This window comes from Neoarius graeffei, chromosome 18 (assembly GCF_027579695.1).
Source record: "Neoarius graeffei isolate fNeoGra1 chromosome 18, fNeoGra1.pri, whole genome shotgun sequence".
NCBI lineage: Eukaryota > Metazoa > Chordata > Actinopteri > Siluriformes > Ariidae > Neoarius > Neoarius graeffei.
This window is the reverse complement of record NC_083586.1, coordinates 68,110,755-68,253,254: the sequence shown is the minus strand read 5'-3', so window position 1 is coordinate 68,253,254 and position 142,500 is coordinate 68,110,755. Positions and strand designations below refer to the sequence as shown.

Below are 142,500 nucleotides of genomic sequence, written 5' to 3'. Positions count from 1 at the left end.
ACCTTCACTGCTCCACCCCCCGTATCCTGAACCCGCCGCACCTTCACTGCTCCACCCCCCGTATCCTGAACCCGCCGCACCTTCACTGCTCCACCCCCCGTATCCTGAACCCGCCGCACCTTCACTGCTCCACCCCCCGTATCCTGAACCCGCCGCACCTTCACTGCTCCACCCCCCGTATCCTGAACCCGACGCACCTTCACTGCTCCACCCCCCGTATCCTGAACCCGCCGCACCTTCACTGCTCCACCCCCCGTATCCTGAACCCGCCGCACCTTCACTGCTCCACCCCCCGTATCCTGAACCCGCCGCACCTTCACTGCTCCACCCCCCGTATCCTGAACCCGACGCACCTTCACTGCTCCACCCCCCGTATCCTGAACCCGCCGCACCTTCACTGCTCCACCCCCCGTATCCTGAACCCGACGCACCTTCACTGCTCCACCCCCCGTATCCTGAACCCGACACACCTTCAAATCAAGTTTATTACAATAAACATTGTCGCAAAGCAGCTTTACAGAATTTGAACGACTTAAAACATGAGCTAATTTTATTCCTAATCTATCCCCAATGATGAAGCCTGTGGCGACGGTGGCAAGGAAAAACTCCCTCAGACGACATGAGGAAGAAACCTCGAGAGGAACCAGACTCAAAAGGGAACCCATCCTCATTTGGGCAACAACAGACAGCCTGACTATAATATTAACAGTTTTAACAGGTATAACCCTCAACTGTCCTCATGGGGGCGTCCTTCACAGGAGTGGGGCGATAAAACTCCGACCAGACACAGGGCACCAGGATGGATCAAGCAGGTCCGAGGGGCAGAAGAGGCCAGCATCTCAATCCCAGGACCAACATGTAACTCAGAGGGACAGATTGGGGGGGGGAAGAGAGAGAGAGAAAGAGAGAAAGAAAACACGTTGTTAGGTATGCCCTAAAAATGACAAGTATTAAATCTGTGTGGTAGGCTCGCAGAGACGAGAGTCTTTACATCAGGCATAACACACAATGGCATGTTAATATGGTAAAAAATATATCATGACCTGCTCTGGCTGGATGCTTGATTGGGTGATGGGAGCACACTCCTCAGCAATGATGAGATGCAGATGGGACCCTTAGGGCTGGCCAAGACAATTCAGTTACATTTCACCGGGTCTGGGACATGCGACAGAACGTCTGACGGCCGATTCCCTGCAGGCTACGATAGCCAGTCGAGGTCTCCACCCTCTCCACCAAAAGATTTCCTGTTGACTCCATGTAACTCAGAGGGACAGATTTGGGGTGGGGGGGAGGGAAAGAAAACACAGGTGGTTAGGTATGCCCAATGTCACCTGAATAAGTAGGAGCAGTATACATATTGCACTGAGTACAAGCAGGGACTCCGGCAACTAACTATGACAGCATAACTAAAAGGAGAGAGCCAGAAGGTAACACAGGCATGAGGGGCCCCGGGACATAAAGCAGCAGCCACTACACCGTCAACAAACTCGAGTGGGCAAGCGAGTGGGGACTGACAGCATCCATACATCCCAGTTTACCAAAACACTCTGTCTGAGGATCCTCCAGATCTACTCCTTTACCTCATAAACACCATTAACACAAGGCTTGACTAAACAGATCTGTTTTCAGACGAGACTTAAATGCTGAGACTGTGTCTGATTCCCGAATATTACTTGGAAGGCTGTTCCATAACAGTGGGGCTTTGTAAGAAAAGGCTCCGCCCCCTGATGTAGCCTTCACTATACGAGGTACCAGCAGATAGCCTGCACCTTTTGATCTAAGTAGGCGTGGTGGGTCATAGAGGAGCAGAAGTTCACTCAGGTACTGTGGTGCGAGACCATTTAGTGCTTTAAAGGTCAATAGTAGTATTTTATAATCAATACGAAATGTGATTGGGAGCCAATGCAGTGTGGATAAGACAGGGGTGATGGGGTCATATTTTCTAGTTCTAGTAAGGACTCTTGCTGCTGCATTTTGAACTAACTGGAGCTTGTTTATGCACTTATTGGAACATCCAGACAGTAAGGCATTACAATAATCCAACCTGGAGGGAACGAAAGCATGGACTAGTTTTTCTGCGTCATGGAGTGACATTAAATTTCTTATCTTAGCAATATTTCTGAGATGAAAGAAAGCTATCCGGGTGATGTTATCAATGTGAGTTTCGAATGAAAGACTGGGGTCAATAATCACTCCGAGGTCTTTTACTGCTGCACGTGAAGAAACAGAAAGGCCATCCAGAGTTACTGTGGAATCAGAAAACTTACTTCTAGCTGCATGTGGTCCGAGTACAAGTACTTCAGTCTTGCACCTTCACTGCTCCACCCCCCGTATCCTGAACCCGCCGCACCTTCACTGCTCCACCCCCCGTATCCTGAACGCGACACACCTTCACTGCTCCACCCCCGTATCCTGAACGCGACACACCTTCACTGCTCCACCCCCGTATCCTGAACGCGACACACCTTCACTGCTCCACCCCCGTATCCTGAACGCGACACACCTTCACTGCTCCACCCCCGTATCCTGAACACGATGCACCTCACCAACGGGAATTAATCCTGCCAGCTGTTGCTGCTCGTGGTTTTGCTGCTGTACTTTCGCACGGTTGCGCTGAACACCTTTAAGCTGCTGCCGCTGCAGTACACTGTGCAATGCTTTACTGCCCTTTGAATTTTAATATTCTCCTAGATGGCTTTTATTTTAGTTTATTCTATTTTTAAATCCAATCTTATTTTATTCTATTTGTTATTTAACTATTTTCTATTTCATTACTTATTCACGCTGCACACACCGAGACCTGGGTAACTGCGTTTCGTTCTTATCCTGTCACATGGTTGAATGACGATAAATCTGAGTCTGGAGTCACGGCTCACTCACGGAATCAGAATCACGTTTACTGGCTGAGTTTGTGTTTCTCTCTCTCTCTCTCTCTCTCTCTCTCTCTCTCTCTCTCACACACACACACAAGGAATTTGGTTTTGGGAGTTGGTGTCTCTGTCACAATACAGAAAAAGGGGGGAGAGAGAGGAATGAATATATGTAAGTTATGTACTGTACACTCTCTGTAATGTACAATATAGACTTTACACATTATGAATAATTATTATACACTCAGGGCACTTTTCTGATGGAATAAAAACGTGTTCTATTCCCTTCTAGTGGGTTTCATTCAATTGGTTTGATGGCATGCAGTATTGTTAGCATATTGCTTATCCTATGTGTATACCAGGGGTGGCACGGTGGTGTAGTGGTTAGTGCTGTCGCCTCACAGCAAGAAGGTCCGGGTTCGAACCCAGCGGCTGGCGAGGGCCTTTCTGTGCGGAGTTTGCATGTTCTCCCCGTGTCTGCGTGGGTTTCCTCCGGGTGCTCCGGTTTCCCCCACAGTCCAAAGACATGCAGTTAGGTTAACGTGGGACGGCCTTGGGCTGAGGTGCCCTTGAGTGAGGTACTGAACCCCTGACTGCTCCCCGGGCGCGCTGGTGTGGCTGCCCACTGCTCTGAGTGTGTGTGTGTGTGTGTTCACTGCTTCAGATGGGTTAAATGCAGAGGATGAATTTCACTGTGCTTGAAGTGTGCATGTGACGAATAAAGGTTTCCTCTTCTTTCTTCATTACGTCACGCTACCCAATGGAGAATGTGTTGAATATGGTTTATGATATTGTATGGTTGTCAAGGCAACATGACGTCACACATCAGAGACATAAAACCTCCGCACTAGCGAACAACTGTGACAATTTGTAAACAAACATGGCCGCCAGGTTTGCTTCATTAAATACGGAAGATTTTGAGAGCGTTTTGAAAGAGAAAGTCAAGTTGAACACCCAAAAGGAATGTGTGTGTATTATAATAATAATCACAACAACAACAATGTCTGGCTTTTTTTTTTGTGGTATATCAGACGTATGGAATATATCTGATATATCAGGGAAAAAAAAGCCAGACAATATTATTTAAATATGCAATCTACAATAATTATGTAATATGGAATATAATACCTTTATACAATATCTATAATCTAAATATGTATAATATGCAGTGTACATTATAAATATGGATGTTATTGGCAAAATAAACAGTAAATAATTTACAGACAATATACAGGATATTTACAGACAATACACAATATAGTAGAAATATACACACAGTGCAGTGAGGGAGTGGGGACGGGGGGGGATACGGGAGGATATGGGAGGGACACGAGGAGGATACGGGGGGGACAGGAGGATACGGGGGACAGGAGGATACGGGAGGGACGGGTGATGGGAGGGACGGGGGGACAGAAGGGACAGTCGTGTTCAGGTCAGGATGATTCAGGTCAAATATTTATGATGTTGATAGCACGGGGAGAGAAGCTGCTCTTCTGTCTACTGGTTCTTGTTCGCAGTGCTCTGTAGTGCCTGCTGGAGGGGAGGAGTAGTAAAAGGGTGTGTCCAGGGCATGAGGAGGTCCTTAATGATTTTCTCTGGAGATGTATAAACCCTGGAGGCCAGGCAGGGGAGCCCCAGTGGTCTTTCTGCTGACCGTATTGTTCACTATAGTTTGTTCCTGTCCTGATTGGTGGCTGCTCTGAACCGGACTGTGACGGATGTGCACAGGACGGGTTCAGTGATGGTGGTGTAGAACTGATCCAGCAGCTCCTGTGATGGACCAGACTTCCTGAGGTGCTGCAGGATGTTCATCCTCTGCTGGGCTTTTTTAAGGATGGAGATTATGTTGAAGTCCCATTTCAAGTTCTGTGAGATGGTAGTTCCCAGGAACTTGAAGGTCTCCACAGTGGACACAGGGCTGCTGGATATTGTGAGGGGTGTGTCCTGAGGTCAGGGGCGTTATCCACTGACGATAAACAGATTTCTCATCTCTCATCTCATTATCTCTAGCCGCTTTATCCTGTTCTACAGGGTCGCAGGCGAGCTGGATCCTATCCCAGCTGACTACGGGTGAAAGGCGGGGTTCACCCTGGACAAGTCGCCAGGTCATCACAGGGCTGACACATAGACACAGACAACCATTCACACTCACATTCACACCTACGCTCAATTTAGAGTCACCAGTTAACCTAACCTGCATGTCTTTGGACTGTGGGGGAAACCGGAGCACCCAGAGGAAACCCACGCGGACACGGGGAGAACATGCAAACTCCACACAGAAAGGCCCTCGCCGGCCACGGGGCTCGAACCCGGACCTTCTTGCTGTGAAGCGACAGCGCTAACCACTACACCACCGTGCTGCCCTAAACAGATTTCTGTTTTCTGTTAATTGTAACGTCTCTGGAAGGAGTCTCCAGTGTGAGCGCTGTGGGGCAGTCAGAGGTGAAGCTGGAACTTGAAGTGACTGAGGAGTCATGATGTAGGAACATGATGGAACAAGCTGCGTTTATTTTGTCTTATTAACTTGGAGAGAGAATAAAGAGAGGCTGGTGAGGGAACGACTGTTTATAGCTGCTATAACGTCAGGAAGAACAGGAACTCACGCATTTCACCAACATTTAATGTAATTAGAAAGGGATAAAAAGTATAACGTCATTATTTATTGAATAAAAAATGATAATTATTGGAAAATCACCGTGGTGTAAGTGAAATAAAACAACTGGGGATGATAACTCCATTTGTTTATCTGTCTGTCTGTCTGTCAGTGTGTAGTGTGGCGTGTAAGAAGTTGAAGATGAATGGTGAACTCCTACAGGTTAGTGATTATTTCTGTTACAGCTGCTCCCTCTGATACCCCTTTTCCACCAAATCAGTTCCGGTGCTGGTGCTGATTCACAACTCGTTCAACTTGCGAGCCAGCTGAGAACCAGTTTGCTTTTCCATCGCTCGTGGTGCTAAGGGAAGACACGTCATTACATCGCTGTATTGAGGTATTTCACCCACGTGACCAAGTCACGTGACGCAGCCATTTTGGACGGCAGGCTTAAGTCCTTCAGTGCAAGGCGGTATGAGATGGTGGAGACCTTTGCACATTTTAACAAGAAAGTAAGCTGTGATTCGTGTTAAATTGGATCTGTCTTTTATCACAAACACTGTACCCAGCCTTGGTATGGAGCCCTGTTTATTTATTTCTGTGTCCCGTTTCTTTCTAGCCTCTGTTATTGCGTTTTATGTCTGATGTCTGCTACATGCAACCCTAGACAAATTAACACTGCCTTGTTTCACTGCTCAGATGGGTTAACAAACACTGACCCATTTACTTTTTGCTATATATTTTATCAAAATTGCGTTAACTGATAAACTAACCTGAAATGAAATGATCACTGCAAAGTCTGGAGTACTCTGTTGGCTCCCAATCCTGTCTCTTCACAGCTGCAATCCATTTGGCCCTCTTGTCTGGGTCAGTAGGAAACCGGTAGTGATGTGTCGGTCGCGAAAGAGCCGGCTCTTTGAAGTGAACGACGGGAGCCGGCTCTTCGGTGGGAGCCGAGTTGGGGAGCCGAATTAGTTTTTTGTCCTTAGGTGCCTCAGAGAGAGAGAGACTTTCACAAAAAAAGTTGCTGTCCGATTGCGTCTTTGTGTTGTCTATTACCATTCAAAGGAAAACAGTAGCATGGTGTACGCCTCCTTTTTTTGGTTGATGTCACTCACAGCTGCGAAAATAGGAAAATTGTTGTAATGCTTAAAGCTGTGGAGCGCAGGGGAGAGGAGTCTGTGAGGCACCTGAGGAGGGGAAAATCAGCTGTGTATTTTATATTGGTAATATAACACAGTTTTGCATTATGTTTGTGAGAAAATAATTTATTAATTGGTAAGTAAGTTTTATTTCTATAGCTAGAACATTGTTACACTGCTATACTTTACAAAGCTTTACAATGGCTACAAAAACTACAAAATAAAATGGAAAACATCCTATTGATAAAATATAAATAATAATGTAACTAATTAACTAGTTAATTGCAGCAATTAAATCAAAAATAAAATCTCAGGAGCCGTTTGGGAGCCGAAAGAGCCGGCTCCTTATAGTAAGAAGAGCCAAAAGAGCCGAAATTCCCATCACTAGAAACCGGTAAAAGGAGCGTCCTGCACGCTGTCCCCGTCTGTTGTGGCAGCCCACAGCACAACAAGCAAACCCCATGGTTATTTATAGAGTGCTTACTGACAAATTAATCTATTCTAGGTGTCTGTAACACGTTTTTTTTTTTCTTCAAGCCGGTTCTCCCTCTCTGTCTGCAGCGTTAGTATGTAGCTTGACGTTCAAAATGGCGGACACCGGGGCGTCACGTGACCCTGTGACGTCAGGTGAAATACCTCAATACGTCATTACGTCGCTGTATACGTCATTACGTCGCTGTATACGTTAGTTACGTTGCTGCGTTTGCATAAATCTTGGCGCGAATATCGAAGCAAAAACAACACCGAAGAAGCAGCAGCAACAACAATAATAATAATAATAATAATAATAATAATAATGGATGACTTGGCGTTTGTACAGCTGCGGCTTCTCGTCACTTAAAAATGGCGATCTTTCGCGGTCTTGTTATTGTTGTTGGTCTTAACAACTCCGCCCCCCCGCTGACGTAAGCGGTTCTTTCCTCTGGCCCAGCAGAGAGTTGGTGCTAGCCTGGAACCGGTTTTTCTGGCCCCAGAACCAGTTCTTTGTCAGTGGAAACAGAAAACCCGGTTCCAAACTAAGCACTGGCCCCGAACCAGCCCTGGAACTGCTTTGGTGGAAAAGGGGCATGAGTGCAGTGCTCTAACCCCCATGATGCCTGCAGGATGAGGACACGCCCCGTCTCTCTCGTCCTGATGATCAGCTCTGTGAAAAGATCAGCCTGAGGGATGTGTCTGAGTTACTGCAGTACATCACACTGAGGAAACACCACGATGTGAAGAAACCCAGGTCTCTCTCTCTCTCTCTCTCTCTCTCACACACCCCAGTTCCCTAATCCCTATAGAAGTGCCTTACATAGTGTATAAAACGTATTTTTGTGTGTGTGTGCGCGCAGTTGGTGTCGTCTCCATCAGGAGGACAGGGTGGAGAAGGTGCATGTGGCTGTCCTTGAGGGCGTGGCCCAGCTCCACTTCTACACCCATTACTCTCAGTTCAGACACCTCTGCTCCAAGTACACTACTGTAAGTGCACTAAGTCACACCCGGACAAAATCAGCCTGTTGTCATAGTAACTATAAAATGTCATCCAGTCCACACCTTCTGACCCATAAACACAGGATAACAATGGGGTCAAGTCCAAGGTTGCGTGTGATTGGCTGGTGCTCTCCGATGATATCTATCTATCTATCTATCTATCTATCTATCTATCTATCTATCTATTGCTACCCCTTCACAGAGATGTACCCTAGCGCCCTCCTCAGGCAACCTCCTGTCTGAGCTGTTTGACTCTGAGCTCTCGGCTCCTGACGGCTCGGCTGTGTCTGGATCAGAGCACCATGCGGCGCCCCCTACAGGTCTGTTCAATCACACTGGAGTTTAATTTTATATTTAATGACACTGAGAGTGTGTGTGTGTGTGTGTGTGTGTGTGTGTGTGTGTAGCTGGTGTGGGTTGGCACCCAGTGGTGCAGCGTTATGGTGTGAGGAGGAAAGGGCTGAGCAGCTACCTGCTGACTGAGCAGGAGAGGATGAAGAAGAAATTCCCTGTGAAAGGTCAGAGAAACTAATAATAATAATCCTCATCATAAAGAAATAATTTATTTTGTTAATAATTATTGACACTAAATTACAGGAAAGCACGTTTCTCTTTTTCTTCCGTGCAGGTGGGCGGGGCTTTGAGTCGTTTGTCTGCACGCAGGCTGATGATCATGTGACTGACAGCAGCCCTCTGTATGGTGTGGACTGTGAGATGGTGAGACATGGAGGAGAAACTACATGACCCATAATGCACCAGGAGAAAAAACATTTCTGTGTGTGTGTGTGTCTCAGTGTGTCACACAGGAAGGTCCAGAGCTGACACGTGTTGCCGTGGTGACCAGCAGTGGGCAGTGTGTATTAGACGAGCTGGTGAAACCTTTTAACAGAATTATCAACTACTGCACCAGGTATTACACACACACACACACTCACTCTCTCTCTCACACACACACACTCTCTCACACACACTCTCTCTCTCTCTCTCTCTCTCTCTCTCACACACACACACACACACACACACACTCTCTCTCTCTCTCTCTCACACTCACTCACTCACACACTCTCTCTCTCTCTCTCTCTCTCACACACACACACGTGCACGTCTGATGTTCCTCTGTCAGGTTCTCAGGAATCACTGGCTCCATGCTGAAGAACGTAACAACACGACTTCGTGATGTCCAGAAGAAACTTGTGGCTCTGTTGCCACAGAACGCAGTGCTGGTTGGCCACTCCCTCGACCACGACCTGCACGCCCTCAGAGTGAGAAGAGCAGCCGTCTGTCTCTCTGTCCGTCTGTCTGTTTTATTCAATCCATAATGTGAGAGTCTAAGTTACTCTGGTGTGTGTGTGTGTGTGTGTGTAGTTGATCCACCCGCATGTGATTGACACGTCACTGCTCTACTGCAAAGAGTTTGGACAGAAATTCAAGCTGAAGCAGTTAGCCCAGGTCATTCTGAAGTAAGACGCATGTATACACACTTTATATATATCTCTCTCACACACACACACACACACACACACACACACACACACACAGTTAACAGGTGCGTGTGTGCGTGTGTGAGAGAGGAGGGAGATTCAGAGTGAACAGAGGAGAGGTCATGACCCCTGTGAGGATGCTCGGGCTGCTCTGGACCTCGCTCACTATTTCATCACCAAGGGACCGAGACAGGTGACGCTCAACAGCACTACCTGCCATCCCTGTTTCTCTCTACCGGTCTTTCCCTCTACCCAACACACTCACACACACTCTCTCTCTCTCTCTCTCTCTCTCTCTCTCTCTCTCTCAGGTTGTTGAATGTCATCTTCAGGATCTTTGGGGAGTCGAATCTGTTCCTGTAAATGGAGCTCTGAATGGACCAGTAAAAACACACCCCACAAGGTCTGTCTGTCTCTTTTTTGTTGTTGTTGTTTTTTTTTTTACACACACACACACACACACACTGCTAGATCAGACTGTATTACACACAGACTCTCTCTCTCTCTCTCTCTCTCTCTCTCTCTCTCTCTCTCTCTAGTTCGCTTGTGTTTGGACACGCCCTTCGCAAGGCGGGGCTACCAGCTCTATTTCTTGGCCAATCAGATGTGCTTAATAGCGTCTCTTCCAATCAGCTGTGGCACAGACCGTACTGTAACTCTGATAAGGAGGTGAGTTTTACACACACACACACACACACACACACACACACACACACACACACACACACACATTATTTAAACTGTTTCTCTCTCATTCTGTCCCTCTCTTTGCAGTGTGTGTGTGTGTTTCAGCGAGTGTATCAGTCGTATACTCTCAGTTTGATCAAGCTCTCGTCACTCTCAGAAGATCTCAGGAAAAATCCAGCAGCAGAAACACACATGCTGCAGCAGGTGTGTGTGTGTGTGTGTGTGTGTGTGTGTGTGTGTGTGTGAGAGAGAGAGAGAGAGAGAGAGAGCAAGTGCAGGTTGGTGTAATGTGAATGTGTTACAGTATTGGTGTGTGTCTCTGTGTGTGTGTGTGTGTGTGTGTGTTACAGATGGCACTCAGATTAAAACTGATGTGTGTGGTGTTTGTGGGACCATTGCCAAACACGTACACGGAGAAGAACGTCCGCACACTGCTGAAGCCCTACGGCACTCTGTGCTCAGTCAGACTACTGCACAGTACACACTCGGTGAGAGACACACACACACACACACACACACACACACACACACACACACACACACACACACACACACACACACACCATTTGGAGTCTAAAAGAATGAGCACCAGTCAGAGATGCCTTTTTCCCTTTTTACTCTCATGATTAGTAATACGATAACATCCACACAGCATCACCACAGCAACCAACCAGGATGGCCTTGATCACAACTTCTGCATTCTCCTCAAGAAAAGAAATATGACTTCATCTCATCTCATTATCTGTAGCCGCTTTATCCTGTTCTACAGGGTCGCAGGCGAGCTGGAGCCTATCCCAGCTGACTACGGGTGAAAGGCGGGGTTCACCCTGGACAAGTCGCCAGGTCATCACAGGGCTGACACATAGACACAGACAACCATTCACACTCACATTCACACCTACGCTCAATTTAGAGTCACCAGTTAACCTAACCTGCATGTCTTTGGACTGTGGGGGAAACCGGAGCACCCGGAGGAAACCCACGCGGACACGGGGAGAACATGCAAACTCCACACAGAAAGGCCTTCGCTGGCCACGGGGCTCGAACCCAGGACCTTCTTGCTGTGAGGCGACAGTGCTAACCACTACACCACCGTGCCGCCCAGAAATATGACTTGTTGTTTATTATTATTATTATTATTATTATTATTATTATTATTATCTGTTTCTGTGTAGCTGCATGCTGTAGTTGGGTTTCAGCATTTAGAAGGAGCTCAGCTCGCTCTTCAGTCCCTCACTAATCTCCAAGTGAATGACACCATGGTAAAGGTGAGACAGACACACACACACACACACACACACACACACAGTGCACACAATATTGTGTGTGTGTGTGTGTGTGTGTGTAAAAGTCACATTGTAGCAGTAGTGAGCTGACTGTGTGTGTGTGTTAGCTGCAACGTCCAGTAAGCGAGCTGACTCTGGATCTGGAAGCATCTCTTGCCGAACTACAGAATGACATCCATAACCGTCACATGATCTATGTTAGCGGGTTGTCACGGCAACACCATAATCATGGCGACCTCCAGAAAGCTTTCAGTGCATTCGGTCCTATTTCTGACATCACACCTGCCAAGGGTTCTGGGAAACGTCAGCGGCACGCACGCATCAGTAAGTACTCATGTACACTTTGCACTAAGGTTACTGCAGCGTAAAGCGTATTACAGTCTGAACGTACTGCAGCGTAAAGCGTATTACAGTCTGAATGTACTGCAGCGTAAAGCGTATTACAGTCTGAACGTACTGCAGCGTAAAGCGTATTACAGTCTGAACGTACTGCAGCGTAAAGCGTATTACAGTCTGAATGTACCGCAGCGTAAAGCGTATTACAGTCTGAACGTACTGCAGCGTAAAGCGTATTACAGTCTGAACGTACTGCAGCGTAAAGCGTATTACAGTCTGAATGTACTGCAGCGTAAAGCGTATTACAGTCTGAATGTACTGCAGCGTAAAGCGTATTACAGTCTGAACGTACTGCAGCGTAAAGCGTATTACAGTCTGAACGTACTGCAGCGTAAAGCGTATTACAGTCTGAATGTACCGCAGCGTAAAGCGTATTACAGTCTGAACGTACTGCAGCGTAAAGCGTATTACAGTCTGAACGTACTGCAGCGTAAAGCGTATTACAGTCTGAACGTACTGCAGCGTAAAGCGTATTACAGTCTGAACGTACTGCAGCGTAAAGCGTATTACAGTCTGAACGTACTGCAGCGTAAAGCGTATTACAGTCTGAACGTACTGCAGCGTAAAGCGTATTACAGTCTGAACGTACTGCAGCGTAAAGCGTATTACAGTCTGAACGTACTGCAGCGTAAAGCGTATTACAGTCTGAACGTACTGCAGCGTAAAGCGTATTACAGTCTGAACGTACTGCAGCGTAAAGCGTATTACAGTCTGAACGTACTGCAGCGTAAAGCGTATTACAGTCTGAACGTACTGCAGCGTAAAGCGTATTACAGTCTGAACGTACTGCAGCGTAAAGCGTATTACAGTCTGAACGTACTGCAGCGTAAAGCGTATTACAGTCTGAACGTACTGCAGCGTAAAGCGTATTACAGTCTGAACGTACTGCAGCGTAAAGCGTATTACAGTCTGAACGTACTGCAGCGTAAAGCGTATTACAGTCTGAACGTACTGCAGCGTAAAGCGTATTACAGTCTGAACGTACTGCAGCGTAAAGCGTATTACAGTCTGAACGTACTGCAGCGTAAAGCGTATTACAGTCTGAACGTACTGCAGCGTAAAGCGTATTACAGTCTGAACGTACTGCAGCGTAAAGCGTATTACAGTCTGAACGTACTGCAGCGTAAAGCGTATTACAGTCTGAACGTACTGCAGCGTAAAGCGTATTACAGTCTGAACGTACTGCAGCGTAAAGCGTATTACAGTCTGAACGTACTGCAGTGTAAAGCGTATTACAGTCTGAACGTACTGCAGCGTAAAGCGTATTACAGTCTGAACGTACTGCAGCGTAAAGCGTATTACAGTCTGAATGTACTGCAGCGTAAAGCGTATTACAGTCTGAACGTACTGCAGCGTAAAGCGTATTACAGTCTGAACGTACTGCAGCGTAAAGCGTATTACAGTCTGAATGTACCGCAGCGTAAAGCGTATTACAGTCTGAACGTACTGCAGCGTAAAGCGTATTACAGTCTGAACGTACTGCAGCGTAAAGCGTATTACAGTCTGAATGTACTGCAGCGTAAAGCGTATTACAGTCTGAATGTACTGCAGCGTAAAGCGTATTACAGTCTGAACGTACTGCAGCGTAAAGCGTATTACAGTCTGAACGTACTGCAGCGTAAAGCGTATTACAGTCTGAATGTACCGCAGCGTAAAGCGTATTACAGTCTGAACGTACTGCAGCGTAAAGCGTATTACAGTCTGAACGTACTGCAGCGTAAAGCGTATTACAGTCTGAACGTACTGCAGCGTAAAGCGTATTACAGTCTGAACGTACTGCAGCGTAAAGCGTATTACAGTCTGAACGTACTGCAGCGTAAAGCGTATTACAGTCTGAACGTACTGCAGCGTAAAGCGTATTACAGTCTGAACGTACTGCAGCGTAAAGCGTATTACAGTCTGAACGTACTGCAGCGTAAAGCGTATTACAGTCTGAACGTACTGCAGCGTAAAGCGTATTACAGTCTGAACGTACTGCAGCGTAAAGCGTATTACAGTCTGAACGTACTGCAGCGTAAAGCGTATTACAGTCTGAACGTACTGCAGCGTAAAGCGTATTACAGTCTGAACGTACTGCAGCGTAAAGCGTATTACAGTCTGAACGTACTGCAGCGTAAAGCGTATTACAGTCTGAACGTACTGCAGCGTAAAGCGTATTACAGTCTGAACGTACTGCAGCGTAAAGCGTATTACAGTCTGAACGTACTGCAGCGTAAAGCGTATTACAGTCTGAACGTACTGCAGCGTAAAGCGTATTACAGTCTGAACGTACTGCAGCGTAAAGCGTATTACAGTCTGAACGTACTGCAGCGTAAAGCGTATTACAGTCTGAACGTACTGCAGCGTAAAGCGTATTACAGTCTGAACGTACTGCAGCGTAAAGCGTATTACAGTCTGAACGTACTGCAGCGTAAAGCGTATTACAGTCTGAACGTACTGCAGCGTAAAGCGTATTACAGTCTGAACGTACTGCAGCGTAAAGCGTATTACAGTCTGAACGTACTGCAGTGTAAAGCGTATTACAGTCTGAACGTACTGCAGCGTAAAGCGTATTACAGTCTGAACGTACTGCAGCGTAAAGCGTATTACAGTCTGAACGTACTGCAGCGTAAAGCGTATTACAGTCTGAACGTACTGCAGCGTAAAGCGTATTACAGTCTGAATGTACTGCAGCGTAAAGCGTATTACAGTCTGAACGTACTGCAGCGTAAAGCGTATTACAGTCTGAACGTACTGCAGCGTAAAGCGTATTACAGTCTGAACGTACTGCAGCGTAAAGCGTATTACAGTCTGAATGTACCGCAGCGTAAAGCGTATTACAGTCTGAACGTACTGCAGCGTAAAGCGTATTACAGTCTGAACGTACTGCAGCGTAAAGCGTATTACAGTCTGAACGTACTGCAGCGTAAAGCGTATTACAGTCTGAATGTACTGCAGCGTAAAGCGTATTACAGTCTGAACGTACTGCAGCGTAAAGCGTATTACAGTCTGAATGTACGGCAGCGTAAAGCGTATTACAGTCTGAATGTACCGCAGCGTAAAGCGTATTACAGTCTGAACGTACCGCAGCGTAAAGCGTATTACAGTCTGAATGTACTGCAGCGTAAAGCGTATTACAGTCTGAACGTACTGCAGCGTAAAGCGTATTACAGTCTGAATGTACTGCAGCGTAAAGCGTATTACAGTCTGAACGTACCGCAACGTAAAGCGTATTACAGTCTGAATGTACTGCAGCGTAAAGCGTATTACAGTCTGAATGTACGGCAGCGTAAAGCGTATTACAGTCTGAATGTACTGCAGTGTAAAGCGTATTACAGTCTGAATGTACCGCAGTGTAAAGCGTATTACAGTCTGAATGTACTGCAGCGTAAAGCGTATTACAGTCTGAACGTACCGCAGCGTAAAGCGTATTACAGTCTGAATGTACTGCAGCGTAAAGCGTATTACTGTCTGAACGTACTGCAGCGTAAAGCGTATTACAGTCTGAACGTACCGCAGCGTAAAGCGTATTACAGTCTGAACGTACTGCAGCGTAAAGCGTATTACAGTCTGAACGTACTGCAGCGTAAAGCGTATTACAGTCTGAATGTACTGCAGCGTAAAGCGTATTACAGTCTGAACGTACTGCAGCGTAAAGCGTATTACAGTCTGAACGTACTGCAGCGTAAAGCGTATTACAGTCTGAATGTACTGCAGCGTAAAGCGTATTACTGTCTGAACGTACTGCAGCGTAAAGCGTATTACAGTCTGAATGTACCGCAGCGTAAAGCGTATTACAGTCTGAATGTACTGCAGCGTAAAGCGTATTACAGTCTGAATGTACCGCAGCGTAAAGCGTATTACTGTCTGAACGTACTGCAGCGTAAAGCGTATTACAGTCTGAATGTACCGCAGCGTAAAGCGTATTACTGTCTGAACGTACTGCAGCGTAAAGCGTATTACAGTCTGAACGTACCGCAGCGTAAAGCGTATTACAGTCTGAATGTACCGCAGCGTAAAGCGTATTACAGTCTGAATGTACCGCAGCGTAAAGCGTATTACAGTCTGAACGTACTGCAGCGTAAAGCGTATTACAGTCTGAACGTACTGCAGCGTAAAGCGTATTACAGTCAATGTACTGCAGCGTAAAGCGTATTACAGTCTGAATGTACTGCAGCGTAAAGCGTATTACAGTCTGAACGTACTGCAGCGTAAAGCGTATTACAGTCTGAACGTACTGCAGCGTAAAGCGTATTACAGTCTGAACGTACCGCAGCGTAAAGCGTATTACAGTCTGAACGTACTGCAGCGTAAAGCGTATTACAGTCTGAATGTACTGCAGCGTAAAGCGTATTACAGTCTGAACGTACCGCAGCGTAAAGCGTATTACAGTCTGAACGTACTGCAGCGTAAAGCGTATTACAGTCTGAATGTACTGCAGCGTAAAGCGTATTACAGTCTGAACGTACTGCAGCGTAAAGCGTATTACAGTCTGAATGTACTGCAGCGTAAAGCGTATTACAGTCTGAATGTACTGCAGCGTAAAGCGTATTACAGTCTGAATGTACTGCAGCGTAAAGCGTATTACAGTCTGAACGTACTGCAGCGTAAAGCGTATTACAGTCTGAATGTACTGCAGCGTAAAGCGTATTACAGTCTGAATGTACTGCAGCGTAAAGCGTATTACAGTCTGAACGTACTGCAGCGTAAAGCGTATTACAGTCTGAACGTTCTGCAGCGTAAAGCGTATTACAGTCTGAATGTACGGCAGCGTAAAGCGTATTACAGTCTGAACGTACCGCAGCGTAAAGCGTATTACAGTCTGAACGTACTGCAGCGTAAAGCGTATTACAGTCTGAATGTACGGCAGCGTAAAGCGTATTACAGTCTGAACGTACCGCAGCGTAAAGCGTATTACAGTCTGAATGTACCGCAGTGTAAAGCGTATTACAGTCTGAACGTACTGCAGCGTAAAGCGTATTACAGTCTGAATGTACGGCAGTGTAAAGCGTATTACAGTCTGAACGTACCGCAGCGTAAAGCGTATTACAGTCTGAATGTACCGCAGCGTAAAGCGTATTACAGTCTGAACGTACTGCAGCGTAAAGCGTATTACAGTCTGAATGTACGGCAGCGTAAAGCGTATTACAGTCTGAACGTACCGCAGCGTAAAGCGTATTACAGTCTGAATGTACCGCAGTGTAAAGCGTATTACAGTCTGAACGTACTGCAGCGTAAAGCGTATTACAGTCTGAATGTACGGCAGTGTAAAGCGTATTACAGTCTGAACGTACCGCAGCGTAAAGCGTATTACAGTCTGAATGTACCGCAGCGTAAAGCGTATTACAGTCTGAACGTACCGCAGCGTAAAGCGTATTACAGTCTGCACGTACCGCAGCGTAAAGCGTATTACAGTCTGAATGTACCGCAGTGTAAAGCGTATTACAGTCTGAATGTACCGCAGTGTAAAGCGTATTACAGTCTGAACGTACTGCAGCGTAAAGCGTATTACAGTCTGAATGTACCGCAGTGTAAAGCGTATTACAGTCTGAACGTACTGCAGCGTAAAGCGTATTACAGTCTGAACGTACTGCAGCGTAAAGCGTATTACAGTCTGAATGTACTGCAGTGTAAAGCGTATTACAGTCTGAATGTACCGCAGTGTAAAGCGTATTACAGTCTGAATGTACCGCAGCGTAAAGCGTATTACAGTCTGAACGTACTGCAGCGTAAAGCGTATTACAGTCTGAATGTACGGCAGTGTAAAGCGTATTACAGTCTGAACGTACCGCAGCGTAAAGCGTATTACAGTCTGAATGTACCGCAGCGTAAAGCGTATTACAGTCTGAACGTACCGCAGCGTAAAGCGTATTACAGTCTGCACGTACCGCAGCGTAAAGCGTATTACAGTCTGAATGTACCGCAGTGTAAAGCGTATTACAGTCTGAATGTACGGCAGTGTAAAGCGTATTACAGTCTGAACGTACTGCAGTGTAAAGCGTATTACAGTCTGAATGTACTGCAGCGTAAAGCGTATTACAGTCTGAACGTACTGCAGCGTAAAGCGTATTACAGTCTGAACGTACTGCAGCGTAAAGCGTATTACAGTCTGAACGTACTGCAGCGTAAAGCGTATTACAGTCTGAATGTACTGCAGCGTAAAGCGTATTACAGTCTGAATGTACCGCAGTGTAAAGCGTATTACAGTCTGAATGTACTGCAGCGTAAAGCGTATTACAGTCTGAACGTACTGCAGCGTAAAGCGTATTACAGTCTGAACGTACTGCAGCGTAAAGCGTATTACAGTCTGAACGTACTGCAGCGTAAAGCGTATTACAGTCTGAACGTACTGCAGCGTAAAGCGTATTACAGTCTGAACGTACTGCAGCGTAAAGCGTATTACAGTCTGAACGTACTGCAGCGTAAAGCGTATTACAGTCTGAACGTACTGCAGCGTAAAGCGTATTACAGTCTGAATGTACTGCAGCGTAAAGCGTATTACAGTCTGAACGTACTGCAGCGTAAAGCGTATTACAGTCTGAATGTACTGCAGCGTAAAGCGTATTACAGTCTGAACGTACTGCAGCGTAAAGCGTATTACAGTCTGAATGTACCGCAGCGTAAAGCGTATTACAGTCTGAACGTACCGCAGCGTAAAGCGTATTACAGTCTGAACGTACCGCAGCGTAAAGCGTATTACAGTCTGAATGTACTGCAGCGTAAAGCGTATTACAGTCTGAACGTACTGCAGCGTAAAGCGTATTACAGTCTGAATGTACTGCAGCGTAAAGCGTATTACAGTCTGAACGTACTGCAGCGTAAAGCGTATTACAGTCTGAATGTACCGCAGCGTAAAGCGTATTACAGTCTGAACGTACCGCAGCGTAAAGCGTATTACAGTCTGAACGTACCGCAGCGTAAAGCGTATTACAGTCTGAATGTACTGCAGCGTAAAGCGTATTACAGTCTGAACGTACTGCAGCGTAAAGCGTATTACAGTCTGAATGTACTGCAGCGTAAAGCGTATTACAGTCTGAATGTACTGCCACGTAAAGCGTATTACAGTCTGAACGTACTGCAGCGTAAAGCGTATTACAGTCTGAATGTACTGCAGCGTAAAGCGTATTACAGTCTGAATGTACCGCAGCGTAAAGCGTATTACAGTCTGAATGTACCGCAGCGTAAAGCGTATTACAGTCTGAACGTACTGCAGCGTAAAGCGTATTACAGTCTGAATGTACTGCAGCGTAAAGCGTATTACAGTCTGAATGTACTGCAGCGTAAAGCGTATTACAGTCTGAACGTACCGCAGCGTAAAGCGTATTACAGTCTGAACGTACTGCAGCGTAAAGCGTATTACAGTCTGAACGTACCGCAGCGTAAAGCGTATTACAGTCTGAACGTACTGCAGCGTAAAGCGTATTACAGTCTGAACGTACTGCAGCGTAAAGCGTATTACAGTCTGAACGTACTGCAGCGTAAAGCGTATTACAGTCTGAACGTACCGCAGCGTAAAGCGTATTACAGTCTGAATGTACTGCCACGTAAAGCGTATTACAGTCTGAACGTACTGCAGCGTAAAGCGTATTACAGTCTGAATGTACTGCAGCGTAAAGCGTATTACAGTCTGAACGTACTGCAGCGTAAAGCGTATTACAGTCTGAACGTACTGCAGCGTAAAGCGTATTACAGTCTGAACGTACTGCAGCGTAAAGCGTATTACAGTCTGAACGTACTGCAGCGTAAAGCGTATTACAGTCTGAATGTACTACAGCGTAAAGCGTGGCGCAGCCCGGGCGCACTATAGCGTAAAGTGCACTTGTGTTTGACACCCAGCTTTTTAAAAGATTGCCTCTCACTGTGTGTGTGTGTGTGTGTGTGTGTGTGTATATAGAGTTTGTCAACCCAGACAGTGTACACACTGCCCTTGACTCTGTGGTGCAGCTGGGAAACAGGAAGTTAAATGTGTGTCGCGCTCTCACACCCCCACACATGCACTCGTGGAGACACACGAACCCTGTTACCGTGGAAACAAACGGAGAGGCAGCAGGCATGGAGGAGCGGACAATAAATGAGGAGGCGGGGCCTGCAGGACTCACCTGTGCACAGGTAAAGCTGATCCAGCGCTCAGCTTGCTCTGTGTTCACACACTGATCACTCGCAGCATGTGGGGAGGAGTCTGTCGGGTAAGAGTCAGGGCGAGGTGAGCTAGCACGCTAATTAACTCGCATGCTAAACATATGGGTGAGTGTCTCACTAATGCAATGGATATCTGAGTTTAATGAGCTAGTATACAAATCACCTCGTATCCTCTGTAACACGCGCGAGTGAGCTGCTTTGCTGCCTGTCTGCTGTAAAATTCACTGAGTTTCCAGATGAGTGACTTCAGGAACTAAACAAACACACAGCATGCAAACTAACGTGTTGATAACCTGGAAACTGGTTTATTCCAGAACTAGAATGGAAGCTTCCTCAGAGGAGAACGGTGTGTTGGGTTTGCTAACTGGATGATGGATGAAATATCTCGTGTGTTAATGAGCTGATGTGATGGTGCTGTGTGCAGGATGGAGGGATGCAGCGTGTGATGCGAGCGTTGGACAGGAAGGTGGGGAAAATGTTCAGGGCGCTGGAGAGATACACACTCAGCATCGTCATCCTCCCTGGGAGTATACGGTACACACACACACACACACACGAGACGGCAGGCAGTTTGCTGAGTGATGGGTCAGAAGGGGTGGAGCTTGGGTTTACCTCTTCTTTTCACTTCTTCTTCTTGCTGAAGTCGTGTTTAGTGCCTGGAGCTCAGACTGTGGGTTTGAGCGTGCGTTAGTGAAGCGAGTTGACGAAATGAACCTCCATGTTAATGTTTGCTGAGAGATTCACTTCACGCCTGAGGAACTGATCATTCCAAAAAAGTCACCGGTACAGAACTGTAATCATGATCAGATGTTTAGATGTTAAGCCACACCCCTCAGATACCCGTCACTGTTCTTTACTGAGTCGCTGCATCAAAATTAGACATGCTGGATCTTTAACGTGTGTGTGTGTGTGTGTGTGTGTGTGTGTGTGTGTGTGTGTGTGTGTGTGTGTTTTGTTTCTGCAGCGACAACACGGAATATCCCGGCCTCTGTTTCATTCAGGTGAAGCAGGTCTAGGTCAACGGTCGCCAAACCTCACCTCAGGGTCGCCATGGCAACCAGAGAGACTTCAGCACACACACTGGACTTCACTGTTTATTCTCTGTGTTTTATTACAGACAGGAAGTTAGTCATGTTTACTTCCAACACATTTATAATTAGTCCAGTACTGAACTCGGTTTTCCTGAAGTTAAAGTGCAAATGTGTTGAATCGCTCCTGTCAGAAACCAAACTACGGTTTACTGTATAAATACCACAACCTGCAAATACTTTATATATAAAAATATGTACACACACACACACGCACACACACACACACACACACACACACACACACGCACGCTGCAGCTGCTGTGGAGAGACTTTAGAATGAACAGAAAATGTCTAAAGAGGTTATTTCAAAGAGAACCTTTGGACACAATTACACACACGGTATTTTTCCTCGTGTCCAAAGGGGATAAGCACCGAGCGTGCTCTCTCTCTCATTAGATATACATGTACACACACACAGTGGTGCTTGAAAGTTTGTGAACCCTTTAGAATTTTCTATATTTCTGCATAAATATGAGCTAAAACATCATCAGATTTTCACACAAGTCCTAAAAGTAGATAAAGAGAACCCAGTTAAACAAATGAGACAAAAATATTATACTTGGTCATTTATTTATTGAGGAAAATTATCCAATATTACATATCTGTGAGTGGCAAAAGTATGTGACCCTTTGCTTTCAGTATCTGGTGTGACCCCCTTGTGCAGCAATAACTGCAACTAAACGTTTGCGGTAACTGTTGATCAGTCCTGCACACCGGCTTGGAGGAATTTTAGCCCGTTCCTCCGTACAGAACAGCTTCAACTCTGGGATGTTGGTGGGTTTCCTCACATGAACTGCTCGCTTCAGGTCCTTCCACAACATTTCCATTGGATTAAGGTCAGGACTTTGACTTGGCCATTCCAAAACATTAACTTTATTCTTCTTTAACCATTCTTTGGTAGAACAACTTGTGTGCTTAGAGTCGTTGTCTTGCTGCATGACCCACCTTCTCTTGAGATTCAGTTCATGGACAGATGTCCTGACATTTTCCTTTAGAATTCGCTGGTATAATTCAGAATTCATTGTTCCATCAATGATGGCAAGCCGTCCTGGCCCAGATGCAGCAAAACAGGCCCAAACCATGATACTACCACCACCATGTTTCACAGATGGGATAAGGTTCTTATGCTGGAATGCAGTGTTTTCCTTTCTCCAAACATGACGCTTCTCATTTAAACCAAAAAGTTCTATTTTAGTCTCATCCGTCCACAGAACATTTTTCCAATAGCCTTCTGGCTTGTCCACGTGATCTTTAGCAAACTGCAGACGAGCAGCAATGTTCTTTTTGGAGATCAGTGGCTTTCTCCTTGCAACCCTGCCATGCACACCATTGTTGTTCAGTGTTCTCCTGATGGTGGACTCATGAACATTAACATTAGCCAATGTGAGAGAGGCCTTCAGTTGCTTAGAATTTACCCTGGGGTCCTTTATGACCTCGCTGACTATTACACGTCTTGCTCTTGGAGTGATCTTTGTTGGTCGACCACTCCTGGGGAGGGTAACAATGGCCTTGAATTTCCTCCATTGGTACACAATCTGTCTGACTGTGGATTGGTGGAGTCCAAACTCTTTAGAGATGGTTTTGTGACCTTTTCCAGCCTGATGAGCATCAACAACGCTTTTTCTGAGCTCCTCAGAAATCTCCTTTGTTCATGCCATGATACACTTCCACAAACATGTGTTGTGAAGATCAGACTTTGATAGATCCCTGTTCTTTAAATAAAACAGGGTGCCCACTCACACCTGATTGTCATCCCATTGATTGAAAACACCTGACTCTAATTTCACCTTCAAATTAACTGCTAATCCTAGAGGTTCACATACTTTTGCCCCTCACAGATATGTAATATTGGATCATTTTCCTCAATAAATAAATGACCAAGTATAATATTTTTGTCTCATGTGTTTAACTGGGTTCTCTTTATCTACTTTTAGGACTTGTGTGAAAATCTGATGATGTTTTAGGTCATATTTATGCAGAAATATAGAAAATTCTAAAGGGTTCACAAACTTTCAAGCACCACTGTATATAAATAAATAAATAAAATCTGGAGCCCGCCGAGCCTATTCCCTGCTGTAGAGACGAGTGAAGCCATCTGGCTGCCATGTTACCAGTCGCGTTGCGTGTGTTTGGTTTGTGTGTTAAAGCGTCGTATCTGATCAATTTTGCCCTAAGAAAAGTATTTCTTTAGTTTTTATTCCTTTCCCAGTTCAGTCTCTATTTTTTTGCTCTTACTATTATTTTTCCAGAGATTAATTAAATTTTTAGTTGTACAGGAAATCATATATCGGACACCGTCTGGGAAATATGATTTAGAGTATTTATCAGTATACCTGCACTCAATTTAAACTAAAATCATGCAGTTAAAACAGTCAGTCAAACCCATTTTGTCAGTTTGTACAAGTGGGTGTGATGTGTAGATAATCTACACTGGAGATCAAAATTAGAGAACAACTTATAAAAACTTGAATAATTTTGAAATAATACCATCTTCACTGCTCAACAGTTAAATGACATTTTATTGTGTCCATATCATGGTTCAACAACATTTTTTTCACAAAATGACTAAAGGCATTTCACAAAAAAAAATATTTTTCAGAAAACGCACTGATCAAAATTAGAGAACACACTGATCAAAATTAGAGAACAACAATCTGGAACAAAAATCTGAAGGTTACAACAGTCAGCAATTAGTAAGAAGTGTATAGGCCTCTGCTGTGATTGACTTCAGCACATCTGCGGCCACAGGATAGCACTAGTCTCTCACACTGCTCTGGTGTGATTTTGGTCCATTCTTCTTCCAGCCTCCTCCACAGTTCGGTGATTGTAGAGGGTTTCTTGACCATAACTTTGTCACCAAGGATTTTCCAGAGGTTCTCTATTGGGTTGAGATCAGGACTCTGGGCAGGCCATGCCATTAATTCAATGTTTTCACCTTCAAGGAAATTCTTTACCCGTTTTGCTGTGTGACATGGAGCATTGTCCTGCATAAAGACTGCAGGCTGATTGGGCGATGAACGCAAGTAAGGAACCATGTGCTGTTGAAGAAGGTTCTGATACACATTTGCATTCACTCGGCTATGTAGCTGTACAAGAGGCCCAACTCCCGCAGCAGAAAACATGCCCCAAACCATGACACTTCCTCCTCCACCTTTCACTGACTTCTTTACACACTTTGGGTTTAGTCTTTCTCCAATGTGTCGCCGAACATAATGCTTCCCATCAGACCCAAATAAATTAAATTTGCTTTCATCACTGAAGTGAACCCTGGACCAGTTCTCCTCTGTCCACACAACATGCTCCTCAGCAAAGCTCAGTCTAGCTTTTTGATTTTTTTTGCTAATGAGAGGTTTGGTCACTGCAGTGTGGGCCTTCAGTCCAAATGCTCTTAAACGGCGAGCCACTGTATGGCGAGACAGATCCTTACCATGTTCAGCACTGAACTGGCGAGCAATTCCACCTGCAGTATGGAAACGATTACCCATTGACATCCTTCGCAGTGACCTGTCCTCTCTTGCATTTGTCTTCCGTGGACGACCAGCCTTCTTGGGCGACTTGAATGAGTTTGTAGTTTTGTAAAGATTCAATATTCTTGAACTCACAGATTTGGAACGATCAACTTGTCTTGCTATGGCTGATAGGGTCATCCCTTTGGTTTTCATCTGGACAACCTGCTGCCGGAGGCTTTCAGTCACTTTAGAACGACCCACCATCTTGCAAAGTCAATGAAACTGGCAGTTAGAATGCCACTTAAATAGGGGTTGACTGATAATCAAGGAAATTAGCACCATGTGCTAGATTAGCACCATTAAGTGGGAGGCACCTGAAAGTGTTCTCTAATTTTGATCAGTGCATTTTTTGCAAAATGCAGGTTTTTTGTTGAAATGCGTTATCCATTTTGTGAAAAAGTGTTGTTGTAGCATGGTATAGACCAGGGGTGTCAAACCTGATCCATAAAGGGCCGTGTGGCTGCAGGTTTTCATTCCAGCCATGCAGCAGCACCCTGATTTGGCTTATTCAATCAACTGACACACCCACCCTTTAATCAAGGGTGGGTGTGGCTGCAAGTATTTGACTGTGTGAAGACAGTTCAGTTGATTGAATGAGCCAAGTCAGGTGTGCTGCTGCATGGCTGGAATGAAAACCTGCAGCCACACGGCCCTTTATGGATCAGGTTTGACACCCCTGGTATAGACACAACAAAATGTCCTTAAACTGTTGAGCAGTGAAGATGGTATTATTTCAAAATTATTCAAGTTTTTATAAGTTGTTCTCTAATTTTGATCTCCAGTGTACATCGTCAGTTGTTCTTAGTTTTCAGTAAATGGAAATAACTCCTGACCAAACCAGAACAATAACGTCTCTCTCTCTCTGTATCCCTCACTGCTGTTTGTGCCTCAGACTCTGGTCCTTCTTTCATTTACGCTCCTGAGGCTGATTTACTCTCTTCGTTTTTCTTTTTGGATTTGAGCCCAGGGTATCTGCACATTTTTCAAGTACAAATGTAAAGACTTTTAAGACCTTTTCAAGACCTCTAAATGGGAAAATTAAGACTGTGCCATGGCAAAGAAAATGATAAATACGACAACTTCAAACTGTTTTCTGCAATAGTTTTTTTTTACTAACTTTAAGAAGAATGCACACAATTGGTGAACAACAGGGTGCATCAACGGCAACGGTTAGACAGCAAACAGCTGAAGCAAAGTCGTGTGTTCTGGTCCTGCAGAACTGCTGTAGCAGCGAGGAGAAGACACCAGGAATCATTTCAAAAACCAAAACAATAAACGGCAAGTAGAACCAGCTGAACAACCTTAGCCGGCATTATTTCAATCCCCAAAGATTATCTTTGGGCCATTATTAAAAAATGTTCTGTTTCCGGTCCACCGGCCGGGTGAGTGCCGTTTGTGCAGTTGAAATTTTTTCTTTAATGCCGATTTTTCGACATTTTTTTCGGGTTCATAAATCTAAAATCGAACTTGACATTTCCGCATTCCCAGGGCTTTCCACTAAGGCTCATACTAGCCAGCCATGACAAATAAGTAGCCGCCGGGGGAGTAAACACACAATAAACTCCTGTGCACGCAGTTCCCAGGATTAACTGTATTTTCCACAGACCATTTATTTATTCACTTTACTCAAATACAAAGTAAAATGGCAGTAAATCTTTTCTTTTCTTGCGTATTGCATCATGAGGCGTTCCTGGCTTGTAAATCTCTTATTTTCGGTGCATGACACATTCACGCAGCTGAGCATGCTATGAATTAACAACGACAACGGTCTGCAGTGGGGCGACACAATTACACACTCAGCCAACATTTCTCCATTTGTGTATGAAAATACACTCCAACCACTCAGTTTGGGCTCATTTACAACCAACGGTGTCTTTTGATGCCAGCACGTAATTGAACGAGAGAAGACTGGTTTACCGGAGACTAAATAAGCGTTATCTCTGCTTCTGTTCCCTCCGACGGCCCCGACACACTACTGCCTCCGCCGAGTGCGCGCACACACCGCATGTCGGGGCCGCGGATGAGTTACTCTCCCCTGATCAACGAAGTCTGCGGGGAATTTGTGGTTATTATCGGTACAAACAGCGCGAATCACAACTTAAATGAGTGCGGTTCAGTTTGACATTATTGTCAGTCCGTTAGATAAACATTTAATTAAAATCGAAAATTAATATTTAGAGCCTGTGGGCTACAAAATAATAGTCATTAAAGTAGCCGGCTGGACTTAATTGTGTAGTCGGCTGTATGGCGGCAGCCGGCGCTTGTGGAAAGCCCTGTCGAATCAGCTCTGTGCATGCGCTGTGCGGCACAAAAACATGTCCGCCACCATGAAGGAAGGAGATCCGGAGTTTTCAAACATTTGCTTAAGTGTGAAATCGCAAAATGGTATTCTAGCGAACAACAAAATAGTAAAGATTCAGAAAAACAAATCATTCAGTGATCATTTTAATAGTGTAATTTCATCCGAACCAGGCCTAACGCTCGATTTAGAACTACAAAAAGTCCGTGTGTCGGACATTTTAAGTACCTTTGTAAAAGTTTTGCAAATGTTGCAGTCAGCATTTAAAATGCTAAAAGTTTTTGTACAAGTTTCAGTTGATTAAACTGTCATATTTTATTAAATGTGTCTGCTTTTGTAATAAAAAAGTACTGAAAGAAAAAGCAGAGACAGCATTGCGATTTCTTATCCATCCATATATATATATATAAAAATCCCTCCCTCCCAACTGAAAATTTTTTTGCTCACCCGGTGGACAGGAAACGGATTTTTTTAAGGATGGCCTTGATGTGTGATTTTGTGTCCGACAGCAAAATCAGTGTGAGTGTGGTACAGTACACAGCTGGCTGAGGAAGTTCTCGAGTATCTTCTGCATTATAGCAGGTAACAGCGTAAACCTGTTTCTGCAGTCATACAATCATCAGAGCGTTACATTAAACACAGAAAAACAACCGTCACCTTTCATAACCATTATCAATATTAATCAATGTGTTGTAATAACTAAACTAATTATCATCAGTGCAATTGTTATATCAATGTTCATTATTCAAAAATAATCATTATCTATAATCCATGAATAATTGTTTGTATTACTACTACTACTAATAATAAACTACTTTTTTAATAATAATTTTTAAAAAATTAACTCAATTTTATAACATTTTAATAATCACTACTTATTAGCTATATTAATTAATTGAGTAGCAATTATTATAATTCAGTATTATTAATTACTACTTAATTAATGAGCAGTGATTATCAAAATGTAATTTAATAATAAGTAGTGATTATTAAAATGCTATAAAAGTGAGTTATAAGATTAGTTAAAATTATTATTAAAAAAGTAGTTATTATTATTAGTAGTAATACAAACATTCATGGATTATAGATAATTTGTTTTTAATAGTGAACGTTGATATAACAATTGAACTGATAATATTAACAACAAGTATTACTGGTAGTATTATTGTTTATTATTATTATTAGTAGTAGTAGTAGTAGTAATTTTATATCAATGTTCACTATTTTAAAAAAATCATCTATAATCCATGAGTATTTGTTTGTATTCTACCAATTACTACGTTTTAATAATTATTTGTAATAATTTTTAATAACTTAATTTTATAACATTTAATAATCCCTAGTACTTATTAATCACTAATTCATAAGTAGTAATGATTAATAATCAATAATTACTATTACTACTAATTATTATTAGTGGTTAATATTATTCTTATTATTATATTAAAAACACTGTTGTAGATGATAAGTAATAAAACTAAAAAACTTTGTGCAAATTATTTATATTGTACTATATTTAGAATTATTGTATTTTCTGGAGTTCTTTTTAATTGAGTTTTGAAATAAAGGTTGTTTATATATCTATATTAAACTTAGTATAATAAACAATGTTAATTATGTCAAAAATGATGCTAATCATTATTATTATTAGTAGTATTATGTCCTATAAGTCCAATTTTCCACCTGACTCTTGTGCGCATGCGCGAACCCCCCTGCGTTTCACTCCGGAGCGCTTGACCTCCAAGGGCCTCTGCATGCTCTTGCGACAAGGCTTTCGCAGATAGCTTTTCGCAGACAGTTGTAATTTATCGTTGAGCGGGGAGTAATAGGCGTGCGCGATGTTATTCACCGCCACAACGCAAGGGGGCGCAAAATCGCTAGGAGTAGTTGGTGGGTGTGGTTAGTGGAGTGTTTATCCTCCGGTTACTTATAATGACTAAAACTTTTTTTTTTTTTTATAATGACTAGAACTGGAGTCGTATAGATGTACGTACTTCCTCGATCAACCGCTCTTCGTGCTGCTCCATCTTCGCTCGTGTTTTTAAAAATGGCGGTCGTGAAAACAAAACAAACCGGGAAAGTAGGGAAGCGGAAGTGCGTGTACAGCGGATGTAGAGTGGACCAATCAGAGCCCTCTTGTCTGCGAGGCTTCTGCGGTGGTCACAATTTTTGGGAGGTGCGCGCAGAGCGTCTGCGAAGGGGGGGCGGCTACGCAGACACTGTCTGCGAGGACTGGGTTGTCAGCATAAATTGGCCTTAACGCGCGTGCGCCTTGTGTCGGTGAAAAGCCAGTTTCCCAGTGGGCGTGTCCCCAGCGCTGCGGTACTGGCTTTAAACACATTTGTGCGATCCAGCGCTTTTTATCGCAAACGATTCTTCTCCTTATTTTGGGGGTATTTGTCATCCCCCAACCACTTGTCGTTAAACAGACATCTTCCCATAATTATCAACGCTTTCTAGAGCCCACGTAAACTACCTGCGCATCTCTCACTCTTCACAACCACCGCACCACACCGCCTCCACCACACCGCACCACACCCACACCACACCGCCTCCACCGCACCACGCCACACCGCACCGCACCACACTGCCTCCAGTAGCCTCCTAACATTAGTTCTTGATCTACAGAACGCACAGAACCAATGCTGCCCCCAAAAGGTGCGCTGGTCACTTTTAAAATTACAGTTAAAAAAATACCCCAAACCGGATGGAGACATTTCACTCGTTCGGTCCAATATTAAATTTAATACCTCCCTTTCGAAAATTCCAGTCGTTCCAAACAATTTAAGACGTTTTTAGGAATTGAAAACCGAAAGCTGTATTTAAGACTTTTTAAGGACCCGCAGGAACCCTGTGAGCCGTTGAGCTCGAGCGCTCACATTCAATATCAAAACACATCTAGGCTTTGATCCTGTCTGGGACGTTTCCATCGAAAATCTGGCCCAGTCCCAGTGTTCATCCCAGATATCAATGTCAGATTTTCAACAAAAATAGACAAGATGATGAGATGGATTTTCTGTTTTTTTTTTCTTTCGCTCTTGGAAACCATCATAAAATGCTCTCGGGCCTCCATGCAAACAACCCTGTGCCAAGGGTGCAGATGACAGGGGGGACATGTCCCCCCCACCCACCGTCCCTACGTAAGGCACCAAACATAAGTAGAAAAAGTGAGGATTAATGTTCCGTTAGTTAGGCTAACTTACATTGCAGCACAAAGTTGAAATGGCAGCAGCAGCCTCATCAGTGATCAATCCACATTACACCGATTCAAGAAGGGGAAAGGCTGGAGCAGATCCTCACAGAGTTGGGAAAGCAAGGTGTTCAATTTTCCACGTAATTCTCGGTTAATAACTGCACAGCTCATCCATTTGGTGTTTCTGATACGACTAATGGTGCGTTCAGTTGTACTTGTAAGTTGGAAGTTTGAAGTCGGAAAAGCATTGAAATCCAGCATCTACCAGCATAAACGTTGGGGTTTTCGGTTCATTTCATTAACTGTCCATTTTTTTTCGAATTCCATGTTCCATGATGTCCCAGTTTTTAAACTGGGAAGCGGCGGAGAGATGTTTTTGGGACCTACTGAGTCTGCTTCGAGACGGTAAATTTGTTTGGCTGCAGAGGGAATTTTTTTTTTTTTGATCAATTTTGTTGATTGGAAAAAATACTTTTTATTTTTGTGTGAATCTGTTGTTCAAGTGTTTATACTTCTGTTTTCATACACATATGTTTCTAATCATTTACATGAAGGCACGAGTGTGAATCATTTCGATTTTATTTTATTAATTTTTGGACATTCCCTTTTTGTTAGAAGTTACAGTTAAAGTTTCTGTGATGAGATTCTTCATCCTGCTGAGATCAGCAAATGTTTAAATAAAACATGCAGAAGACATGAAGTTTTGGAGCGTGATTAACATACCAGACACATAACAATTTGATCATGTATGGCTAGTGTTGACCAGGTAGGCCTTTGTCTACCAATGTTCATTCAGTTAGAAAACTCACAATTCTCATGTATATTGAAGCTTCAGTGTACACACACACAATATTATATATATATATATTATATATATACACACACACAAAATGGAATCATTTGCTGACAGCTCAGTCCCCCCCAGTTCAACAATCCTATGAGCGCCCCGCCCTGTGCACACGTGTAAAAGTGATCACATCCTATCAATACTCTCAGGTGAAATATCCGTCCACAACCTTTGACCTGATGGTTTGTACAGTTCACTGCTGCACGTGCAGCCATTTTTTTCTCTCAAGCTACAGAAATAACTTGTCCAGTTCAGTGTAGCTTCCAGTCGCCTGAATAACTGCTCTGGGATGGGATGGGACAGGACGGGACGGGACGGGTAAGACGGCGGCCAGATGACTTCACTCTGAAGAGTGTATAAGCTCAGTGAGTATGAGGGGGCGTGTCACTGTCATTACCCAAAGTCTCATTCCGCAGAGTTCACTAGCGCCACCTACAGCTCACAGACATGTACAGCAGCTTTTAATTTCTACACCACAGCAGTGTTGCAGGGACTTTACACAGTGCTCCATTTTAAAATCTCATCATCTGTAGCCGCTTTATCCTGTTCTACAGGGTCGCAGGCAAGCTGGAGCCTAACTTGTGTAATTTTTATGGGCCTTTTTATTTGGTCTATTTCCACACACACTTTGTACGAATTAGTACAGGCTGCTTCTGAGAAGATACAAACACAGCAGTGAACATTTAAAGGAGAAATCACTCATCCCAATGCGCTGTTTGGTTGCTTCATGGGGCGGGGCCAGTGGACACACTGGGGAGCCTGGGCCCACCTGAAGGATCTGGCAAACTGAGACCGTGGGATAAAGGGGAAGATGTGGGCAACGTTCAGCCCTGACAAAACAGCAAAACCTTTGTTTAAACAGAAACAGTGCTGGATCGAAGCCCCTGGTGTGTTTATGCAAGCGTTGCAGCTCTGGCAGCTGAAAAGACTATTTTTGGCATTCTTTTCAAAGACAGGTGCTGGGAAAAACAATTATATTAAAAACTTTACTATTTAATACTTACTACAAACCTCTTCAGTTGTCGTGCACACCAAGCTCCAGTGGACACATTCAGAGAGGACAGGAGGAGGAGCCACTGTGCACACAGCCTCTTTAATAAGGCAGGGTTTATACACACGCTCACTACTGATTGGGTAACACCTCTGACACGCCCACCAAATAGTACCTCAACGCCTACTGTACGTTTTACCCCATCTCCCAGAAATATTAGGCCAGAAACCAGAACAAAACCCTGCACATCTGTTTTCAGATTGAACACGCCCCTCCTGACCCCCCCAGAGTAATTGGAGGCTCTGAAAAAGCAGAAGGGGTGCCTTTTCATTCCTGCATTAGCAGGTTATGTTTATAAAGTTCAAGTAAAAAGTGCAGAAAGTAAATGTGTTATATAAACACTGACTGGCATGCAACCATTAAGTCAAGTTTATTTATATAGCGCTTAGCAATCAACATTGTCGCAAAGCAGCTTTACAGAATTTGAACGACTTAAAACATGAGCCAATTTTATCCCTAATCTCTCCCCAATGAGCAAGCCTAGCCCAAAGAGGAACAGCATAAAGCTCATGTTATCTTACGCACTAAGCTAACCTTGTGCTCACTAATTTATCCTCTCTCTCTCACACACACACACACACACACACACACACACAAAACACACCTCGTGTTGATAAGTTGATTGTGGAACTTGCACACAATGGAAGCCATTGAACAGTGACATTTTCCCCTCACAGAAGCTCCACCCTTTTAGTAAAAGAACAATAACAAATAAAAACACCTCTAAGAAACAGTCTTTAATTCTTTTCTCCTCTCAGAAAGAGGACATCATACAAAAGAAAAACAAGTTACAGGCATTCTTCTGACAAAATATTATTTTGGACTCCCCCCCAGCCGTGAGACGAGAGATGACATTGACTGACACGCACACACACACACAAAATAAATAGAGCTGCTCAAAAAGGGCGTGTTCACTTAAAAAAAGTGGGGACAGGGTTGATTTACACTAGAAACACACTCTTAAAAAATACATCAAACAAAACCATACATACAGTGTTTAAAAATATTTGATTACCACATTTTTAAATGTTCGACACCCATTCTAGGATCAGCTACAGCGCTCTCTCACACACACACACACACACACACACACACACACGCCATTACAGTGTAAAACCACGTGTGCATGTGTGTGCGATACCACACGAATGTTTATGGCTTCAGGTCACATGTTTGACTGCATGATCCAGCAGCCTCTCTGCTGATTGGCTGCATTCTTAGATGGAGGCTTCTGATTGGCTCTTGTATGAGAGTGGTCTCGGAAGCTCTCTGCTTATTGGCTGTTGAGCAAGTGGTCCCTCCCAACAGTCAATCCAAAGAAACAGTAGGAGTTTAAGTCTCTTCCAACTGGCTGCTGGGGAGCCGCGTTTGCTCAAGTAGAGGCCCCAGATTGGCTGATCAGTCAGCCCAGTGTTCAGATGAAGACCTCCGATTGGTCGTCGCTACCAAACTTGAGGGACGTCAAACAGACCAGATGACGTGGCCTGAGACCCTGATTAGGACAGAGGTTTACTTTTTTTTTTTTTAAATAACTCTCAATGATCATTCCAGTTTAAGAATTAAATTGGATCACGTGGAGCCAGTTTAAATTCCCTTATTGCATACCCTGATTCTGATTGGCTGAAGACTGAGGCCATGGTTCTGCCATCTCCCCTCCTTCCTTTTCTGGGCTTGTAGAAGCTCCGCCCCCTTCAGGCCTAAACACAATTAAATCTCATAGGTGTTAATAATAATAATAAATAATAATAATAAATGTGATTTCTATCCGTTGTTGTAATTATTATTAATGCTAGTGACTGGGGAAGAGACTGGCAGTGCGACACCTACACTGTTCTGAGCCAATCATCCATCTTTTTTGAGTCGACAGTGTCGGAGAAGGAAGAGTCAGCACTCGCAGCACCTGAAAACAAACCCGCAGCAAAGTGTTAAACACCTTCAACAGACACACAACAAGTCAATAAAACAGCACAGTACCATCTTTCCTAATCCTCTTTTTGATGCCAAAGGTGCTCCAGTTGCTCTCAGGGGTCTGATTGGCCCGAGTGGGGCTGATGCTCCTTTTCCCACTCAAGATACACCTACACACACACACACACACACAATATTACACACAAATCACACAATATAACCTGTAATGTGATACTCTACATTACCATTAACTCACCTGTCATGTCCCGCAGAAGTTGATGTCATGGCAACAGCACGGTAGGGAGGCTCCGCCCACCCACCTTCCCCCCACTTCCGGTGCATGTGTGTGCTTTTCTGTTTAGACTGCATGTACTCTGCGTACGTCTGGATTCGGTAACTCTCTGCGTACTGACTCGTGTTCACCGCTAGAGGACAAACATTTTAAAAATCAATCATCCCTCCCCCCCCCCCGATAAATTAAAACTATAGAGACGCTGTGATGAACGTACCAATCTGCACCTGCTCCAGCTGGCTGAGAGACACGAACGCTGATGTATCGTCCACCCAAGACACCTGGATGTTTCCTGAACGTTACAGCAGAGAGAACATCGTTAATACCATTACAGCAGCACAGTACAGAGCTGCAGGTCTTCAGGAGGTCAGAGTCGGGGGGCCACAGCAGTCATTCACTTCCACAAGTCTGCACATGTGCCGTTTCAGACCCAACAGTTCCTGTGCTTGTAATTTAAAACAAACCTCTATTATTTGGAGAAATGCGTGGGGTGGATGGAGTGGTGGGTAGTCACCAGGTGGAAGGAGGGTCATGTGGGTTGATGGTTGGATAGGAAGATGGATGAACAAAGGGGAAAGTGGGTTGATAATTGGATGAAAGGATGCAGGGGTGAGGAGGCAACTGGGTGGATGATGAAGGGTAGGTCAGAGGAATAAGTGAATAAATTGAGGAGATGGAGAGAGGCGGCTCAGTAACCGGGCAGACTGAAGGGGTGAGAGAGAGGAATCGATGGCTGGATAACAGATTTGTAAATGGATGAAAGATAGATGGACAGACAGGACAGGAAGAGGGATGGATGGATGGACGGACAGGTTGTTACAGATGAAGTGTGTGTGTTCATTACCGAAGGCGCTGAACAGCTGGTACAAGTCACTAGTTTTCCATTCTTTTGGAAAGGTGACGTAAAGAACGTTGTCCCGCTTCGGCTGCACTGAAACACAACCAAACATTAACATCTCTTACACACACACACGCACGCACACACGCACGCACGCACGCTTTCTGACTTACAGTCTGGTCCGCTAATGTTCAGATAAGGAATATCAACCACCCGCATAAGGAACAACCTGCAACACACAATTTACATCACTTATAACCTCAGTTTGTAACGCTTTAGAGAGAGCACACACGAACCACACACACACACACACACACTCTTACTTGTTGTAAAAAGGCTCAAGGAGTTCAGAATGAGCAGAGATGTGAGCTCTCGGAGGGGTGAGGAACGAACCTAGGAACAGAAAAACACGCTGTATAACACCAGAATTCATAATGCATCTTACACATGCGCAAGCGCGCGCGCACACACACACACACACACACCTTACCTAGGTAGTTGGCCATGGAGATGAAGCAGAGTCCAGTGATGTAAGCATCATAACCAGCTTCGTGCAGTTGCTCAGATGCAGTGTCATAACTCTGAAATCCCTCAGAACATTCTACGCACACACAAAATATTTGGGCTTTCAGTGGTTTCTCTGAACTGCTCCTTTTCTGTGGCAGAATACACCGCTTTAATTTAACCCCTCCATTGTGACTCCCAGTCAAGTTCAAGTTTCCAGTCATTTGAGGTTTATGCTGAAGAATTCTGAGGTCGTCCTCCTCCTTCATTATTCCATCCACTTTGTGCAATGAACCAGTTCCACTGGCAGCAAAACCACCCCAAAGCATGATGATCCTACCACCACCACCAGCTGGTACAGTGTTCCTCTGTACGTGGTGGTCATTGTGGCCAAACAACTCAATCTTTGTTTCATCTGACCGTACAGCTTTCCTCCACAAGGCTTTTTCTTTGTCCCTGTGCTCAACTTCAAACTTTCAAGGGGATATGCAGAACTTTTTTTTTAAAAATAAATGAGTCAATAGTATCTCCATCCTTGACTCTTGTATGCTGCATGAACAGGAATCTAAAATAAAAGTTTAAAAAAAAAACCCCACACAATCACCTGCAAAGTTGTGATTGGCGCTGCCCCGCTGAGCCAGCCAGCCCTGAGTGCGTGACATCACAGCGGGAACCGGTTTTAAGGCCGAGGCCTTTTACAGCTATAGACCAAAGTCATATAAAACATTTATGGTGAAAGTAAGAAATCCCGTTACCGACTCTCTCAACTGAGACGGATTTGACTTCACTGATTGTGGGTTGACTCATTAAAACAGGATGGGTGCTATAACTTATGCAACATACATGTACATGCATGCGATAAAACGCAAAAGGCTCATTAAATAATCACATGAACTGAGAATCACATTCTGAAGCAAATTAAATAATCTTATACCGCTAACTTAAACACACAATACAGGTTACATGGATTAATCTAAATGCAGGGAAACAACGCGTGTTGTGATGTAGCCAAATGAGTGTCGGAGCTTACCCGTCTACGTTCTCGCTTCTTGAAGGCCGATCTTGTGGCCGACTGTTTTTGAAACAAACAATCTTGACTTTCAGTTGTTCCTTCAGTTCTCTGTTCATTCACTTCTTCCACGCAAGGGCGAGATGGCAGCGATATACAGCAGAAAAATCAGACAGCTGCTCCATTCACGCACTCATTCTCCATACTGAGTACTCCGCCATTACTGCTGGCTCAGGCAATTACTAACACCTGGGACGGGACATCACTGGTTTTAGTAACAATTGCGGGGAGGTCACTGCCTGAGCGATATGTTCCGTCCCAGGTTTTAGCAACAACCCTCAACCCACACTCCAGGAGAACTGGTGCAACTGAACTCACTTTCCTTTAAAAAATAAAATAAAATACTTTCCTTTTCTTGTAGTTTTATTTAAACTGTTGGGACTGCACCCTCTTTCAACACGCTCAACAGAGCAGAGGTCTCATACGAGTCTTCAGTAAAATGTGCAGAGCAGAGGAGAGACCACTTCGTAGGCGCCCAATGTGCCCATGAACTTCTCGCAAAACGTGTCCAAATCTTTGCAGTTTGAACATTCTTGGGCCATGAATGCAACGTAAATCCACCTTCTGTCATGTTGCTGCACCGGCCAGCAACACATCTACACGGCATGGTGATAAATTGGCTCAAAATGGAGGATCGGAGTTGCAGTCAGCTCTGTGTTTTAGTATAGCAGAAACGGCGATGAGACCGATAGACTTCCTGCTGTGATGTTACGGATCTCAAGGTCATTCACTCAGACGGCTACCTATATAAAATTACTTTAATTGTAAAAGTTACTAGATTAAATTTATTGTTAACGCTTAAAAACTATTCCTCTGTCATTCTTGGGGTCTCAAAGCATTTATAAACGAAAGTGAGGCCATGGCTCTGCATATATGCTTTAAGCTTGAAGGTGTCAAATTTTGGAGCAGGGGGTTATTTCTTGAATAGCAGCTTTTTAGTCCATGGTGATCTGAACTGTAGACAGTGATCCAGTTCATGGCAGGGCTGTGCCATGGTGGTTCCCAGGTTGTTCCTGACCATTTTTCTTGAAGCAAAGTGGCTTGGCAAAGTGACTACACCTCACAATAACTTGGATGCAATTGTCTGAACTGATCTCAGGATCTGCAGTTCTTTAGAAATGGCTTGAAGAGAGATTCCGGAGTTGTGTACATCTGCGATCCTCCTCAGATCTGCACTGAGCTGCTTGGACTTTCCCCATTTTACTGTATTGGTCAATCCAATGAGTGCTGTAAACAAACCCTTTTTATGAAGGCACAAAGAAGCTCCCACCTGTAGCCAAATCACTAACAGGAACTTAAGAGACATTTTAAAAGTTTCAGCACCTCTGAATTAATAATCTGAGTGCATGTATCTCAGTCCCCCCAGGATTCCGCGGGCCTTTTTTGTGATTGTTGCGGGCTAAAATGTCTGATGTTGCAGGGGGTTTTCCAAAAAATTGCGATGAAAGTTGCAGTGTTTTTTAGGTTTTTGTTGTGATTAAATTGCGGGAGGAAGTGAAAGTTGTGAGAAATTGTTGCGATTTTCTCTTTTTGTGATTAAAATTGAGTGATATGTTAAATATTAAGTTATTACTGAAAAACTATTGATTAAAAAAAACAAAGACACTGAGAAATGGTCCTATAAACAACTTTACCAATATAAAAGATTACCAGGACTACAAAAATGCAGAAAAATAGGCTTTACTTATCCAAATGCACCTGTTGGTTCAAAAGTTAAAGTGCAGAGAACCTCACAGCACAACATGAAGTTACCTTAAAATATAATATAAATGCCTCAGCTTTCATGTAAGAAAAAAAACTATTAATACTAGTACTGTGTGCAGGCAGTCCCTCCTGAAGACTAAATTAAACAATAATTATAAACTAATAAAATAAATGGCTCAGGCTTCATAGAAGAAAAAAAGCAATTTGAACAGAATCTCACAGTATGATGCTGAAGCTGCCGAAACAATGGAAAATAAAATACCATTTTGGCAAAAATGTTGGCATCCATTAATTTCTTGTATTAAGTAAAAAATAAAGTGCACACAGTCCTTCACTGTAAACATAACACACTTTCAGTAACGGAATTTAAGCCTACATAAAAACACTGACTCACACATGCTGCTTCTCTTGAACGTATACACGGAAGTAAGCAGTGTTGCCAGACAGTGCTGACATTTTCCAGCCCAAAATATGTTCAAAACCCGCCAAAATGCACTTGAAACCGCCCAATCTGGCAACACTGGAAGTAAGGCAGAAGGTAGTTTGTTGATGTCGCCTCAAGATGACGCCAACGATTGGTCAAATTTGCGGGAAAGTTGCGGTGATTGCAATTATATCCAACACCGCCCTGAATTTGCGTTCAAGTTGCAAATCGCAATATCATGAAATCCTGGAGGGTGTGGTATATTTATTTTAGACCCTGTATGTACAATTTTGACTGTTGATTTCAGAAAACCCAAAGGAAATTAAAACTTCTGCGCACCAAAATCATGGGTTTCTTCTATTAAAGAAATATACTGTACGATCATTTCACCACAGAAAACAAACCGTTCAGAGAAATTACTGAAAGCCCAAATATTGCCATGACACTGTGTGCAAACTTGACAGCAACTGTATTAACAACCCAAAAAAAAAAAAAAAAAAAAAAAAAAAAAAAGCACAAAGTTTTCCACAAAACCCCGAACCATAATCCTCAGACAGACTTCACGGATCCTGGAAGGAGAAGATTCATTAATGAACCCCCAACCCTGAACCTCATACCAGGCCCCATCCCAAAGCCAGAATCTTTGACAAGGCTCTGTGTGTGTGTGTGTGTGTGTTACTGACCGACTCTGGGGGCTTTGAAAGGTTTCTCCTTTAGCTGCTTCTCCAGCTCTGCCAGAGACGTGTTCGTAATCCGCTCCTGTCACCCACACACACAAAATTAAAAACACAAGATTCATACACCACTGAGTAAAGAACTCCATTTATCATCATCATCATCATCCCACCTTGAAAGGCTGCATCGACGCCATCAGCTTCGTGTCCAGCAGTCTGAAGCAGAGAGCAGAGTGTGGGTTACTGAGGCAGGTTTGTCCCTGTGGTGCATCAGTTTGCATTTACAGCACTACTTCAAGTCACGATAACGATAGAGCACTAGCTGCTGGCGGTAGAGAGTGATTTAGGTCTGGGGAGTTGACCTGCAGGGAGCCAGTTCAGGTCTGAGGAACCGCAAGGCGCTCGAATCGCTAACTAGTAGTGCGCCATTTTTGGGCCACAGGGTGAGAGTTAGAGGATCCTTTATGAATATCAGGTTGTCACACTGAAGTCAGCAAGACTACAGAGATACTTACCGAGGAAACACACACATCGCGACCTCTTTGAAGTCATCCAACTCCTGCAAACACACACACAGTAATAAATACAACTGCTGACCAGAAACGTTGCCCCCCCGACTCAACCGAGTACCCTACACACCCCACCCACAGGGTCAGTTACCTCAGGTAAGGGGCAGTAGAACTGGTGGATGGTGTGCATGACGTCCAGCAGCATGTTGTGACCAACCACCAGTTTACCCTGGGAAAGGGGGAGGGATTAAATCACACCTGCTTCAGGGGCGTTTTTAAATTCATCATGTGATCCGTCTCAGTAACGACAAAAATGAAACTCACAGATTTAGAAATGGCATGGATAACTCTGGAGAAGCCGACTGCATCGTTCAGTTCCTCCTACGTGCACACACACACACACACACACACGTTAACATAAGTCAAAGGCAGATGAATAACAGGGTCATGAGGTCGGAGATCACCTGCTCTCGTTCATATTTCTGCTGCTCGATCCTCTTCCTCTCCTCTTCATCCACCTGACTGATCTGGATGAAACGTTCCTTCTGCAACACAACTCACCCTCAGGACGTGTTCAGAGACTCCCCGTCTGACAAACCAGTCGGTTATTCATTCTCTGCAGCCCCTCCCATTTTATTCATCCACAACACAAACATCACATCCGCCGTCTCAGAGTCGCATCTAACGCGTGGTGGAGTCCAACAACAAAACACAAGCAGAGGTGCATTATGGGTAATAAACATCCTCACCTTCTCATTCTCCACGGTTTCAATATGAAGTCCTTTGGGAAACCTGCAAGACAGGAATTCATTTCACAAACACCGCTTAAAATCTACTGTATTAAAACCAACCAAATCAATAACCAATTAAAGAGCCTTGAGAACGAGATACGGGGGAATACTTTTCAAACCCATAAAAAAAAAAAGTTAATAATTAAAAACTTGACAACTAAAACCCAGTCATTAAAAAAAACAAAAAGTCGTTTAAAGTTCAGAGACCGAGTCTACATGCACTTTTGTATGAACTGAACTGTGTGAAGTCATTGATTAGTTTCCCGGCATCTAGATTGTATTAAATAAACAAAAACACACAGTTGTACAACATCTAAACCCATAATGTGAGTCACTCACTTCCAGTTGAGGGTCTGATAGATAAGCTTCCTCTGAAACCTGAGAGAGAGAGAGAGAGAGAGAGAGAGAGAGAGAGATTGAATGGATGTATAATGATAAAGGGAAAGTGAAACTAAACACCAGTCCAAGCTGGAGCAGTGCAACAGAGGATTCAGATTCATCGCTCAGTGATTCAACTCTGTCTGGATTTGATGTCGATGTCAACTGAAAGGTGAGGATTTGAAAACAGAGCTATTAAAAGCTAATATTTATGATGAGAAAACTGAAGTGTGTTGTGTTTATCAGAGCTACTGGGTGGAGAAGAAAGTTTATCTACGGACAGGAGAATTTATTCACTACTCGCTGATCAACACTGCAGGGCGCGAGCTGCGTTACGAAACGTTCATCGAGTATGGCCACACCAATTTAAATTAGCTGGTTCTCGGATTTTTTCAGGAAAAATATGAAGCGAGCGTGCGAAATTTAAAAAAAAAAAAAAAAAAAAATGCTCTGATGGTAAAATTAGCGGTGGAAATAGAGGGCTTTCATAATAGAGAAACAAAACAGACAATACATTACTGTTACACATTTCATATGGCTCTTTTAATAGCTTATCTTATTTCCACCCGTATGCATTAAGGGCTCTGGCTGCACGTCTTATCAGGCAAACCAGTAAACAGAGAGGCGAAATAAACGACTGAATTACAGTCAAGTGAACATCTACAATACACAGAAAAAAAGATTTGACCAGGAGTAGCTACTACTGATGGATAAATACTTCGAATGATTTTTGTTTGCCCCTCACATCAATCAGTGAAATATATAAATCAAACCCACCTCCGCGGAGTCGTTGTCCAAGTTGGCACATCGCAGGGTAACAAGCTCACGGCATCTTGAGTACAACTGTGCAAAGTTTTCCCCCTTTTGAATTTCAACACACCTGTCAAAAGATTTTACGCTTCTGTTCGTTGAATATCCGAACAATCACAAACAGGCTTTGCAGGATTCCCCTCCACAGCCATGCTTCTTCCACAAGTGAAAGGGGTGATCTGATCAGTTTTCGACATCACGTGACCTCAACCTGCAGTCGATTTTGATTTTTTTTCCCCCATTTTGCATTTTATTCAAGCGGCGATTCTGAGAACCAACTAATCGAATTGGTGTGGCCCAAACTCATCATTTATTGAGACCGTGTTACACAATAATCCACTGAATCATCACACAAACTGACACTTTGGCCGAAGCAGTAGCGGGTAACGTTTCCTGATGGAACCCTTCCTGCTCTGTCTAGGAGTTGCAGCCCAAACAAACTCACCTGAGATCAAAACAGTAAAATGTATGAGGACCAGTGTGTGCGTGCACACACACACACACACACACACACAGAGATGAAGGACTGAGGAGACACACACTGAATAGGAAGTTAGACTCACCCAGAGCACGGCTCCAAGTCCACCGTCTTCTCAGAGTTGTTCAGAAGCGCTTCCACTTTCTCTCTGTTAGTACACACACACACACACACACACACACACACACACACACAACACCACAAAATGAGATCCAACAGGAAGTAATGTTGCTTAGGGGTGGAGCCACGTGTGCATCAGTCAGACAGACACTCACACCACTCTGTTGATGAAGTCCTTGTGCTCCTCAGGAATGTTCATTGGTCCCTTCCCAGAAGTGGGCGAGACATAGGAGGGAGTCCCCACCCCATTGTTCTGGCTCCGCCTCTCCTCATACTGCTCCCTCAACTGAGACTCCTCCCCCTGGTTCAGGTATGGAATCCCTACAGCAATGACACACACGAGTGACGGGTCAGTCATCGTCATTAGCGAGAGGAGTCTGTACAGGGCTACAACACGAACAACGTTTTCAGTGTGTGGTGTAAAGCTGGATGACCCACCGTTACGGAACACCTTGTTGAAGTCGAACCCCTGACTGGCCAGGAAGTCAATACTGGAGCTCTGGGGGGGGGAGGGGGAAGTTAATTTGACCATCAGATCAATAACTAAACACACACACACACACACACACACACACTACCTGACAGATGAATTTGATATCTGGTGATGCTCTGCTGAACGGTTTGGGGAAAATGTAAAAGTTAAAAGCTTTCGTGAAGTACCTGTAAAAAAGAGCGAACACACATCACTGTAACATGTATACACATTAAACTTTACAGTCAGTGGTTGTAACTGTGGGGGCGTGGCCAGGATAACTCACTTGGACTGCGATTGGTCATATCTGAAGGCACAGAGGCCGAACTGAAAGAGCAGGAAGTCCATCGAGTGCTAAAGGAAAAAACACACACACGACAAAGATCATCCCAGTTCTCATATCACCGCTCCAATCCCAGGCAGTTACCGTTACCACCCTGAGATCAACACCACAGCCGCTTTACATTAAATCCACTGTTTGTGTACAAACCGTTACTATAGAAACCAGAACATTATAACAAGTGCATTAATAAACCTGTGACGTGCAGCTGCATTACTGTCACGGCTACAGTTACAGAAAATCAATCAACACCTCGTGACCAATCAGCGTCCAGCGCTCCCCAGTGCTGAGGGCTAAAAGGCACGGTGAAGAGAATTTAATGTAGAATTTCCCCCTGAATCTTATCCACCCCGTGCCGGAGTGTGTGGGATCAGAACCCTCCAGCCCACCTTCCTGAGTTTACTGTAACGCTCCTCCGGCGTGTCCATCCCGTTGGTCAGCATGCTCACCGCCGGCCCGTCGCTTAGACCTCGACACACAAACCACAAACCCATTTTAATTCCAAAAAAAAAAAGGTTACCATGGTAACCAGCCCCTTGACTTTAAAGCTGAAGGTTAGAACCACTGGTCTGAACTCAGAACAGCCTGAGGGCCCCAAACTCACAGGAGCCAGGTTCAGAAGCTTTCAGTTACAAATGCTGAGCATTTCTCTGATTGCAGTTGAACACACAACAAGAACAAACCTGAAAACTCTCCATCGATGGCCAGGAAGTCGGCCTCCTGCACCGCGCCGCGGACCTCGCGGAGGGCCCCTTTAAAACCTGCGGGGGGGAGGGGGGGGGGTTAGAGACTGGAGCAGCTGAAGGATAAACTGCAGAGAGAGAGAGAGAGAGAGAGAGAGCGGGCTTACTTTGCCGTGTTACCTCCATCACTGCAGTGTGAGAACACAACCGCTCTCTGCCGCTTTAACCGCTCCCCTCCGTCACTTCCGGCTCACACCGCTGCACTTCCGGCCTCTGCAGGCTCGGCGGAGAAACGCAGCCCGGAGTCTCTGCTCTGCTCAAACTCTTTCTGCTTTCAAAATGTATTTTATTTTAATTTCATTTCGCTTTTACTCGACTTGCTTTGTTTGAATTCTGTTTGTTTTGTTATTTATTTTCATCCTGTACTCTTTCAGTCTCTCTAATTGTTCAAATTATTATTATTATTATTATCTTTTATTGATTAAGACTTTTTATTTTATAGTTTGAGGTCTTATTACAATTTTATTTTTATATTCTCTCTCTCTCTTTAGTCGAGTTTGTTTGAATTTTTTATACTTTTTCACTTTATGTTTGCTTATTAGAATTTATTCCTAGTCATTTTTATTCTGTATGTATATTTTCTTTTTCAAGGGTCAGGAATCTCAAATATCACAGAACTGCAAGAGGAACAGAACAGATAACCAGCCAGAACAGCATGCTACCATTAATAACAGGTTTAATAGGGGAGTAAATGTTTTTCTATGCAATACACAAACAATAATGGCGTTACAACTTACCACATAAACTCGTAATAAAAAAGATGAGCTTTACACTCTGCACTGTGTGCATTAACGACATCAAAACAAATAAAAACTATCAGTAATCCCCATCTGCTCATGACTGAAATGAGTTCACTTCCGGCGACAGTGTGACGTCACCACTCCGGTACTGTAGGGGGCGCTATTACACAGTGTTTAAATGGCATAACAATGAGAGCCGGAGTGTCTCTGCGTGGTGTCGAGGAGGGGTAGGCGATACTGCAAAATTTGGTATCGATCCGATACCAAGTAAATACTGGGCCATAATTGCCGATACTGATACTTTTTGTACTTAGAAAAGCAGCTTATCTTCTTTTGTGTTTGAGAGAGCAATGCGTCATAGTTTACCATGAAGTGAAAGCATCATCAATATGCAAATTTGAATGTAAATTCATCTCATCTCATTATCTGTAGCCGCTTTATCCTGTTCTACAGGGTCGCAGGCGAGCTGGATCCTATCCCAGCTGACTACGGGCGAAAGGCGGGGTTCACCCTGGACAAGTCGCCAGGTCATCACAGGGCTGACACATAGACACAGACAACCATTCACACTCACATTCACACCTACGCTCAATTTAGAGTCACCAGTTAACCTAACCTGCTTGTCTTTGGACTGTGGGGGAAACCGGAGCACCCGGAGGAAACCCACGCGGACACGGGGAGAACATGCAAACTCCACACAGAAAGACCCTCGCCGGCCACGGGGCTCGAACCCAGGACCTTCTTGCTGTGAGGCGACAGCGCTAACCACTACACCACCGTGCCGCCCTGAATGTAAATTAAAATGTGAATTTTCATGATCATTGAATGATCTTGTGATTTTTCCTTTAATTAGTTATCATGATTATGATCATAATAAAACACAGGACAAAGATTGTAGGCAAATGAAAAATACTTTTTATTAACTAACTCAATGCAATATTGCAATATTTGCAATTTTATCAACAAATTTAAATTTTACTTTTTCAGTTGAGTTTTGTTCAGTTTTTGTTCATAAACAACAACAATATAACAAAAAATCCCTTTCATTACACACAATCTACTGTTGGCTCTCATTTACGACCTTTAGCTTTTTGCCCTCAAAGCCCTCCTGTGTCCAAGGAATTATCCCCTGCTGTCCCCTTTTGGGCCCTGTCCCCATGTTGAGAACTACAGATTTATAGGTTTTTGTTCAGAAACAATAACATGTTTACATTTTTCCCCTTTATTGCACTTCTTTTCTGACTTACTAACTGTCCTGCCTTAGAGAAAATCCTTTCTGCAGGTACAGATGTTGCAATTACTCCCAGGTGTTTCTTGACAAGCTTGCTCAGAGAGGGGAATGTTAGCTCATTCGCTTTCCACCAAAGAAGTGGGTCTCCATCCCGTGGAATTGGCTTCTCTTCTGAGTACCGGCGCATTTCAATCATGGCATCAGTGGCAGTTGTGCGATGCTGCTGGAATGTAAGGATTTGAGAGTCAAACTCTGTCCATATCCCACCTTTTGCTGCAGGTGGGGATGGAGAAGCCCCTGCAGGGGAGCTTGAGGTAGTTGCAGGAGCTGAGGCAGAGCTGGTGGCAGAGCTTGTGCTTGGTTCAGGAGCTGACGCTGAAGGGGCTGAGGTCTGGTTCACTGATTGCATTTCAGTGGTGAGTCGTTTTTTCACAGCTTCAACATTTGCCATGTCACAGAACCCAAAGTTTTTAAATCTTGTGTCCAGGTAGGTGCTGACAGCAAGACCATAAAAGGTTTCAATACCTCTGAAACGGTGCTGGCATTGTGCTGACAGCTCAGCAGCTAGCTAGCTCACTACCATGGCACTCATGAGATGCAGTTGATCTCAGAAGTTGTGTAACCAGGGGAATCACTTTTGAAACTGAAACATGTTTTTCAGTTGATATCCCTCTTGTTACTTCTTCAAATGGTCTGGGGGCATCAATGGAGAGACTAACCATGGACCAGTCTTCCTCACTCAAGCACAGTGAGCTCTTTCCAAGAAGACAAAGTACTGTAGTAACAGCTTCCTTTTGCTCAAGTAGTCTCTCAAACATGTAGAACACAGGGTTCTGCCTTGTTTCAACTGATTGTATCAGTTTGTGTTCTGGAAACTCCCAGTTGTTTCTGGATTTATTTGAGCTTCTCTGTTGCGTTTGTGCTGTGGTGAAAGAAAGCTATAATAGCGCTGCACCTCTGCTGGATGTCAAGAAGATTAGGGAGAGCCTTAACGGAGTCTTTTACTACTAAATTTAAGGTGTGTGCAAAACATGGATAATGTGCCCAACCTGCTTTGCGCACAGCAGCAACCATATTGGCAGCATTATCTGTGATTACAGCCTGAACCTTGGCAGTTATGCCCCATTCATCACTGATTCTTTTTAATTCGAGGTAAATGTTGTCAGCACTGTGTTTTCCTGAAAAACTACTGGTTTCTAGGACATATGCTTGCATTTGCCAGTTCTCATCAATGATATGGCATGAGACAGTTAAATAAGCCTCTGTGGCTCTTGATGTCCACATATCTGTTGTGAATACAGCACTGTTTGCAACATCCAGAGATTTTTCCACTTTTGAGTGACACTCTTCATACAGTGCTGGTATTCCCCCCCCCCCCCCCCCCCGTTAAATCTTTCCTACTTGGAATCTTGTAGTGAGGATCAAGTGTCTTTACAAAACTTCTAAAACCCTCATCTTCTACCACAGATAGAGGTTGTAGGTCCTTTACAACCATTTCAGCAAGGCTCCTTGTTATAACTGTAGCTCTTGGGGAATCACCTCAGAGAAATAACAAAATAATTAAATCTATAACCTATCTGCATGCAGCTTAAATATAGGAACACTGATGTTCCTTTGACAGTTACCACAAAAGGGTTATTATATTCAGCCAAATTCATTTAGATTTATTTCAACTGGCTGAATATATTATATGACTGTCTGAATAGTCTGTATTTAATCAGTCTGCTAAAATTACAACTATGATGACCAATTACACTTTGAAAAATAACATTAACTAATGCTGAAGATGACTAAATCTTACTTTCACTTCTATAAATCAGCTACCTGGATATTGTTGGCCATGCTGCAAGGCATCTACCAGTGACTTCTGTCTGGGTCCTGGGGGTCTGCCTGTGGTTGGGGGATTCCCCTCCTCCGCCCTCCGTTTGCTTTGGAGCTCGGAGTTCTCATGTGGGTGGGTTTTAAGATGTTTGTACAAATTTGTGGTGTTGCCGCAGTACCTGATTTCTTTTCTGCAAACATCGCAGGTTGCAGTATTTTGGTCTGAAACTGTAAAGTAAGACCAAACGACGCTCCTCTTTTTCTCTGCCATGTTATAATGCCAAGCAGCGCGCTGCTGAGTGACGTGACTGCAGCCGGCAACACTCACAGTATAGCGGGGGGGCGGGGTTTGAGGGACGGGGTGGGGTTTGGGGGACGGGGCGAGCATGAGCGAAGTGAGTGAGAGGAGCGGTGTTTGCACGTGCACAACCACTTCGATGTAACGGGAGTTGTGTATTGAACGTAGAGAAGAGAAACTGAAACGTACATATCGATCTCATCATGCAAATATCGATCAATACCGATACCAACGTTGGTATCGATATATCGATATTTTAGATCGATTCACCCACCACTAGTGTCGAGTTTATAATGTAGTATTGACCGACTGCAGATGAAAACGGGCCTTCAGTCCTGTGACAGGTCACAGTGAGAACCTCCCCTCGGTCACAGAACAACATGAAGGAAATTACACCAACAAAATAACACATACAAACTACATACAGCAACACACACACACCCTGTCAGCTCTATGAGGATGTTAAATAAGTTAATGATGATAGTTGGAATTAATGGATGAGGTACATGAGCGCAAACGGAAGAAATCTCAGGCCCTCATCCTCGAGAGCCAATAGAACGGATGGAAAGTATGGAACCTCCCAGTGGAAACTGGCTGTAGGAGCTTCGCAGGCCACTCGCTCTAGAGAGCCCGAGGACTGCTCAGCATTGAAGGCCTGGCAAGGAAGCAGCTGGTAACCAGCATTACCAAGCAGGCAGAGGCGGCATCCCGGTGGATCAGGCTGAAGAGAAATGAGAGATGGCAGAAACAACCCGGAGATGGGCCAACGACAGCACAGAGAAGAGTGGCAGTTAGCAGGGGTAGTACCAGGATGCTGGTTCTACTGTTGAGCCCCCTGGAGATGTCATGGGTTTAAATCGGTGAAACATTGAAGAAGGGGGGGTTCCCATTTGATAACCTGTAGAAGCCACTCAACTCTTGCCCAGGTGCCAGTAGAGAGTGGTGCCCTGAGGGAGAGGAGTACAAGACCGAGCGATGCCACTGGATCACACATGGTACAGGGGCGAGTACCTGTAAAGGTGAGCCAGGTGCAATAAACCTATCTTATTTTTTTCATGGTCCGGTTTCCATCAAATTGTGCACTCTGATTGGCTCATGAGCGGTCCGGAATCCTATGATACGGACCCCTGTTACAGACCTTTGGCGACTTGCTCGTTCACAACAACAACAAACATAGTAGCAATTTTTTGTCAACATTTATTTTCATAATAGCATTAATTTTACAGCATGGATCGCGATAACAACAGTGTTCACAGCAAAAACGAGTTTTACTACCCTGATGAAGACGAAATAAAAGAAAACATTTCAGGAGAAAGCCAAAAACCTGTAACTGTTGCTAACGCCGAGCAAATCCAGCAGCTTATTAAGGAGTGAAGGGCAGAAAATACAACAAAAAAGACGACCTACAACCTCAATGTCTTTGGGAAATTCTGTCGAAACCTAAATGAAGGTCGAAAGGTGGAAGACATACCTGGCAAAGAACTAAACATGTTGCTGTGCAACTTTTTCGTGTCTGCAACAAAGAAAAATGGTGATGTGTACGAGCCGTCCTCGCTCACGTCTTTCCAGAGAAGTATCCAGCGCTATCTGAATCAGGTTTGTTCTAAATATGGTTTCCCTTTCGGGCGCTCTCATTTTCTGTTAGAATTTGGTAAATAAAAAATAAATATATTATTTACCAACTTAAGGTCAGTATTTTCAAGACCTCAGTCACGGTATTTCATGATACGGACCGACCTTAAGCTGGTAAATAATATATATATATATATATATATATATATATATATATATATATATATATATATGTATGTATTTTGAACATATACCAGTCCTGATGTGATATCAAGTCAAGTTTATTTGTAAAGCGCTTTTAACAATAAACATTGTCGCAAAGCAGCTTTACAGAATTTGAACGACTTAAAACATGAGCTAATTTTATCCCTAATCTATCCCCAATGATGAAGCCTGTGGCGACGGTGGCAAGGAAAAACTCCCTCAGACGACATGAGGAAGAAACCTCGAGAGGAACCAGACTCAAAAGGGAACCCATCCTCATTTGGGCAACAACAGACAACATGACTATAACATTAACAGTTTTAACATGAAGTCAGTTTCGTTGATGCTGTAAACTCTTCACCGATGGAAACCCGAGCGCAAAACTGTTCACGACAACCGCTGATGTGATATCTGGCTGGGAGTCACACATCAAAACAGGGAGAAATTTGTCAGACAATTTGCTGATGACTTTTTTACTTTGAGAAGTTTTCTGATTTGATTGTGAGATCCGCCCATTCAGCGTGTCTGCAGCACCATCTAGCGGCGGTGCACAGGAAAGCACCACAGTTTCGTCTTGTTACTTCTTCACTCTTCCTGTAGGTGGCGCCATTTTGCGTCTCGGACCCGGAAGTAAAGCAGGCCGAGCTGGCTGTGTGTGTGTGCGGGATGTAAATAGAGTTCATGAGGCTGTAATTTATTAAAATAGAAAGGTGTTCCACACGGAAAAGAGCTGAGCATCGTTTACGGTGAGAAAGAGAAGTGTTAGTGAAATGGCCATGAGGTTGGGAGCGAAAGCGGCAGGTTTTTGCTGTAATGCGTTTAAAACTCTGAGCCAAATCCACATTAATGAAAGTAAAGTGCTCTCCACTCTTCTGGTGCATTTCAGCCTGAGTTCAGATTGAAGTTCTGCATCAGGATAGTTCAGTAATTAAAGATGGAATAGACCCAGGGCAGGATGTTCTAGCGTTTGTGAGTTTAAAATCTATTTTCTGCAGGAGTGGCTTTCATAATTTCAGCTCTCTGTTCCAGATTTTTACCTCCCGTTGACGTAAACGTGTGATTTTTGTGCAGTAAATGTGTGCTGGTAATGAATTCTTGCTGTGTCGCTGAAGGTAGAGGAGCATGATGGAGGAGGAGTGTGTGGATGGAGGAGGAGACGCTGTCCTGCAGCTCCACCTGCCCTGTAATCCTCTGTTTTCCTGCACGGTGTCGGTCGGGACCGATCTGTCCATGGCCGACATCTCGGACCTTCACGCTGAAGTGTGTGAGCTCAGGAAAACGGTCCGCCACCTCGAGGAGAGGCTCAGTCAAGCGCTGAATCTTTCCAACCAGGTTTGTGGTCATGATGCGACGCACAGGTTACAGTCACACTGCAGCTCACAATGGTTATCAGAGAAAATGAGGCATTTAGTGGCCATGCTTCCCTGAGCTTCGGGAAGTTTTCCCAAACCCATCTGCAAGTATTTACCACTTAGTTTCCCGATGAAAACACCACCAAATTTGTGACATTTTTGCCCATCACGAGGTGGAGAGGCACCAAAAAGCCAACTTGTGAAGCTCGGAGAACATTCGCAGTGCATCACACAATTGGTGGTGATGATACAAATTTTTCATCGCCAAGTATTTGTAAACTCACTGCGAGCTGTAGTGTGACTGTTGCTTTCGGGTTGCATATTTAAAGGATTCTCTTGATTGATCATCGCTAACATTTATGAACAGTTAATATATTGTTCATTAACTCCAGTTACACCCCCCACATATACACACATGCGATATTGACATTGAATAGATTAATGCAGGGCTTTTCAAAGTGTGGGGCACGCCTCCCCTAGGGGGCGCCAGAGTTCTTCAGGGGGGCGCAACGTGAGGAAAAATAAACCATTATAAGTTACTATTGCAGACATTTAGCAAACTTCAGCTAGCCTTTGCCAGAGACAAAATGGATGGATTTTTAGTACCTAAAGCTACAGTGAGTGAGGAGACAGAGTCTGGGCCAAGCAAAAAAAGAAGGAAGTATAACCACGATTATTTAAAGTTTGGATTTTTATGGACTGGATCTGAAGATGCTCCACTGCCACAGTGTGTTGTCTGCCAAGAGGTGCTAGCTAACGATGCTATGAGATGTTTAAAATGTGTAAAACAAGATGTTTTTTAAAAAAAAAAAGCACAGATGTTTAAAATGTGTAAAAAAAAGATGTTTTAAAAAAGCACAGATGTTTAAAATGTGTAAAAGGAAAAAATAAATGTGTACAGCAACCATTTTTTTTTAAATACGAATGGAACATTAAGTATAGCAACAACAAAAATTGTAAAGGGGGGGCGCTGTTGTTTATTTGCTCTTTGAGGGGGGGCTGACTCTCCCACACTTTGAAAACCCCTGCATTAATGCATTTCTCGATAAAGAACTTGATTGAAGAAATACCTTTTCCATTCAACTTTTAAGCATATTAACAATGATTGTGTTTGCACATAATGTGGCAATAGAATAAGCTTGCATGATATTGTGCTTGTGAAGATCAGCCCTATAGGCTATTTAGACCACATACCTACATCGATTATAAAATCAAAACATAATGGCCGTTAAATCAAACAGCTGTTGGACTACAACTTTCTAAAGCCCTTCCACAGATTCGGCTACTCATTCGGTTAGTTTACGTATTTGTTTTTATTCTAAAAGATCAACATATTTACGAGTTGCTCTAGAAACAATTCCGTATCAGAAGAAGAGTATTAATATAAACTTGCGCTACAGTCCGAGCTGCTGTTAGAGAGAATACAGAAACATCTGTCACAAACATAATTGATTAAAAAAAAAAAAGCATTGAATCCCAAATAATTTCCGTGATTTATTTTTTCTCTCAGCAGGTGATGGGATCGACACCAGCGTTGTACTCTGTGTGTAAAGCTGATCTAAACCCCTCAGAAGTGCGAGTCTCTGAGCACACAGCTGAATGGCCTGGTTTTGATCCACATAAGCGTGAATTTAAGTGTGAGGAGGATGAACTCAGCACCTCTGTCCATTTATACAGTGATCCAAACCCCACAGAGTCCCACTCCTCACCACACACTCCACTAAAAACATTTAACGGTGAAGAACAGCACACGATACACACTCCACTGAGGTGTTCAGTGACACTGGTGGACTGCAGGGCCATGGTGGAGATGAATGGAGACACCACACAGGAGGAAGACCTGCATGATGGGAGTGTTCATGCTGAGGAGCCTGAACAGCGTGGCGATACTGATGAAGACCTTTATCCTTCAAGTAAGTTGAGATCATTGATGCTTTTATTCACTTTATTTTTATTATATTGTGTCGAACTGATTGAAAACTTTAAAAAGTTCCAGATGTCCACCTGAACAGAAAATAAAAAAGTTTCTCCTGTTTTTTAGCTTTATTGAAATTATCACAGTATAATACAGTATAGCATCTCCTATCAGACTTTTTCCCCACAGCGTTTTCCAGTTTCTGAAAACTGTACAGTGAGAGATCACTTTTTCACCAGGGACATTTACACGTACAAGGAATTTGTTTTGGTAAAAGTTGAGACATTCAGGAACAATGTGGAGCGTTAAACAGTGTCCTAGATATTGTTTATTTTGTAAATGATATTGCCTTTCCATCTCTCAGCTCCCACCATTCAGGAATCTCTGTCTTGAACACCTTGTGGTGCCACTTGGGTGATGTAATTTCGGGTATAAACGCACAGTCACGTTCCCGATCAGTTGTACCATATATCAGGCTTGTAGTACTCAAGTCCGACTCGTGCCCTAATTTTAAGGACTCGTGACTTGGACTTGAGCACCGATGACTCGGACTTGTACATGAACTGCATTCATACTTGTAAACTGGAGACGAGGACTCGGATTTTTTCTTTATTTTTTTGTAACATGCCATAATAAGTTGGCATAAGATATTTATGTTTATATCTACAGTACATTAATTTTGTGCAAGAGAAGCACATTCACCTGTTCATACGTCATGTTCAGGAACAAACTAACATTAACGGCGCTAAAATGCCTGGAGAGACGCCGCTAGGATTGTCCGCTTTGCTTCTACAGACTTCTCGTGCAGTGGGAAAAAATGCACTGCTATGTGTTCCATATGTAGAAGAACTATCGAGGAGACGACGGGAACAACCTCGAACTTCAATCGTCATTTGGCGAGACTCCACCCAGAGAAGGAAGTGACACGCTGTGCTCATTGCTCTGTTGATAGTGGGCGGGACTTGCTGAGCGATGAACTAGCTAGTGTTAACCCTTTCTCATGTTATTTGCCCTGTTGATGGTGGGCGGGGCTTGCTGAGCAATGAACAAGCTTTTTAATCTGTAGCCTGTTAACTAAAATGAGGCAGTCAAGCAGTAACGTTAGTCCGACACAGTAGCAGAGACGCTTTCAGATAAAGGCGGCAACAGCCACCGTCACATGGTGCGGTTGGAGTCTTGTTCTCAGATTTGACTCAATTTTCTTAAATGACTTGGACTTGACTCGGACTTGAACACTGGGGACTCTAGACAGGACTCGGACTCGAGGTTTAGTGACTCGACTACAACACTGTCATATATGGACCAATCAACTCCTGACCATCACTAGCTCTCTAATGTCTCTGATTATTGCTGCCTCATAGGCAGCTTGACATCATTCCAATGACTTGATAGTGTCCTGTACATCATCTTTCCACCACTGTCTGTGCCTTTCTTTACTGAATAATGGCCCCAGTATGGGCTGTTTAAACCATATCCCATGTGATGGTTCTTCTGCCTTGGCTAACTTGGACTCCTGAGAAGATACCCAACCAGCTCGCTGTTGGAAGCGCTTCTGGGTAGTTCCTTGGAAAGGTGGCTCTATGGTCAGCCTCACACATCATAGTTGCCTGTTTCAGGCATCAGATTCACTGAAGCATTATCAGAGAAAAGTCTCTATCAGTACATCCACACAATCCTGTTACCAGATATGAAGTTGATGTTTGGATTTGGTAAAACTCTGATTATCTCCAGTGCTGTTGCAGTAACTGTCTCTTGGTTTTCAGTTAGGTGTTCACTGTCATGATAACACCTTGATGCTTCAGGTCTCTAGGGTGCCAGGTGGCAGACCTTGGGCTTGGACCACTCTTATATTCTGATCTTGACTTGTACCTGTATGTCTAGACTGTTTATGGCCTTTTGCCTGTAAGCTAGGGTCGCACTTTGGATGCTCATTATGCACATAGTAATGGCGTCTTTACTTTGGGACCCAGAGATCTTTAATTCACAACCTACAAGCTCAGTGTCTTCAGTCTGGGACAGAAAGGTGATGGGTAGTTGATCTTTGAATCTTTATTTATTAATACTTTTAAAATCGCAGGTTTCAGATTTGATAAACCTGGTGGCTCTTGCTCACTATTTATTTTTATACATTTCTTTCAGGTGGTTTCAGTGAGGAAGAAGACAAATTCTCCAGCGTCAAACCAAAGGAAAAAGAAACTCGAAAGAAAATGTGCATACTTTGCAATATCTGTGGAAAGTCTTTAAGTTCTGCAGCATTTCTGAAGAGACACATTGACAAACACAAAACTAACCTCAAGGAAAAAGTGCCAAGGTCTCACATGTGTCCCCTTTGTGGAAAAGGATTTCTTACACTCTCTGCCCTCAAAGAGCACGCAAAAACACACCGTGGAGAAAAACCTTTCTGCTGCGATGAATGTGGCAATCGGTTTACAACAAAAGGGAACCTTAAAAGTCATCAGAGCATACACACGGGTCACCGACCGTTTCAGTGTTCCTACTGCGAAAAACGTTTCTATCACAAAATGCACGTTAAAGTCCACGAACGTGTGCACACTAAAGAGAAACCATACATGTGCTCCATCTGTGAGAAAGGCTTCATCACCATCACGGTTCTGAAGCAGCACCAGAAAGTGCACTCGAGTGAGAAATCGTACCAGTGCTCCCACTGCGAGATGATGTTTAAACAGAAAATTAACCTCCGCTGGCATGAACAGGCCCATCTGGGGGAAAAGCCGTTCCTCTGCGAACACTGCGGGAAAGGATTTTCTCATCCGGCAACTTTTTCTGCTCACAAGCGAACACATATAGGAGGGACGCACAAGAGCTCTTTTCGTTGCTCGGTGTGTGGCAAGACCTTCTTGCGTCAGTATGGTCTGAAGCAGCATGAACGTATTCACACCAAAGACCGACCTTACAGCTGCTCCTACTGCACAAAAACGTTCGCTCGGCCCGACGTGCTCCGAACACACCTGCGCATTCACACGGGAGAGAAACCGTACCACTGCAGCATCTGCGATCAGGGCTTCACTTATCTGGGCAGCTTCAGGGCGCATCAGAAGAATCACACCCAGGAGAATGTGAATCGGAGATGATAGCGGATGCTTTGCTCAGATTTGTTGACGTTTTTCCAGACAGTACGCCAGCAGTTTAGCCATTACAGATCTGTAAGAAGCAAATTAAACAATTGATATTGATTATATAATGTGTATCAAGATTGGGGGGAAAAATACACATGCAGCACAAGATGATATACTTTTGAAAGTTGTTTTTTTTTATTTTATTTATTTATTATTTTGGATGAGTAGCCAGTAAGTTTCCCAAATACAGTACCTGCTTAAATAGTCCATGTACCTTCTTCTCAACCTATTTCCTATTCTGGAACGAAAATTGGAAAATGAAAAATTATTTTTTGTAACATTGTTCTGAAAATGGAAATGCATCCGTTTTCCATTAAATTTTGTTCTCAAAATGGAATTTTGTGTTTGTTTCCTTATAATGGACTTTCCCACCAACAGGGAATGGGTTCCCCTTTCCCACCAACAGGGAATGGGTTCCGTTCTGGTTCACACACTGACTTTTGACCTGTTCCGAGCATTTCAACCAAAAATAAATTGGTTCAGAACCTGAAAGGTTGGTTCCCAGCTGAAACCAAAATATAGCTGGTTTTCCAGCATGAACCGTGATATCAGTGGGCGTGTCATTAGTTTGGAGAGGAAGCTGAGAGCAGCAATGGAAAAGATATATCTACATAAAAAATGGAATGAAAACAAATATCTGCAATAATAGAACAAAAGCTCGCAGGTGATCAATGCGCTCTGCCTTCTTGCTACTACTGTCTACTCCTGTTGTGCAACACGCTCCGTTCACAACGTAACCTTGATTACAATGGCTCTGATCAAAACTGGTGAAATAACAGACTGGTTTGCGAGCTGGCACCAAGGTTCAAAGAATCCTGAATGGAACCAGTTGAAGAACCCATTCCCTGTTGGTTGAAAAGGTGCGAGTCAAACATGAAAAATCTAGTTTCCATGACTACAAAATCAAAGAACTGGAGAAGTTTTCAGTGATCTTTGTCATCAATAGGTGAACCTGAAGAATTAATTGATGGTATTTTTAGCTAGTTTTTGCGAGAGTAGCAACATGTTGGGCGAGAAAATCTGTGCACCCAGGGTACAGCATCATACCCATTGATCGCATCAGGTATGTGATGTAAGTAACCCGGGCTGACCTCGATTGGCTTGGACCGAAAACAACATTCTTCTTTTCTCTGTTTGCCTGTAAACAATGTCTATTGTACACAATTATGCAAAAATATACAGTCATACTATAATGTCAATGTACAACATTGAAGTATTGGACCAGGTGGGTGGAGCACAGAAGCACGGCAGGCCAGAACTGAGTTCTCAGTGAACTATTTATTGTTAGCTTTTCAGCCTTTTATCACTTCCCAGCTGCGCGCGCGCGCACACACACACACACACACACACACACACACACAAGTGTTCTGGTTGGGGGGAGCTCCCTTTCTCTGCTCTCCTCTCCTTTTAAAGGGTGCGGTCACTGGGGAAGACACACAAACACAGGTTAATCCCCCATCAGGTGCAATGATTCCACCACTTACCTTCCCTGACTCCGCCCTCCATTCACAGACCGATGCTTGGCCACGCCCCCGCTGCCACATACCCCCACTGCCTGACTCAGGCCGGGGAGCCGTCCAGCCTGTAGCCGACTCCCCCCCCCCCCCCCCCCCCCCCCCCCCCCGACGGGAGAGGAAATCTGCCACGACCATCTGCGCCCCCGGCCTGTGGACCACCTTGAACTTAAACGGTTGGAGTGCGAGATACCAACAGGTGATCCATGTGTTGGCATCCTTCATGCAGTGGAGCCACTGTAGGGGTGCGTGGTCTGAACAGAGGGTGAAAGGGCGCCCCAGCAGGTAGTAGCGGAGGGCGAGGACCACCCATTCGATGGCGAGGCACTCCTTTTCGATCGTGCTGTACCTGCCCTCGCGGACCGACAGCTTCCGGCTGATGTACAGCACTGGGTGGTCCCCCCCCCCCACCTCCTGGGACAGAACAGCCCCCAGCCCTCTGTCCGACGCATCCGTCTGCAAAATAAAGGGGAGATTAAAGTCAGGGGAGTGTAACAGTGGCCCCCCACACAGTGCAGCCTTTACCTCCAAGAAAGCCCGCTGGCATTGCTCCATCCACCGGACTGGATCTGGTGCTCCCTTTTTAGTGAGATCAGTCAGCGGGCTGGTGACGTCCGAATAATTAGGTATAAACCTACGATAGTAGCCAGCCAGCCCCAGGAACTGTCTCACCCCCTTTTTGGTCTTGGGCCTTGGGCAGGCCGCAATCGCTGCTGCCTTATTAATTTGGGGACGCACCTGCCCATTGCCCAAGTGGAAGCCCAGATACCGTACTTCCACCCGCCCAATCGCACACTTCTTTGGGTTGGCTGTGAGACCCGCTCAGCGACCTAAGGACAGCCCTTAGGTGTTCTAGGTGTTGCGGCCAATAATTACTATAAATAATAATGTCGTCCAAGTAGGCGGCCACGTAGGTGGCATGGGGGCGGAGGACCCTATCCATAAGCCGCTGGAACGTAGCGGGTGCCCCAAACAGCTGAAAAGGAAGTGTGACGAACTGGTGTAAGCCAAACAGTGTGGAAAAGGCCGTTTTCTCTCGGGATAGCAGAGTCAAGGTGATCTGCCAATATCCCTTTGTCAAATCCAGTGTCGAATAAAAACGAGCCATGCCTAGTCGATCGAGCAACTCGTCAATACAAGGCATTGGGTACGTGTCAAACTTAGACACCGCATTGACTTTCCTATAGTCCATGCAGAACCGGACCGACCCATCGGCCTTGGGAACCAAGACCACCGGGCTGCTCCAGTCACTGTGGGACTCCTCGATGATGCCCATTTCGAGCATGGCCTCGAGCTCTTCCCGAACCACCTTTTTTTTGTGTTCGGGCAGTCTGTAAGGGTGGCTGTGCACTACTATCCCCGGGGGTGTCTCAATGTGGTGTTCTGTGAGGTGGGTGCGGCCGGGCAGCGGTGAGAACATGTCAGAAAATTCTGTTTGCAACTGGGCGACCTCTGTGAGCTGGGTCGGGGAGAGGTGGTCTCCACAGGGGACCGGAGCGGTGGGTGATGTCAATTTCCCTTTTTGAACCTCCGGCCCCAGCTCCACCTTCTCTGGAACCACCGACACCAACACCACGGGGACCTCCTCGTTCCAAAGTTTTAGTAGGTTGAGGTGGTATATCTGTAACGCCCCACCCCATCCGTTCGCCTCACCTCATAGTTGACGTCCCCGACTCGCCGTGTGACCTCAAAGGGTCCTTGCCACCTGGCAATCAATTTAGAGCTTGACGTGGGCAACAACATGAGTACTTTATCTCCCGGTGTGAATTCCCTAAGGCGCGTGCCCATCGTACAGACGGACTTGACATTCTTGGGCCTGCCGCAAATTCTCCAGGGTTAGGTGCGTGAGTGTGTGGAGTTTGGTGCGCAGGTCAATAACGTATTGAATTTCGTTTTTACTGGTTGAAGGTCCCTCCTCCCAATTTTCCCATAGCACATCCAGAATGCCACGCGGCTTACGCCTGTATAGTAATTCGAATGGGGAGAACCCCGTGGAGGCTTGTGGGACCTCTCGCACTGTGAATAACAGGGGCTTGAGCCATTTATCCCAGTTGCATGCGTCCTCGCTTATGAACTTTCTAATTATGTTTTTGAGGGTGTGATTAAACCGTTCGACTAAGCCATCCGTTTGTGGGTGATAAACGCTGGTGCGGATAGGCTTAATTCCCAGTAACCCATACAGTTCGCGCTGTGTGCGTGACATAAATGTAGTGCCTTGATCAGTCAGAATCTCTTTGGGGATTCCGACCCGGGAGATGATGCGGAAGAGTGCTTCAGCAATACTACGTGCTGAGATATTGCGAAGAGGCACTGCTTCTGGATATCGCGTTACATAGTCTACCAGAACTAAAATAAAGCGATATCCTCATGTTGACCAATCTAATGGCCCGATGAGATCCATCCCAATTCTTTCGAACGGGGTCTCGATTAATGGCAGAGGGCGCAAAGGCACTTTTGGGATGGCCGCGGGATTTACTAACTGGCATTCGTGGCACGCCGTACACCACCTACGGACATCGCCGCGAATCCCAGGCCATTATTCGGGCTAATGTTTTGTCCTGCCCCAAGTGTCCAGCCATGGGATTAAAATGAGCCTCCTGGAATATAAATTCCCGGCGGCTCTTTGGGATTAAAAGTTCGGTTATTTGTTCCTTAGTCTGAGTGTCCTGCGTCACTCGGTATAATCTATCCTTAATAATGGAAAAATAGGGGAAGGACGGGGTGGCATTTGGCTGGAGTGTTTGACCATCGATTACTCTCACTTGGTCAAACGCATGCCGCAGAGTCTCGTCTCGCGACTGCTCTAACAGGAAATCCGCGAGGGAATCCCCGAGAGAGGGAGGAGGAGCCTGCTGCTCCTCACTCTGACACGGTGATGACGTAGACGGCTCTGTGACAGCTGCTCTCGCCAATGCCACTCCGGGACCTCCCCCCGCTGAACTATGGCAGGCACCACTCTTCAATAAGCACGTCACTAATTCCTGAAATCCCGGCCAATCAGTCCCCAAAATTATCAAGTGGGTAAGGTGAGGATTAACTGCCACCTGTACTCTAAATTTCTCCCCTCAAAACAGAATGTGGACCGACACTAAAGAATAGTTGTGAACATCCTCGTGCACACACAACACCTTCACCAATTGTGCTCTTCCTAATGTCTCATCTTGCACCAGGCTTTGGTGGATTGAGGTCTGATTACAGCCGGAGTCCACCAAAGCCTGATACGTATCCCCTTGGATACTCACCGGTATGCGATACGCTCCGGCCCGATCGAGGGTGGTCCCGGGCGCGTCGGGGATCCGGACCACCATGCCCACCTCCATCGCCGAGCACTGATGCTAGAGGTGCCCCAGTTCCCTGCAGCGCCAGCATACCGGCCCAGGCTTTCTCTCTGCACCGGTGTTCCAGAGATCACTGACCTGGGGGGGGGAAGACACAGACACGGAAGTAGGAAACGGTAGGACACCGTGGGTGCGGCAGGCCGGCTGGGGTGGAGCCGGCCCCCGCCTCCGCGGTGGGGGAATGGGGCGAGGAATGGGAGGGGGAGAGTGGAGAAACGCTGTCTTGCCGTCGGAACGGCCGCTATATGGTCCTCCGCCAGCTCGATGGCCTGATCCAGCGAGGCCGGGCGATGGCACTGGACCCACTCCGTGGTTCCTTCCGGAAGTCGGGCGATAAATTGCTCCAGCGCCACCAGATCAATGAGTCCCTCGGTGTCGCGGTTGTTGGTCCTCAGCCACCGCCGGCAGGCATCCCGGAGTTGCTGGCCAAACGCGAACGGCCAGCCAACCTCCTTCAGGCACAGTGCGTGGAAGCGCTGCCGCTGCTGCTCCGGGGTGTGACCCACATGCTGGAGGTCGGCCCTGTGGAGGTCGGTCCTGCAGAGGTCAGTGTAGACCAGCCGGCTGTCGGCGGGGAGCTGTAGCGTGGCCAACTGTGCCTCGCCCGTTAGCAGGGGGAGGAGGCGCGCTGCGCACCGTTCCACCGGCCAACCCCACGCCTCGGCTGCCTGCTCCACCGGCCAACCCCACGCCTCGGCTGCCTGCTCGAAAAGAGTGAGGAAGGCTTCGGGGTCATCCTGCAGACCCATCTTCGTTAGGGTGAGGTGGGGAGGGTCCGCGGCGGTGGTGATTGGGGCCCCCGCTGACGCAAGCAGGTGCCGGAACGCCTGGCGATCTTCCTGTTGCATCGGTACCAGGGCTTCGAAGTGTTGTTCTTGCTCCTTCCGGAGGGTGATCAGCGCCTGGTGCTGGCTCTTTTGGGCCGTGGCGAGGGCATGGACCAGGTCCTGGAAGGGGGAGGACTCCATGTGGCCGTTCCCTTCTGCACTTTCCCGGGTTTCAGCACCACTGTAGTATTGGACCAGGTGGGTGGAGCACAGAAGCACGACAGGCCAGAACTGAGTTCTCAATGAACTATTTATTGTTAGCTTTTCAGCCTTTTACAGTGGGGAAAACAAGTATTTTATCACTTGCTGATTTTGTTGGTTTACCCACTAAGAAAGACTTGATCAGTCTGTAATTTTAATGGTAGGTGTATTCTAACATGTGGAGACAGAATATCAAAAAGAAAATCCAGAAAATAACTTTTAAATATCTATATTAATTTATTTGTATTTTATTGAGAAAAAGAAGTATTTGATCCCCTAGTAACCATCAAGAGTTCTTGTTAATACAGACAAGTTAGACTCTCCAAATTACCTTGTCACCTAAATTGAAGACACCTGATATCACTAATGACTTGTATAAAAGCCACCTGGCCACAGAATCAATCAGTTTGTCAGACTCCAAACTCTCCAACATGGGCAAGACTAAAGAGCTTTCTGTGGATTTAAGGGAGAAGATTGTAGACCTGCACAAGACCGGTATGGGCTACAAAACCATTAGCAAGAAGCTCGGCGTTAAGGTGACAACTGTTGGTGCAATTGTGCGCAAGTACAAGACTCACAACATGATCATCAATGGACCTAGGTCTGGGGCTCCAAACAAGATCTCACCTCGTGGGGTTTCCAGGATCATGAGAACGGTGAGAAATAGACCCAATACAACACGGGCAGAGTTAGTGGATGATCTTAAAGCAGCTGGGATCACAGTCACCAAGCAAACAGTTGGTAACACTTTACACCGCAATGGTCTAACATCTTCCAGTGCTCGCAAAGTACCCCTGCTTAAGAAAGCACATGTGCAGGCCCGCCTGAACTTTGCCAATGAACATTTGAATGACTTGGAGAGTGACTGGGAGAAGGTGTTATGGTCAGATGAGACCAAAATTGAGCTCTTTGGCATCAATTCAACCTGTCGTGTCTGGAGGGAGAGACATGCTGCTTATGACCCCAAGAACACCATACCCACTGTCAAGCATGGAGGTGGTAACATTATGCTTTGGGGGTGTTTTTCTGCACAGGGCTACTTCACCGTATCAATGGGAGGATGGACGGAGCCATGTACCATAAAATCCTAAGTGAAAACCTCCTTCCCTCTGCCAGGAAGCTTAAAATGGGTCGTGGATGGGTCTTCCAGCAGGATAATGACCCAAAGCATACAGCCAAGGCAACCAAGGAATGGCTGAAGAAACATATCAAGGTCATGGAGTGGCCCAGCCAGTCTCTGGACCTGAATCCTATAGAAAATCTATGGAGAGAGCTGAAGCTCAGAGTTGCCAAGCGACAGCCATGGAATCTTGATGATTTAGAGGTCATTTGCAAAGAAGAGTGGACCAAAATTCCTCCTAATATGTGCAGAAACCTGGTCATCAACTACAAAAAACATCTGACCTCTGTGCTTGCTAATAAGGGGTTTGCCACAAAGTACTAAGTCCTTTTGGCAAGAGGGTTCAAATACTTATTTTCCTCAATAAAATGCAAATAAATTAATACAAATTCTTTAAAGTCGATTTCTTGATTTTCTTTGTGATATTCTGTCTCAGCATGTTAGACTACACCTACCATTAATATTACAGACTGATCGAGTCTTTCTTAGTGGGTAAACCCCATGTGTCAAACTCAAGGCCCGCGGGCCATTTAAGGCCCGCCAAACAATTATATCCGGCCCGCGAGACCATTTTACATTATCGTTATTAATGGCCCAGTGATACGATGCGCTGATAACACACACAAACTGCATGTCCCATAATGCAGCGCACCAACATTCCCGCGTTATTCAAGTCAAGCGTCTGTTACTGTCTCTATGGTCTGTAAAGCTAGCCTTTGACAATGGTGAAAAGAAAAGTTGATTCAGAAAATAGAGCCTTTCAAAACAGATGGGAGGCTGAGTATATGTTTACTGACGTTGTAAAGAACACAGCGTTTCTTGGTGTATGAGGCAGTGATATGCTGTCAACTCACCGGCGCAGTTCTCCTGCATCTTTACTCGCATCCTTCCCACGAGCCCACTTTTTTCACCGCACATTGCCGGTGCTCCATCGGTTGTAAGTCCAACAAGTTTGTCCCGGGGAAGTTTCATTTCTCGTCCCGCAACACTGTGCAGTCTTTCCCCTTACTGTCCATGAACTGACAAATGTCCTTGTGTAGATCGAAAACTCTTTGGAGAATCTTTCCTCGACTCAGACAGCGCACCTCTGTATGATAAGGAATGTCGGTAAACGCTGAATCAATTTCTCGCAGGAAAGACCGAAACTGCCGGTGGTTCAAACCTTTAGCTCGAATGAAGTTCACGGTTTGTGTTACAGTGCTCATCACTTCTTCCATTTTTAACATTGTAAAGTTCCATTATGAATCATAAAAAATTATTATAAATTTAAATAAAGTGTTAAAAATGGAAGAAGTGATGAGCACTGTAACACAAACCGTGAACTTCATTCGAGCTAAAGGTTTGAACCACTGGCAGTTTCAGTCTTTCCTGCGAGAAATTGATTCAGCGTTTACCGACATTCCTTATCATACAGAGGACCTTTGTCAGTTCATGGACAGTAAGGGGAAAGACTGCACAGTGTTGCAGGACGAGAAATAGAAATGCGAGTTGGCGTTTCTAGCTGACATAACGGGCCATCTCAATGACTTGAACCTAATGCGCCAGGGACGTGATCGCATCATCATTGACATGTATGATGCTGTGAAGGCATTTCAAGTGAAGCTGCTCTTATGGGAGACACAGATGCAGCAGTGCAAATTGCCTCATTTTCCCTGTTGCCAAGTGCTGTTGTCGAACCAAGTTGGTGCGTCGATATTCCCTAATGCGCACTTTGCTGATAAGCTGAGCGCGCTGCGTTCTCGCGGCGCTTTCGAGACTTCGAAGCACAAAAAAGCAACTTCGAGCTACTTCGCAACCCATTTGCCGTCGACGTGGCAACTGCACCTGCACAGATTCAGATGGAGCTGATAGAGCTGCAGTGTAATGGGACACTAAAGGCTAAATACGAGACTGCAGGGCCTGTACAGTTTATTCGCTCCATTCCTGAAACAATGCCTCAGCTCCGTCTACATGTGGCTCGAACCCTGTGCATGTTTGGCAGCACATATCTCTGTGAGAAGTTGTTCTCAGTGATGAAAATTAACAAATCGGCACACCGAAGTCGTCGCACTGATGAACACCTACAGTCCATGTTGAGAATCTCCACAATACAGAGCCTTACACCAAACCTGAACGAAATTGTTAGTAAGAAGAGATGCCAAGTATCCAGCTCTGACAAAACAGCATAAGAGCAAAGACAACTGAATGTTGACAACTGAAAAGTGAATGTAAAGCACACATTTTATTTATTTTTCAGGGCTTTTGGACCATGCTCATGTTTTGATTTTGTATTGTTTAACATTTTTATGGAGAGCAGAAATATTTAAAGATATTTGAAGTTTATTTTTCTAAAATGGTGATTTTGAGGGAAATAGAAATTCTGATTTAATTTTTTAATAGTGGAAATGCACGATTTTGATTTAATTTTTCCATGTTTTTGCAGCATTTTCATAGTTGTAACTTTTATAATTTTGACGAGATATATTTCGAGAGCAAAGTATTTAAGTTGAATAAAGTTTAAGTTTATTGTGAAATAATATTCCTGTCTGCTCAGAACATACTTTATTTTTAGTGCGTTCAATAAATGTTTATCCTGTTCAGCCCGCGACCTAAAGTGTGCTTTGAATTTTGGCCCCTGGTGCAATTGAGTTTGACACCCCTGGTCTATAGTCACTGGATTTATCTAGATCTGCTACTATTAATAAGATTTAATTGACACGGAATGTGGTGAATCATTCATATATACACATCATTTTATACAGTGGTGCTTGAAAGTTTGTGAACCCTTTAGACTTTTCTATATTTCTGCATAAATATGACCTAAAACATCATCAGATTTTCACCCAAGTCCTAAAAGTAGATAAAGAGAACCCAGTTAAACAAATGAGACAAAAATATTATACTGGGTCACTTATTTATAAAGGAAAATGATCCAATATTACATATCTGTGAGTGGCAAAAGTATGTGAACCTTTGCTTTCAGTATCTGGTGTGACCCCCTTGTGCAGCAATAACTTCAACTAAACGTTTGCAGTAACTGTTGATCAGTCCTGCACACCGGCTTGGAGGAATTTTAGCCCGTTCCTCCGTACAGAACAGCTTCAACTCTGGGATGTTGGTGGGTTTCCTCACATGAACTGCTCGCTTCAGGTCCTTCCACAACATTTCAATTGTATTAAGGTCAGGACTTTGACTTGGCCATTCCAAAACATTCACTTTATTCTTCTTTAACCATTCTTTGGTAGAATGACTTGTGTGCTTAGGGTCGTTGTCTTGCTGCATGACCCACCTTCTCTTGAGATTCAGTTCATGGACAGATGTCCTGACATTTTCCTTTAGAATTCGCTGGTATAATTCAGAATTCATTGTTCCATCAATGATGGCAAGCCGTCCTGGCCCAGATGCAGCAAAACAGGCCCAAACCATGATACTACCACCACCATGTTTCACAGATGGGATAAGGTTCTTATGCTGGAATGCAGTGTTTTCCTTTCTCCAAACATAACACTTCTCATTTAAACCAAAAAGTTCTATTTTGGTCTCATCCATCCACAAAACATTTTTCTAATAGCCTTCTGGCTTGTCCACATGATCTTTAGCAAACTGCAGACGAGCAGCAATGTTCTTTTTGGAGAGCAGTGGCTTTCTCCTTGCAACCCTGTCATGCACACCATTGTTGTTCAGTGTTCTCCTGATGGTGGACTCATGAACATTAACATTAGCCAATGTGAAAGAGGCCTTCAGTTGCTTAGAAGTTACCCTGGGTTCCTTTATGACCTCGCCGACTATTACACGCCTTGCTCTTGGAGTGATCTTTGTTGGTCGCCCACTCCTGGGGGGGGTAACAATGGTCTTGAATTTCCTCCATTTGTACACAATCTGTCTGACTGTGGATTGGTGGAGTCCAAACTCTTTAGAGATGGTTTTGTAACCTTTTCCAGCCTGATGAGCATCAACAACGCTTTTTCTGAGGTCCTCAGAAATCTCCTTTGTTCATGCCATGATACACTTCCACAAACATGTGTTGTGAAGATCAGACTTTGATAGATCCCTGTTCTTTAAATAAAACAGGGTGCCCACTCACACCTGATTGTCATCCCATTGATTGGAAACACCTGACTCTAATTTCACCTTCAAATTAACTGCTAATCCTAGAGGTTCACATACTTTTGCCACTCACAGATATGTAATATTGGATCATTTTCCTCAATAAATAAATGACCAAGGATAATATTTTTGTCTCATTTGTTTAAGTGGGTTCTCTTTATCTACTTTTAGGACTTGTGTGAAAATCTGATGATGTTTTAGGTCATATTTAAGCAGAAATATAGAAAATTCTAAAGGGTTCACAAACTTTCAAGCACCACTGTATGTGTAATATATATATATATATATATATATCTCATCTCATCTCATTATCTCTAGCCGCTTTATCCTTCTACAGGGTCGCAGGCAAGCTGGAGCCTATCCCAGCTGACTATGGGCGAAAGGCGGGGTACACCCTGGACAAGTCGCCAGGTCATCACAGGGCTGACACATAGACACAGACAACCATTCACACTCACATTCACACCTACGGTCAATTTAGAGTCACCAGTTAACCTAACCTGCATGTCTTTGGACTGTGGGGGAAACCGGAGCACCCGGAGGAAACCCACGCGGACACGGGGAGAACATGCAAACTCCACACAGAAAGGCCCTCGCCGGCCCCGGGGCTCGAACCCAGGACCTTCTTGCTGTAAGGCGACAGCGCTAACCACTACACCACCGTGCCGCCCATATATATATATATATATATATATATATATATATATATATATATATACAGGTGCTGGTCATATAATTAGAATATCATGAAAAAGTTGATTTATTTCAGTAATTCCATTCAAAAAGTGAAACTTGTATATTATATTCATTCATTACACACAGACTGATATATTTCAAGTGTTTATTTCTTTTAATTTTGATGATTATAACTGAGGGTGGCACGGTGGTGTAGTGGTTAGTGCTGTCGCCTCACAGCAAGAAGGTCCGGGTTCGAGCCCCGTGGCCGGCGAGGGCCTTTCTGTGCGGAGTTTGCATGTCCTCCCTGTGTCCGCGTGGGTTTCCTCCGGGTGCTCCGGTTTCCCCCACAGTCCAAAGACATGCAGGTTAGGTTAACTGGTGACTCTAAATTGACCGTAGGTGTGAATGTGAGTGTGAATGGTTGTCTGTGTCTATGTGTCAGCCCTGTGATGACCTGGCAGGGTCACACCTTGTCCAGGGTGTACCCCGCCTTTCGCCCGTAGTCAGCTGAGATAGGCTCCAGCTTGCCTGCGACCCTGTAGAAGGATAAAGCGGCTAGAGATAATGAGATGAGATTATAACTGACAACTAATGAAAACCCCAAATTCAGTATCTCAGAAAATTTGAATATTGTGAAAAGGTTCAATATTGAAGACACCTGGTGCCACACTCTAATCAGCTAATTAACTCAAAACACCTGCTAAGGCTTTTAAATGGTGTCTCAGTCTGTCAGGTTCTGTGGACTTTTCAGCCTGCTGTTCATCTACTTGGCCACTAGATGCCACTATTCAGCATTATATTTTCTTTTGTTTTTCTTGGGTTACACTTGTCTTCATGCTATTGGCTAAGCGAATCATTGATGGCAAGTAGTTGATTGGTTGGCCTATATATATGAGTTTGTTTTCTTTCCACTTTGCTGAGTTCTCCTGTGAGCCATCATGTGAGTACTTGTCCTGGGTTTTTCACTATAGCTGTTTGCTCTACTGTTCTGAACTGCCTTTTGACCACTGCCTCTGTTTTCTAAGAAGAGGATTGTTTTGCTTTTGACTTTCTCGAGTGGATATTAATTTTGAGCTCTGACTTATTTTTTGGACACTTAGAAGCCTGTGATTTTTCCGTTGGATTTTGTAACCTGGGACTTGATCTTTAGTTTCCTTGGACTGCTGATTATAAGTGATTTTTGAACTTTTGTGCCAAGTACTGTTTTGCCATTTTTGGGTTTTCTCATTTTTTTTTGTGCATTTTAATGACTGACCTTTTTGGATCTGGAGTATACATGCTAAAGATTTATTTTGATTTTTGATCTGGTGCTCTCAGTAAAGACTTCCTTTTTGAAAACGCTAATTCTCTGCATCTCTGTCCTGAATCTCTGTCTCATTCTGAGGGTGGCCTTGAGGTTTAATATGTTCAATCCCCATCTCAACCAAAACCCTGACAGAAGAACTCAGCCAGCAATGGATGGAGCAGAGGATATACCACTTCCCGAGTCCAATTCTGTGCCAGTGCCTGACCCCTTACCTGCAACTGCCCCCGCATACGACCCGGCACGCACCCTCCAGCACCTGGTAGCAGCCGTCACCAGCCGAGAGGAAATCATGCGCCGTCATGAAGAGGTCTTAGCCCAGTGGGGGGCGGAAATGGGAAGACAAGCTGGCATGCTGACCAAGATCCACCAGGTCCTCCAACTTTGTCAGCCTACACAACCTGCCCCTTCAGCCTCTTCAGCTCCTCCAGCCCCTACAGCCACGTCTTCCAATGAGCCAACAGCGTCTCTTCCTGTGCACAGCCATGAGCCCTGCCTGCCTGCCCCAGAGAGATACAGTGAAGACCCTAAAGGTTGCAGGGTCTTTCTAACCCAGTGCCGTCTGTCCTTCGACCTCCAGCCTGCTGCCTACCCTACCGAGCATTCCCAAGTGGCCTACGTCATCACACTCTTGACTAGAAGAGCCCTGGCCTGGGCCACAGCCCTGTTTGCGCTTCCTTCCTGTCCTTCTCCAAGGAGAGGTTGAAGGTCTTCTCCCCAGAAGTCAGCGGTCGCACCGCAGCCAACAAACTTCTCCAACTTCGCCAGGGCCGTCAGTCGGCAGCGGACTATGCCATTCAGTTCCGCACCCTAGCAGCGGAAAGCGGCTGGGGGGAGCAGGCCTTGCTCGCTACCCTCTACAGTGGATTGGCTGACCACATCAAGGATGGGCTATCTTCGTGGGAGGAGGCTGAAGACCTCGAGTCGTTGATCTCTCGAGTCATCCGGCTGGACAATCGGCTGCAGGAACGAAACAAAGCTCCGAAAAGCTCCGTTTACCAAGCAGTTCCAGTCCGTAGCAGCCCAGCAGTCGACTCCTCTGACGGAAGACTGGAGCCCAGGCAGCTGGGGGGAACTCGACTGTCTCAGGGAGAACGTGATAGGCGAATGAGGGAGCGTTGCTGCATTTACTGCGGAAAGCCTGGACATTTTCGCAGCACCTGCCCAGAACTCCTGGGAAAAGGCCAAACCCCGTCCAGCCCCAGGAGATCTGTGATGGGGATGACATCGTCTCCTGATCTCCTGTTCACCGACTTCTTTGTTCCTGTAACTCTCTCCTGGGATCACCAGCGGCACTCTCTCCAGGCCTTCATTGACTCTGGTGCTGCCAGCAATTTCATGGACCTCTCTCTAGCACAACGTCTGGGGATTCCCACATCTGGCCTTGACCCTCCTCTGTCAGTGACTGCCTTAGATGGACGACCTTTGGGTGGGGGTCTTGTAGATCTAATGACCTCTACCATTCGTGTACAGATCGACAGTCACCAGGAGGAACTGTCATTCCATGTAATCCAGTCCCCAGAATTTCCCATAGTCCTTGGATTCCCCTGGCTGACTCGCCACAACCCTCATCTAGACTGGGGCTCATGCACGATCCTCCAGTGGGGCCCTACCTGCCATGCCAGCTGTCTTGTCTCAAGTACCTGTCCCGAGTTTCTCAAGCCTCCCGAGTTGTCCCAAGCCCCTCCCGAGTTGTCCCGAGTGCCTCCTGAGTATCATGACTTGAGAGAAGTGTTCTGCAAAGGAAAAGCAGCGGCCCTACCACCTCACAGACCCTATGATTGTGCCATTGACCTGCTGCCCGGCACCTGTCCACCTAGGGGTCATATCTTCTCACTCTCTGCTCCAGAATGCCTAGCCATGGAACAGTATATCAAGGAGTCACTGTTCTCAGGCTTCATTCGACCCTCCTCTTCTCCAGCCGGAGCTGGCTGCTTCTTTGTGGGCAAGAAGGATGGAGGCCTGAGGCCTTGCATCAATTACAAAGGACTCAACAAGATTGCTATCTGTAACCGTTACCCCCTGCCACTAATGTCATCAGTTTTCAAACTCCTGTAAAACGCCACCATCTTCACCAAATTGGACCTTCGCAATGCCTACCATCTGGTCCGAATTCGTGAAGGAGATGAGTGGAAGACTGCATTTAACACCCCAACTGGCCACTATGAATACCAGGTCATGCCCTTTGGGCTCACAAATGCCCCTGCTGTGTTCCAGGCCCTTATTAACGATGTCCTTCATGACATGCTGAACAGATTTGTTTTTGTTTATTTAGATGATATTTTGATTTTTTCTAAGACCCCCTCCGAGCACATCCAGCAGGTCCGACAGGTTCTCAGTCGCCTCCTCAAGAACAACCTTTTTGTTAAAACTGAGAAATGTGAATTTCATGTTCCCAAGGTGTCCTTTCTCGGCTATGTCATCTCTGAGGGGAGGATTCTCATGGACCCTAAGAAGGTGAAAGCAGTACAGGATTGGCCGGTTCCCAACACAATCAAGGAGACGCAGAGATTCTTGGGCTTTGCAAATTTCTACCGGAGGTTCATCCGTAACTTCAGCTCCATTGCTGCCCCATCTCTGTGCTCACTCGAAAATGCCACTCCCCCTTCTCATGGACTCCGGAGGCTGGCCAGGCATTCAGGGCTCTCAAACAGCGCTTCACCTCCGCTCCCATCTTCCGTCATCCTGACCCCACTCGACCATTCACTGTGGAGGTGGATGCCTCGAATGTAGGGGTTGGAGCAGTCTTATCCCAGAGATCCTCTGACGGCAAGGTCCACCCTTGTGCCTTTTTCTCTCGCAAATTGTCTCAGTCAGAGGAGAACTATGACATTGGCAACCGGGAACTCCTGGCAGTTAAGCTGGCATTGGAAGAGTGGAGACAGTGGCTAGAGGGGGCTCATCATCCCTTCCTAGTGTGGACTGACCATAAGAATCTGCAATATATCCAGCAGGCTAAGCGGCTGAACCCTCGCCAGGCAAGATGGGCTCTCTTCTTTAACAGATTCGACTTCATGCTCTCCTACAGACCAGGCTCTAAGAACCTCAAACCTGATGCACTTTCACGCCAATTCCAGCCAGGCAGTCTAGAGAGCCCCCCCGAGACAATCATCCCAAGTTCTCAGATCATTACACCAGTCCGCTGGGGCATCACATCTATAGTTCAACAAGCACTGCGCAATGACCCTGGCCCTGATAATGTTCCTGCAGGTCTCTTGTTTGTTCCCAGGTCTGTACGTGGTCAGGTTTTCCAGTGGGGTCACTCCTCCCAACTGGCAGTCCATCCTGGGTCATCTCGAACATTGGAGTTCCTTCAGCGATGCTTCTGGTGGCCAGATATGAAGGAGGATGTGCAGATCTTCGTGGCCAGCTGTCCCAACTGTGTCCAGGGAAAGGATCTATGCCAGAGGGCCCAGGGCCTGCTCCACCCCTTGCCCATTCCTCGCAGACCATGGTCGCACATCTCTCTTGACTTTATCACTGGTCTGCCTACCTCTGAAGGTAACACCACCATTCTCGTTATTATTGATAGATTCTCTAAAGCCTGTCGCTTCTTGCCTTTGCCCAAATTGCCCTCTGCCTCTGAAACTGCCAGACTAATATGCGACCATGTGTTCTGAGTCTTTGGTCTTCCCCAAGATGTCGTTTCAGACCGTGGACCCCAGTTTACCTCCTGCTTCTGGCGAGCCTTCTGCAAGCTAATCGGGGCGACTGCGAGCCTCTCGTCTGGCTTCCATCCCCAGTCTAATGGGCAGACAGAGAGACTGAATCAAGACCTTGAAGCCGCCTTGAGATGCATGGTCTCGACCAATCCCACCTCCTGGTGCTCCCAACTCCCATGGGCTGAATACGCTCACAACACACTGAAGTGCTCAGCTATAGGTATGTCACCCTTTGAGTGTCAGTTTGGCTACCAACCGCCTTTGTTCCCTGAACAGGAGGTGGATGCAGGGGTCCCGTCTGCCCAGCAGTTTGTGCGGCGGTGTCGGCATACGTGGGGTAGAGCCAGACGTGCCTTGCTGAGAGCCTCCCGACAGTACCAGCAGCAGTCCAATCGCCATCGGAGGGTGGTCACCTTCCGACCTGGCCACAGGGTCTGGCTCTCAGCTCGGGATCTTCCTCTGAGGGTGGAGAACTGGAAGCTGGCGCTGCGGTTCATTGGTCCCTTCAAGGTGCTCTGCCGGGTCAACCCTGTGGCCTACACTCTACAGCTGCCCCACTCCATGAGGGTCCACCCGACCTTCCATGTCTCCCGTCTCCGCCTAGTGGTCACCTCACTGCTGTCTCCGGCTCCTCGGCCACCGCCTCCTCCTTGGCTCATCGATGGCCAGGCCACATACACGGTCAACCGGCTCCTGGATTCCCGCCGTGTCCATGGGTCTCTTCAGTATCTGGTGGACTGGGAGGGGTATGGGCCGGAGGAGCGCTCCTGGGTGCCGTCCAGAGACATACTTGACCGCTCCTTGATTAGAGACTTCCATCGCTTGCATCCTGATCGGCCTGGGATTGTCAGGAGACGATCTTAGGGGGAAGGTTCTGTCAGGTTCTGTGGACTTTTCAGCCTGCTGTTCATCTACTTGGCCACTAGATGCCACTATTCAGCATTATATATTTTTTTGTTTTTCTTGGGTTACACTTGTCTTCATGCTATTGGCTAAGCGAATCATTGATGGCAAGTAGTTGATTGGTTGGCCTATATATATGAGTTTGTTTTCTTTCCACTTTGCTGAGTTCTCCTGTGAGCCACCATGTGAGTACTTATCCTGGGTTTTTCACTATAGCTCTACTGTTCTGAACTGCCTTTTGACCACTGCCTCTGTTTTCTAAGAATAGGATTGTTTTGCTTTTGACTTTCTCGAGTGGATATTAATTTTGAGCTCTGACTTATTTTTTGGACACTTAGAAGCCTGTGATTTTTCCGTTGGATTTTGTAACCTGGGACTTGATCTTTAGTTTCCTTGGACTGCTGATTATAAGTGGTTTTTGAACTTTTGTGCCAAGTACTGTTTTGCCATTTTTGGGTTTTCTCATTTTTTTGTGCATTTTAATGACTGACCTTTTTGGATCTGGAGTATACATGCTAAAGATTTATTTTGATTTTTGATCTGGTGCTTTCAGTAAAGACTTCCTTTTTGAAAACGTTAATTCTCTGCATCTCTGTCCTGAATCTCTGTCTCATTCCGAGGGTGGCCTTGAGGTTTAAGATGTTCAATCCCCATCTCAACCAAAACCCTGACACAGTCTAGTTCTGTAGGCTACACAATCATGGGGAAGACTGCTGACTTGACAGTTGTCCAAAAGACGACCATTGACACCTTGCACAAGGAGGGCAAGACACAAAAGGTCATTGCTAAAGAGGCTGGCCGTTCACAGAGCTCTGTGTCCAAGCACATTAATAGAGAGGTGAAGGGAAGGAAAAGATGTGGTAGAAAAAAGTGTACAAGCAATAGGGATAACTGCACCCTGGAGAGGACTGTGAAACAAAACCCATTCAAAAATGTGGGGGAGATTCACAAAGAGTGGACTGCAGCTGGAATCAGTGCTTCAAGAACCACCACACACAGACGTATGCAAAACATGGGATTCAGCTATCGCATTCCTTGTGTCAAGCCACTCTTGAACAAGAGACAGCGTCAGAAGCGTCTCGCCTGGGCTAAAGACAAAAAGGACTGGATGGCTGCTGAGTGGTCCAAAGTTATGTTCTCTGATGAAAGTAAATTTTGCATTTCCTTTGGAAATCAAGGTCCCAGAGTCTGGAGGAAGAGAGGAGAGGCACAGAATCCATGTTGCTTGAGGTCCAGTGTAAAGTTTCCACAGTCAATGATGGTTTGGGGTGCCTTGTCATCTGCTGGTGTTGGTCCACTGTGTTTTCTGAGGTCCAAGGTCAATGCAGCCGTCTACCAGGAAGTTTTAGAGCACTTCATGCTTCCTGCTGCTGACCAACTTTATGGAGATGCAGATTTCATTTTCCAACAGGACTTGGCACCTGCACACAGTGCCAAAGCTACCAGTACCTGGTTTAAGGACCACGGTATCCCTGTTCTTAATTGGCCAGCAAACTTGCCTGACCTTAACCCCATAGAAAATCTATGGAGTATTGTGAAGAGGAAGATGCGATATGCCAGACCCAACAATGCAGAAGAGCTGAAGACCACTATCAGAGCAACCTGGGCTCTCATAACACCTGAGCAGTGCCACAGACTGATCGACTCCATGCCACGCCGCATTGCTGCAGTAATTCAGGCAAAAGGAGCCCCAACTAAGTATTGAGTGCTGTACATGCTCATACTTTTCATGTTCATACTTTTCAGTTGGCCAACATTTCTAAAAATCCTTTTTTTGTATTGGTCTTAAGTAATATTCTAATTTTCTGAGATACTGAATTTGGGATTTTCATTAGTTGTCAGTTATAATCATCAAAATTAAAATAAACATTTGAAATATATCAGTCTGTGTGTAATGAATGAATATAATATACAAGTTTCACTTTTTGAATGGAATTACTGAAATAAATCAACTTTTTCATGATATTCTAATTATATGACCAGCACCTGTGTATATACACACACACGCACACATGTATAACTAGCCTTTGCGCCTACAGCACTCAAACTTGTCTCCCTCCAAGCTAGTCGCAGAGAGGGAGAATCTCCCTCTTTGCAGTTTCCCAAGTTGGAGCCTCTGCCAGACCGATTCCGCACGATCAGTGTAAGAGTGGAAGAAAAACTCTCTGATGGAATTTCAAGCCAACAGTTAGACTGCGTGGTTATTCTATGCTTATTTATAGACTGGACATAGCCTGTGGATAACTCAACTTGCAGTGTCCCAGCTGTTGTTGAAGTGTTAGGGTTAATATTGATGCTAGATAGAGTTTTTAGTTATGAAAAATGAAAGTTGCAAATGAATAAAAAAACAGAATTTTGAGCCTTTTTCTATAAACTCTGTTTAATGTCAGAAAATGCTTTGTTATCCTTTTTATCCCCCACTGGCCAAAAGACCCGAAGGGGATTATGTCGTGACAATTTCCGTCCATCCCGGGAAGGGTGCTCACCTTCTGAAATCAACTCCTCTCACAATTTTTGGAGGAATTTCACGAAACTTGACAGGATTCTTTGTTATATTCTTTGCATATTGAAATTTCATTAAATTCAGTCACATTTTACCAGAATTACAGCTCTTGACTAACACAATTATTCTTTGACAATTTTATGAGTGTTTTCTCCTTCTGAAATCAACTCCTCTCACAAGTTTTGGAGGAATTTCACCAAACTTGGCAAAAGGCCAAGCCTGAATGAGTAACACGGAACCACCCGCTACCCGCAGGAGGTGACGTAAGGGTCCAGTGCACTGTGGATCAGGTAGCAGCCAAAGGCGGAGGCTCTGGTGTACTGATCCCCGGCTGACAAAACTGGCTTTTGGGACATGGAATGTCACCTCTCTGGTGGGAAAGGAGCCTGAGCTTGTGTGTGAGGTTGAGCGGTACTGACTAGATATAGTTGGGCTCACCTCAACGCATAGCTTGGGTTCTGGAACCAATTTACTGGAGAAGGGTTGGACTCTCTTCTGTGCTGGAGTTGCCAAGGGTGAGTGGTGCTGGGCAGGGGTGGGGCTATTGGTATCCCCCCAGTTCAGTGCCCTAATGTTGAAGTTCTCCCCAGTGAATGAGAGGGTCGTTTCCCTGTGCCTTCGGGTCAGGGAATGGTCTCTGACTGTCATTTGCACTTATGCACCAAATGGTAGTTTAGAGTACCCGGCCTTCTTGGAATCCTTGAGTGGGGTGCTAGATGGTGCACCACGAGGGGACTCCATTGTTTTACTGGGGGACTTCAATGCTCACATGGGCAATGACTGTGAGATCTGGAGGGGTGTGATTGGGAGGAACAGCCTGCGCGATCTGAACCCAAGTGATGTTCTGTTATTGGACTTCTGTGCCATGCACTGTTTGGCCATAACGAACACCATGTTTAAGCATAAGGGTGTCCATAAGTGCATGTGGCACAAGGACACCCTTGGCCGTAGATCAATGATTGATTGACTTTGTAGTCGTTTCATCTGATCTATGACCATATGTCTTGGACATTCGGGCGAAGAGAGGAGCAGAGCTGTCAACTGATCACTATCTGGTGTTGAGCTGGATCAGATGGCGGGGAGGAGGCCGGACAGGCCTGGTAGGCTCAAAACTGTAGTGAGGGTATGCTGGGAGCATCTGGTGGAGGCTCCTGTCTGTCGGATCTTCAACTGCCACCTCTGGCAGAGCTTCAACTGCATACTGGGGGAGAATGGGGACATTGAGTCAGAGTGGACCACGTTCCGCATCTCCATTGCTGAGGCGGCCGTGCAGAGCTGTGGCTGCAAGGTTGTTGGTGCCTGTTGTGGCAGTAATCCCCAAACCCAGTGGTGGACACCTGTGGTGAGGGGAGCCATCAAGCTGAAGGAGGAGTCCTATCAGGCTTGGTTAGCCTGTGGGTCTCCAGAGGCAGTTGACAGATACCGATGGGCCAAGTGGAACATGGCTCTGGTGCTCACTGAAGCAAAAACTTGGGTGTGGGAGTAGTTCAGTGAGGCCATGGAAAGTGATTTTTGGTCGGCCTCAAAGAGATTCTGGCAAACTGTCCAGCGGCTCAGGAAGGGGAAGTAGTGCTCTGTCCTTACTGTTTACAGTGAGGATGGAGTGCTGTTGACCTCAACTGGGGACATCATCCGGCGGTGGAAGGAATACTTCGAGGAGCTCCTCAATCCCACTTTCATGTTGTCTGAGCAGAGTCTGAGGATGCTTGGGAGGACTCGCCCATCACAGGGCCTGAGGTTGCCGAGGTGGTTAAAAAGCTCATTGGTGGCCAGGCTCCGGGGGTGGATGAGATTCGTCCTGAGTTCCTGAAGGCACTGGATGTTGTTGGGTTGTCTTGGCTGACACGCCTCTTCAACATTGCGTGGAGGTCGGGGACCGTGCCTCTGGATTGGCAGACTGGGGTGGTGGGCCCCCTTTTTAAAAAGGGGGACCGGAGAGTGTGTTCCAACTATAGGGGGCTCACACTTCTCAGCATCCCTAGGAAAGCCTATGCTGGGGTGCTGGAGAGGAGAGTCCAGTCAATAGTCGAACCTCGGATTCAGGAGGAACAATGTGGTTTATGTCCTGGTCGTGGAACACTGGACCAGCTCTTTACCCTTGCAAGGGTACTGGAGGGTGCATGGGAGTTTGCCCAACCAGTCTACATGTGTTTTGTGGACCTGGAGAAGGCTTATGACCGTGTCTCTCGGGGTGCTTCGTGAACATGGGGTTCAGGGCCCACTACTGCAGGCCATTCACACCCTGTATGACCGAAGCAGGAGTTTGGTTCGCATTGCGAAGGAGTTAGACTCCTTCCCAGTGCATGTGGGACTCCACCAGAGCTGCCCTTTGTCACCAGTTCTGTTCACAACTTTTATGGACAGAATTTCTAGGTGCAGCCATGGGGTGGAAGGTGTCCAGTTTGGTGGCATCAGGATCACATCTCTGCTTTTTGCGGATGATGTGGTCCTGTTAGCTTCATCAACCTGTGACTTACAGCATGCGCTGGGACGGTTTGCAGCTGAGTGCGGAGCGGCTGGGATGAGGATCAGCACCTCCAAGTCTGTGGCCATGGCGCTCAGCCAGAAATGGGTGCAATGCATACTTCGGGTCGGGGGGAGTTGCTACCTAAAGTGGAGGAGTTTAAGTATCTCGGGGTTTTGCTCATGAGTGAGGGTAAGGGGGAGCAGGAGTTGGACAGACAGATCGGGGCAGCATCAGCAGTGATGCAGACGCTAAACCGGTCTGTTGCAGTAAAGAGAGAGCGGAGCCAAAAGGCAAAGCTCTCAATTTACTAGTCCATCTACTTTCCCACTCTCACCTATGGTCACGAGCTGTGGGTAGTGACTGAAAGAATGAGATCATGGATACAAGTGGTAGAAATTAGTTTTCTCCGCAGGGTGGCTGGGCTCTCCCTTAGAGACAGGGTGAGAAGCTTGGTCATTTGGGAGAGACTCGGAGTAGAACCGCTGCTCTTCCACATCGAAAGGAGTCAGTTGAGGTGGTTCGGGCACCTTGTTGGGATGCCTCCTGGACGCCTCCTAAGGGAGGTTCTCTGGGCATGTCCCACTGGGAGGAGGCCCTGGGGCAGACCCAGGACACGCTGGAGAGATTATATTTCTCAGCTGGCCTGGGAACGCCTCAGTATTCCCACGGAAGAGCTGGTGGAGGTGGCCGGGGAGAGGGAAGTCTGGGCTGCTCTGCTTAGGCTGCTACCCCCGCGACCCGGATCTGGATAAGCGGTAGAAAATGGATGGAATGGATTGGCAAAAGGCATTGTTACAGTATATGTCGGTAGTACGCATATTGTTATTTTGTTCAATTCAGTCACATTTTACCAGAGTTGCGGCCCTTGATTAACAACCTTGTGCTTTCACAACTTCATGAAGTTGTGCTTACCTTCTGACATCAACTCCTCTTACAATTTTTTGGATGAATTTCTCGAAGTTTGGCAAAAGGCCTTGTTATATGACGGTAATACGCATATTGCGATTTAATTTAGTACGTGAAAATTTTACCAGAGTTTTGACCCTTGATTAAATAATTTGTACTTTGACAATTTCATGAGGGTGTAGATTCTTCTGAAATCAACTCCTCTCACAGTTTGTGGAGGAATTTCACCAAACTTGGCAAAAGGCTTTGTTATATGACCGTTATATGCATATTGAAATTTCATTTAATTTGGGCAAATTTTACCAGAGTTATGCCCTTGATTATTAACAAACTTTGTACTTTGGCAATTTCATCAAGGTGTGCTTGCTTTCTGAAATCAACTTCCCTCACAATTTTTATCCACTGCTGGCCGAAAGGCCTGAGGGGAATTATGTTGTGGCGATGTCTGTCTGTCCGTCCGTCCGTCCGTCCCAGGAAGGGTACTCACCTTCTGAAATCAACTCCTCTCACAATTTTTGGAGGAATTTCACAAAACTTGACAGGATTCGTTACATATCGGCAATACGCATTTTGCAATTCCATTCAATTCTGTCGCATTTTATCAGAGTTATGGGATAGTTGCCAGCAGGGGATATTGTGCTCTCAGAGCACTCTTGTTTTAATTGAGTGACAAAACCATTAAAAAGTTTTGTTTTCCAGTTTTTGTTTCAGAATAGGAAACCGACTGAGACAGAGGTACATGGACTTTAAATCTCAGTTCATCTCTAAAATTGCATTTGATAGATCAGGGAGAACTTCCATTTTAAACTTAAGGCAAACATTTTCCACATTAAAATATTTAACAAACAAATAACTGAATATTGTGGCACCCTATATGATGATAAACACAATAAGATTTAACAAACCCCGAAAAACCAGACCAGTTTATGTTGCCTAGACTGACTGAAGAATGTACAAAAGAGTATAAGTGGAAGAAATACCCATCCTTCATAATGCATGTTGCTGGTGGAAAAAAGCTACATTTATAAAAATGGACTTTCATTTAAAAAGTACAGTAATAAAATGACAACAGTGCTGTATGTTCCCACTGACAAAGTAATGGCTTTCCAGACACATCAGTAGTTTCATTGGGAAATGTTCAGAGGTGAGACTCTTATTCAGTTGGGAATCCATTTTCATTGAGGCCGCGCTCTGACTGGAGATTACAGGTAAATAAACTGGAGCGAGCATCAAACCACTCTACTAACTAATGTGTTTTTCATATTTTATTTTGCATTACTTTTATAGTTTTTATGCCGCCGCCACCGTAAGGTGCAGGGGGCATTATATTTTCGGGTTGTCCGTCTGTCCGTGCGTCCGTCCGTCCCGAAACCTTGTGAACGCAATATCTCCAAGGCAGATGAAAGGAATTTCACCAAACTTTCTCCATTTGTGCATTTGGGGACAAAGATAAACTGCTTAGATTTTGAGATCAAAAGGTCTAAGGTCAAGGTCACTGTGAGGTCAAATGTCTGTCCGAAAACCTTGTGAACACAATATCTCCAAGGCAGACGAAAAGAATTTCACCAAACTTTCTCCATTTGTGCATTTAGGGACAAAGATAAATTGCTTAGATTTTGAGATCAAAAGGTCTAAGGTCAAGGTCACTGTGAGGTCAAATATCTGTCCGCGTGTGTCCATCCTGAAACTTTGTGAACACCATATCTCAAAGGCTGATGAAAGGAATTTCACCAAACTTTCACCATTTGTGCGTTTGGGACAAACATGAACTGATTAGATTTTGAGATCAAAAGGTCTAAGGTCAAGGTCACTGTGAGGTCAAATGTCTGTCCGAAAACCTTGTGAACACAATATCTCCAAGGCTAATACAAATACTTTCACCAGGTCAAGATTATTGTGAGGTCAAATGTCCATCCCCAAATCACAACTTAATAAGGCGTGTGGTCTACCAAGTGGAGGCGTCCCCATCGACGCCATAGGCATCGAGTTCTATCTAGTTAATTTATGTTTTTTGAGGACCCTTCTGTAAATCACTTCCGTGATGCTGGCATCCTCAATAACGATCATTAAAGAAAGAACCTACTCATTGTGGGATGTTTTTGTCATGACAGGACTGTTTGTTCTGAACGTTGTGTTTATTGTGAAGTTGATAAAGATACTGTGCTCATAATTCTGCATTTTTATGCTCTACATAGATGAATGTGTGAGATTTACTTGTTGCTCTCTGTGTGTATTATTTTGTCCGTGTTGCTTGAATACAAACCGAGTTTAATGAAAGTGGGAATGAAAAAAAACTCTAAAGTAGCCATACATTTCTAATCACGATTAAATCTACATTGTGTTTTTGATCATTTCTAACTCAGTGCAGAAGACTGTGTTTATCTGTGGGGATTATAATATTGATCTGTTAAATCCAAAAAAGCATAAAATGACAGAAGATTTCATAAATACAATGTACAGTATGGGTTTATACCCAAAAATCACCAAACCTAGTAGAATTACTTCTCATTGTGCCACATTAATAGATAACATATTTACAAACAGTATGGAAAATAAAACAGAAAGGGGCTTTTATATAATGACATCAGTGACCATTTGCCTGTATTTATTGTCTATCACTGTAATTACTGGAAACCTAAGGATATGAATCAGCTGAAATACAAACGGGTAAGAACCGAAGAAAACACAAGGACACTTAAGAGTGAATTACTTAAACAGAACTGGAAAGTAGTGTATGAGGAAGAAGATATTGACAAAGCATACAGTGGATTTCTAAATATCTTTAAAACACTATATGATAAAACCTGTCCTGTAAGGAAATACAATGATGGACAAAAACAAGCAAATGGTCCATGGATCACCAAAGGATTAAAAAATGCCTGTAAAAAAAGAACACGCTGTATAGACAATTCATAAAAAAAAGAACTTTAGAGGCAGAAATTAAATATAAAAAATACAAGAATAAATTAACCAGCATTATGAGGACATGTAAGAAGGAATATTTATAATAAATTATTAGATAGTAATAAAAATAACATGAAGGGGCTATGGAATGTACTGAATAGTATTATTAGGAATGGAGCTAAAAACAAAAACACAAGCTACCCTGATCATTATATTGAGAATGACAGATCAATAAATAATATGGAGGAAGTGGTAAATGATTTTAATAGATTCTTTGTAAATGTGGGACCAGATCTGGCAGAAAAGATTCAGGATATAGACACACCTGGAGGGGCGGAGGCTGCTCGATGGGAGAGAAATCCTAAATCTATATTCACTGGTGCAGTTGGCATAAAAGAGGTCATAGACATTGTAAGGAGAAGTGAAAGTAAAACCTCCACTGACTGGAATGATATTGATGAGAGTTTAATAAAAAAGTTATTGAAGAAATTGCAGAACCATTTACTCACATATGTAATATGTCTTTTCAATCTGGTAAATTTCCAAACAACATGAAAATAGCTAAAGTTATACCTTTATATAAATGTGGGGATAGACACCATTACACAAATTACAGGCCAGTTTCTTTACTCTCTCTGTTCTCCAAGATCCTCGAAAAACTGTTTACAGCAAAACTAGATAACTTCATTGAAAAACACAAACTTTTAGCTGACAGTCAATATGGATTCCGGAAAGACAGATCAACAACCCTGGCATTAATGGAACTTATTGAGAAAATCACAAATGGTATAGACAATAAAAAACATCTCATCTCATTATCTCTAGCCGCTTTATCCTTCTACAGGGTCGCAGGCAAGCTGGAGCCTATCCCAGCTGACTATGGGCGAAAGGTGGGGTACACCCTGGGCAAGTCGCCAGGTCATCACAGGGCTGACACACAGACACAGACAACCATTCACATTCACACCTACGGTCAATTTAGAGTCACCAGTTAACCTAACCTGCATGTCTTTGGACTGTGGGGGAAACCGGAGCACCCGGAGGAAACCCACACGGACACGGGGAGAACATGCAAACTCCATACAGAAAGGCCCTCGCCGGCCCCGGGGCTCGAACCCAGGACCTTCTTGCTGTGAGGCGACAGCGCTAACCACTACACCACCGTGCCGCCCAATAAAAAACATGTTATGGGAATTTTCATAGATCTAAAGAAAGCATTTGACACAATAAATCGTGACATTCTATTCAAAAAACTAGAGAGGTATGGTATCAGAGGGGTTGGTTTGGACTGGGTGAGGAGCTACTTAAGCAACAGGCAGCAATTTGTAAAAATTGGAGATCACACATCTGATTATTTGCCCATAACATGTGGAGTACCGCAAGGGTCTGTCTTAGGTCCTAAACTGTTTATATTGTATAGTAATGACTTATGTAATGTATCATGTATAATGAAATGCATATTATTTGCCAATGATACAAACATCTTTTGCGCCGGGGACAATGCACAGCAGCTGATGGAAACAATCACAACCGAAATGAATAAATTAAAAAGGTGGTTTGATGTAAACAAATTGTCATTGAATTTGAGTAAAACAAAGATTATGTTATTTGGAAAATATAAGTCGAACCCTCAAGTTGAATTGAAAATTGACAACATAACCATAGAAAGAGTTTATGAAATAAAATTTCTGGGTGTGATTGTTGATTATAAAATCTTCTGGAAACCACATATTAATCATGTTAAAGCAAAAATAGCAAAGATTACTGCAATTTTGGGGAAATCAAGACACATTCTGGACTATAAATCATTACATACTCTGTATAATGCACTTATACTTCCATATCTGAGCTACTGTGTGGAGATACGGGGTAATACCTACAAATCTAACCTGCAGCCGTTATGCACATTACAAAAAAGAGCAATAAGAATCGTCAATAATACGGGATATCTTGAGCATACAAATGCATTATTCGTAAAAGCACACACTCTGAAATTCACTGATCTGGTTAAACACAAGACTGCACAAATTATGCATAAAGCAAGACATAACCTTCTTCCGGGTGAGGTACAAAATATGTTTATGGAAAGGCAGGGTGGGTATAACCTGAGAGGGGAAATGAATTTTAAGAGAGTAAATGTTAGAACAACTCTGAAAAGTATGTGCATAACAGTCTGTGGGGTGAAATTGTGGAATGGTCTGGATAATGAGCTCAAAAATAGCACCAACATAAAACTGTTTAAAAAATTGTATAAAAACATGTTACTAAAAATATATGAGAATGAGGACAGGCAGACTATATAGGTGATGATGAAATTGAGAGTAAGTCTGTGACTGGTCTTCTTGTATTTTGTGTATAGTTATAGGTATGTGTATATGTATCTACTGTATATATGTATATATGCATAACATAAGTATCTGTATATATGATTTGATTTGGTCGATATTATACCATGTTGGTATGTCTTGGTATATTGGTACGTTTCCTTTTTTGTTTGTTGCTTTTGTTTTCTTTTGTATATATAGTTTATTATGGCGGAAAGTGACGTTTGATTAGCGGTGGTATAGAGGGTTAGGATTTGATAAGTTATTACTTCTTCCTAATCCTTTCCGAACATTATTATGTTACTGCCTTGTGGCTACGCTATTCTGTTTGTTTATGACGATGTTTTGATTATTGCATTTTTTATTTAATTTTTATATCTTTCTTCTTTATTGTTCAGAATAAAGTAATCAATCAATCAATCATTAAACAAAGTCTTTTGTGTTTTATTTCCTGTAAGGAATTCAGAGAGGGCAAAAGTCATCACTTTTATGGTGAAAGATTTATAAAAAACAAAACCCTTCCACCCTTTGACCAGGGATATGAACTAACAGGCCAGTTCTGATTTTGACTTGATTATAATTTATAACTTTAATGTGTTAGTGACTGTATAGAACATTACATTCATTGTTTAAATGTAAAGTTTGTTCTGTATTTCTTTTCTAGCTTTGATTAAGCACAGTTCTTCCCGGTGTTGATTATTGCTGATGATTTGAGCTGCTGTTGATGATGATGTAATGAGTGTGTCTGGTGTTAATGAGCGGTTTGTGCGCAGCTGGATGAACTCTGAATGATGTCAGGAGCCCGAGCGCGCGACACCCGGCCTGAGCAGCGCTGGCATGAATATTCATGAGCCCGCCCCGTAACTCATTGGGATTGGACGCCGCTGCTGTAGGTGGCGCCATTTTGCGTCTCGGACCCGGAAGTAAAGCAGGCCGAGCTGGCTGTGTGTGTGTGCGGGATGTAAATAGAGTTCATGAGGCTGTAATTTATTAAAATAGAAAGGTGTTCCACACGGAAAAGAGCTGAGCATCGTTTACGGTGAGAAAGAGAAGTGTTAGTGAAATGGCCATGAGGTTGGGAGCGAAAGCGGCAGGTTTTTGCTGTAATGCGTTTAAAACTCTGAGCCAAATCCACATTAATGAAAGTAAAGTGCTCTCCACTCTTCTGGTGCATTTCAGCCTGAGTTCAGATTGAAGTTCTGCATCAGGATAGTTCAGTAATTAAAGATGGAATAGACCCAGGGCAGGATGTTCTAGCGTTTGTGAGTTTAAAATCTATTTTCTGCAGGAGTGGCTTTCATAATTTCAGCTCTCTGTTCCAGATTTTTACCTCCCGTTGACGTAAACGTGTGATTTTTGTGCAGTAAATGTGTGCTGGTAATGAATTCTTGCTGTGTCGCTGAAGGTAGAGGAGCATGATGGAGGAGGAGTGTGTGGATGGAGGAGGAGACGCTGTCCTGCAGCTCCACCTGCCCTGTAATCCTCTGTTTTCCTGCACGGTGTCGGTCGGGACCGATCTGTCCATGGCCGACATCTCGGACCTTCACGCTGAAGTGTGTGAGCTCAGGAAAACGGTCCGCCACCTCGAGGAGAGGCTCAGTCAAGCGCTGAATCTTTCCAACCAGGTTTGTGGTCATGATGCGACACTTACTCATTGTGGATTCCCCTGTTTAGTTGGGTGTGTTGTGTTGTTGATGTATATAATTGGCCTAAATGAATTAGGTGTGTAATAACCACTGTGTGTATTACATTTGTAGAAAAATGCTGAGTAACAGGGTGGTGTCATGAAGCGGAGTTACAGTTATCACCCTGAAGTTGCTGATTTTCTTAAAGCGACATGCTCTTTAGTGTTTTATTCCTCTTACACCACAGTCATTTGCCAACAGTTACAGATTTGTTACTAATCACTTATTTACTTGAAGTTAATCCAACGCTGTTTCCAAAAAAGTTTGTGCGCTGTGTAAAATATAAACAAAAGCAAATGTGGTGATTTTTCAAGTCATGGAAATCCTGTATTTCACTGAAACGAGTACAAAGACAACATATCAAACTGAGAAACTTTACTGGCTTTGAATTTCCTTCCCACAACATGTTTAAAAAAAAAAAAGTGGACATGGGGCAACAAAAGACTGGAAAAGTTGTGTAATGTTTAAAAAAAACATCTGGTGGAACATCTCACAACTAATTTGTTTAACTGCAACAGTAACCAATCCAGAGAAATCGCTGTATGCAGGGGACAAAGGACAAAAACCAGCATTGGATGGCCAGTAACCTTCAGCCCCTCAGGAGACACTGCATTAAATCAGACCCAATTCTGTAGTGGAAATCACTGGGCTCAGGAACACTTCAGAAAACCATCATCTTTGAACATGGTTTATCACTGCATCCAGAAATGCAAGTTAAAACCAGATATAAAAAATATCCAGAAACCCCGCCCCCTTCTCTGGGCCTGAGCTCTTTTACGATGGACTGAGGCGAAGTCGAAAACTGTCCCGAGGTCTGACGAATCAAAAGTAGAAATTCTTTTTTGAAATCATGCACACCATGTCCTCCAGGCTAAAGAGGAGAGGGACCATCCGGCTTGTTATCAGTGCACAGCTCAAAAGCAGCATCTGTGATGGTATGAGGGGGCGTTAGTGCACATGACATGGGGAGCTTGTACATCTGGGAAGGCATCATGAATGCTGAATGATATAAACATGTTCCAGAGCAATATGCTGCCATCCAGACAAAATCTTTTTCAGGGAAGGCCTTCCTTCTTTCAACAAGACAACGCCAAACCGCTTTCTGCACATATTAAAGCTGCATGGCTCCGTATTCAAAGAGTACAGGTGCTAAACTGGCCTGCTGCAGTCCAGACCTGTCTCCCCTTGAAAACATTTGGGCGCATTATGAAGCACAAAATACAACAAAGGAGACCCCGAACTGTTGAGCAACTGAAATTGTTTATCAGGCAAGAATAGGACAACATTTCTCTTTCAAAACTACAGCACTTGATCATCTCAGTTCCCAAACGTTTACAGAGTGTTGTTAAAACTAGAGGTGATGCAACACAGTGGTAAACACGCCCCTGTCCCAACTTTTTTGAAGTGTTCCTGGCATTAATTTCAAAATGAGCATATATTTTTCAAACAACAATAACATTTCTTAGTTTCAACATTTGATAGGTTTTGATCTGTCTGTACTGAAGGAGGTTGAATCGACAAAGTATGATTTGGAAATGTAGACCTCTGCAGCCTAAGAGATTCTGCTTCATGGATCTCATCTCATCTATCCCACAGTCTGGACGACCGTTGGGGAACCACTGAAGACCTGGCAACCAGTTCCCTCTGTTCCTCTCTCTGTTCCGCCTTTCTCAGGGTGTTGCTGAGTTTCAGGCCTGTCCTGAAACTGAAAGTGTGTTGTAGCTCTGTGATTGGATGATGATGATGATGTGATTGACGAAGCTAAGTTATCTATGTATGACAGGGTCACAGAAATAGGTGATGAAGCATTACATCAATGGTTTAGACTACACTACTTTATGAAAGAAGAGAGACATTATGGGGACCATTACATCACTGTCAGGATCATAAGCTTATGAAAAGTAGAAAGACATTACTGATCAACATAACCTTCATTAAGCAGAGAGCAGAATCTGCGAGTGAAGATAAATCTCAGATTTTATGAACCAAAACTATTACCAATCAGAACAACCTGGACCAGTTTCAGTCATGCCAAAACATATACAAACCTGATTCCAAAAAAGTTGGGACAAATTATAAATAAAATCGGAATGCAATAATTTACAAATCTCAAAAACTGATATTGTATTCACAATAGAACATAGACAACATATCAAATGTCGAAAGTGAGACATTTTGAAATTTCATGCCAAATATTGGCTCATTTGAAATTTCATGACAGCAACACATCTCAAAAAAGTTGGGACAGGGGCAATAAGAGGCTGGAAAAGTTAAAGGTACAAAAAAGGAACAGCTGGAGGACCAAATTGCAACTCATTAGGTCAATTGGCAATAGGTCATTAACATGACTGGGTGTAAAAAGAGCATCTTGGAGTGGCAGCGGCTCTCAGAAGTAAAGATGGGAAGAGGATCACCAATCCCCCTAATTCTGCGCCGACAAATAGTGGAGCAATATCAGAAAGGAGTTCGACAGTGTAAAATTGCAAAGAGTTTGAACATATCATCATCTACAGTGCATAATATCATCAAAAGATTCAGAGAATCTGGAAGAATCTCTGTGCGTAAGGGTCAAGGCTGGAAAACCATACTGGGTGCCCGTGATCTTCGGGCCGTTAGACGGCACTGCATCACATACAGGCATGCTTCTGTATTGGAAATCACAAAATGGGCTCAGGAATATTTCCAGAGAACATTATCTGTGAACACAATTCACCGTGCCATCCGCCGTTGCCAGCTAAAACTCTATAGTTCAAAGAAGAAGCCGTATCTAAACATGATCCAGAAGCGCAGACGTCTTCTCTGGGCCAAGGCTCATTTAAAATGGACTGTGGCAAAGTGGAAAACTGTTCTGTGGTCAGACGAATCAAAATTTGAAGTTCTTTATGGAAATCAGGGACGCCGTGTCATTCGGACTAAAGAGGAGAAGGACGACCCGAGTTGTTATCGGCGCTCAGTTCAGAAGCCTGCATCTCTGATGGTATGGGGTTGCATTAGTGCGTGTGGCATGGGCAGCTTACACATCTGGAAAGACCCCATCAATGCTGAAAGGTATATCCAGGTTCTAGAGCAACATATGCTCCCATCCAGACGACGTCTCTTTCAGGGAACACCTTGCATTTTCCAACATGACAATGCCAAACCACATACTGCATCAATTACAGCATCATGGCTGCGTAGAAGAAGGGTCCGGGTACTGAACTGGCCAGCCTGCAGTCCAGATCTTTCACCCATAGAAAACATTTGGCGCATCATAAAACGGAAGATACGACAAAAAAGACCTAAGACAGTTGAGCAACTAGAATCCTACATTAGACAAGAATGGGTTAACATTCCTATCCCTAAACTTGAGCAACTTGTCTCCTCAGTCCCCAGATGTTTACAGACTGTTGTAAAGAGAAAAGGGGATGTCTCACAGTGGGAAACATGCCCGTGTCCCAACTTTTTTGAGATGTGTTGTTGTCATGAAATTTAAAATCACCTAATTTTTCTCTTTAAATGATACATTTTCTCAGTTTAAACATTTGATATGTCATCTATGTTCTATTCTGAATAAAATATGGAATTTTGAAACTTCCACATCATTGCATTCCGTTTTTATTTACAGTTTGTACTTTGTCCCAACTTTTTTGGAATCGGGGTTGGAATTGAGTTTGTAAGACAAAAAAATGGAGGAAAGTGTAAATTCCTTTGTCCTGATGTTGTCAGACTTAGTGATTTGCTTTACCTCTGACTGTTACAAAGTGCTGACACTGGAGACTCCTTCCAGAAACGTTACAACACCACATTTCTGCTTACAGAAAACTTCACCATATAAGTGATTTTATTTTATTGATTTATTTATTTTTTAATCTTTTAATGTTGGGCATCTGCTGTACTCATCCCTGTGAATGAGCTGCTGCTAAAGAAATGATAATGTATTAGAACGAGTGCATTAATATAAGCCTGTGATTTGCAGTTGCACTACTGTCAGAGCTGCCGTTATTGAAAATACAGAAACATCTGTCTCACAAACATAATTGATTTAAAAAAAAATGAATCCCTAATTTTTGTGCCTTATTTTTTCTCTCAGCAGGTGATGGGATCGACACCAGTGTTGTGCTCTGTGTGTAAATCTGATCTAAACCCCTCAGAGGTGCGAGTCTCTGAGCACACACTGCAGGGTGTGGAGGGTGTACAGAGTGTGTGTGGTGGTGATGCAGCTGAATGGCCTGATGTTAGTCCACAGGAGAGGGAAAAGTGTGAGGAGAATAAACCCAGCACCTCTGTCCATTTATACAGTGATCCAAACCCCACAGAGTCCCACTCCTCACCACACACTTCACGAAAAACATATAATGGTGAAGAACAGCACACGATACACACTCCACTGAGGTGTTCAGTGACACTGGTGGACTGCAGGGCCATGGTGGAGATGAATGGAGACACCACACAAGAAGAAGACCTGCATGATGGGAGTGTTCATGCTGAGGAAGCCAATGATGACTTTTGTCCTTCAAGTAAGTTGAGATCATTTGCGATTTCATCCCAATAGTAGAGGAGTTAATTACACTGTATAGAACTGCCTGCAACCAAAAAAAAAAATATTTTATTAATCGGTTTGTATGTTTTCGGTAGTTAATGTATTTTCTCAGCTCCTTTAGGTGGCTGCAGCAAGTCTTGTGATGAAGAAAGCAAATCTTCAGTGAAACGAAATCGGAAAAAGAAGAGTGGAACAAAAGCGGTCTTTCCGTGCTCCATCTGTGGACAGGAACTGACGTCTGCGGTGTTTTTGATGAGACACATGAAAATGCATGAAAATTGCACGAAACGGCAGATGTTGCGGCCTCATGTCTGTACTGTGTGTGGAAAAGGTTACTCCACACGCTCAGTCCTCAAAGTCCACATGAAATCACACAGCAGGGACAAACCTTTCCGCTGTGAATTGTGTGGAAAATGTTTCAAGACCAAGGGAAACCTCAAATGCCATCAGAACATACACACCGGGCAGCGACCATTTCAGTGTGCTTACTGCGAAATGTGTTTCTATCATAAAACACACCTTAAAAAACACGAACGTGTGCACACCAACGAGAAGCCTTACGTGTGCTCCGTCTGTGAGAAAAGCTTCATCACCATCAGCGCTCTGAAACAGCACCAGAGAGTTCACACAGGTGAAAAGCCATACTCCTGCTCCTACTGCGACATGACGTTCAGCCAGAAAGGGCACCGCGACCGCCACGAGCGAACACACACGGGGGAGAAGCCGTTCCTGTGTGACCACTGTGGGAAGGGGTTTTCGGACCCCAGGCATTTTTACACCCATAAACGTATCCATGTAGGTGAGAATCGCGAGAGGCCATTCCAGTGCTCGTTCTGCGGCAACAGCTTCTTCTATCGCATCAACCTGAAGCAGCACGAACGCGTTCACACTAAAGAGCGACCGTATTGCTGCCCTCAGTGTCCAAAAACGTTCGCTCGGCCTGACGTGCTCAAAACACACCTGCGTGTTCACACGGGAGAGAAACCGTACCACTGCAGCATCTGCAATCAGGGCTTCACTTATCTGGGCAGCTTCAGGGCGCATCAGAAGAATCACACCCAGGAGAATGTGAATCGGAGATGATAGCTGATGCTTTTTAGCTGACAGTTTAGCTATTTTAAACCTGTAACAAACAAGGTAAACAGTTAATCTTGATAATTTAATGTGGGTCAAGAATATAGACAGAAACAGCACAAGAGGATATACTTTATTTTGGGATGAGTGGCCCCTCAAAAGTTTCCTGAGATGCCTGCGTAACTCACATTGGCCTGTCGGGGCCATCTTTTTTCCATTTACCTAGTCATCTGTAAAATCTCATTTGATGGATCAGGCAGAACTTCCAGTTCAAACTTCAGACAAGCATTTTCTAAAACAAACAAACAATTGAATGTTGTAATACCCTCTGGAGACGTATGATTTGGTCTGCATGATGATTAACAAAATCTTAAAAACCAGACCAGGTTGTTGTCAAGACTGACTGAATACTGTACAAAGAGTATAAGTGTACATAAAAATGGACTTTCATTTAAAAAGTGCAGTAATAAAATGACAACAGTGCTGTATGTTCCCACTGACAAAGTAATGGCTTTCTAGACACATCAGTAGTTTCATTGGGAAATGTTCAGAGGTGAGACTCTTATTCAGTTAGGAATCCATTTTCATTGAGGCCGCGCTCTGACTGGAGATTACAGGTAAATAAACTGGAGCGAGCATCAAACCACTCTACTAACTAATGTCTCATATCATCTCATTATCTGTAGCCGCTTTATCCTGTTCTACAGGGTCGCAGGCGAGCTGGATCCTATCCCAGCTGACTACGGGCGAAAGGCGGGGTTCACCCTGGACAAGTCGCCAGGTCATCACAGGGCTGACACATAGACACAGACAACCATTCACACTCACATTCACACCTACGCTCAATTTAGTGTCACCAGTTAACCTAACCTGCATGTCTTTGGACTGTGGGGGAAACCGGAGCACCCGGAGGAAACCCACGCGGACACGGGGAGAACATGCAAACTCCGCACAGAAAGGCCCTCGCCGGCCACGGGGCTCGAACCCGGACCTTCTTGCTGTGAGGCGACAGCGCTAACCACTACACCACCGTGCCGCCACTAACTAATGTGTTTTTCATATTTTATTTTGCATTCCTTTTATAGTTTTTATTTTTTTTTTGAGGAGCCTTCTGTAAATCACTTCCGTGATGCTGGCATCCTCAATAACGATCATTAAAGAAAGAACCTACTCATTGTGGGATGTTTTTGTCATGACAGGACTGTTTGTTCTGAATGTTGTGTTTGTTAAGTTGATAAAGATACTGTGCTCATAATTCTGCATTTTTATGCTCTACATAGATGAATGTGTGAGATTTACTTGTTGCTCTCTGTGTGTATTATTTTGTCCGTGTTGCTTGAATACAAACTGAGTTTAATGAAAGTGGGAATGAAAAAAAAAACCTAAAGTAGCCATACATTTCTAATCACGATTAAATCTACATTGTGTTTTTGATCATTAAACAAAGTCTTTTGTGTTTTATTTCCTGTAAGGAATTCAGAGAGGGCAAAAGTCATCACTTTTATGGTGAAAGATTTATAAAAAACAAAACCCTTCCACCCTTTGACCAGGGATATGAACTAACAGGCCAGTTCTGATTTTGACTTGATTATAATTTATAACTTTAATGTGTTAGTGACTGTATAGAACATTACATTCATTGTTTAAATGTAAAGTTTGTTCTGTATTTCTTTTCTAGCTTTGATTAAGCACAGTTCTTCCCGGTGTTGATTATTGCTGATGATTTGAGCTGCTGTTGATGATGATGTAATGAGTGTGTCTGGTGTTAATGAGCGGTTTGTGCGCAGCTGGATGAACTCTGAGTGATGTCAGGAGCCCGAGCGCGCGACACCCGGCCTGAGCAGCGCTGGCATGAATATTCATGAGCCCGCCCCGTAACTCATTGGGATTGGACGCCGCTGCTGTAGGTGGCGCCATTTTGCGTCTCGGACCCGGAAGTAAAGCAGGCCGAGCTGGCTGTGTGTGTGCGGGATGTAAATAGAGTTCATGAGGCTGTAATTTATTAAAATAGAAAGGTGTTCCACACGGAAAAGAGCTGAGCATCGTTTACGGTGAGAAAGAGAAGTGTTAGTGAAATGGCCATGAGGTTGGGAGCGAAAGCGGCAGGTTTTTGCTGTAATGCGTTTAAAACTCTGAGCCAAATCCACATTAATGAAAGTAAAGTGCTCTCCACTCTTCTGGTGCATTTCAGCCTGAGTTCAGATTGAAGTTCTGCATCAGGATAGTTCAGTAATTAAAGATGGAATAGACCCAGGGCAGGATGTTCTAGCGTTTGTGAGTTTAAAATCTATTTTCTGCAGGAGTGGCTTTCATAATTTCAGCTCTCTGTTCCAGATTTTTACCTCCCGTTGACGTAAACGTGTGATTTTTGTGCAGTAAATGTGTGCTGGTAATGAATTCTTGCTGTGTCGCTGAAGGTAGAGGAGCATGATGGAGGAGGAGTGTGTGGATGGAGGAGGAGACGCTGTCCTGCAGCTCCACCTGCCCTGTAATCCTCTGTTTTCCTGCACGGTGTCGGTCGGGACCGATCTGTCCATGGCCGACATCTCGGACCTTCACGCTGAAGTGTGTGAGCTCAGGAAAACGGTCCGCCACCTCGAGGAGAGGCTCAGTCAAGCGCTGAATCTTTCCAACCAGGTTTGTGGTCATGATGCGACACTTACTCATTGTGGATTCCCCTGTTTAGTTGGGTGTGTTGTGTTGTTGATGTATATAATTGGCCTAAATGAATTAGGTGTGTAATAACCACTGTGTGTATTACATTTGTAGAAAAATGCTGAGTAACAGGGTGGTGTCATGAAGCAGAGTTAGTTATCACCCTGAAGTTGCTGATTTTCTTAAAGCGACATGCTCTTTAGTGTTTTATTCCTCTTACACCACAGTCACATCAATTTTTATTCATTAACAAAACTCATATTTTTATTGTTTTTGTGGCTCCTGTGTCACCCCGCCTGTGAAAATCACTCCTCATGCTCTCGCGGTGTTGAAAGGACCGCTCCTGTTCAGCATGCCCGTTGTATTGGTGAGCGTGTGGTGGCGGGGCTTGCGTAGCTACAGCGAGTTAACTAGGTGCTGCTCTCTCCCTTCTAACAGCCTCAGGGGAGTATAAAAGATGCTTGTGCTCTCTCCCTCTCTCCTTCTCTACCAGAATGTATTGTCTTGTGAGCACAGCACTCACACTTCTCTCCTGTCCCATAGTGAGCTCCAGAAAAGACAAAGCATGCCACTACCCTGGTCTGCTTCCCCAACAAGGTATTGCTGATTGCCAAGACCACTCCTTGCTCGCTAGCTCCATGCTGTCTGACTGATGCATCCTGCTGGCTGAGCTGCCCATTCCCTGCATGTCTCGTAACTACTGAGCACTCTCCTTCTTTCCTCTATCTCATTTCTCCAGAAAACTCAATAAAAGAGCCTTTTATTTTTTCTCAAGCTATTGGGCTTGGTGTTTGTGTTCTGCCTACTATGGCTGTGAGTTACCACAGTGGTGGAAAATGCAGGCATGAACATAGGCCCTACCCAGACCCACCCTGCACCAGTGGCGCCCCTGATCCAACACCTCCTGGAAGTCAGCCTACAGCAGCAGCAGATCATGCAGGAGCTGGCCCATGGCATCCAGGCGGCCACTTAAGGATTGCTACACCATCAAGCCACTGAGGGACTTTCCCTCCCTGATCCCTGTCAGGAGGCCCACCATCTGCTCAGCAAGCTTGGCCCCCACAACAACATTGAATCCTATCTCTATATCTTTGAGCAGACTGTGCTGTGGGAGAACTGGCCAAGGTTGGGGGAAGCCATGGCCTAATGGTGATAGGAGTAGTTTTGGGAGCATCTGCTAAATGCCATTAATGTGACTGGGCCCAGATCCTGACACCCTTGCTAACAGGAGAACCGGAACAGGGTTCCCCCAGCATCAGCTGAGGAATATCGACTCCACAAGAAGGAAAGACTGCCCCAGGCCAGGGTGTCTCCTTGTCAGGTGGTGGCTGTGGCCTTCCATCACTGGAGCTATAATCCCAGCCTCACCCCTAGGAGCCAGTTGGATGTCCTGTTCCACATCATTAGGACGTGACTCCAGCCTGACCTCTCAGCTGTCCAAATCACAGAGCTGGTGGCCATGGACCATTTCCTTTTGGGCCTTCCCCCAGAAGAGGCTCAGCCCATGGATTTGAAAGCTTTGAGCACTATGATCAAGATGGTGGAGGCCTTAGAGTGTGTACTTGCAACCTTGGAAATCAGCCGCCCCATGATGAAGAGGAGTAGCCTGGGAACAAGATGATGCTCTCCATGGCTGGCCTGGCTGAGCGTTCCCCTGAACCACTCAAGCCCCCAACAGCACAGCCTCACACAGCGAGATGAGCCCATGACCACCAACCCTGAAACAGTGCCCAGAACATTGGTCAGGAAGCCCTGGCTAGCTGGTTGTGCTGTCCTTGCACCTCAGACCCCGAAGTTCCCCAAATGACAGTGTTGGCAAGATGGACTGTTAGTAAAGGCCCTTCAGGATTCAGGAAACACCTTTACCCTCATCTGCCCCTTGGCTGTCCTGACATCCATGACCCCTTGTAGTACAGTCAAGGTAATCTGCATGCACAGGGAGGCACAAGAGGTGACCATCACCAGGTTGCAGGTTGGACATCACTAAGGAAAGTGGGATCTTTTTGTCAGAGTAGTGCCTGACTTGCATGTGTCTGCTTGTAGGAAAAGGCTGGTCTGGAGTCCCAATGGAGTTTTCAGCCCCTTGCAGAGAGGACGGATGCTCCAGGCTGGCCTGAAGACCCAAGCAATGTCTACCAAAAGCTTCCAGAGCCGACCTCACTGACTGGTCGGAGGACAGCACAGAAGCTGTAGCTGATGGTGAGTCACACCCCTTTCGGGAACAGAAGCAAATCATCTGCTTCAACCATTGTTGGGGTCAGACGTGCCTGGTCAAAGGCAAGGACCAGCAGCTTGAACACTCTCTTCCAACAGCATACTTCCTTATCCATGGGGGACTTCTCTACTATCCTGCTGATTGATGGGGCTAACCTTGTGTGATTTGCTAGTAGTTCCTTGCACCAAAATTGATGTAGTCATGCACCTGACACACTTGCATCCCCTCGGGGGCCATCTGGGAGCATGCAATACCCTTGCCAAAAGGAGGGACTGCTTCCACTGGCCAGGGATGGAACCTGTGGTTAAGAATTTCTACCAGCGGTGCCCTCAGTGCCAGCACACCACCCTAACCAAGCCAGCTCCTGCACTGCTCATTCCCCTTCTTGTCATTGAGGTGTCCTTCGAGAGAGTAAAGGTGGACCTGGTGGGTCTGTTCCTGAAGTCAGGATGAGGACGTAAGTACATCATGGTAATGGTATACTACACCACTCAGTAACCCGAGGCAGCCCCTTCTCAGGAAAGGAACATCGTGAGAGGAATAGTCCTGCTCTTTTCCCATCTTGGGATCCCAAAGGACTTTTTCACTTGCAGGTGAAGCAGCTCAGAATATTGGTGTATCACACCTAGACTGATGGGCTCATTCAGTGCTTCAGCTATTCCCTGAAGAGGATGCTCTGAAGCTTGGTAGAAGAGGATGGCTGCAGTTGGGATCTCCTGCTCCACTGCATCCTGTTGGCCATCCAAGAGACATCTCTGGCATCCACCTGATTCACCCCTTCAAGCTCCTCTGCGGAAGAAGATCTATGGGTCTGCTCGACGTGGCTTGTGAAACCTGGAAAGAACAGCCCTCCCTGTTCTGGACAGTGGTAAAATGCATGCAAGAGATGCAGGAGTGAATCAACCAAGTAACCCCCATTGTTAAACAGCACGTTGGAAGCTCAGACTGCCCAGCATTGGGTCTACAATCACCCAGCCCAATCTCAAGAGTTCCAGTCAGTGCTGCTGTTGGTCCCATCAGCCAATTGCAAATTCCTGGTTAGGTGCCAGGGTCCCTTCACCATCTCTGAATGAGTGGGAGCCATCAACTCCTGCCTACAACAGTCCAGTAAGTGCGGAGACCCACATTGTGTCATGGCAACCTCTTAAAAGTACTAGATAGAATGAGTATCCATACTCTCAGCAAAAGTTTCCCCTTCCACAGAATTGGCAGGGTGCACCTTGTTACAGTTAGGTGAGGATCTCATGCCTTTCCAGCGAAAGGAGCTCAGCAAGCTAGTGGAACAGTTTGGGGACATGCTCTTGGTGGCATCGGGGCAGAACCCACCTCGTGCTCCATGACAAACCCCACTCCCTGAGATTGTCATCAAGCAACATTCTTATCATGTCCCAGAGTTCTGCTTGTAGACTGTCATAGAGGAAATCAGTCCAATGCTATGGAACGAGATAATTTAAGGAGTCCGTCAGGCCCTGGTCCAGCTTTATTGTTGTGTTCCACAAGTCAGATGGCAGCCTCGGGATCTGCAACGACTTCTGGAGGCTCAACCAGGTCATGGAATTCAACTGCTACTCCATTCCCCCAGGTGGACGATCTCACGGATGACCTCATGGACCACCTTGAGCTCACATTCCATCTCCACCCACAACCTGACAAAGGGGGACCGGCAGATAGCCTTGATCTCAGAGGCCTGCCCTATTAGAGCCTTTTCAACACCTTCAGGGCACTGGCAGTACCGAGTTCTCCCATTTGGCCTCCATGGGGCCCTGCCAAATGTTCTAGTGGCTGTTGAATGTCATCCTGTGACCTCACCACCTGTATGCAGCTGCATATTTGACGATGTCATTGTCTGTCTGTTCCTCCACCTGGCTGAGCACCTCCATCAACTCAGCGGTATTAAAAGAGCTCTGGAAGGCTGAGTTGACCACAAATCCCGTGAGTGCCGCTGACTGAGGCACAGTACCTGCAGTATCGCATTAGGAGAGGACTGCTCAGGACCGTTGAAGAAAATCAAGGCAGTGAAGGGTACCCTCAACCTGCTACTAAGCAACAGGTACATGTCTTTTGGGGGCTGGCAGGGTGTTATAGAAGATTTGTTCCTAGCATCACCTCTCTCTGATTATGGTCAAGAAAGGACAGCCTGACCATGTGAAAATGACCACCGAGACTGAGCAGACATACCAGGCCCTGAACACAGCCCTCACCAGTTCTGCACAACTCCAACATCACCTGACTTTTCATTGTGCAGACTGATGAATCAGAAACTGGCTTGGGCACAGAGCTTTCCCAGACCTTCAAGGGAGAGGAACACCCTTTGCTGTACATCAGTTGGAAACCTACTCCCGCCAAACAAAGTTATGCTGATATGGAGAGAGAAGCTCTCGCCATCAAATGTGCTGTCATGGAACTCTGGTACTATCTCACTGGATGATTAGATTAGATTCACTTTATTCATCCCACATCGGGGAAATTCACGTGTTACAGTAGCAAGAAAATGTCAAACAGATAACAAATAAAATTGAAATAAAAATTAGACAAACGAAGGATTAAATACAGAGGGCTATTTGCATTATCTACCGTGAAAAAGTATAGAAAAATTGCACATTACAGGTGTGTATGTATATATACTTGTGTGTGTGTGTGTGTGTGTGTGTATATATATATATATATATATATATATATATATATATATATATATATATATATATATATATAACACACACACACACACACACAGTGGTGCTTGGAAGTTTGTGAACCCTTTAGAATTTTCTATATTTCTGCATAAATATGACCTAAAACATCATTAGATTTTCACACAAGTCCTAAAAGTAGATAAAGAGAACCCAGTTAAACAAATGAGACAAAAATATTATACTTGGTCATTTATTTATTGAGGAAAATGATCCAATATTACATATCTGTGAGTGGCAAAAGTATGTGATCCTTTGCTTTCAGTATCTGGTGTGACCCCCTTGTGCAGCAATAACTGCAACTAAACGTTTGCGGTAACTGTTGATCAGTCCTGCACACCGGCTTGGAGGAATTTTAGCCCGTTCCTCCGTACAGAACAGCTTCAACTCTGGCATGTTGGTGGGTTTCCTCACATGAACTGCTCGCTTCAGGTCCTTCCACAACATTTCGATTGGATTAAGGTCAGGACTTTGACTTGACCATTCCAAAACATGAACTTTAGTCTTCTTTAACCATTCTTTGGTAGAATGACTTGTGTGCTTACGGTTGTTGTCTTGCTGCATGACCCACCTTCTCTTGAGATTCAGTTCATGGACAGATGTCCTGACATTTTCCTTTACAATTCGCTGGTATAGTTCAGAATTCATTGTTCGATCAATGATGGCAAGCCGTACTGGCCCAGATGCAGCAAAACAGGCCCAAACCACGATACTACCACCACCATGTTTCACAGATGGGATAAGGTTCTTATGCTGGAATGCAGTGTTTTCCTTTCTCCAAACATAACACTTCTCATTTAAACCAAAAAGTTCTATTTTGGTGTCATCTGTCCACAAAACATTTTTCCAATAGCCTTCTGGCTTGTCCACGTGATCTTGAGCAAACTGCAGATGAGCAGCAATGTTCTTTTTGGAGAGCAGTGGCTTTCTCCTTGCAACCCTGCCATGCACACCATTGTTGTTCAGTGTTCTCCTGATGGTGGACTCATGAACATTAACATTAGCCAATGTGAGAGAGGCCTTCAGTTGCTTAGAAGTTACCCTGGGGTCCTTTGTGACCTCGTTGACTATTACACACCTTGCTCTTGGAGTGATCTTTGTTGGTTGACCACTCCTGGGGAGGGTAACAATGGTCTTGAATTTCCTCCATTTGTACACAATCTGCCTGACTGTGGATTGGTGAAGTCCAAACTCTTTAGAGATGGTTTTGTAACCTTTTCCAGCCTGATGAGCATCAACAACACTTTTTCTGAGGTCCTCAGAAATCTCCTTTGTTCATGCCATGATACACTTCCACAAACATGTGTAGTGAAGATCAGACTTTGATAGATCCCTGTTCTTTAAATAAAACAGGGTGCCCACTCACACCTGATTGTCATCCCATTGATTGAAAACACCTGACTCTAATTTCACCTTCAAATTAACTGCTAATCCTAGAGGTTCACATACTTTTGCCACTCACAGATATGTAATCCTGGATCATTTTCCTCAATAAATAAATGACCAAGTATAATATTTTTGTCTCATTTGTTTAACTGGGTTCTCTTTATCTACTTTTAGGACTTGTGTGAAAATCTGATGTTTTAGGTCATATTTATGCAGAAATATAGAAAATTCTAAAGGGTTCACAAACTTTCAAGCACCACTGTCTGTGTGTGTGTGTATGTATATATATATATATATATATATATATATATATATATATATATATATATATATAAATAATAAAATTAGTTAGTTTAGGGCCTATATTATTGCACATAATTGCATCGATGAGAGATGGCAGACGTAGTAGTGGTGAAGTAGTGCAAATTAAATGACAAACAGGTTATTGGTGCTACGTTACAAGTTGTGGGTGTTATACAGTCTGACAGCAATAGGTATGAATGACTTGCGGTATCTCTCCTTCTTACACCGTGGGTGTAGCCCCCACAGCCTCATGTAGGGGGTGAGAGGGGTTATCCATGATAGAGGTCAGCTTGGCTAACATCCTCCTCTCACCCACCACCTCATTGGAGTTCAGAGGACAGTCCAAGACTGAGCCAGCGCTTCTGACCAGTTTATTAAGTTTCTTCCTGTCCCTCTCTGAACTTCCACAGCCCCAGCAGACCACAGCGTAGAAAATCGCTGATGCTACCACAGAGTCATAAAAAGTCCTAAGCAGTGTCCTGCACACACCAAAAGACCTCAGTCTTCTCAAGAGGTGGAGACGATTTTGGCCTTTCTTATACAGGACATCTGTGTTGTTAGTCCAGTCCAGTCCAGTTTGTTGTTGTGAACACCCGGGTATTTGTACTCCTCCACGATCTCAATGTTCAAACCCTGGATGTTCACTGGTGCAATTTGAGGAACCGTCCTTCTGAAACCGATCACCACCTCCTTTGTCTTGCTGGCATTGATGCACAGGTGGTTCAGTTCGCACCAGGCGACAAAGTTGGTGATGACCTCTCTGTACTCCAGATTGTCCCCCTCTGACACATGTCCAGCGATGGCTGTATCATCTGAGAACTTCTGGAGGTGGCAGCTGTCCGTGTTGTAGCTGAAGTCAGATGTGTAAAGAGGAAAGGAGAGAGCACTGTACCCTGTGGAGCCCCTGTGCTGCAGACTACCACATCAGAGACACAGTCGCGGAGCCTCACATACTGTGGTCTGTTAATGAGGTAATCGATGATCCATGCAGCCAAGTGGCAGTCGACACCAGCTTCCCCCTAAGCAGTGATTGGCTGGATTGTGTTGAAAGCACTGGAGAAGTCAAAGAACATGATTCTCACAGTGCTCCCAGTGCCCTCCAGGTGCAGAAGTGACTGGTGTAGCAGGTAAATGACAGCGTCATCCACACCAATCCCCGGTCGATATGCAAACTGCAGGGGGTCCATCTCATTGTTCATCAGGTGTCGGAGGTGGGAGAGAACAATCCTCTCCATGATCTTCATTAGGTGAGACATTAAAGCTACTGGCCGAAAGTGGTTGAGCTCCCTGGGGTGTGCAGTCTTGAACTGGAACCATACATGATGTTTTCCACAGAAGTGGAACTTTCTCTGGACTGAGGCTCAGGTTGAAAATGTACAGAAGAATCCCACAGAGCTGATCTGCACAGTTTTTAAGCAGTCTGGAGTTGATACCATCAGGGCCAGCAGCTTTCCTTGTCTTGATCCTCCTCAGCTCCTTCAACACCTGATCAGCTGTTATGGAGAGGCAGGGGGTGTAGTCGAGGTGTGAGTCCTGTAGAGTGAGGTCGGGGGTGGAGTGTGTGGATTGGTCTGGCAGGGATTGGAGGGGGGTGATGTGGTGTGAGGAGGGAGCTGTTGGTGTCAGAGGTATTATGAGGGGGTGGAGTGATATCACAGACCGGTCAGGACTATGGTGAGTGGGGTGGCACAGTCAAATCTGTTGAAAAAGAGATTCAACTCATTTGCCCAGTCTTGGCCCCCAGATACAGGGCCCCTCCCACTGTCCTTTGTGTGGCCAGAGATTTTTTTCAGGCCTCTCCATACCTCTCCAGTGTTGCTCCCCTTGAGGTGCTCCTCCAGCTTCCTCCTGTAGCTGTCCTTGCCTCTCCTTATCCCCCTCTTCAGCTCCCTCTGCACTCTCCTCATCTCCTTGTTGCCAGATTTAAAAACCCTCTTCTTGTTTAATAGGGTTTTTAGTTCAGAGGTCACCCAGGGTATATTGTTGGGAAAACACCGTACCTTCCTGACTGGCACAGTGTTTTCAACACAGAAATTAATGTAATCCGTGATGCAGGTTGTCAGGCTATCAATGTCATCCCTGTGAGGTTCACACAACACATCCCAGTCCGTGGTGTCAAAGTTGTCCCTCAGTGCCATACTGGTCTTCTCAGACCAGCTCCTTACATACCTCTTGGTGGGTGGTTGTTTATTCACCATAGGTATGTATGTATGTATGTATGTAGGGGACAAGTGAACCAGATTGTGGTCAGAACTGCCCAGCGGGGGGGAGGGGTGATGAACTATATGCATCCTTGGTGTTCACATACGTTAAATCCAAAGTTTTCTTGTCTCTGGTGTGGCATTTCACATACTGAGTGAAGGTTGGGAGAGTGGAGGACAGAGAAGCATGATTGAAGTCACCGGAGATTAGTAGCAGGGACTGGGGGTGCGATGTCTGTCTGTCTGTCTGTCTGTCTGTCTGTCTGTCTGAAGCTTTGACACTGTAGTGTGTAAGAGCTCACAGGCTGCAGCAGCAGCATCGGCCACTGGGGGGATGTACACAGTTATCACAATAACGTGCGAAAATTCCCTCGGGAGGTAATATGGCCGAATGCTAACCGCTAGCAGTTCAATGTTTTTACTGCAATACTGCTCCTTTACCCTGATGTGCCCCGGGTTACACCATCTGTCATTCACAAACATTGCTATACCCCCTCCTTTCCTCTTACCACTCTCCTTGGCTTTCCTGTCCGCTCTCACGAGTTGAAATCTGTCCAGAGTGACGTGTGAGTCAGGTGAGAGTTCATTCAGCCAAGTCTCTGTGAAGCACATAAGGCTACACTCCCGGTACTTCCTCTGCAGCCTGGTTAGCGCCGTTAGCTCATCCATCTTATTAGGGAGAGATCTTATGTTTCCCATGATGACAGACGGTATACATGGTTTATACCATCTTTTCTTCTCCCGGCACTTCATTCCAGCTCTGCATCCCCTTCTCCTCAATTCCGCGGGGATCACCGGTCTTTCCACGGGGAGTACCTTGGTGTTGCGCAGTGCTAACAGCTGCTCCCGAGTGTAAACAATGGAGCCGTAGCTAAAAGGGTCCACTGATGCCGATTTAACTAGCCCCAGAAAGAAAAGGAGAAAAATACAAATACACAGTCTCACGAGTAGTACATCCCGAGGTGCACGCTTCCGACTGAGACTAGTGCAGAAAGAAACATGAAAAAAGTACAAAAACGTACCAAAACACACAAACGCGCTCGGAGCTACTGCAACTAGATGCCACTCTTGCGGCGCCATCTTGAAATTGATGCCACTTTACACTTATTTGTCATGTTCCTCTGCAATGCAGAGAGGGATGGGGGACACTGTGTGGTGGGGGCTCTTGCTTTGCCCCACCTGGGAAGAAGATTGCTCCTCATGCTACTGCTTTTCTGGTGCTGAAAGGACAGTTCCTGTTTAGCATCTTCATCGTTTTGGACAGTCTGAGAGCAAGTGGCTGTGGTGCAGGGCTCATGCAGCTGCGGTAAGTTAACAAGGCCCCGCTTTCTACTTTTCCAGCAGCCTCAGTGGAGTATAAAGGACACTTTCTCTCAAAGTGTTCTCCTCTTGCAAGCATGGTACTTGCATGGCACTCTCTTGTCCCACAGCGAATTACAGAGATGACGCATACTACCACCCTGATCTGCTGCCCCAATGAGACGTTGCTGATCACTGAGACAGGGGTGATTAGCGTTCCGGCGCCGCGCCGGATTTCCGGCGTACCGTGGCTGGGGAAAAAAAAAAAAATCTAGTTCGCCCATTGTCCTGTGTCATTCTGAGATGCGCAGATAGACAGTAAAGGGAATTCGGAATTCCCTTTACTGTCTATCTGCGCATCTCAGAATGACACAGGACAATGGGCGAACTAGATTTTTTTTTTTTTTTTTTTTCCCCCCAGCCACGGTACGCCGGAAATCCGGCGCGGCGCCGGAACGCTATCACCCCTGCTGAGAGCACCCATGGCCTGCCAGATCCACGCTGCCTAACTGATGCACCCTGCTGACTGAGCTCTTAACCACTGAGCACTCTTCTCCCCTCTTACTTATTTCTCCACAAAAAAACAAAAAACCCAATTAAAGAGCACTTTTTTTCTCTAAGCTCCTGGTTTTGCTGTCCGTGTTCTGCCTGCTATGGCTGCAGGTTGCCACAGTTTAGTTACACTTAACGTTGTATGAATTCAGCAAAACAAAGTACTTACTGTTCTCACTTACGGTACAGCAGCTGTAGTAGCTCTTTCAGTCTCTTGAAGTTAATAGGACCAAAAAAGGAGGGACTGTAAAGTGTGAACTCCTCGGTCCTGATGTCGTCAGAAAACTTGGTTACAGTTTGACCTCTGACTGTTAGAGTGCCGACAGTGAAGACTCTATCAATGTTACATTTTCTATAATTTAAAGTGGCTAGAGATGATGAGATGAGATCAAAAAAGCATTTAATCCCTTATTTCTGTGACTTTTTTTTCAGCAGGTGATGAGATCGACACCAGTATTGTGCTCTAAGTGTAAATCTGATCTGAACCCCTCAGAGGTGCGAGTCTCTGAGCACACACTGCAGGGTGTGGAGGGTGTACAGAGTGTGTGTGGCGGTGATGCAGCTGAATGGCCTGATGTTAGTCCACAGGAGAGGGAAAAGTGTGAGGAGAATAAACCCAGCACCTCTGTCCATTTATACAGTGATCCAAACCCCACAGAGTCCCACTCCTCACCAAACACTTCACGAAAAACATTTAACAGTGAAGAACAGCACACGATACACACTCCACTGAGGTGTTCAGTGACACTGATGGACTGCAGGCCCATGGTGGAGATGAATGGAGACACCACACAAGAAGAAGACCTGCATGATGGGAGTGTTCATGCTGAGGAGCCTGAAGAACTTGATGGTGCCAGTGATGACTTTTGTCCTTCAAGTAAGTTGAGCTCATTTGTGTTTTTATTCTCATAGGTGAGTTAATTACACTGTATAGAACTGCCTGCAAGCAAAAACAAAACAGTATTTTATTAAACATTTTGTATGTTTTCAGTAGTTAATGTTCATTTTGTATTTATAGTGCTTCAAACCAAAGTACTATATCTCCTGTGTTTTATCTTTTTTTTTTTTTTTCTGTGATTTAATCTAACTTGAACTGCTTAACGTAGAAACTTCATTCAAACTTTGCTGTGTAGGTCTTGTAAATGACACTTGATAAGTCATTTTCATGTTGATATTCCACTCGCATCCTTCTTTGTTTAATCCCTCTGTCTGTCAATTTTTTCCCATAGACATGGAATGGGACATTTTTTCAAACTACTCCCATATGGGCAATTTTCGAAATTATGCCCCCAAACGTAATAGATGTGTTCTAGTACCATCCATAAATATGGCATAACCTTTTTCATCCCTCCATCGTCCCATTAGAGCAAATTGGTTGATTTTACTTACTCCTGCATCTTTTAAGGTAGAGCCATCAAATTTTGTATATGGACTCCTATATTAAGCAAAGTACTTCTTCAAGCTAGGGTAGATAATTTTTGAGAAACCAGCAAGAGGAAGTTAGATTTTGAAAGTATTCACCCGAAAAATCCCACACCCTTCCTCCAAAGCCACTCCTCCAAAATGCATGAATGCACACTAACTGGATTAGACTCCAGCTGAGCATGAAAAGTAACCTACCATAATATCTATTCAATAAAAGAACTAGTACACACTTATTTCAGTGCTTAGATTTGTTTGATGATAACTGTTGGGAATAGTGCTAAATGAACAGTAAAACACTTATGAGAACACAACTGTGAGAGCACAGGCATATACGCATCAGTACGACTGCCTGGGCACTTCACAAAGATATTTTCCTCAATTTTCTAATAAAACAATGCTAACCTTTAGCCTTATCCTGAGCTGTTCCTTGTAGAGTACCTATGCCTTAGGCTACATCCACACGACAACGGCAATGAGATATTTTTTTTAATAACATCGCGTCCACATGGGCAACGGATCAGTAAAATATCAGGTACATATGGCAACGCAACGCTTGCTGAAAACGATGCAATACACATGCCACACCTCTAGGGGTGCTGTAAGACGGTCCCTTCGGAGACACCAGAACAATAGAAGTAGTAAGGATGCATGCGCATAAACTATTATGCGCGGGACTTCATATTAGCCACAAAGTCAGGAAAATCTGTTCGTAAAATTACATTATAATGACCAAATACAATGAAAAGTATTTTTCCAGTCTCACCTGTGAAAGGTAATCCCATGTGATCTTGTTTGGACGGTAAACCTGTTAGTACAGTTAAACGCAGCACATGAATGAGGCATCTTTATTCTCCGCTTTGACCTATCCAATATGGCGGCGGGGATGACGTATGATTCTACGCGGAAGGCGGCGTCTTTAATGGTCCGGAATAAATTGAATGCTACACGTTGATGGATTAATTTGTTCTTCTACACCCTTTTTGAGGAATGTATTGTAGGACTTAAACCAACATCTGAAGAGGTGAGATCGCTCCTTTTTTTTCCCCTATTTTTGCTGGCGGGATTGACTCTGCCCTAAGGGCTATTCTCTCTCTCTCTCTCTCTCTCTCTCTCTCTCTCTCTCACTTTGCACCATTACACAATAAATATTCACAGTGAAAATATTTTGTAAGCGCGTTTCATGAACCAAGTTGTAGGATTTGTTGACAACTCGCATCGAGTTCGTTACACTTCTACCTGGTGTGAAGCACAAGTGGTTGTGACGTCATTGTAAACAAATCCGTTCTACTCATCCAGATGACTTCGCCACGGCGCCGTTGCCAGATCTTTCCACTCTGGAACCTGTTCTCAAAAGATTTCGTTTTGGGGCACCCAAAACGCCGGTGCCGTGTGGACGCCAGGCCGAAACGATAAATAATTTTATCTGATTCACCTGAATCCGTTGCCGTGTGGACAGGGCCTTAGTGTTAGAAGCAAGGTAACATTAGCCCAACGCCAACATCACCGTAACATGAGATATGTGCTATGGAATTGTGACTGTTACCATCTTAGCTTTGTGGTTAATTTCTCTTTTCAAAAATCAAATTGAATGTTAATCGATGAGGGCTAATTACCTGTCAAGCAGAAATGTGGCTAACTCGGCATTGCTTTCGAATCCTTGGTACACTGCAAGCCCACTTTAACAAACCCTTTTTTACTACGAATTTTCGCATATAATGAACTAAGTTCATATCCCCTGCCTTTAATGACAAGGAGTTGGAGTCTTCAGAAAAAGTTACTGAGCCATGCATTCCTCTTCCCATCAGAGACAAACAAGAAGTAATCAAGTCCACAGTCAAGTTAACAGTACGCGTTAACGCCATAAAGCAAAGGCTTAACGAGCCATACTTAAGTGCTGATCACTAACAATTCTCGAACGGTGATCTTGATCAATAAAAGGACAAAATGACTGCTGATGCCACTAAACTTAACACCTAGTTAAAGTGCACCAGTGGCGTTTTTATCCCCCCGCCCATCCAGCCCCGAGGCGCAACATGTCAAGTTTGTTTGTATAGAGGGTTCCCGCATGACGTCACCGCGCTGCGAGATTTCGGTAGTCGCCATATTGGAAGACCAAGTACACATCTATGCAAGTACATACATACATAAAACAAACTACACCTGAAATGTAGCCAGGGCCGGTTCTGCCCTAATCTGGACCCGGGTGCAACATCGCACAAACCCCCCCCAAAAAAAACCCACACCAGTCTAAATCAGGACAACCAGTGTTCGAACTACGGGGTACTCGGGGGATCCGAGATCCCCTGAAACAGACATGAGATCCCTTGAAAACGTGATTTGGGAAATGTTGGGGGGTCTCTAAAATGTTGGCAAAATGATGTTTATTGACATAGCAATCATGTGTAACGGGAAGCATTTGCATATCCGAAGTGTTGTGTTTACATCAAAGATAAAATAAACTGATATGACAACGACTGCTGCTGCCAGGTTGGTTGTTGAGTAGCCTGACTTGTTTTTTTTTTTTTTTTTTCCTTGCGTGTGGTATCATTGTTGACGCGAGGTTGTTTTTTGAACATGCCAATGTGGACACGATTTCCCCTGATGAGTTATGACTTCAGACGCGATGCGTGTGTGGAGGTGTGGAGTCCGCGTGATATGTGCGTAAGATAGGCTTCTCATATGTTTGGAGATCCGCGCTCCGAGACAAGTGCAAGCCCCCCCCAGGGAAAAAAAGAGACCCCCCGAAAATATCGGCATAGTTCGAACACTGAGGACAACCATCACATAACTATAAACATTTTAGATCAACTATTTTAACTAAATGGGCTATAATAAATAAGCCTGCAGGCAGCCACGGTGGGCTGCCTCAGAAAAGTAACCATTCAGTGACACAACTGAAAGCCTGCAGCCACGGCGGGCTGCCTTAGAAAAGTAACCATTTGTCCTACCTTAACTCGTTTTGCTTTTTCTGCCTCCTTTTTTGTATTTTTGACCCTCCGTTTATTTTCTTTCCTTTTCTGAAAACCCGATTTGTGTCCAGACATTTTGTTCTGCTACCAACGAACTAACTTGTCAGGTCTCGTTTCTCGAGTCCGCGATGATTCCCGTGGGAAGGGCAACAACTGATACATTTTTACAAACAACCAATAAACAGCCAATAGGGAGGTTGCAATGTTCAGGCTCTCCTTTGCTCACAGACACTCAGTAATGCACTTATTCTCTGTCTCCCGGCAGAAAGCTCCTTGGTTTGCTTGTGTCTCAATCACAGCTGGTATTCTGTAGAAAGACTTCTTTTCACCTTTCCCATCAGCTTTGTTGGAACACCCTAACACAGCACAAAAGTTTACCATTGTAGGTTTATGATGAATCAAGTGCCTCGTGGGTTTAAATTCCGCGCGCTGCCGTTATTTCCCCCTAATCACGAGTTTGTTGGTCTTCCAATATGGCGCAGGGTTTGTTTACTTCCGGTTTCCAGTGACGTCAGTGGGAAGGGTCTATAGAGATCTTGCAGTCACGTGACCGGAAAGTACACAGCCACCATCTTGTCGGTCAAAAACACCGCTGAATACTGCTGCACTCGTGTACAGAATGGATCAATTTCAACCGACGGACTACACGGCTCATTTTTCTAATGAACAGATAACTAGATATATGTCTAAAATAAATGATCTACAGATTAGTGACCCTTATCGATTACCGGACGGAGTTTTCACGACCGTGTCAGTGGATATTGAACTGCCAGCGGAATACCCAGACGTGTATAATTACCTCATTAACTTTCCCTCGCTGTTCAGTGGTGAAGCACTGCGTGCTTATAAATCTCTGGACAGTTATCTTTACAGAAATTCAGGATTTGTCAGCGACTCAGATGTGGCATCTTGTAAACAAGAAAATAACAATCCTCATTGGATGGGTAAGTCACTTAAGTATTGAGTATAGCACTGACCAGCCGATTATAGAATAAGGTAATTCCAGCTGTAATTCCAAATCGTCCGTCTTATTTACCATGGATCTGGCGTTGGAGAGGTAGAGGCTTGGCAGTGGAGGTTTGAGTGGCTGTTTTCTGAGCTTAGTCAACAGGCCGGCTCTGCAGCTTCGCTTTTGCTTCCGCTCCCGATGCCGCCTCCTTCGCTTTGCTTCCGATAACAATCCACGGAGACCCCGCTGGTCTCGCTATCTCGTCCGGAATGTTGTGCATGCGATGGAAATCGCTACAAACCGTCATTTTCTGCTGGAAACCAATGTCCAGTAAGTCCATACGGTTGTAGTGGATATTGAAGTCCGGTACAGACGAACAACACGCAAAAATACACACAAAAAACGTGCACAGGTAGGGAGAGCTTGTAGACGCAGCCGTTGTAGTAGAATTGTATATAGTAGGGTTTCCCAGAAGAAAAGGTAGAAGCAGAAGTAGAAGGCGGAAATATGGCATTTGACCGACAAGATGGCGTCTGTCACAATCTGGATCGGCTGTGACGTCACATGCAAGTGCTCCATAGCTCTTTTAACAACAGACATTGTCCCAAAGCAGCTTTACAGAATTTGAATGACTTAAAACATGAGCTAATTTTATCCCTAATCTATCCCCAATGATGAAGCCTGTGGCAACGGTGGCAAGGAAAAACTCCCTCAGACGACATGAGGAAGAAACCTCGAGAGGAACCAGACTCAAAAGGGAACCCATCCTCATTTGGGCAACAACAGACAACATGACTATAACATTAACAGTTTTAACATGAAGTCAGTTTCGTTGATGTGATAAACTCTTCATTGATGGAAACTTGAGTGCAAAACTGTTCATGACAACTGCAGTCCTAAAGTTAGCAAGACAACTGTAGTCCTCAGTCAAGTCAAGTTTATTTGTATCGCGCTTTAACAATAAACATTGTTGCAAAGCAGCTTTACAGAGTTTGAATGACCTTAAAATATGAGCTAATTTTATTCCTAATCTATCCCCAATGATGAAGCCTGTGGCGACGGTGGCAAGGAAAAACTCCCTCAGACGACATGAGGAAGAAACCTCGAGAGGAACCAGACTCAAACGGGAACTGTTATTTCAGCTATTTTTTCATCTGATCTCAAGGGACATGAATAACCACAAAATGCTTTGTCTGAGCTGGGAGAAGTGAAAACGGAACAGAAATAGTTGTTAAACATTTCCGCTTTATCTGCGGCCTTACTAGCGCTTTGACCGTTGTGAGTAATCACAGCATCTGTATTTGAGCAATGGTGCAGAATTGCTTTGTGATAGCTCCAAAACAGTTTTGGGTTGTCCTGAAAAGATCCTTCAATCCTCGCCAAATAGTCATGATGTTTACATTTAACTACGGTCTTGAGATCATTGCTAATATTTCGAAGTTTTTGTTTACATTCGGACGTTTTGTTTTTCCTAAAGTTTTTTTTTATTTTTATTATTTTTTTTTTTTTAGCGCTTGATATTTCTTCCGCATACGATACCTGACCTCACCGTCAATCCGAGGCAGAGTGTTTGTATCGCGTATGATTTTAACTGGCACACACTCTTCTACCGCAGTTAGAAACAAATCTTTCCATTGAGTCCAGGAATTATCGACATCGTCCGATAGAGATAATTCAAGTGAGACCAGTTCCAGGCATCTTCTGAGATCATCAAAATCGGCTTTACTGTAGTCGTACGTCTTACGGCGCACAGTTTTGGATCGTGTAAATTTTAGTCTTATGAAGAACTCTATCAGATAGTGATCCGAGGGAAATCCGCTTTCAGCTGGAGTGTATGTTGTTACATCTTCAATAACCTCCGGAAAGTTACACAGCAACAGATCTAATTTGTTTCCCGCTATGTGAGTTGGTCCCTGAATGAATTAACGAAAGAAATTATCTTCCATCAGAGTACGAAACGCCTCGTCTACTGAAGATACGCCCGTGTTTGTTGGGGTAGATTCGTCCGGAGACCAGATGACAGAACGAAGATTGAAGTCTCCGACGAGAATAAAACAAGCTGTCTCGGGTGACTCTTGCAAAGAGAGGTTGAGCTCGTGTAGATCCTCAGGCCCCGGTTCAGGATGATAAAGAATAACCGGTGAATTATTGTCCTTGCAGAGCTCGACTATGAACTCAGCATTGTCTCTCTCTAGTTCTTGCCGGCGTCGAGTCTTGATTTCGGGCTTAACTGCAATAAGTACGCCCCCGCCAGTTTTGTTTACTCTATCCTTGCGAAAGATAGTGTATCCTGTAAAAATCTCCAAAGATGAGACTGACTCATCCAGCCATGTTTCACTAATGCAAACCACGTCGTACAAATTTCGGTAGACCAACTCTTGCAGAATGGCTAGTTTGCATATTTTACGTGAAGGGTTCTCTTCGAGTGGAATGAGAGCCTTGACACTTCTAGCATTAAAAAATATAGCGCGTTTAAACCACGCTCAGATGGAGCATTAGAAGGGCCAGGGTTGGGGTAGAGGTCTGCGTGGGTCGGATTTTTCAGTCCCGCCCGCGCCCGCATTGTGCAGTCACACTTGCGCCCGCAAAGAATTATGATTTTCAGTCCCGCTCCCGCCCGCGCCCACAAAAAAATTGATTTTCAGTCCCGCTCCCGCCCGCGCCTGCCATATTTTGTCCCGCTCCCGCCCGCAAATCCCGCATGATGCAGACGTTCGCGTTATTTCTCAGGAAAGTTCTTGTCTTGACACAGCGTGATGGTGCCCCGCCCCCTACTTTGAGTGGATTTGAGCATAAATATCTACAGCTCACGTTTATTATTTACCTTGTTTCTGAATTCAGCATGTAGTGTCTCTAATAATAATAATAATTAGTGCTGTCAAGCGATTAAAATATTTAATTGCGAATCACACATTTTTGAACATTGTGAACTTCACTCTTCTTCCACTTCACTCAGTGAAGTGATTTACTGCTTGAGTTAGTCTACAACTTTAATCAGAGAGATACTGTAGGTTACACAGTATCGGTAGGCTTGACATGCTTGATTATAATATAAAGTACACTATTATATTAACTAAGTTGTTCGTTGATAAATATTGCATTGAATCTGATCTTTACTGTTTCATCTCACTTAACACATTTCGTACTTTTACACTTTTTCTGCCTGTTGATGCATCGTGCTGTCCAATCAGAGGCGGCCAAATTTGCATATTACAGGAAGGATTTCTGGGATAGCATTGAGTTTACAGACGCTGTCTTCTTAAAACTGAATAAATATTTAAAAAGAGCCAAATGAGCCAGTCTTTTGAATGGCTCTTTTCAAAGAACGGATCACAAAGATGCGGATCCCATCAAAGAGCCATAAATCCCATCTCTACTAGTTTCAAAAGCTTATGAAAAACCTACATCATGTCACAGAGCGTTAATCTCGCGATAAAAAAAATTATCGCCGTTAAAATTGAGTCAAGTTAACGCGATGATAACGCGACATTTTTTACAGCACTAATAATAATAATAATAATAATAAAAGACAGGCGAGCATGTAATTCCAAGTGGAAATTTGGTATATTTTTATTGTTCAGCCATACAAAACATTAGGCTAACCCAGTTTACATTTGTTAAGCATTTCTAACTAGAATATCCTATAGAATACCCTACAAGCATAGCATATATAAATGTTATAACAAAACACAGTCCTAGCCTGCAACAACAAAAAATCGACAGTATAGGCTACTGTAGACATTATAGGGCTATGGTTGCACATTTCTAAAACTATTTGGGCTTGAGCCTCCGTGCAAGTGTTAAACTCAATATAACATAGCTGACCTTGTTTGAATATGAATAAGAAAAACGAGAAAATCAAACGCAGGTAAACGAAACAACTAAGCCTATTGCTTAGGATATCGGGTTCTTTGAACAGCTATGGAGAAACAGCAAATTGTTCACTGTTGAGGGCTTCAGCATACTGCGCCTTTCCTCCAGTATTCGACCACATACAGTGGGGCAAAAAAGTATTTAGTCAGCCACCAATTGTGCAAGTTCTCCCACTTAAAAAGATGAGAGAGGCCTGTAATTTTCATCATAGGTACACTTCAACTATGAGAGACAGAATGGAGGAAAAGAATCCAGGAAATCACATTGTAGGATTTTTAATGAATTAATTGGTAAATTCCTCGGTAAAATAAGTATTTGGTCACCTACAAACAAGCAATATTTCTGGCTCTCACAGACCTGTAACTTCTTCTTTAAGAGGCTCCCTCCACTCGTTACCTGTATTAATGGCACCTGTTTGAACTCATTATCAGTATAAAAGACACCTGTCCACAACCTCAAACAGTCACACTCCAAACTCCACTATGGCCAAGACCAAAGAGCTGTCAAAGGACACCAGAAACAAAATTGTAGACCTGCACCAGGCTGGGAAGACTGAATCTGCAATAGGTAAGCAGCTTGGTGTGAAGAAATCAACTGTGGGAGCAATTATTAGAAAATGGAAGACATACAAGACCACTGATAATCTCCCTCGATCTGGGGCTCCACTCAAGATCTCACCCCGTGGGGTCAAAATAAGAATGGTGAGCAAAAATCCCAGAACCACACGGGGGGACCTAGTGAATGACCTGCAGAGAGCTGGGTCCAAAGTAATAAAGGCTACCATCAGTAACACACTACGCTGCCAGGGACTCAAATCCTGCAGTGCCAGACGTGTCCCCCTGCTTAAGCCAGTACATGTCCAGGCCCATCTGAAGTTTGCTAGAGAGCATTTGGATGATCCAGAAGAGGATTGGGAGAATGTCATGTGGTCAGATGAAATCAAAATATAACTTTTTGGTAAAAACTCAACTTGTCGTGTTTGGAAGAGAAAGAATGCTGAGTTGCATCCAAAGAACACCGTACCTACTGTGAAGCATGGGGGTGGAAACATCATGCTTTGGGGCTGTTTTTCTGCAAAGGGACCAGGACGACTGATCCGTGTAAAGGAAAGAATGAATGGGGCCATGTATCGTGAGATTTTGAGTGAAAACCTCCTTCCATCAGCAAAGGCATTGAAGATGAAACGTGGCTGGGTCTTTCAGCATGACAATGATCCCAAACACACCGCCCGGGCAACGAAGGAGTGGCTTCATAAGAAGCATTTCAAGGTCCTGGAGTGGCCTAGCCAGTCTCCAGATCTCAACCCCATAGAAAATTTTTGGAGGGAGTTGAAAGTCCGTGTTGCCCAGCAACAGCCCCAAAACATCACTGCTCTAGAGGAGATCTGCATGGAGGAATGGGCCAAAATACCAGCAACAGTGTGTGAAAATCTTGAGAAGACTTACAGAAAATGTTTGACCTCTGTCATTGCCAACAAAGGGTATATAACAAAGTATTGAGAAACTTTTGTTATTGACCAAATACTTATTTTCCACCATAATTTGCAAATAAATTCTTTAAAAATCAGACAATGTGATTTTCTGGATTTTTTTCTCATTTTGTCTCTCATAGTTGAGGTATACCTATGATGAAAATTACAGGCCTCTCTCATCTTTTTAAGTGGGAGAACTTGCACAATTGGTGACTGACTAAATACTTTTTTGCCCCACTGTATGCTGAACGCGCGCTCGGATGGTGCGCTGGAATCTGGAATGGCCAGTACATGCCGTGCCAGTTTGGCAAGTGTGGGGGAAAGTCATAGCAGTGATTTTTCCACCACAGCAGGATATCTTTAGATTGGTGTGATTCGGATCCAATGAGTTTCACTTTCAGATAATCATCAATCTCGGAGTTTACAGACTTCGATTCAGCACCCGTAGCACCGACATCCTCCCATTCCTCAAACTCACGAAAAGTGACCTTTTTAGGTGGAGGTGGCTCCGCGCTTTCATCAGTTTGGACATCAAACCCCAACTCCTCGGTCATCTCTTTCACAGCTTCCGTCACGTATCGTCTTTCATTTGCATTGATCATCCTAAGATGATGCAGCTTTGGAGTAAGGAAAGTTGCTACTTTATACAGCATGTCAATTCCATTTGGGACAAGGTGACTTGGTGACAGCAGTGTGTCTAGGCGTTGCGCACACGCAGATGCGATGACTGGTCTGATGTACCTGATTTATGGCCGTTGTATGTCAGAACCTTTTGGCACTTATCACAGCAAGCAAAGGGCAGCTGATTTCCAGCCGCGTCGTACACGAGTGAGAACGACTTCCAAATGTCCGATTTCAGGACTCTTGACTTTTTAACGGTAAATGTACCTCTTTTTAAAGCAGCACTTACTTTTGAAGCACTGTGAGATTCAGTAAAGGAGCTCTGCTCTTCTGCCATGATCGGAGATCTCAAACACGGAAGAGGAAAAGAATCGAGAAACGAACGAGAGATATTTATCCTCTCCTGGATCAGAATCAGAATTCTGATGACCAGCTCATCTAAGGTGTCATTGAGGCATCATGTTAGTGTGGGTCACTGGAGGCTGGGTGTGAACGGCGAGTCATTAAAGTGATCAAAGGATTTCCCGTTAGGGTGATCAATGGCAAATTTAAGATGACATTCCTCACTCAATCTGGCAATCTGACTCTCTCTGCAAATTTAGGCATCTTAAAATGTTTTTATTAATGCCAAATAAAATATCTAGCACAAGTTATATATGATAGACATAAATTAATCATTTATAAATTTTATTTCAAACACGTTTTTAGTTAGCGGGACTGCAGCTTATCACCGCTCCCGCCCGCGCTGCATATGTGCACTCCCGCTCCCGCCCGCGCCGCATATGTGCACTCCCGCTCCCGCCCGCGCCGCATATGTGCACTTCTGGTCCCGCCCGCGCCTGCAATGAGCTTTCAAAATTTGTCCCGCGCCGCACTGCTTTGGGGCGGGTCCCTCGAGTCCCGTGCGACTCCCGTGGGAGTGTAGGGCTCTAGGTTGGGGCTCACGTCTCCTCTGAGCAAAAGCACGCCACTAGCGAATAACTTGAGAGCACGAGATCTTGAATTGAGTGACAGTGAATCCAGAATGGCCAATTGACGGCGGAGAGCTAAAGCAAAGTAGGCTTCTGATCCATATGGCAAATAGGCAGCATGTGACGGGCTGCCAAATAAAATAGGACGTAGATGGTGTCTTTGCAGAGGATTTCTACATCTGGCTAAAACTGTTAATGCACACAATGCAAGACAAAGCGGAGCTAGGAAACTGGTTTTTGGCATTTTTTTGTGTTCAGTGTAGAAACAGGAAGTTCTTCCCCTCTTCTTGTACATTTTGTTGCGGTGCTTTTTACACATCCATGGTTTCCTCTGCTTGGCTCCCAGAGTGCTGATCTCGGAGCAGCCGTCACGTCTGCTCAATAGTCAACAAGGCTAACCGGATGCTTGGCTTTCTAAAAAGATCCCGTCCCTTGCTGACGGAAATTCAAGTGAGGAGGACTTTATATTTGTCACTCGTCAAGTCACAGCTTTGTTACGCGTCTGAAGTATGGTCCCCTGCTAGTGTCAACCTTAGAAGCCTGTTAGAGAGAGTCCAACGACGGGCAACGCGCTGGATACTACAACAGCGTATTGGGGATGCTACTTACTCAGACAGACTCAGAAGCCTGCACTTGCTTCCTCTGACTTATGACAGGGAGATTAGAAACTTAGTCTTTGTATATAAATGCATTAATCGCCAAACAGATTTGAACATAAACCTCTACGTGTCTTTTGTAACTCATGACTGGTCTAGGGCCCAAAACCCGAAATTAACTTTAAAACCTACTCACTGCAGAACTTCAACTTATCAGGCCTCATTCTTCAATAGGATTGTTAAACCATGGAACTATGTATGTAAATATTTTTCCCCAGATCAATTCCGTAGCCTCCTTGTTTTCAAATCATCCCTGTTCGAGCTGTACTTTGAATTACTGACCTCCACCTATAATACGGACTTTTCATGTACTTGGTCTGTGTACCGTGACTGTGGTTGCCACAGATCAATTTAGTCTAATTTTAATTGTATGATTTTTCTCTTTTATACCTTCGGGGAAACGCCTTGCATGGGTCACCCGTTTGCGTTCTCCCCTTTGGGCTGACTTTTGTTTTTTTTTTATGTTTCTTTTTTTAATGTTTATTTTGTAACAGTCCAATAAAGTTGGTAAAATAAAAAAATAAAATAAATAAAAAACTACCCATCCTCATTTGGGCAAAAACAGACATGACTACAACAGTCCTAACATAAAGTCAGCTTCGTTGATGCCATAAACCCCCCCACTGACGGAAACCCGAGCGCAAAACCATTCACGACAACCGCAGTCCCAAAGTCAGCAAGTCAACTGCAGTCCCCAGCCACAAAAGCACCACTGCAAGAGTCCAGAGCATCCTCCAGGCGCTACCCCCAACTGTCCATATGGGGCTGCCCTCCACACAGGGCCAGATTAATACTTTCTGAGGCCCGGGGCTAATTACCAGGATGAGGCCCTTCATATCGTGTCCTAACGCATGACCTCACACAAACCCACGACAGGTGCACTGACACATCAGCGCACACAGTACCAATCTATGACACACTACCGTTTAAAGCGAACTGGCAATATCAATTCAATTCAATGGTAGCTTTATTGCCATGACTCATTGCAGTAGTGTTGACAAAGCTGACAGAATAATGATGGAAAACAAAACATATCTGAATAGACCTATACTTAAAAATGTAGGAAGAAAGAAACTAAGAAATTAAACTTATGGTGACTTGTATTAGGCTAATCATCCCAAAAAAGGTAATAAAATGTATTTGTGGTAGATAGAAGAAAACTTAAGGTATGATTTAGATTTAAAAAAAAAGGGAAGTTTTGCAATACTTGTAGCTTAGTCAGATAGAATGAAAGGAAACATTATCGTGTATAGTAGTAATAATAATATTTTTAAATGAATAAATGCATAAATCAATATGTATAGCCTGTAGGTACTGTAGACCAGTGTTTCACAAACTTTTTTTCATGGTGACCCACATTTTAAAAGCCACAAACCTTTTTCGCGAAACAAGTCAATAGAGATTATATGTAATTCACAAAGTTGTAATTGACCAGTATTTAAAAAAACATTTTTAAAAAGCTCAATGAATACATATTCAAAATACACACATGTTCAGGTTACTCACAAACCCAAGCAAGAAGGCAGACAGGCAAATTTATGGTGCAACATATTCGGGGTAGGCTATTTGAAATGTGCACACAAACACGCTAAAAACTATTTTACAATTAATGGAGCATATTGAGTAGGCAGCGGCGGCCCGTCAGAAAAAAAACATGACTCACCAAGTGATTTCAAAAGGCCCGTTTTCTGCTCTTCCTCAATGCAAAATCATCAATGAGCTCCTCAAAGTCCAGTTGTCCCAGTATGTGATGCTCTATTGACATTAAAGTCAGATTGTTCAGTCTCTCCTCCAACATTGATGTTCTCAGTCTATGCTTGATAATGCCCAGTTTGGAAAATGACCTCTCCCCGCTGGCATTGCTGACAGGCAATGTAAGGTAAATCCTGAGTGCTATGTCGACATTTGGGAAAACATTTTGTAGATGCCTCTCTCGAATGAATGCCAGTAAGTTCCTCGGCTTTCTGTTTTCAGTGGAAACTTTTGCGAAATGCACAAACTGCCCCAGTTCGTCAGGGAAATCATCCGCCAGGTCTTCATGGTATTTTGCCTGCAGGTTGACACTTTTCTCGCATATTTCACTGAGGGACAATTTGTCTAGTTGCGTTAGAAATCCGAAGTATGTGCAGGTTTCTTTGTACACTGCGTGTCTCTGCTGTAATGCACTAATCAGTTTGTCTATTATGACAAAGAATGTCTCCCGAAATCGGTCTTCTCCTGCATTGTGCACATGGTCAGGTTCGTCGGTGTCATCGGCTCGGGTGGTGCGCTTCACTGGTCGAGTCACTGTGTACTGCTGTGACAATGACAGTGATTTGGCCTGGGATTCCAAGTGTTTGAACTGGGAGCGTAAATTGGACACAGTCTATGAGGGACTGGAGTAATTCCACAGCAGTAACTAGGTCCAAATCCACTGTCTGCAGGGCCGTGCTTGTGATTTCAAATCTTTGCAGCATGGTATCCCATATGATGGTGAGGAATGCTGTCTCGAATCTATTAATTTTTTTTGCCAGGGATTTCGCCTCCTCACGTGCGGCTGATTTCTGATTGTCATCTTCCGCTATCTCCTTTAAAGTGTCGTGGACATTTCTGAAATTTAAACGGAGAGATTTTGTAGCCCGTGCATGTGCCGCCCATCGCGTAGATGAAAGTCCCTTCACCGTCTCCATGCGTTTGTTCTCGTTAGACTCAAGTCCATCCATTAATATTTTCCAGCGGCTAGGCGAAGCTGCGAAAAAAGTGAAAATGGATTGAATCAGCCTAAAAAAAGAACTGGCGTCACGGCAACAATCCACACTACAGACCCCAACAAGGTTCAGGGAGTGGGCCGCACATGGAATCCAATCAGCAAGGGGGTTTCTTTCCTGAATTTGAGCACGCAATCCCTTGTACGCACCTGACATGTTGGACGCATTGTCAAAGCACTGTCCCCTGCAATTTCTGATGTCAATGTGCATGTCCTGCAGCACACTTGTGACAGAGTCAAAAAGGGACTCGCCTGTATGGCTAAATATGGGCAGAAATTTCAAAAATCTCTCAAAGATTTTGCCCTCCTCAGACACATAACGCACCACAAACGTTAACTGGTCAATGTGACTCAAATCCGGTGTAGAATCCACTATCAGAGAAAAATACTTCGCGTTTTGCAGCTGCATAATGATCTCTGCTTGAACTCGCTGACCCATGAGACCAATAAACTCCTCGCATATAGTAGATGACAAATATGAGGGTGTCCCTCGCCCCTTATTTCCGTATTTTTTCAAGTGTTCATCCAGAAAGGGGTCAAACTTGCCCAGCAACTCCAAAATTCCCAAATAGTTGCCATTGTGCACTGAGCCCAGTGTTTCGTTGTCTCCGCGGAATGCGAGCCCACGCTCTGACAAAAATTTAATTACTGCCACAATTCTCCGCAGTACTTCTCTCCAGTAATTAGCCTCATCTTTGAGTTGGTCCTGCAGCTCCGCGTCTATCCCACGTACCTGCGTGCGCGCAAGCCAAGTGAGCACTGCATTTCGGTGAGGCTGGCCCGCTTCATGCATCTCCACCCGGTCAACGGAATGCTTCCAATCTGAAAATCCATGTGTGAAAGCGGATGATTCGTGACCGAATAGTTTGCAAAAAAAGCAAAACACGTTTCCAGTGGATGGGGAGTAAGAAAGCCATTCTCTTGCTACCTTTTCTCCATTTCTGAGCGAGCGGCTGAACAATGTTTTGCTCAGACATCGTTTCTGACTTTTATAAGTCCTTTCAGAAGTCAAAAAATTGTCATCTTTATGTTGACAAAGTGTGGGTGCCGTAATTCCCTTTCCGACCCAGTAGGTACGCATCTTCTCATTAACTTCTCCCCAACATGCAACATCGGTCAATATATCTGTTTTTGCCCCTGCCTCAGAATCAACAGGCTCCTCCGCTACATTACCCGCCGCTGGTTCTTCTCCGTCACTTGTTTCTTCAGAGGAGATTGTATTGCTAGCAGACTGGCTAGTTGTGTTGGTTAGTTGGCTAGTGGCCATTGGTTGCTGTCCTTTGCTGACAGTTGCATCTTCACTGGTAGCCGCTACAGCAGGCTGACTAGTACTCCACATATTGGTTAGTTTGGGTGTTTTCTTAAGTAATTCTGTCACTCTTTTGTGTTTTATTGCTTGTAATTTTCTTTTTTTGGCCCCGCTCTCGTGTTTCCTTTGACCCGACATTTTCGCTCGTTTTTTACTCTACTTCTACTAACTTTAGTCACTTGACATCAGCAACCGGAGGCCCCCCTTGGTGGTGAGGCCCGGGGCTGCAGCCCTTTTAGCCCATTCTTTTAATCCGGCCGTGCCTCCACAGGAGTGATGCGATGAGACTCCAGCCAGACACAGGGCACCAGGATGGATCAGGCAGGTCGGAGGAGCAGAAGAGGTCAGCATCTCGATCCCAGGACCGACATGTAACTCAGAGGGACAGATTTTGGGGGTGGAGAAAAAAAAAAACAACAACACAGGTTGTTAGGTATGCCCAATGTCACCTGAATAAGTAGGAACAGTATACATATTGCACTGAGTACAAGCAGGGACTCTGACAACTAACTATGACAGCATAACTAAAAGGGGAGAGCCAGAAGGTAACACAGGCATGAGGGGCCCCGGGACATAAAGCAGCAGCCACTACACCATCAACAGACTCGAGTGAGCAAGCGAGTGGGGACTGACAGCATCCATACATCCCAGTTTACCAAAACACTCTGTCTGAGGATCCTCCAGATCTACTCCTTTACCTCATAAACACCATTAACACAAGGCTTGACTAAACAGATGTTTTCAGCCTAGACTTAAACACTGTGTCTGATTCCCAAACACTACTTGGAAGGCTGTTCCATAACTGTGGGGCTTTGTAAGAAAAGGCTCCGCCCCCTGATGTAGCCTTCACTATACGAGGTACCAGCAGATAGCCTGCACCTTTTGATCCAAGTAGGCGTGGCGGGTCATAGAGGAACAGAAGTTCACTCAGGTACTGTGTACTCAGCCACAAAAGCATGACTGTAAGTGTCCAGAGTGTCTTCCAAGTATGACTTTCGACTGTCCATATGGGGCCGTCCTCCACAGGAACAGTATACATATTGCACTGAGTACAAGCAGGGACTCCGGCAAAACTAACTATGCCAGCATAACTAAAAGGGGAGAGCCAGAAGGTAGCACAGGTATGAGGGAGCCCCGGGACATAAAGCAGCAGCCACTACACCAACAAACTCAAGTGAGCAAGCGAGTGGGGGTCTGACAGCATCCATACATCCCAGTTTACCAAAACACTCTGTCTGAGGATCCTCCAGATCTACTCCTTTACCTCATAAACACCATTAACACAAGGCTTGAATAAACAGATATGTTTTCATCCGAGACTTAATTGACATCGGTGATTTGCAACACATGAATGAACTGAATGGAGAACAACAATACACTGGTAACCTCCGTCGTTTCCATAACCGATGAAGAAATCATCGCCTCCGTCCGTGATCCTTTAACTCAGTCAGTGAACTGCGATAGTGTCTTGGAAGGATAAATCCGTGATAAGAACATGCTGAATATTTTGCATATTGAGTGAGTGAGTGGCGTGACAATGGGTCCATTTCAGTATTATGAACTTTTTGGTATAACAAATTATTTGGAAGTCCCCCAAGGAGTTCGTTATTGTGGGGTTGCAGTGTATATGGATTCACCTGCAAGAGTATAGCACTTAACTGCTTTTCATATTAATGACCCTCCTCTTTCTCACTTTTTTTCCATTTATTCCTGCATTCTTCCATAGTGATCCGTTGATTTTAATACTACTTCAACTTTTAATGTAGAACTACTGAAACAAAGCACACCCTGACTTTATCTGTCAACAGATGCGTACACAAATTTACATACTCTCATCATGGACATGAATGTCATGGCAATATTGGGCTTTCATTAGGAGCTTTTGGACCAAATGGTTCTAGAGATTCATTTAGAGGAACTACCCCTTTTGGGATCTTCCTTGAGAACTATATACGGTACCTTCAAGTTTTTTGTTTTTTTTTTTCTCCTGTCATTCAGTAGGAATGCTGAAGTGATGTAAGCCAGCCAGCCGATGGTCGCTATTGCGACACTAGTTTGTTGTTTTCATATGAACATGCATTTTGTCCATCGTTGTTTGTGTTCCTGTGAAAACAGCAAACTGGCAATATTGTGGGATTTAAACTTGTCCACTTTCGTGTCTTTGTGTTTTGGTTGCATGTTTCTATAGAAAAGGATCATTCCACTGCACCATAGAATGGGGGGGGGGGACAAAGTTTTAAGTACTTGCAGTAAATTCTTTATTACATTAAAAAGAGAGGATTCATGGTGGAAAATGGTTAGTGAATCCTTAAAACATGTTTACCGAACATGTTAGTGTAGATTATTATTGTGTAGGCTAAGGAGGAGGTGGAACAACCTGGTGATCCGGTGTCACAACAACAATGTCTTCATATAGACAAAACAAGAAATTGTTGTTAATTTCCGAAGAGGGTTGGCTGACTACCCTCCCCTGCTCATCAGTGGCTCTGAAGAGTCAGAAACACCAAGTTTCTTGGTGTGCACATTTCTGATGACCTCACCTGGTCAATCAACACCAACTCTGCTGTGAAGAAGGCACAACAACGTCTTCACTTCCTGCAGAGACTGAAGACAGCCAGCCTTATGCCACCAATCCTAACCACCTTCTACAGAGGATCTGTGGAAAGTATCCTAACCAGCTGCATCACTGTGTGGTTCAGGAACTGCAAAACACTGGAACACAAGATCCGACAACGCGTAAGGAAGAGGACAGCAGAGAGGATTATAGAAGTCTCCCTCCCTTCCGTCTAGGACATCTTCCAGGCACGCTGTGTACACAGAGCCTCTGTCATTGCGAAGGATCCCTCTCATCCCTCCCACAGACTGTTTGAATCTCTGCTGTCAGGTAGAAGGTTCTACAGCATTAGGACCTGCACTGCAAGGTTCTGCAACAGCTTCTTCCCTCAAGTTGTCGGAGCCCTGAACATCCTGGTGCCACCCAACACCTCACTCCCATAATAACCTGCCTCCCCTGTCCCCCCCACACACTAGACAATGGACATCTCAAGCGTCTGTGTACCATCACTCTGAAATGGACAATGGACATTAAACACACAAACTGCACACGGTCACTTTAAGCTGTGTACTAGCACTTTATTCTCTGCCTCATCACACCTGCCTTCATAGTTCTGCTGGTTTTGGTGTTGTGTCAAACTCTCTTTTATCTGCACTGTCTTGCTGCTGTTAGGTTGTGTATGATGGATTATTTTATGTTGTCTTATGTTAGGTCGTGTTCTGTGATGTTGCACAGCTCTTACCAGCTTTTGTAATATTTGTTTATTGTTTCCTCATGATACTTGTGTGCACTGTCTATGCACCTTGGTCCATAAAAAAATGACCTTTCGTTCTGTATACTAAGTATGTGGAAGAACGATGACAGAGTTGAGTTGGAACCACTAAGGTACAGGCCTGCCATGAACTGGAAGCTGCTGGAACAGGAGTGTTGCCGTCTACAGTCAAGCGAGTTTTCATTACCATGGACTGAGCGGGTGCTGTCAAAAAAAAAAGAAGCCCCTGCTCCAACATAAACACCTTCAAGCTCGACTAAAGTTTGCAGCTGACCACATGGAAAAACGAAAAGGCCTTCTGGAAGAAAGTTTTATGGGTCATATAAGACAAAGATTGAGCTGTTTGGCAACAATGACCACAGGTAAGTTTGGAGGTGTAAAAGTGAGGCATTCAATCCCAAGAACACTGTTACACAATGGTTAAGCGTGGTGGAACAAAGTGGCTGGAATAATGAAGATGGAGAGCTACCTCAGAACTCTACCAGTTCTGCCAAGAAGAGTGGACAATATCCAACCAGAATTCTGCCAGAAACTTGATGGCGACCAAAAGCATCTGGTCAAGGAGAAACATGCTAAGGGGACAAGTAACCAAATAATTAGGTGGCTGTATGTATAATTTTGACCTGTGTTGATTCCAGAAACTCAATTAACTTGTGTACCAAATTCTTTTTTTTTCCTATTAAAGATGTTTATGCATCATTCTGCTGCAGAAAAAGAACAGTTCAAAGAAACCATTGAAAGCCCAATATGCCATGACCTTTGTCTGTGATGAGTGTATGTAAACCTCTGACCGCAAATGTAACTTCCCTATCTATTTCATTTCTTTCTCTTTTTCACTCGCTCATCTATTTATCTATCTATCTTTAAGGTTTTTTTTTTTTGCTTTGCAAATACTATTTCTTTCAGGAAATGCAAATTTAGTTTTATTGTGTGTTTTCTGTACTTAATGTATTTTCTCAGCTCCTTTAGGTGGCTGCAGCGAGTCTTGTGATGAAGAAAGCAAATCTTCAGTGAAACGAAATCAGAAAAAGAAGAGTGGAACAAAAGCGGTCTTTCCGTGCTCCATCTGTGGACAGGAACTGACGTCTGCGGTGTTTTTGACGAGACACATGAAAATGCACGAGAATCGCACGAAACGGCAGATGTTGCGGCCTCATGTCTGTACTGTGTGTGGAAAAGGTTACTCCACACGCTCAGTCCTCAAAGTCCACATGAAATCACACAGCGGGGACAAACCTTTCCGCTGTGAATTGTGTGGCAACCGTTTCAAGACCAAGGGAAACCTCAAATGCCATCAGAGCATTCACACCGGGCAGCGACCATTTCAGTGTGCTTACTGCGAAATGTGTTTCTATCATAAAACACACCTTAAAAAACACGAACGCATGCACACCAACGAGAAGCCTTACGTGTGCTCCGTCTGTGAGAAAAGCTTCATCACCATCAGCGCTCTGAAACAGCACCAGAGAGTTCACACAGGTGAAAAGCCATACTCCTGCTCCTACTGCGACATGACGTTCAGCCAGAAAGTGAACCGCGACCGCCACGAGCGAACACACACGGGGGAGAAGCCGTTCCTGTGTGACCACTGTGGGAAGGGGTTTTCGGACCCCAGGCATTTTTACACCCATAAACGTATCCATGTAGGTGAGAATCGCGAGAGGCCATTCCAGTGCTCGTTCTGCGGCAACAGCTTCTTCTATCGCATCAACCTGAAGCAGCACGAACGCATTCACACTAAAGAGCGACCGTATCGCTGCACTCAGTGTCCAAAAACGTTCGCTCGGCCTGACGTGCTCAAAACACACCTGCGTGTTCACACGGGAGAGAAACCGTACCACTGCAGCATCTGCAATCAGGGCTTCACTTATCTGGGCAGCTTCAGGGCGCATCAGAAGAATCACACCCAGGAGAATGTGAAGCAGGACCCATAGCACACACTTGGACTTCTTTATTAGCTTTATTATGGATGTGTCTAATGCTACTGTGACAATAATAGCAGATTCTCCACTTAAGATTTTATTTATATGGGGGTTAGGCTTGTCCTGACAAATATACATATAATCACTGTAGCTTCCAGAAATATACAAAACGTCAGAAGAGTCATGGAGCAATCTTCAGACCAGGCATGTATTAATCAGAGCTGCAGTTTTATTTCTTCTCCATGTACCCACGTACACATGCTAAAAAGAGAATAATGAGATCGGATATGTGTTTTCTAATTTTGGTGAAAAAGCATGTTTAAGGTCTGTGATGTAACCGATTTCTCAGAAATACTGAATTGTGATTTCTTTGATTGTGCAACAGAGTTTGAAAAGCACATTTTCAATAAAAGAAAGGGAGAATAATAAAATGGAGTTAAGGAAGTAGAAGAGAATCTTGGTTTAAATTGTGGATATAATATTTTGTAAACAAATTTCACATGGCCTAGTCATTGTAAAAGCTCCACGCTCTCAGCAACTTTAATTTATTTGTAATCTTCAAATACCTACTGTATAGCAGAGTTTGTCGCAGTTAACCATCGTTGTTTGTTACTCTAATCATTAAACACAATGTACATATTCTCTACATCTTAGTGTGTACTGGTCATGTCCTCAAAAACCTGTGGCATGTCTGCTGCGTTTTTTTTTTTTTTCTGGATCCTTTAACAGCTTTTGATGATGAATAGCGAGTAAACCGACTGTCCCCAGTTTCAGCACAGACTTGCCTCTATATCTTTCCCAATCCATTTTACAGACTCTCTCTCTCTTTTCAAAATGTTTTTAAAATAGATAATAAGTAAATTTACGTTGAATTTTTGTTTCATTCATGTATCTTGTTGAAAAATTTGGATAACTTAATTCCCCAACAAAAAACAGAAATAAACTTTAGTCTTTAAAAATCCAGGAACTGATGAGTGAAGATTCAACTGTCTTGCTACTTGGTGAAAAGAGTGAGTTCTTATAAAATGAGAATTTTTGTACTACTAGCGTCTTTACATCTCAAGACATGCAGACCATGTTTAAAGGGTTCACGCACTATTTCCTTTTGTAATTCTGCAAGTTTTGATGTTAAAGATGCTATGCCTAATCCAGTGTCAGTAGTAGGCTCCGGTCCCTCCCTTGGTGTTGGTTGTAGGTCTCGTTCCCTGCCCTACTGGCGGATGTAGGCCCCAGTCCCTCCCTTGGTGTTGGGTCATTGGCCTCGGTCCCTCCACCGGTGTCGGGTCATAGTCCACCATTGTAGGCCCCGGTTCCTCCCCTGGTGTTGGGTTGTAGGCCGCGGTCATAGGCCTCGGTCCCTTCCCTGGTGGCGGGTCTCAGGCCGCGGTCCCTCCCCTGGTGGTGGGTCCCAGGCCGTGGTTGTTGGCCCTGGTCCTGCCACCGGTGTCGGGTCATAGTCTGCCATCGTAGGCCCCAGTCCCTCCCCTGGTGGCGGTCATAGGCCGTGGTCCTTCTCATTGTGTTGGGTCATAGGCCCCGGTCCCTCCCCTGGTGGCAGTCTTAGGCCCTGGTCCCTCTCCTGGTGGCGGTCGTCCCAAATCTTTCATTCAGCCTCCAGAATGTTTCTTGTTTCTCATGTTTCTTAACAGTTTTCTTCATGGTCCTGTCCGTTACTCTCCTTGTTTTTCTTGGTCATTTTCAAAGTATTGAAAATCTTTGCTTCAGGCTTGCTCATTAGGGATCTTTTAATGATCTTATTAGTTCATATGTTTTAAAATATTTTTTTCTGTAAAGCTGCTTTGCAACAGTGTCTATTGTTAAGACTAGACAAATAAAATTGAAGTGGAAAGCATTGAATGTTTTCACAGCTATGTGTGGAGTGGGGTGTGGGGTTTTTTTTTTTTTTTTTTTAAATTATGTAGTTTTGTCTATCTAGTCCATTCTTGTATTTTGGGTTTTGACCTTGGCTTGATGTACAGTATGGATTTGCACAGGTTAACTCTGCATTCTGATGTTTTGAAGCCAGCTGTGCTGTGAACCAGCTCCGGTTTCAAAGTCTGATCCTATACTGACTCAGAAACCCTGACTTGGCTTCCAAGTTCCAGCATTAGAGCTGCAACAATGGTAACTATATACAACGTAGAAACACAATGTATACTGAAGGCGATCTGTTTGTTGGCCAAATTCTTGATTGTGCATGTGTTACCATTATCTGTGAAAGTGCTGGCTTCACTGGCTGTTGTGACTCAACATCTGTCTGTCTGTTTCAGTATTCTAGGTAATGAAAAGATGAACTTAACTGTTTTAAACTCAAGACCAGTCAGGACCTTTTCTCCCTGGATTTATTTGGTGTTTGCAATTTCACCTGCTGTTCAGTTACATACAGTGGTGCTTGAAAGTTTGTGAACCCTTTAGAATTTTCTATATTTCTGCATAAATATGACCTAAAACATCATCAGATTTTCACACAAGTCCTAAAAGTAGATAAAGAGAACCCAGTTAAACAAATGAGACAAAAATATTATACTTGGTCATTTATTTATTGAGGAAAATGATCCAATATTACATGTCTGTGAGTGGCAAAAGTATGTGAACCTTTGCTTTCAGTATCTGGTGTGAGCCCCTTGTGCAGCAATAACTGCAACTAAACGTTTGCGGTAACTGTTGATCAGTCCTGCACACCGGCTTGGAGGAATTTTAGCCCGTTCCTCCGTACAGCACAGCTTCAACTCTGGGATGTTGGTGGGTTTCCTCACATGAACTGCTCGCTTCAGGTCCTTCCACAACATTTCCATTGGATTAAGGTCAGGACTTTGACTTGGCCATTCCAAAACATGAACTTTAGTCTTCTTTAACTGTTCTTTGGTAGAACGACTTGTGTGCTTAGGGTCGTTGTCTTGCTGCATGACCCACCTTCTCTTGAGATTCAGTTCATGGACAGATGTCCTGACATTTTCCTTTAGAATTCGCTGGTATAATTCAGAATTCATTGTTCCATCAATGATGGCAAGCCGTCCTGGCCCAGATGCAGCAAAACAGGCCCAAACCCTGATACTACCACCACCATGTTTCACAGATGGGATAAGGTTCTTATGCTGGAATGCAGTGTTTTCCTTTCTCCAAACATAACGCTTCTCATTTAAACCAAAAAGTTCTATTTTGGTCTCATCTGTCCACAAAACATTTTTCCAATAGCCTTCTGGCTTGTCCACATGATCTTTAGCAAACTGCAGACGAGCAGCAATGTTCTTTTTGGAGAGCAGTGGCTTTCTCCTTGCAACCCTGCCATGCACACCATTGTTGTTCAGTGTTCTCCTGATGGTGGACTCATGAACATTAACATTAGCCAATGTGAGAGAGGCCTTCAGTTGCTTAGAAGTTACCCTGGGGTCCTTTGTGACCTCGCCGACTATTACACGCCTTGCTCTTGGAGTGATCTTTGTTGGGCGACCACTCCTGGGGAGGGTAACAATGGTCTTGAATTTCCTCCATTTGTACCCAATCTGTCTGACTGTGGATTGGTGGAGTTCAAACTCTTTAGAGATGGTTTTTGTAACCTTTTCCAGCTTTTTCTGAGGTCCTCAGAAATCTCCTTTGTTCGTGCCATGATACACTTCCACAAATACGTGTTGTGAAGATCAGACTTTGATAGATCCCTGTTCTTTAAATAAAACAGGGTGCTCACTCACACCTGACAATCATCCAATTGATTGAAAACACCTGACTCTAATTTCACCTTCAAATTAACTGCTAATCCTAGAGGTTCACATACTTTTGCCACTCAGAGATATGTAATATTGGATCATTTTCCTCAATAAATAAATGACCAAGTATAATATTTTTGTCTCATTTGTTTAACTGGGTTCTCTTTATCTACTTTTAGGACTTGTGTGAAAATCTGATGATGTTTTAGGTCATATTTATGCAGAAATATAGAAAATTCTAAAGGGTTCACAAACTTTCAAGCACCACTGTAATTGTATTTATTCAATTTACAAGTTTACTGAATTTGATCTCCTGAATTCATTGCAAGTGAGGGGAAAATCACCAGAAAGTGCAGGGAAAGAGAATGTTTTGTTTGTTTGTTTGTGACAAATCCTCTGCATCACTCTTGCTTTTGCAATTTCCACACTTTACTGAACCATATACAGTAGGGTCAAATATGCTGTTCATTAAAACATGTCCACAGTGATTTGAGTCCTGTTGTCTCTTTTTGTCTGGTTGGAACAAAAAAGAAAAGTTGTAGTGATTTAGTCATATAATCCCATGTTATAATGGTTTCCTTTCTCCTTAATGTTATTTGTTAGTTTTGTAGTGCTTTATAAATCTTAACTACTCCTCAGTGCCCAATATGTCAGTAGTGCATAAAATCAAGAGCTTTGGGTTCATGTTTGCATCATACATCAGAATCGGGGGGTAAATGTGATTTCAGTGACTTTGACCATGGCATGGTTGTTGGTGCCGGATGAGCTTGTTTGAGTATTCCTGAAACGGATGAGGCGACAGTGGGCACAGGTTCACTGAAACTGGACAGATGAAGATTTAGACAAAGTCAGTCAACATTATCAAATTTTTTTCCCCATTCTGATGTTTGATACAAAATTAACTGAGACTCATGTCCAGTATTTGCCTGAATTTATGCATTGTATTGCTGCCATACGATTGGCTGATAGATTCATTAAATTGTGCTGAATGAGTACCATCTTAAGAGAGCGAGCATTTTTTTCCATCAATGCTATTTTTTTCTTTGACATATTTATAGATCTTACACATTTATAGGTATTTATTGTAGAGCTTGAGAAAGGTTTGCTACAGTAATCCCAAGCCCATGTGGTTTTATCAGCTGTAGATGAATGATGGTTCTTGATGCAGTGCCGTCTGAGGGACTGGAGATCACGGGGGTTCAGGCTAGGCTTGAGCCCTTTACACACCGAAATTCCTCCAGATTCCTTGAATCGTTTAATGATATGCATTGTTTTTAAACATTTTAAATAATTTTCTCATGTATTTGTTGACAAACTGGAGATCCTCGGCCCAGCTTTACTCCTCAAACACTCGGCCTTTCCTGGATACTGATTTTGTACCAAATCATGATTACAGTCACCTGTTGACATCACCTGTTTCACATCACACCATTATTTAATTGTTTTACCTCATTACTAGCCCTAAATTGCCCCGTCCCAACTTTTTTATCCCCCACTGGCCAAAAGGTCCGAAGGGGGATGATGATGTGATGTCCATCCAGGGAAGGGTGCTCACCTTCTGAAATCAGCTCCTCTCAAGTTTTGGAGGAATTTCACAAAACTTGACCGGATTCTTTGTTAAGTCAGTAATACACATATTGCAATTTAGTTAAATTCAGTTGCATTTTACCAGAATTATGGCCAAGTTGCCAGCAGGGGATGTTGTGCTCTCGGAGCACTCTTGTCTGGAATGTGTTGCAGGAATGGATGTTTATTAACTAATGCAATGATGCTGACCAACAAAACATGAACTATGCATTAATTAACACGAGTTTATGCAATCAACTTTATTGGATCAACATTTGAAATGTGATCTGGCCACACCTCCTTTACTGGACCATGGGACTCGGAGGCCACACTTCTAACCTAGCAAGTCAAAAATTATGTCTGTGCCTGGCAGAATCACCTGCCATCTCAAATAGCTGAATATCGCATTAGTGACCTGCTTACATGTGGAACTGGAGTTCAGTATCAGAGGCTCTTTATTCATTCTCACATCAGACAAACCTGTCACAATATAAAGTTACCATGACAACCAGGATTATTTTGTTAATCACTAGATGCTTTCAAACCAGAGTTGAGAGGAACGGCCCCCTGGGGATCTTCCCCGACAACTGCACATCTTCAAGGACTGTTTCCTTTTCTGTCTGCATTTGCACCGTCAGTAGGAACACTGAAGTGATGTAAGCTGGCTGATGGTTGCTATAGCAATGTCACTAGTTTGTTGTTTTTGATATGAATGCATGTCTTGTCCATCAAAGTCCTCATGTTGCTGTGAAAACAACAAACTAACATCAGAATTTAAACTTTCGTCCACTTTCATGTGTTGTGTTTCACTCACATGTTTCAATGGAAATGGGTCATTCCACTGCACTAGACTTTGGGAGGAGGAAGTGCTGACGGTAAAGGGGCGGCACGGTGGTGTAGTGGTTAGCACAGTTGCTTCACAGCAAGAAGATTCCGGGTTTGAGCCCCGTGGCTGGCGAGGGCCTTTCTGTGTGGAGTTTACATGTTCTCCGCGTGGGTTTCCCCCACAGTCCAAAGACATGCAGTTAGGTTAACGTGGGACGGCCTTGGGCTGAGGTGCCCTTGAGCGAGGTACCGAACCCCTGACTGCTCCCCGGGCGCTCTGGTGTGGCTGCCCACTGCTCTGGGTGTGTGTGTGTGTTCACTGCTTCAGATGGGTTAAATGCAGAGGATGAATTTCACTGTGCTTGAAGTGTGCATGTGACAAATAAAGGTTTCTTCTTCAATTATTTTACATTATAAAGAGTGAATTTGTGGAGGAAAAGTTACTGATTTACTTAAAATATGTTTACCAAACATGTTAGCATGGATTATTTTATAACAGGCTTTCTTATGTACTCGATTTAAAAAATACCCATGGATGAACACATTTAATTTAATTAAGATTTTCACTGAGACGTGCCAAAATCTTTTTTTTTTCCATTGCATATACGCTCAATAAGGCCTTTCGCTCCATTTGTCTGTTTTTTTCTCTTTATTTTTTAATGTTTAGTCCTGCCATTTTACACAGATTTTTAAAAATGGCAGTTGCCGGTGCAACATTTGGTTCATGTGTTTTTTTTTTAAAAGATATTTTTTGGGCTTTTTTCACCTTTATTAGATAGGACAGTGTAGAGACAGGAAATGAGCAGGAGAGAGACGGGGAGGGATCGGGAAATGACCTCAGGTCGGAATTGAACCTGGGTCCCCGGATTCATGGTATGGTGCCTTATCCACCTGAGCCACGACGCCCCCTTGGTTCATGTGTTTTGACCAATTAGCACACTTACACCACTCGTGGTTCCTCTTGTGCTGGGAGAGAACCTACCCTGAACTCAGAGCTGAAAAAAAAAAGGCCCTCAACATGGCATTCTAAGGACTACCATCATTTTCAGTTCCTGCAGTGTGGACTCAAAAAATGGGGAACTTCCTCCAACAGTTCTAAGAACTATGAAAAAGTTCCTCTGGTCTGAAAATGTCTAGTAACGTTGGCCAAGCTCACTAGATCTGTTGCCATCCTCAAGTCTTGGCTATTATAATTCCAAATCCCTGGTGTTTGTTTAATGACGTCACAAGCCGAGCTCAGATGTAGCCCTGCCTCCAAATCGTACATGTTCTTGGTAAACACTGGAGTTTCCATGAAAACAAAAAGAAAAGGAGAATGAATGAATCTCTCAATGTATTTTTGACTAAGCTTGACTAACATTTAACATTTATAAATTTATTCCAGATGCAACAGGATATTGGTGAAAAATCATAAAAACGCTGTAGCACTGCGTTTTTCTACAACTTCTCAAAACTGGGAAGACAGCCTTATGGAGAAAGTCTTTATCTGTCTGCAAAATGAGTTCAACATTTAAACATCACGGTTTTGAGATCAGGTGTTCGGTGGTACAGTGTGACTCCAGCAAAGTTTCTATCAAAGGCAGTATTCCAGACGCAAAATCAACAACAGACGTGTAATGGAGTGAGGGTTTTTTCCCCCAAATCTTTCCACTGGAACGTGTGTCTAGATTTTCATATGAAATACTTTAGAGAATTTAAAATGTTCTAAAACTTTCAGCTTGAAATGGACTCGGTACATCATGGCGTTTAAGACCCATTTCCACAATGTTCTCCCTGGGAACCCTGCTGCTTATTTACATATGCAAATGAGCACATTATAGTGACATCATAACCACAGGGAATTCAAATCAACACTTAAAATTGTGATATCAAATGAAAAAAAAACAACTTAAAACATTTATTTACTCATTTATTTACTCCTGACAAATATAAACACGATCAGCTTGACATTTCTGATTAAGGCTTTACACAATCAACAGAAAGACCTGATTTTTGACTCGATGTCGACAAACATTATCTCAGCAACAGACAAAAAATATCTAATAAATAAATGACCATTTACAGAACTGGAATATTTTAAAGCCAAGTCTTAAACACACGCAGGTACGGGGGTGTGTGGTTGCTGGCTGGTTGTAGAGCAGTAATGAGTTGTATATTGCACACAGTCTCCTGAACATCCTTCAAACTAAAATGGCTGCACCAAACCTTTCCCTCCTAATGTCCCACTGAGCTGCGGTCTGTCGGTGTTTCGTGTAAAATTACTGAGGAGTCCTTGCAGCAAGGGACTGTGACCTAGCAGCACTGGAGATGCCGTCTTGGCCGTGTTTTTTCCGGTGTTGGTGTAGCGAGCTAAGGAAGGCGAATTTCTCGCCGCAGATGGCACACTGGTATGGCTTCTCCCCCGAGTGCATCCTCTGGTGCTGCTTCAGCGTGCACGTCCGGGCGAAGCGCTTGTCACACTGCGTGCACTTGTACGGCCGCTCGCCGGTGTGCGTCTTACTGTGCTGGTGTAGGGTGAACTGCTTCCTGAAACTCTTGCCGCACGCCGTGCACTGGTAGGGCCGCTCGCCAGTGTGGATACGGCGGTGGCTGCGGAAGTGTCCGTGGCTGGAGAAGCTCTTCCCGCAGACGGAGCAGAGGTACGGCCGCTCGCCGGTGTGCGTCCTCTCATGACAAAGCAGGTGACTGGCTTGTCGGAAGCTCTTCCCACAGTGTGAGCACTGGTACGGCTTCAGGCCCGTGTGGATGGTCTCATGCGATCGGAGGCTGTCCAGGCGCGAGAAGGTCTTTTCGCAGGTTTGGCATTTGAATGGCTTCTCGTTGGTATGCGAGCGCTCGTGCACCTTGACGCGTGGTGCGTGGCTGAAGGTGCGCTCGCAGTATGAGCAGCGGTACGGCTTCTCTCCGGTGTGTGTCCTCAAGTGGGCCTTGAGGTTCCCCTTTGTCCGGAACATTTTTCCACACTCCCTGCAGGGGAACGGTCTCTTGTCACTGTGCATCAGCATGTGCGCTTTGAGGCCTGACGAGCCGGCTAGGTTTTGTCCACACACCTCACACACAAAGCTGCTGACCCCTGTGTGTCGACTCGTGTGGAGCTTCAGCTCAGCTGACGTCACGAACCCCTTCCCGCACTCCTCACAGCAGAAGCTCATCTCCTTAGCGTGTCTCTTCATGTGATTCCGCAAGCTGGGTGCTGTACTGTAGCTTTTGTCGCACTGCGAGCACTTGAACAGTCTCTCTCTAATGCCGCGATTGCTCTGAGAGTCCTCAGTCACTGGCAAGGTCTCCTTTACGTCTCCATTCACTTCGGAACCTTGTTCCTTACAGCTTGTCTTGGGCCCCATGCCTTTTATTGTTTGGGTTTTGAGTTTAACATGGCGTTTTTTTCCGGCGTCTTGTCTTTTGGATGAAGGCGACCAACTCCCATCATCGCTGTCAACTGGAGCAGGAAAAACATCGGTAATTATGAGTTTAATGCTACTAAATTTATGATAAAATCATGGAGGAGTTTCAATCTAAGGATACCAGGGGTGAATAAACAATTGTTAACTGATGGATAATACATTATTCAGACCCTCCAGGATTTAGCGATGTTGCAATTTGCAACTTCAACGCAAATTCAACCAATCCCCGCGAATTCAGGGCGGTGTTGCAATTCTATCCAATCACCGCAACTTTCCCGCAAATTTGACCAATCGTTGGCGTCGTCTTGAGGTGACGTCAAAAAACTACCTTCCGCCTTACTTCCAGTGTTGCTAGATTGGGTGGTTTACCGCCCAGTTGGGCGGTTTCAAGTGCATTTTGGTGGGTTTTGAACATATTTTGGAAAACGTCAGCAGTATCTGGCAACACTGCATACTTCTGTGTATACGTTCAAGAGAAGCAGCATGTGCGAGTCAGTGTTTCTGTAGGCTTAAATTCCATTACTGAAAGTGTGTTATGTTTACAGTGAAGGACTGTGCACACTTTACATTATTTTTTTTCTTAATACAAGAAATTAATGGATGCCAACATTTTTGCCAAAATGGTATTTTATTTTCCATTGTTTAGGCAGCTTCAGCATCATACTGTGAGATTCTGTTCAAATTGTTTTTTTTTCTTCTATGAAGCCTGAGCCATTTATTTTATTAGTTTATAATTATTGTTTAATTTAGTCTTCAGGAGAGACTGCCTGCACACAGTACTAGTATTAATAGTTTTTTTTTTCTTACATGAAAGCTGAGGCATTTATATTATATTTTAATGTAACTTCATGTTGTGCTGTGAGGTTCTCTGCACTTTAACTTTTGAACCAACAGGTGCATTTGGATAAGTAAAGCCTATTTTTCTGCATTTTTGTAGTCCTGGTAATCTTTTATATTGGTAAAATTGTTTCTAGGACCATTTCTCAGTGTCTTTGGTTTTTTTTAATCAATAGTTTTTCAGTAATAACTTAATATTTAACATATCACTCAATTTTAATCACAAAAAGAGAAAATCGCAACAATTTCTCGCAACTTTCACTTCCTCCCGCAATGTAATTGCAACAAAAACCTAAAAAACACCGCAACTTTCATCGCAATTTTTTGGAAACCCCCCCGCAACATCAGACATTTTAGCCCGCAACAATCACAAAAAAGGCCCGCGGAATCCTGGGGGGACTGAGAATTAACCTTTAACATTTGTTTTAATTAGAAAATATCCTGCCACTGGAAGCCATTAAAACACATCTAACTGATCCAGATGGGTTTTAAAATTATTTTTAAGACTTGAAGTTTCTGTCATTTTAGAGCTCTTTCTTTCTGAGTGTTTATACAAGTAGAAGTTTTACTGGAGAAATAAAAGTCCTGGGGTTGTGTGTATTACACTGGGCTGCTTGTTGTTTTGCTCTGCTGCTGTATTTGGGAATGTAATGCACTGCAGTGTGAGCGGCTGATAGCAGAGACCTCAGGTTCATCGTTCCATGAAAGATTTCTGTAAATTCTCTATGAGCTTGATAACTTTAAACCAGACATGTTTGTTTCTATTTACGTAAAGGACACACCGGGAGGATTTACTTCCTCGTTGTGAGCGTTCAGTTCTCCGTCTTCATCATGCACAACAGTTGGGATCAGCTCCACGGTCCTAAAGTCCACCATCTTCACTGAACACGTCATCAGAGGAGGGTGTGGCGTGTACTCTACTTCACGCTCCTCACACGCTCCACGCTCTTCACACACGCTCTGGACAGAATCTCGCACTTCTGCAGTGCTGAGATCAGCTTTACACATGGAGCACAACGCTGGTGCAGCTCCTGTCACCTCCTGAGAGGAAAAATAAACAGAAATAATGTACAGTTAACGAGATGATGACTGAGATCCTAATGATCATCTCACACACACCTGACGTGCGCTGATGGCTTTCTGCTGCTGCAGCGTTTCCTCCAGCGCAGACACCAGCTCTCTGAGCTCACGCACTTCAGCGTGGAGGTGGGAGATATCAGCCATAGACAGATCGGTCCCCACGGACTTTGTGCAGGAAGATGGAGGATCACAGAGCAGGTGGAGCTGCAGGACCGCTTCTCCTTCTCCACCCACGCACGCCTCCTCCTCCATCATGCTCTCCACCTCTTTACTGATGGACAGACAGCAGACGTCATCCATGTAGAATAACGCAGAACATTACAGCAGATAGGTCAGATAGAGACAGGCACCTGTGTGTACTGGAGTTCCTAAAAGCTGTGACAGAAAATAAATGTACACCTCAAATACGACATCACAGTGCTTCACTTCTCGCACTCCTCAGGATTTAAGAGTATTTCTATAAATCTGAGTTTTGCAGTGTGTTCATGTTTCCTCAGAGCTGTGCTTAAGCCCCGCCCACTCATCAATCCATCAATAAAAATAATAGAACACTGAATAAACGACACGCCCCATAAATCTCAGCGTGGAGCCAATCACAGGCCTGAAGCGTCTTTACTGTCCCGAAACACAATCAGTTTATAAACACGACACTCAGTGCGTTTACATGCACATCCAAATCGAGCTGCTGTCGCTAATCGAGCTGAGGGTCCCAGCAGGGGTGCCAGAGAAATCCAACCCTACATGCACACAAGGAAATCGAGCTATTGTGTGAGGTACATTGTGCACCCGAGCCACAGGTGGCGCTACACGCCCCATCATGTTGGTACACTTCCGGTTGTCGTCATGAAGAAGAGCTATTCAAGAGTATAAACAAAGTTATCAGTTCCGTGTTCACAAGAAATTTTACTGGTCTAAATCACTACAAATTGCTCTAATGACAGATTTGGTGACATTTCCTGTACATTTTATTTATCTTTTTATTACATCCATCTGCCAAGTGACTACAGGTGGAAATTAGCATGTACTGCTATAACCTGGGACAGACATCTGTCCTTACCACAACGATAATGTTTAATTTGTGCACTGTCCCTTTTAAAAATAAAATAAACTCTAAAAAGAGTGTTTGTAGTTTGGATGTACGAACAGAAGTGTTCTTAATAAAGTGGGCGGCTAAGGTGAAGTGTCATGCCGACTGAGGCTGGTTTTTTTTTTTTTCGACCGAGGCTGTTGTGTTTCCTGCTTGTGGTCTCGTCACTCGTCACTTCTGGAAGGGGCAGTGCTGAAGTAAGTAGCTCGAATACGTAGCTCAATAGAGATCTTGCAGTCACGTGACCGGAATGTAAACAGCCGCCATCTTGTCAGTAAAAAACACCGCTGAATACTGCTGCACTCGTGTACAGAATGGATCAATTTCAACCGACGGACTACACGGCTCATTTTTCTAATGAACAGATAACTAGATATATGTCTAAAATAAACGATCTAGGCGGCACGGTGGTGTAGTGGTTAGCGCTGTCGCCTCACAGCAAGAAGGTCCTGGGTTCGAGCCCCGGGGCCGGCGAGGGCCTTTCTGTGCGGAGTTTGCATGTTCTCCCCGTGTCCGCGTGGGTTTCCTCCGGGTGCTCCGGTTTCCCCCACAGTCCAAAGACATGCAGGTTAGGTTAACTGGTGACTCTAAATTGAGCGTAGGTGTGAATGTGAGTGTGAATGGTTGTCTGTGTCTGTGTGTCAGCCCTGTGATGACCTGGCGACTTGTCCAGGGTGAACCCCGCCTTTCACCCGTAGTCAGCTGGGATAGGATCCAGCTCGCCTGCGACCCTGTAGAAGGATAAAGTGGCTACAGATAATGAGATGAGATGAGATAAACGATCTACAGATTAGTGACCCTTATGGCTTACCGGACGGAGTTTTCACGACCGTGTCAGTGGATGTTGAACTGCCAGCGGAATACCCGGACGTGTATAATTACCTCATCAACTTTCCCTTGCTGTTTAGTGGTGAAGCACTGCGTGCTTATAAATCTCTGCACAGTTATCTTTACAGAAATTCAGGATTTGTCAGCGACTCAGATGTGGCATCTTGTAAACAACAATCCTCATTGGACGGGTAAGTCACTTAAGTATTGAGTATAGCACTGACCAGCCGATTATAGAATAGAATAAGGTAATTCCAGCTGTAATTCCAAATCGTCCGTCTTGTTTACCATGGATCTGGCGTTGGAGAGGTAGAGGCTTGGCAGTGGAGATTTGAGTGGCTGTTTTCTGAGCTTAGCCAACAGGCCGGCTCTGCAGCCTCGCTTTTGCTTCCGCTCCCGGCGCCGCCTCCTTCGCTTTGCTTCCGATAACAATCCACGGAGACCCCGCTGGTCTCGCTATCTCGTCCGGAATGTTGTGCATGCGATGGAAATCGCTACAAACCGTCATTTTCTGCTGGAAACCAATGTCCAGTAAGTCCATACGGTTGTAGTGGATATTGAAGTCCGGTACAGACGAACAACACGCAAAAATACACACAAACAACGTGCACAGGTAGGGAGAGCTTGTAGACGCAGCCATTGTAGTAGAATTGTATATAGTAGGGTTTTCCAGAAGAAAAGGTAGAGGCAGAAGTAGAAGGCGGAAATATGGCATTTGACCGACAAGATGGCGTCTGTTACAATCTGGATCGGCTGTGACGTCACATGCAAGTGCTCCATAGGGTTTACATGCACTAAGTAGCTCAGCTACAATCGCATAAACTAGATCGTGTAGCTCGATTCCGAGAAATCCAGTTCGGTTCAATTTCAGCCGGATTAAGGAGTATACATGGCATTTAGAACTTCGATTTCAGTCGAGCAACGGCAGAAACTCGATTCTCTCTCTGTGCATGTAAACGCACTGGCAGTAATGAATGTGAATTAAAGCGCTAATGATCAGTAACTGATCTGTGCGGAAGTGATTAGCTCCTGGTTAATTAAACAGGACTGTTAATGGCAGCCAATCAAAACCTGCTGCACAACACATTAAATATTTATTTCACACTTTACCAGAAATAAGAGGAAATTCAGTTCCACTACACGCCTCGCGCTGCTCTGCTGCCGCCGCTTCTTCGCTGTTGCGGAGGAAAGCAGTGCTGAAGCGCATCATCTCCCCCTGCCGGTCATCAACATGAACTGCGCTCAAAATCTGAAAA

At 44.4% G+C, this 142,500-nt stretch overlaps 6 protein-coding genes across 17 annotated transcripts in view; 4 read left to right on the top strand and 2 right to left on the bottom strand.

Moving 5' to 3' along the window:
* LOC132866854 (RNA exonuclease 5-like) overlaps nt 1-21,311 on the top strand; it is a 22,752-nt gene extending 1,441 nt beyond the window's left edge. The window contains exons 3-21 of the mRNA XM_060899628.1: nt 5,636-5,685; nt 7,709-7,833; nt 7,940-8,066; nt 8,281-8,398; nt 8,486-8,596; nt 8,707-8,795; nt 8,873-8,988; nt 9,202-9,340; nt 9,444-9,538; nt 9,650-9,752; nt 9,871-9,962; nt 10,099-10,228; nt 10,334-10,450; nt 10,597-10,734; nt 11,422-11,514; nt 11,640-11,856; nt 19,802-20,016; nt 20,471-20,580; nt 21,011-21,311. Coding sequence (XP_060755611.1) covers nt 5,636-5,685; nt 7,709-7,833; nt 7,940-8,066; nt 8,281-8,398; nt 8,486-8,596; nt 8,707-8,795; nt 8,873-8,988; nt 9,202-9,340; nt 9,444-9,538; nt 9,650-9,752; nt 9,871-9,962; nt 10,099-10,228; nt 10,334-10,450; nt 10,597-10,734; nt 11,422-11,514; nt 11,640-11,856; nt 19,802-20,016; nt 20,471-20,580; nt 21,011-21,062 — 2,237 coding nt within the window. The 3' untranslated portion in view covers nt 21,063-21,311. The remainder of the gene's footprint in view (nt 1-5,635; nt 5,686-7,708; nt 7,834-7,939; nt 8,067-8,280; nt 8,399-8,485; nt 8,597-8,706; nt 8,796-8,872; nt 8,989-9,201; nt 9,341-9,443; nt 9,539-9,649; nt 9,753-9,870; nt 9,963-10,098; nt 10,229-10,333; nt 10,451-10,596; nt 10,735-11,421; nt 11,515-11,639; nt 11,857-19,801; nt 20,017-20,470; nt 20,581-21,010) is intronic.
* An 11,449-nt stretch (nt 21,312-32,760) lies between these two features.
* On the bottom strand, nt 32,761-44,935 carry parn (poly(A)-specific ribonuclease (deadenylation nuclease)). 3 transcript variants are annotated; one of them, XM_060899332.1, is made up of 27 exons: nt 44,828-44,935; nt 44,198-44,361; nt 44,031-44,108; nt 43,737-43,816; nt 43,294-43,361; nt 43,114-43,195; nt 42,974-43,034; nt 42,691-42,856; nt 42,501-42,563; nt 41,089-41,127; nt 40,708-40,750; nt 40,423-40,503; nt 40,283-40,339; nt 40,110-40,187; nt 39,965-40,008; nt 39,623-39,665; nt 39,459-39,534; nt 35,565-35,675; nt 35,398-35,467; nt 35,248-35,303; nt 35,081-35,167; nt 34,454-34,528; nt 34,201-34,369; nt 34,011-34,114; nt 33,864-33,936; nt 33,642-33,733; nt 32,761-33,528 (listed from the first exon to the last, which is right to left on the bottom strand). In XM_060899332.1, exons 2-27 carry the CDS (start codon nt 44,214-44,216, stop codon nt 33,479-33,481), a joined length of 1,965 nt encoding a protein of 654 aa, XP_060755315.1. In that variant the 5' UTR covers nt 44,217-44,361; nt 44,828-44,935; the 3' UTR covers nt 32,761-33,478. The 3 variants fall into 3 exon arrangements, with proteins under 3 accessions (XP_060755315.1, XP_060755316.1, XP_060755317.1); XM_060899333.1 differs by having other exon boundaries at nt 44,198-44,358; XM_060899334.1 differs by lacking the exon at nt 44,828-44,935 and having other exon boundaries at nt 44,211-44,252.
* A 5,651-nt stretch (nt 44,936-50,586) lies between these two features.
* On the top strand, nt 50,587-56,692 carry LOC132866853 (zinc finger protein 501-like). Of its 2 annotated transcripts, none has more exons than XM_060899627.1 (4): nt 50,587-50,702; nt 51,069-51,288; nt 52,822-53,221; nt 55,363-56,692. In XM_060899627.1, exons 2-4 carry the CDS (start codon nt 51,079-51,081, stop codon nt 56,313-56,315), a joined length of 1,563 nt encoding a protein of 520 aa, XP_060755610.1. In that variant the 5' UTR covers nt 50,587-50,702; nt 51,069-51,078; the 3' UTR covers nt 56,316-56,692. The 2 variants fall into 2 exon arrangements, with proteins under 2 accessions (XP_060755610.1, XP_060755609.1); XM_060899626.1 differs by having other exon boundaries at nt 52,819-53,221.
* A 29,327-nt stretch (nt 56,693-86,019) lies between these two features.
* On the top strand, nt 86,020-93,629 carry LOC132866851 (zinc finger protein OZF-like). Of its 3 annotated transcripts, none has more exons than XM_060899624.1 (4): nt 86,020-86,135; nt 86,502-86,721; nt 90,854-91,277; nt 91,413-93,629. In XM_060899624.1, the coding sequence occupies exons 2-4, from the start codon at nt 86,512-86,514 to the stop codon at nt 92,381-92,383; spliced, it is 1,605 nt and encodes a 534-aa protein (XP_060755607.1). In that variant the 5' UTR covers nt 86,020-86,135; nt 86,502-86,511; the 3' UTR covers nt 92,384-93,629. The 3 variants fall into 3 exon arrangements, with proteins under 3 accessions (XP_060755607.1, XP_060755608.1, XP_060755606.1); XM_060899625.1 differs by having other exon boundaries at nt 90,851-91,277; nt 91,422-93,629; XM_060899623.1 differs by having other exon boundaries at nt 90,851-91,277.
* Nucleotides 93,630-94,315: 686 nt separating this feature from the next.
* Nucleotides 94,316-130,320, top strand: LOC132866850 (zinc finger protein OZF-like). 3 transcript variants are annotated; one of them, XM_060899621.1, is made up of 4 exons: nt 94,316-94,425; nt 94,792-95,011; nt 106,111-106,552; nt 126,952-130,320. In XM_060899621.1, the coding sequence occupies exons 2-4, from the start codon at nt 94,802-94,804 to the stop codon at nt 127,923-127,925; spliced, it is 1,626 nt and encodes a 541-aa protein (XP_060755604.1). In that variant the 5' UTR covers nt 94,316-94,425; nt 94,792-94,801; the 3' UTR covers nt 127,926-130,320. The 3 variants fall into 3 exon arrangements, with proteins under 3 accessions (XP_060755604.1, XP_060755605.1, XP_060755603.1); XM_060899622.1 differs by having other exon boundaries at nt 106,108-106,552; nt 126,961-130,320; XM_060899620.1 differs by having other exon boundaries at nt 106,108-106,552.
* A 5,584-nt stretch (nt 130,321-135,904) lies between these two features.
* On the bottom strand, nt 135,905-142,461 carry LOC132866514 (gastrula zinc finger protein XlCGF57.1-like). 5 transcript variants are annotated; one of them, XM_060899327.1, is made up of 4 exons: nt 142,355-142,461; nt 139,369-139,704; nt 139,032-139,290; nt 135,905-137,447 (listed from the first exon to the last, which is right to left on the bottom strand). In XM_060899327.1, exons 2-4 carry the CDS (start codon nt 139,627-139,629, stop codon nt 136,267-136,269), a joined length of 1,701 nt encoding a protein of 566 aa, XP_060755310.1. In that variant the 5' UTR covers nt 139,630-139,704; nt 142,355-142,461; the 3' UTR covers nt 135,905-136,266. The 5 variants fall into 5 exon arrangements, with proteins under 5 accessions (XP_060755310.1, XP_060755312.1, XP_060755313.1 ...); XM_060899329.1 differs by having other exon boundaries at nt 139,369-139,600; nt 142,355-142,460; XM_060899330.1 differs by lacking the exon at nt 142,355-142,461 and adding an exon at nt 141,469-142,346 and having other exon boundaries at nt 139,369-139,600.
* Nucleotides 142,462-142,500: the final 39 nt, after the last annotated feature.

Excerpts from the sequence above, each read along its gene's own strand:
- LOC132866514 (XM_060899327.1), bottom strand. The coding sequence starts at position 139,629 with ATGGATGACGTCTGCTGTCTGTCCATCAGTAAAGAGGTGGAGAGCATG. Across the intron at positions 139,291-139,368 it reads AAGCCATCAGCGCACGTCAG|GAGGTGACAGGAGCTGCACC; the intron begins GTGTGTGTGAGA and ends TTTTCCTCTCAG. Across the intron at positions 137,448-139,031 it reads CGAGGAAGTAAATCCTCCCG|TTGACAGCGATGATGGGAGT; the intron begins GTGTGTCCTTTA and ends TTCCTGCTCCAG.
- LOC132866850 (XM_060899620.1), top strand. The coding sequence starts at position 94,802 with ATGATGGAGGAGGAGTGTGTGGATGGAGGAGGAGACGCTGTCCTGCAG. Across the intron at positions 95,012-106,107 it reads CGCTGAATCTTTCCAACCAG|CAGGTGATGAGATCGACACC; the intron begins GTTTGTGGTCAT and ends CTTTTTTTTCAG. Across the intron at positions 106,553-126,951 it reads TGATGACTTTTGTCCTTCAA|CTCCTTTAGGTGGCTGCAGC; the intron begins GTAAGTTGAGCT and ends GTATTTTCTCAG.
- LOC132866851 (XM_060899623.1), top strand. The coding sequence starts at position 86,512 with ATGATGGAGGAGGAGTGTGTGGATGGAGGAGGAGACGCTGTCCTGCAG. Across the intron at positions 86,722-90,850 it reads CGCTGAATCTTTCCAACCAG|CAGGTGATGGGATCGACACC; the intron begins GTTTGTGGTCAT and ends TTTTTCTCTCAG. Across the intron at positions 91,278-91,412 it reads TGATGACTTTTGTCCTTCAA|CTCCTTTAGGTGGCTGCAGC; the intron begins GTAAGTTGAGAT and ends GTATTTTCTCAG.
- LOC132866853 (XM_060899626.1), top strand. The coding sequence starts at position 51,079 with ATGATGGAGGAGGAGTGTGTGGATGGAGGAGGAGACGCTGTCCTGCAG. Across the intron at positions 51,289-52,818 it reads CGCTGAATCTTTCCAACCAG|CAGGTGATGGGATCGACACC; the intron begins GTTTGTGGTCAT and ends TTTTTCTCTCAG. Across the intron at positions 53,222-55,362 it reads TGAAGACCTTTATCCTTCAA|GTGGTTTCAGTGAGGAAGAA; the intron begins GTAAGTTGAGAT and ends CATTTCTTTCAG.
- parn (XM_060899332.1), bottom strand. Across the intron at positions 42,857-42,973 it reads CAACAAGGTGTTCCGTAACG|GGATTCCATACCTGAACCAG; the intron begins GTGGGTCATCCA and ends TCATTGCTGTAG. Across the intron at positions 40,009-40,109 it reads TCTACTGCCCCTTACCTGAG|GAGTTGGATGACTTCAAAGA; the intron begins GTAACTGACCCT and ends GTGTGTTTGCAG.